The sequence below is a fragment of the Ahaetulla prasina genome, chromosome 8 (genome assembly GCF_028640845.1).
Source record: "Ahaetulla prasina isolate Xishuangbanna chromosome 8, ASM2864084v1, whole genome shotgun sequence".
Classification (NCBI taxonomy): Eukaryota; Metazoa; Chordata; class Lepidosauria; order Squamata; family Colubridae; genus Ahaetulla; species Ahaetulla prasina.
In genome coordinates, this window is record NC_080546.1 from 17,305,029 (window position 1) to 17,418,992 (window position 113,964).

Consider the following 113,964-nt stretch of genomic DNA (forward strand, 5'->3'; position numbering starts at 1 on the left):
AACAATAGCAAATCACTTCTGAAGAAATTTTGCCAAGAAAACTGTTGACTTCTCTAGGCCAGGGGTCTCTAACCTTGGTCCCTTTAAGACTTGTGGACTTCAACTCCCAGAGTTCGTCAGCCAGCTTTGCTCTGGGACTCTGGGAGTTGAAGTCCACAAGTCTTAAAGGGACCAAGGTTGGAGACCCCTGGCTTAGGCAGTCTCTGAGAACTGGACAAGATCGAACAAAAGAAAAGAAAAAACGCATCGTATATGTTAAAAAGGGGACAGCTTCGATCAACCATTTGTGCCTTATATTGACATTGGTGTTGGACACCCTTAATATATTTTGATATAAAGCAGGGATTCCTTGACTTTTCATTACCAAATGGTTAAAATGCAGTGTTTTTCTATTCATAGGAGATCCCAAGGATCACTGTTTTAAATTTAAGGTACGGTAATTCAATCGCTGGCTTCCAAAAAGGTACTGAGAAAAAAAAATACTCCATGAAGTAAGCTTAAATGCAACAGTGCACGGGAATAAAACTTGTATGCTATACCTATAGATAATATGATCATTTGAATTGGAAACCACCTGACTATTATCCCACCATACTATGCACATTTTTATATCGAGGTTTTCCCATATATTCACAGGTTTTTAGTGAATAGAAGGGTAATTCTCATTCTATGCATTGCACACAAATTACAATCCATAACAATGGATTGAAAATGTTTTACAGGCTGTAAATAACAAACAGAAATATCATGTCTTCATACTTGTGTGGCAACTAATAAAATTTGTAGCAAAATTTGAGAGAAAAATAGTGTTAGCGTGTTTTCAATTTATATGTTCTACTTCGTGGATTGTATCCTCTAGGTTTTATTTACTAAGACTTACTTGATCTGGATCACTGATCTGTAATACAGAATTGGATTGGTTTGGTTTGAATTGGACTGGTTAGTTAAGCAACCTTTTGTGCAATTGTAGCGCAGTACGGAGTACTGAAGAAAATATATGGCTGTCATTAAGAAAACATGAACTCAGGAAAACAGGAAGGTGTAAGAAAGATATTCAAGATTGCCTTGCCTAGAGTCTCTTTGATGTAAGAGAGAACACAGAACTGCTGCCAAGCTTTTGGGATTGTGAATAGAATAGAATAGAATAGAATAGAATAGAATAGAATAGAATAGAATAGAATAGAATAGAATAGAAATTTTTTATTGGCCAAGTGTGATTGGACACACCAGGAATTTGTCTTGGTGAATTTATAGTCTAAATCAGGGATCTCCAACCTTAGTAACTTTAAGGTTTGTGGACTTCAACTCCCAGAATTCCTCAGCCTGAACTCTGGGAGTTGAAGTCCACAAACCTTAAAGTTACTAAGGTTGGAGACCCCTGGTCTAAATCAAGCTATATCTTATCTGTACATTGCCCAAAGTCAATGAGGAGATGGGCAATTTCAAAATTTGATAAATAAAAATTATAAACACTACAGTGGTGGGATTCCATTTTTTTTATTACTGGTTCTGTGGGCATGGCTTGGTGGGCGTGGCATGGCTTGGTGGGCGTGGCAGGGGAGAATACTGTAAAATCTCCATTCCCACCCCATTCCAGGGGAAGGTTACTGCAAAATCCCCATTTCCTCCTAATCAGCTGGGACTCAGGAGGGAGAGAATAGATGGGGGGGGGACAGTCAGAGGTGGTATTTACCAGTTCTCCGAACTGTTCAAAATTTCCACTACCGGTTCTCCAGAACTGGTCAGAACCTGCTGAATACTATTCTGAAACACTATCAATAAGGTAGAGTTTTAGTATTTCTTGTGGTATTGTCACCAGTCCTGGTTTATCTCCAATGACTTGGTTACACTTCATGGTTATACTTCAGACCATGAATCAGTTACTATCCTGTTTGTTGAGAAATATGATTAATCTGGAATTCTGCATTTCAGAACCATTTAGTATCTGGAGAAGAATTAAGCACATACAGTGGTACCTTGGTACTCAACTGCTTTGAAACTCATAGAATTTGGTACTCAGTGCATTTTGACGTAAAATTTTTGTCCTGGTACTCATCATTTGTTTGGTACTCAACACACAAGCTAGTTGTTGTTGCTGTCACCTGTCTTATTGGGGAAAAATTTGTTTGGTGCTCATTATTTTTGGTAGTCATCATGCCTCCTGAAACCAATTAACGATGAGTACCAAGGTACCACTATGATTATTTGAAAATAACCCGAGAACCTATTTTTAAATGGTAGCATTCCCTTCTAGAAGTTATTTATGTTTGAATCAAGGATTAATTTTGTTTGGGATACATTTGATGTTATTGCTATTTATTGATGGGTGGGTCCATTTATTTAAATAGGTTATTATCATTTAATGTTGTGAATCAGCATGGGCTACGTCAGGAGTATGCGGAAACAAATAAAATATAAATAAAATCAATGCCACCGATATTAGTCTCTAGACTTGTAAGCAGGAAATAACTGACATTTGATTTTTCAGACTTTTTGACACGCAACCAAACAATATATGAGGGTATTATAAAGGCAAACATCTTGGCTGAAGGCTGAGACTTTTCTTGTTTGTGAGTTCGAAAGAATACAGTTAGGAGAGAAATAGTCTTTTTTTTTTCTCATTCTCCTCTTTAAATTATTCTGGATTGGAGTAACTGGATTGGACCTTTGACAACTTTGTGGACTTAAGAGAACTTTTTCATGAAATATAGCTTGAAGTAAGAAATGGTAAGGAAAATGATGGTCATGCAAGCCAATGCCACATAATTCTGCCATAACCCCCAACTAGTTGCATCAATCCCTTGGCTTTCCAGATATTGTTCTCCGGTGCACCTAGAAAGAAACACAAGCAGAGATTTTTAATCATCAGAAGCTCCACCACAGATGTCAGAAGTTTGTGTGGTACCAATAGAGGAGAATATTTGTAGTTCAGGGTTGAAAATGAGGAGTCCTTGGTGCTCTCTGAGCTTGGTTGTTTTTTTGCATAACCCAAAACTAGGTAACGTCATCATCAGTACATCTCATGGTGTTACCTAGTCTGGGTAATGAAACATCTGCAAACAACCAAGCTCAGAGAGCACCAAAGGACCCTCGGTCTTGTGTGGACCAACAACTGCAAACATGGAGGTGGCCAATTTAATTTAATTTAATTTAATTTAATTTAATTTAATATTTATATTTCTGCCTATTCACTCATAGTGACTCAAGGTGGCTTACAGAATATAAAATCTCATTTAAAACAATAAAACTAACAAAAAGAATCAAATAAATTAATATAATATAATAAAATTATTATATAAATATAATATAATAATAATTATAATTATAAATAGGATATGATAAGATATATGATAACCTAACATAATGTAACGTAACGTAACATAACATAATCACACTCCACCCCTCACTCCCCACCCTGGCAACAACAGATCACACAAGCCATTTAATGGGTTCCATCCCGCTCTGGTTTCCCCAGGCCTGCTGGCAGAACCAGGTCTTCAGCACCTTCCAGAAGAGTATTAGAGTGGGGACTGTTCTAATCTCTGGGGGAATGATGTTCCAGAGAGAGGGAGCCACCACGGAGGAGGCCCTTCTTCTGGGTCCCACAAGGTGTATCTCCCTCGGGGATGGGACCCGCAGCATTCCCTGCCTCCCCGTTCTGATGGGTCGGGTAGATGTGACCGGCAAGAGATGCTCCCTCAGATCACCTGGTCCCAAGCCATGAAGGGCTTTAAAGGTGACAACCAGCACCCTGAATTGCACTCGGAGCCAATGTAGCTCCTGCAGGAGAGGTGATACATGTGTACACCGGGGTCTGCACAAAACCATGCGGGCCACTGCATTTTGCACCACCTGGAGCTTCTGAATGCTCTTCAAGGGCAGCGCCATGTAGAGCGTGTTACAATAGTCAAGACAGAAAGTGACTAAGGATGGATATGGATTGGTTTGAGGGCGGCCTTAAAACCAACACATAGTAATATTGTAAAATCAGGCTAGTCATGCGATGAGCCACTTAATGACTAACATGATTTACAACTATAATTCCAAACTCAATTGCGGTTGTAAGTTGTTGGTATTATCAGTGCAAAGTCTTTACATAGGAAAATATATTCTGGGGGACCTGATCAGACTTAGGTGCTTTTCTCCTCCTGATTCCCACTTTACAGGATTCAAGACTTCATTAACAATATTTAAAGGATAAAATGTAATTTCTTTCACTTAGAATATCTCGTACCAGAATTGCCTCAAGTCTTTAGTACTAGGCAGAGTTAAGAAAAACAGAGATCCGTACTTACATCCGAATTGTGCTAACTTCTGTGCAATTGGCGGTGCTCCCGTTTTTACTGGTCTGCAAATTGCAGAAGTCAAGACCCACAAATTCATTAATCTGCAATGCCTTTGAAGATGAGAAAACATAACACAATAGTGTTTTTGAAAACATACACAAAGCAAGCACTATAAACACAACAATATGTGTATGCATTCAGAAGTATCGCATATTACGTGTGTTAGACTTATAATGAAAAGTTTTAATGAAAACATCATTAAAAAAGGACAACAAAGAATGTTCTTTCTGCGCCAACTCAGTAAGCTCAAACTGCCCAAGGAGCTGCTGATCCAATTCTACAGAGGAATTATTGAGTCTGTCATTTGCACCTCTATAACTGTCTGGTTCGGTTCTGCAACCCAACAAGAAAAACACAGACTTCAGAGGATAATTAGAACTGCAGAAAAAATAATTGCTACCAACTTGCCTTCCATTGAGGACCTGTATACTGCACGAATCAAGAAGAGAGCCGTGAAAATATTTGCAGATCCCTCGCATCCTGGACATAAACTGTTTCAACTCCTACCCTCAAAACGACGCTATAGAGCACTGCACACCAGAACAACTAGACACAAGAACAGTTTTTTCCCGAAGGCCATCACTCTGCTAAACAAATAATTCCCTCAACACTGTCAGACTATTTACTGAATCTGCACTACTATTAATCGTTTCATAGTTCCCATCACCAATCTCTTTCCACTTATGACTGTATGACTATAACTTGTTGCTGGCAATCCTTATGATTTATATTGATATATTGATCATCAATTGTGTTGTAAATGTTGTACCTTGATGAACATATCTTTTCTTTTATGTACACTGAGAGCATATGCACCAAGACAAATTCCTTGTGTGTCCAATCACACTTGGCCAATAAAATTCTATTCTATTCTATTCTAATATACCCACTGCTGTTAAAATTGCCCCTTTGTCGACCCTGATGATGACATATGTGTAGCCATTTTTTATTGTCTATTTTTTTTCTTAGCTTTTAGGTCTGCTGGTAAAGAAATGTAGTATTACTTGAGGCTCACCACTCTGTAACTGCCACTCTGTAACTGTTCAGAGGGGGGGTTATAGAGATAAAGGGGGAATGTGTCTAGGTGGCATTTCTTCCTGTGGGAACAGAAAAAATGCCTGCAGTGGGAGGAAGGTGGAGTTTGGAGTCCCCAGGACTGATGGACTGATAGTTGACTGGAGATTGTGACTCAGGGGCGAAGTTTCAAACTTCAAACTTTTGCTTTTTATTGGGTGTAATTCCGGATCCAGATTAGAGTCAGAATGGCACCGAGTCCTTGCCAATTTGATATGTTCCTAATAAATAGACTCTAATGGAAAATGGATGCCTTGGATTTTATTTCATGGGACATGTTACTTGGGAGCGTGACACCCTTTAGTCAGTGGTGGGATTCAAAAATTTTTACTACTGGTTCTGTGGGCATGGCTTGGTGGGCGTGGCAGGGGAAGGATACTGCAAAATCCCCATTTCCTCCCCGATCTGCTGGGACTCAAGAGGCAGAGAATAGATGGAGGCGGGGCCAGACATAGGTGGCATTTACCGGTTCTCCAAACTACTCAACATTTCTGCTACCGGTTCTCCAGTACTGGTCAGAACCTGCTGAATACCACCTCTGCTTTAGTTGTATGTTTAGCTGCACTGGAGTCATAACCAATAAAAGATATATCAATATTCTCTTCTTGTATTATTAGTCTCATGAAATTACAGAACAGAGATTCTGAGGTCTTGAACTGATTTAATTTATTTGCTATTCACACTATTGTGGGCTAGAGAATGTGGATGGATGTGTGGATGGATGGATGGATGGACGGATGGGTGGATGGACGGATGGATGGAAAGGTACATATTAGCCCATTCTTCTTTTCAAGATGATGTAGCACTTACTGTCATGCCATATCGAGGGATGCTGAAGTACTGGAGCCAAGAAAGCCATGGCAGAATACTGGTGAGATTTACCAGCAACCCGGAGAAAATCTGAAGATCAAATCAAAGATGCAAAATTCATTGAATAAAGGAATGTAATTTTTGAAACTATAATCAATAAATGATCAAACATCTCCCAGAATGTTAAAAGACTGTTCTGTTTTCTCAACTAAATCCTTTCGCTTCCTTCTGCGTGTGGTATCTTCTGTATCCCATCTTGGGTTTTCAAACTATTTATCATCAAATTAGTGGTAAGAGAAATGCCCATATTTGGGCTTGAATGTTGATGTGTAACCTACACAGCCTGAACCTGAATAGCATTATGTGGGATAAGGATGATAACAGGGAGGGGGACAAGCGAATGGTTAAAGATAAAGGTAAAGGTTCCCCTTACACATATGTGCTAGTCATTCCTGACTCTAGAGGCAGTGCTCATCTCCGTTTCAAAGCCGAAGAGCCAGCACTGTCCGAAGATGTCTCCGTGGTCATGTGACCGGCATGACTAAACGCCAAAGTCGCACGGAACGCTGCTACCTTCCAACATTTTTAAGGTGCTTTCAAACTGCTAGGTTGGCAGAAGCTGGGACAAGGAACGGGAGCTCACCCCGTTGCGCAGGTTAGGGTTAGGGTTAGTCAATAGGGAAGTCACAGTCAAGCAATGGAAACACCATCTTCTTATGTGTGTTGTGGCAACAAATTCCAAAGGAAAGGGCTTTGATTCCATGTTTGGGGTGGTTGACAACTTTTTTGACCCCTTGGCTACCTCTGAAGTTGGACAAAGTAGCCTTAATGAGACTTCCGTTCAAGGTACTCACAATCATAAAAACAAAGCTGATTGTCACCAGGAGATTGGCGACAGCCACCACATTGTGTCCTGTAGCAATAGCAAGTGCCATAGAGGTTGCAGTGTATGACACCATCATCAGAGTGAACATCATTATAAAGAAAGCCTCTACGGTGGGTTTCAGGCCTTGAGAACAAGAAAAGCAGGATTGGAATGTCAATCTTGTTATATTGTCAAACATTATTTTACCCTGAAGATTAGATTAGATTATTTTTTTTGGTTACATAATTCATTCCGATTTGCATAAAGATGCCTTTTAGTTTTTATAATGCCTACCATATAGTTTTATAGTTTAGTTTTATAACATCTATCCACAAAACATTTGTTTGCAGATATATATTTTTCCAGATAGACGAAAGATGATAAACTTACCTAGCATGAAATAAATTATGCAGGTGAAAATTATGCTGGGTAAAGTCCTCATAGGTATTAAATCAGCCATTAGTTTAGAGAAGAAGTATGCAGAAATTCGGTAGTATCCACTGATATATTCATGTCTATAACAAAACAGTCCAAAAAAGTATATCAGATACTCCAATAACTTTCACTCATTATAAATATATAGGTGTCATGAATTGCAGCAGAATGACCATTCCTTGGAAATTATCCTGACTGGAATAATTGCATTTGCAAAAGATCTACAGTTTTAGTTTGACCTCTTACAATAAGTGTACACAGTACATCGAATAATAATGTAACTACTGTTTATGGAATAAATCAGAAGCTGTATTTATGCTCTATACATAAAACCTAGCTCAGCATTTCAAACCTCTATGGCTAAGTTCACAAACTAGATAGATCAGTAACAGTAACAGAGTTGGAAGGGACCTTGGAGGTCATCTAGTCCACCCCCCTGCTCACGCAGCAGACCTGTACTAGGGATTCGAACCACTGAACTGCCAACCTTTCTGATCGACAAGCCCAGTGTCTAAGCCACTGAGCCACCTAGTCCAGGGGTCTCCAACCTTGGCCACTTTAAGACTTGAGGAATTCTGGGAGTTGAAGTCCACAAGTTTTAAAGTGGCCAAGGTTGGAGACCCCTGGCCTAGTCAGTAAAGCAATAAAGAAATCAAAAAATAAATATCACATTTTGATATATCCTAACAACAATATTTATTCAAATCACAAACTCTCATGCTTAGAATAGACATATCTATTTCTGCGAAAACTGTGATTCCTTGTAATTTAAGACATTTCATATTTGCCCCTATATATTTTTAAAATTACAGATTAAAGCCAGCATTCCAAACTTATTAACCTGATCTTTTGTTTCAGGAAGACTTTTTTTTTTATCTCTTGCATATCAGTTATGCTTGCAAATTTGTTTTTAATGAATGTTTTGAATATTCTTTTGCCTACCCATGGAGCTGTGGTGGCTCAATGGTTAGAATGCAGTATTGCAGGCTAAATCTGCCAACTGCCAACAGTTTGATCCTGCCAGCAGTTCAATCCTGACTGGCTCAAGGTGGATTCAGCCTTTCATCCTTGGTGGGCGTGGCAGGGGAAGGATACTGTAAAATCTCCATTTCCTCCTGATCAGCTGGGACTTGGGAGGCAGAGAATAGATGGGGGCGGGGCCAGTCAGAATTTTTAATACCGGTTCTCCGAACTACTCAAAATTTCCGCTACCAGTTCTCCAGAACTGGTCAGAATCTGCTGAAACTCACCTCTGCTATAGATACACACATACACACACACACACACACACCCCACAATGAGGTTCAAACTCGCACACCCCTTGTTTTATTTATTTTTATTTATTTATTTTATTTTGCCATAACATCATACAAAAAGATTATATAGCATATAAACATATATATGAGTAAATGTTAGGAGGTATAAGCATATATATGTATATGTATATGTATATATATATATATATATATATATATATATATATATATATATATATATATATATATATATGAAGAAGAAAAGAAAAACAATAGGACAGGAACGGTAGGCACATTTGTGCGCTTATGCACGCCCCTTATGGTCCTCTTAGGAATAGGGTGAGGTCAATAGTAGAAAGTTTTTGGTTAAAGCTTTTAGGATTATGGGAAGAGACAACAGAGTCAAGCAAAGTATTCCAAGCACTGATGATTCTGTTACAGAAGTCATATTTTCTGCAATCTAAATTAAAGCGGTTAACATTAAGTTTAAATCTATTGGTTGCTCTTGTATTATTGCAATTAAAGCTGAAGTAGTCTTTAACAGGAAGGACATTACAATAGATGATTCTATGAGTTAAACTTAGGTCTTGTTGAAGGCGACAATAACATTCTTGTGGCCTAGAATGTTCCTATCAATTCCAAGGAGACTATACTGCAAGTGAAGAGCTAACAGATTAAAAGATTTATCACCAAATAAAGAATTCTTTTAGATGTTCATCACCTATTATTATTCCTATTTTGTCTAGGAATGCTTACTTACATAAATATTTTCTTCTCTACCACGAAGAGTTCAATTGCTGAAATGCTGCTGAAACACTGATTAGTAGTCATAAAGAACATGGCACCAATTCTAGCAAAAAAAACAACAACATCAGATTGACATTGTGAGAAACTAGTCTTTTCAAACGGCTTTTTAAAAAATAAAATAAAATAAGTGAGCCCAGTGCTCCTAGGTTTTATTTTCTTAGCAAAAAAATGTTCTGTCATTTGTGTTCTAGAACAGGGGTCTCCAACCTTGGCAACTTTAAGCCTGATGGACTTCAACTCCCAAAATGCCCTAGCCAGCTTTGTTTTGCTCAGCTTTGCTGGCTAGGGCATTCTGGGAATTGAAGTCCACCAGGCTTAAAGTTGCCAAGGTTGGAGACCCCTGTTCTAGAAGGTGAATAGTAGATCAAAGAGAATGATTCAGAAAAGAAAGTTTCACTGGATCTACAAAAGAAACTGGCTGAGGTTTTAAACTTTAAAAGGGAAATACAAACGATAAACCAAGAGAGTGACCTATTTTTTCCCCTAAAAAGTTGTCAAAAAAGGAACAAAAATCTTGCTTTAATCTTGATCAAAAAATGCACGTTTTATCAAAATTAAAACAAGAAAAGTTATTTCTTCTGGTAACCTTTTATCTCAGTTTTGTGTGGGTGGTGGGTTTTGTTTTGTTTTTTGGCTTTCTAAGCAACAGATCTTGCTATTAAACAGTGAAGGTGACAGATGTCACCCTCTTTTATGAAAAGCACAACTTATTTCCATATTTCTAGCCTTTTTCATAGCAGAATTGAAGCACTATCCCCAAAATATAATTTGTATAATGATGCCATTATGCAAAAATATGTACTGTACATAGTGATAAATATCACACAAAATAGTGGAAGCCTCTCCACTTCCCCATACATTTTTCTGTAATTAACATGTTCAATCTGTCAAAATAAGGCTTCACTTTATTTCAAGTTATCCTTGTTGGAATTTGCAATCAAAACAAATACCAGTATCACTCATTTAATTTCCTTATTATCCCCAAAGGACTCACCTATTTTGCAAACCTTTGCCATCATTTGTTACACCAAAGAATATGGCACCCACGACTAATCCCAGGAAAATTGTAACCAGTAACTGAAATATAAATATGTCATATTATGTTCAGTTGTACATCATCATGGTGCACAAATTGACATCATCAAAACGAAAGACAATTTTTGCTTATTTTTCTCCCCCAAATGACTTTCATTCATTCTTTTAAAAATCGAAGCCATCATGCTATAAAAAATGAATTTTCCAGTCATCATTACTAACTGTGTTTAAGATAAGATAGCCTTTTTTGTCATTTTTTACTGCAAGCACACTGGCATACATTAAAAATGAAATTCTGTTGCCTGCTCTCAAAAGAAAGTATATACAGTATCTACCTATACCTATACATAACACACATAAAAAGGTGTTAGTCATTCCTGACTCTAGGGGGCAGTGCTCATCTCCGTTTCAAAGCCGAAGAGCCAGCGTTGTCTGAAGACATCTCCATGGTCATGTGGCCGGCATGACTAAATGCCAAAGGTGCACAGAACGCTGTTACCTTCCCACCAAAGGTGGTCCCTATTTTTCTACTTGCATTTTTTACGTGCTTTCAAACTGCTAGGTTGGCAGAAGCTGGGAGAAGTAACGGGCGTTCACCCCGTTACATGGCAGCACTAGGGATTCGAACCACTGAACTGCCGACCTTTCGATCGACAAGCTCAGGGTCTTAGCCACTGTGTTCCTATATAACACACATATACACATGTATACACACACACACACACACACACACACACATTACTTTACGTTTTGAATATATAGCAAAAAGAGGAAACTTGAGAGTTCAAAAGGTTGATGTGCGAAGGGCTAGTTTTAGCAATAATTGTTAGTTTCAGGAGAAGTTTGGAATTATGTAAGTAGCTAAGATAATTGATGTTTCACAAATTAGAATTTGCGTGGTCTCTACACTAGCATAAAAACATTGGAAAACACTTGTTGTATGATCTGCTGACTTTATGCAACCATCTCAAGCTACCAATAAAGGAGAATATGTGTAGCTCAGGGTTGAAATGAAGAATCCTTGGTGCTCTCTGAGCTTGCTTGTTTTCTTGCAAATATTCCATTACCCAACTATGTAACATCATCAGTGCTAGATTAGATTAGCACTGATGATGTTACCTAGTTACAGTAATGAAATGTTTACAAGAAAAGAAGTACCAAGGACCCCTCATCTCAAGCTGCGTCACCATAAGACCACTGGTGGGTTTCAGAATTTTTTATTACCAGTTCTGTGGGTATGGCTGGGGGTGGGGGCTGGGGAAGGAAACCGTAAAATCTCCAGTCCCCCCCAATCCAGGGGAAGGTTACTGCAAAATCCCCATTTCCTCCCGATCAGCTGGGCCAGTTAGACTTTTTACTACTGGTTCTCTGAACTATTCAACATTTCCACTACGAGTTCTCCAGAACTGGTCAGAACCTGCTGAAACCCACCTCTGGACAAGACAGATATGGTGTAGATTTCTCACCCTTCCATAGAAATGTGGCCTTAGAATGCTCCGTTATGTTAGCTCAAGTATTCTGGACGCTGTAATCCATATGTGGAGAACAATAATACTTGTCCAAGACAAAAGGGGCCTTTGGTCTTTACGCAGGGAACAAAACATATTGTTGAAATAATTGAACTACAAGTTGAAGTACAAGAACTACACGGCATTGTTTTAAAATTGCAGCCAATGTAACGGGATCAAGCCATTGAGAGTCGATCTTGAAGAGATTCCAAAAACTGCCAAAAAGACCTAATGTCAAAAATCGTGCAACTAAGCCAATTGTATTAGAGACCAAGGATCATAGCAAGACCAGTCTGAGAAGATTAACCCGAAGGTTTAAAGGCATACCTTGGGGCATTTACAAATTTCATTTCAAAACCATTCCTAAGGAGGTTAGGAAGATCAAAACAACCGTGAGGGGCAGGAAGTTAGGACTCTCAGCCCTTGGGGGATTATAAGGCTCTTAAAGGGCATAATTCTTGTCACAAGGTCAAGCTTTTACAATGCAATTAAAAGGGATTTTCATAACATCAGCATACCACATCAAAGGCCGTTGTGATGAGGCGATTATTGCCCCGTGGAGAGCAAAGGTTTAACAAGAAATCAAACAGATCTAATCATTTTATTAAGCGCCACTTCTAAAGTTTCCCAACACCACCAAATCTCTAAGAAATGACGGTGAAAGGGGGCAGATTTTATCTCGCTGCTATTTGTCCCTGGCAATTACCTCTAAAACATAATTACAGCTCATCTACACGTACAGTAAGCGTAAGACTGGATTGTCAACAGATAGGATGCTTGAAACTTTTGAAATTACCTGTGCTATGGAGGCTTGAGGATTACCTATTAAATTTTTGAACATCCGTTTGGAGACCCATTTCAACTGGTGAAAGAAGGGAGTGGAATAGGTGATTCTTTGGAAAGTGGTCTCTTTGGTTTCGCCCTTTGAAGACAGCTTTTCCAATTCTGTTTTGGTTTCTTGATTGTAAGAGGAACTGGAATATTTCTCTACCAATTTCTCCGCCAGTGTCTGATCTTGAGTACCATCTTTAAAGAGATAAGAGGAAAATTAATTACGTTGAATATGGTTTTGCATTCTCCGGGTGGGACAGCAATTTGGCTTGAATGTTGTGACAATATTGTTGCTTAAATATCAGTAGTCCTCGTCTTGTGACCACAATTGAGCTCCAAATTTCTGTTGCTAAGCGAGACATTTGTTGTGAGTTTTGCCCCATTTTACAACTTTTCTTGCCATAATGAATTGTTGCAGTTTTTATGCTAGTAACAAGGCTGTTAAGTGAATCTGACTTCCTCATTGACTCTGCTTGCCAGAAGTTTGCAAAAGGTGATCATGTGACCCAGGGAGCTACAACCATCATAAATATGAACTGGCTGCCAAGCATCCAAATTTGATCATGTGACCAGGAGGAAGCTGCAACGATCATATGAAAAACAGTCATAAGTCACTTTTTTCGGTGCTGTTGTAACTTTGAACGGTCACTAAATGAACTGTTGTAAGTTGAGGACTACCTATATTTATAATAATAAATCCTGGACATAAATTGTTTCAACTCCTACCCTCAAAATGACGCTATAGTAGACCACTGTGCACCAGAACAACTAGACACAAGAACAGTTTTTTCCCAAACACCATCACTCTGCTAAACAAATAATTCCCTCAACATTGTCAAACTATTCACTAAGTCTGCATTACTATTAGTCTTCTTGCCGTTCCTATCACCCACCTCCTCTTACTATGACTGTATGACAGTAACTTGTTGCTGTATCCTTACAATTTATATTAACTGTTTCCTAATATGATTTGATTGCTTATTTGTACCCTGTGACTATCATTAAGTATTGTACCTTATGATTCTTAACGAATGCATCTTTTCTTTTTATGTACACTGAGAGCATATGCACCAAAGACAAATTCCTAGAATAGAATAAAATAGAATAGAATAGAATAGAATAGAATAGAATAGAATAGAATAGAATAGAATAGAATAGAACAGAACATAATAGAATTCTTTATTGGCCAAGTTTGATTGGACACACAAAGAATTTGTCTTGGTGCATATGCTCTCAGTGTATATAAAAGAAAATATACGTTCGTCAAGAATCATAAGGTACAACACTTAATGATAGTCATAGAGAACAAATAAGCAAACAAATCATATTAGGAAACAGCCAATATAAATCGTAAAGATACCAGCAACAAGGTTACAGTCATAAAGTCATAAGTGGGAGGAGATTGTGTGTCCAATCACACTTGGCCAATAATGAATTCTAATCTAATCTAATCTAATCTAATCTAATCTAATCTAATCTAATCTAATCTAATCTAATCTAATGATGATGACAGAAAACTGTACAAACTATAGATCTCAGCAAACCCACTTCAGAACTGTTTGTTTGTTTGATTTATATCTGCTTTTCCTTTACGAAAGCGAGGTAGCGTACCTCACCTTTTATCATCTTCCTTTTAATTTCCCCCATAACAATCTTGGGAGATAAATTAATCTGAAACAAAGTTACTGAGTCAAAGTCACCCAAAGAATTTCTGTGTAGCCAAGTTCAAACTTTGACTTGCATCTCACTGATCATGGTCCAACACCTTCCTAGTCACCCACAAATCGGTGGGAGTGTATATATCCTTTTATTTATTTTGAATTTTTTTACCACACTTTTACATCTAGTGGTGCATACTAAAATCTAAGATGAAATAACAATACCAACACTAAAAGGTTGGTAAAAAGACAGAAATAGTAGAAGAAACCTAAGTCAGTCAATGATGGCCAAAAAAAAACAAAACCCTCAGAGTCTGCTTGTACCTTACCAGAAGGCAAGACAAGAAACAATGGGTGGAAACTAATCAAGGAGAGAATTAAGCTAGAAACTAAGGAGAAATTTATTAACAGTGAGATCAATTAAAACGGCTTGCCTCCAGAAATTGAGTGCGTTCCACTACTAGAGGCTTTTAAGAAGAGTCTGGGCAGCCACTTGTCTGGAACGGTACAGGGTCTCCTGCTTGAGCAGGGGGTTGGACTATATGACCTCCAAGGTCCCTTTTAACTCTGTTATTCTGTTATTCTTTTTGGGGTAACAACTTTTATTAAAAGGTACCAGCTTTTGTGGATTGTAGCTCACTTCACCAGATGCATAGGGGAGCTAGAGGTTTGAGAAGGCTATGGTTTTAATGCAGTCCAATTAACCCTGTGGAACAAAGTGTTATTCTGGCCAATTTTTCTGGCATTAGTTTGACAGGGCTGGTATTAAAATATGATCTATGTAATGGTGGATGCAGCTTTCCCTACTTTCTGTGGCACCACGACTAGCAAAAGCTATGCAGCATTTGGGAACACTGACATACAAATGTATCTAATGTACTTGGATAATGTTTCTTGCTGGGCCATTTGCACTATCCAAATCCTAAGGGAGTTCAATGACAGAGTTGACAATGCAAAAAAGCAGATTGTCTCTCCATATAACATACCAGATTTTGAACAAGGAGCTATGGTTTGCACACTATACCTTTGTCGGTTTCATTATGAGAAGCCACAGCTGTCGAGTCTCCATTAATGATATCCAGGAAAAAGTCAGCAGGGTTATTGTATGGTTCACACTCATAACCTCAAAAAGAAAGAAAAGAAAACGCTTCTGGATCACTACAACTGTTGGTGAAAATATAGGGCAACACTTTTCTGACAATACCACAAACATCTACATCAGGGGTCTCCAACCTTGGCAACTTTAAGTCTGGAGGACTTCAATTCCCAGAATTCCCCAGCCAGCTTTCTGGGAGTTGAAGTCTTCCAGACTTAAAGTTGTCAAGGTTGGAGACCCCTGATCTACATTACTGTTTGCTACAGTTGGCCCAAAACAGGCTTCCTAGATTTACTCATAAAACTGAGGACAGAGAAATTGGGTAAACATTTTCTCTGAATTTCTCCAGGAGAAGCAAAAAACTTACCCACCAATTTCAAAAATGCAGGACACCATCTTAGAAAAGATAGTAGGATCGTCACTGCTGTTTTCCTTTGGGATTTAATGCTGGTGACAGGAACCAGGGAGGCCACAAGTCAATGGAGAGTTGTTTGTTTATAGCAGGGGTCCCCAACCCCCAATCCTGGTCCACAGCATGTCAGAAACCAGGCCACGCAAACAAGCAAAGTCCCATCCATGAGATGCAGGCAGCACGCAAAACCACACCCCTTCTGGTCCACCAAAAAAACCTCTCCAGGGAACCACTCCCTGGTGCCCAAAAGGTGAGTGGGGGGCCACTGGTTCAGAGAAGGACTTGACATTTCCATACATATACCCCGTGGCTTGTTGTTGTTGTTAGTTGCGAAGTCGTGTCCGACCTATCGCGAACCCATGGACAACGTTCCTCCAGGCCTTCCTGTCCTCTACCATCCTCTGGAGTCCATTTAAGCTCACACCTCATGCTTCAGTGACTCCATCCAGCCACCTCATTCTCTGTCTTTCCGTTCTTCTTTTGCCCTCAATCATTCCCAGCATTAGGTTCTTCTCCAGTGAGTCCTTCCTTCTCATTAAGTGGCCAAAGTATTTCAGTTTCATCTTCAGGATCTGGCCTTCTAAAGAGCAATCAGGGTTGATTTCCTCTAGGACTGATCGGTTGGATCACCTTGCAATCCAAGGGACTTGCAGGAGTCTTCTCCAGCACCAGAGTTCAAAGGCCTCAATTCTTTGGCACTCAGCCTTTCTTATGGTATATAGTATAATATAGTAGCCCCCGTGGCTACTTATTAATAAATGTTTCTCCAAAATTATTTCAATACATAACAGCACATTGTTAGACTCCAAAGTTTCCAAGATACATGTACAGTATTTGGTACCCCTTATTAATACCCCTTATAATAGCACTGTGGAAAGCCTTTGGACGGTGACTTCTGAAGGCCACATTTCTACAAAGCACATTTCAGACTTTTTCCTCAGGTTTCTGAACATAAACACGCACACAAAGATGGAGCACTAAGAAAACTGAGGGAAGGCCTCAAAATACGATGAGCTTCTGAAGAACAAGACCATCTGTGGTTACTTTATCCTAAGCCTCTCCAAATACATTACCAAGATCTAATACATAGGTTTAAATTAAGCAAGGTAATTTATAATTTTTTTATATTGATACTCCATGTGCAATCCTGTCCTTTACTGTTGTCTTTGAACTAAGAGTCATATTGGATCTCTGGCAGATTAATCTGCAACCCAACAAGACAGACACAGACTTCAGAGGATAATGAGAACTGCAGAAAAAAACAATGGCTACTAACCTGCCTTCCATTGAGGACCAGTATATTGCACGAGTCAAAAAGGGGGCTGTGAAAATATTTACAGACCCCTCACATCCTAGACATAAACTGTTTCAATTCCTACCCTCAAAATGACACTATAGAGCACTGCACACCAGAACAACTAAACACAAGAACAGTTTCTTCCCGAATGCCATCACTCTGCTAAACAAATAATTCCCTCAACACTGTCAAACTATTTACTAAGTCTGTGCTACTATTAATCTTCTCATCGTTCCCATCACCCATCTCCTTCCACTTATTGGAGGTCCACCCGCTCCGAATCTGACCGGACACTACTGCGGTCTCAAATTCAGACCTATCTGGTGGCAATGAAGGTGGTAAAACAGGAGTATTTTTCCACCCTCATTGCATCTGCAGATAACCACCCAGCCGCCCTGTTTCGGGTGACACACTCTCTTATCCATCAGGGAGCGTTGGAAGATCCCCTGCAGGGGTGAGCTGAGGAGTTTGTACAGTATCTGCAAGATAAAATCGCTCAGATTCTGGAAGGGTTGGACGCAGATTGGGTAGGACCGGGCGAGATGGCGGAGGCTGGTCTTGATGTTTCCATCTGGGATGAATTCGATTCTGTGCCTCCTGAGGACATGGACAGGATACTGGGGGGGCTGAATGCGACCACATGTTTATTGGACCCGTATCCCTCCTGGTTGGTGCTGGCCACCCGGGAGGTTACACGAGGCTGGCTTCAGCGGATTGTTAATGCTTCTTTGATGGAGGGTGTTTTCCCTTCCGCCTTGAAAGAGGCGGTGGTGAGGCCCCTCCTCAAGAAGCCTTCCCTGGATCCAGCCATTTTATCTAACTATCGTCCTGTCTCCAACCTTCGCTTCACGGCGAAGGTTGTTGAGAGTGTGGTCGCACGACAGTTCCCTCAGTACCTGGATGAAACTGTCTATCTAGACCCGTTCCAGTCTGGCTTCCAGCCCGGTTACAGCACAGAGACGGCCTTGGTCGCGTTGGTTGATGATCTCTGGAGGGCCTGGGACAGGGGTTGTTCCTCTGTCCTAGTCCTATTAGATCTCTCGGCGGCTTTTGATACCATCGACCATGGTATCCTGCTGCGACGGCTCGGGGGGATGGGAGTGGGTGGCACTGTTTATCGGTGATTTTCCTCCTATCTCTCCGACCGGTCGCAGACAGTGTTGGCAGAAGGGCAGAGGTTGACACCAAGGCGCCTCCTATGTGGGGTGCCACAGGGGTCGGTCCTCTCGCCTCTTCTGTTCAACATCTATATTAAGCCGCTGGGTGAGATCATCCGTGGCTTTGGGGTGCAATGTCATCTGTACACTGATGACACCCAGCTGTACATATCCACCCCAGGCCGCCCCAACGAGGCCGTTGATGTCATGTCCCAGTGTCTGGAAGCCGTACGGGTCTGGATGGGAAGGAACAGACTTCAGCTCAATCCCTCGAAGATCCGAGTGGCTGTGGATGCCGGCTTCCCAGTACAGCCAGCGTACTCCATTGCTGACTGTTGGGGGCGAGTCGTTGGCCCCCACAGAGAGGGTACGCAACTTAGGCGTCCTCCTGGATTCACGGCTGTCTCTTGAAGATCATCTGACGGCCGTCGCCAGGGAGGCTTTCTATCAGGTCCGCCTGATCCGCCAATTGCGTCTCTTTCTGGATCGGGTTTCTCTGCGCACAGTCACTCATGCCCTCGTTACATCTCGCTTGGACTACTGCAACGCTCTCTACATGGGGCTCCCCTTGAAGAGCACCCGGAAGCTCCAACTGGTTCAGAATGTAGCCGCGCGGGTGATAGAGGGAGCACCTCGTGGCTCCCATATAACACCGCTCCTGCGCGGGCTGCAATGGCTTCCGGTGGTCTTTCAGGTGCAATTCAAGGTGTTGGTTACCACCTTTAAAGCGCTCCATGGCTTAGGACCGGGCTATTTACGGGACCGCCTACTGCCACAAACAGCCTCCCATCGACCTGTGTGCTCCCACAGGGAGGGCCTCCTTGGGGTGCCATTGGTGAAACAATGTCGACTGGCGACCCCCAGGGGTAGGGCCTTCTCTGTGGGGGCTCCTGCCCTCTGGAACGAGCTGCCTCCGGGGCTTCGCCAACTCCCTGACCTTCGGACTTTCCGCCGTGAGTTGAAGACTCTTTTATTTCATCGAGCTGGGCTAGCCTAAGTAATTTTAAATGGGGTTTTAGTTTTTTGTATTAGTTAGTTTTTAAATATTTTGGCCATTATTTATATAAATTTTAGTTTTTTTTTAATGTGTATTTATTGTATCTTTTAAATTGGCTGTAAACCGCCCTGAGTCCTTCGGGAGAAGGGCGGTATACAAATGCAATAAATAAATAAATAAAATATGGCTGTATGACTGTAACTTTGTTGCTTGTATCCTTACAATTTATATTGATATTGTTTCCTGATTGCTTGTTTGTACCCTATGACTATCACTAAGTGTTGTACCTTATGATTCTTGACGAATGTATCATTTCTTTTATGTGCACTGAGAGCATCTGCACCAAAGACAAATTCTTGTGTGTCCAATCACACTTGACCAGTAAAAAAAATTATTCTATTCTATTCTATTCTATTCTATTCTATTCTATTCTATTCTATTCTATTCTATTCTAATCTCAGAGGTAACTACTTCTCCATCAACATTATGGTTCCAAATTAAATCAGATCCCAGATCGGTTATTTGAATAAATAAAAAGAAAAGGTGATATTCAAACATTCATTAAATAGTCTTCTGGACACTTACCGATGGTCTTGAAGTATTCTAAGGCATTTTGAGCAGGTCCATGATACAAAAGTCTTCCCGCAGCCAACAAGGTCAACTTATCAAACAGTCTGAAGATGGAGTAGCGTGGTTGATGGATGGAAAAAATAATGGTTTTCCCTTGCTTGGACATCCTGCACAGAGAGCAGAAATACGTTAAAGAGCTAAAGTTAAGTCGTTAAGATAAAAGACCCTGAAAATTAATATTGATCACTCAAATCCTAGGTTTTATTTTGTTTTTTGGGGGAAAATGAATTAGCAATAGCACTTAGACTTATATACCATTTACAGTGCTCTGTAAGCAGTTTACAGAATCAGCATATTAAAACATCCATCCATCCATCCATTTATCCATCTGTCATTTTGTTTGGCTGTGCAAAAAATATTTTAACTGGTCTCTTTCTTTTCATTATTCTCTCTTTTTTTTTCTTTTCAGGAAGTGGGTGGGCTGTCAAGAAAGCTGCTTCTGAATTATATCTTGATCCTCTCAAGTGGATGATGCTGTAGAAAATGGCCTTCTTTTATTCAATGTGTGGTCTTTGTGCATAAATACTGTAGCATCATTTCCGTTAATAGAATCATAGCATCAAAGAGCTGACATGGACCTTGGAGATCTAGTCCAACCAATAGTGGAATTCAGCTGGTTCGGGCTAGTTCGGGCAAATTGCTGGCTGGCCCTACCCTGCCCCGCCAGGTTCTTCCAGGAGTCCCCACACACCCCGTTTTTGCTCCCAGGAGGCTGCAGGGCGGCCTACTAGACCCAAAATGGGGCACAGCGGGGCCCCGCACCTCCTACCCCTCCACCCCGTGGCCCATTTGGGGTGTAGGAGGCCAAGTGCTGCTGCCTGTCACACACCCCTGGCCACACCCACCATGGCCACGCCTATCCAGCTGGTCATTAGGGCAGAGAACCTGGTTGTTAAATTATTTGAATCCCACCACTGAGTCCAACCCTCTGCTCAAGGCAGGAGTCTCACAGCCAAATGGTTGTCCAGCCTGTTTTTGAAAACCTCGAGTTATTTTCTGTGTAGTTTCTGCATGGAGCACTTCATCTAGCAATTACCTTTTTAAGAGCAGCAAAACGGCATTGGCAGTGCTGGCATCAAGACCAGTGGTTGGCTCGTCTAAGAACAAGATGGACGGGTCAGTAATGAGCTCCATTCCAATATTGGTCCTTTTTCTTTCTCCTCCCGATATACCACGAATGAACTGAGTTCCAACCTAATGGAAAACGGGAATGCCTATGATACTGTCTTCTTGAAAACATTTTCAGGCAGAGAGATTATTTAGGACCCAACAATACAAGACTCATATTTGAATTTGATTTAAAAAAAAACAAACCTGGAAAATAAAGGAGAATATTTGTAGCTCAGGGTTGAAATGAAGTCCCCTTGGTGCAGGGGTGAAATGCTTCCGGTTCGGATCGGATCGGCCAATCCGGTAGTGATGGTGGCGGGTGGTTCGGAGAACCGGTAGCAAAAATCCCTGCCTCCTCCCCACCATGCCCAACTGAGCCACGCGATCGTCAGAGCCTTTTTTGTTTACTTTTAAAAGCATGGTTTTTTATAACCTTTTCAGCCGAATAGTGACACGGTGATAATTTTTGTAAATCTCGTTTTTGTCTATGGTGATAATTTTTGTGCATCTCATTTTTTCTACTTGTTTCACTTTTCTTCTTTATACCGTAACTGCTATTCTAATAGCAAATCCTTCATAAAAGTTATTGCATTACATTCTTGATTAAATTATCTTTCCATTGATACATAATTTTACGATATTAATCCAGAAAAAAGTGGTGTTATTAGCTAGTTTTAGAAAATACATTTTTCCAAAAAGGTTTCCATAATTTTGGCCACTACTGTATAGCTAGATATATGGAGATAGAACCAGATCCAAATATAAATAATTGAAGACAGATCTTCTATATGCATGTATATGTATGTTGCAGGCAAAGTTCTGAATATAGGGTATCTAGAAAATCAAGATATACTGCTGACAAATATTCCTAAGTAATAGGTCACCAAATGGAAAGATATATCAATTGACATTATAACACCTTCTCCAGAGCAGGGGTCTCCTACCTGGGCAACTTTAAGACTTGTGGACTTCGGAATTCTGGGAGTTGAAGTCCACAAGTCTTAAAGTTGCCAAGGTTGGAGACCCCTACTCCAGAGGGTGTTTATGTCATTTGGCTGCCATGATGATGATAGGACATGAAGTTAGGCAAGGCAGTTCTATCTAATGCAGGGGTCCCCAACCCCTGGCCCTGTGGACCAGCACTAGGCCACGGCATGCCAGAAACCGGGATGCAGGCAGCACACGAAAACAAGCTCCCTCCGGTCCATGAAAAACCTCTCTCCATGGAACCAGCCCCTAGTGCCCCAAAGGTTGGGGTGGGGGGCACTGATCTAATGTATCTGGCTTGAATACTTTCATCTGTCTTATTATTCAGGAATTCCCCTGAATTATCAGCTCTGATATTCTGGCAAAAAACATCACTTACCATCATCACATAAGTGAAGGCTAGTCCATTTCTAGTGCTCCCTTTATAGAACTCAAGTCAGTGGTGGGATTCAAATTTTTTTACTACCAGTTCTGTGGGCGTGGCTTGGTGGGCATGGCAGGGGAAGGATACTGTAAAATCTCCATTCCCACTCCACTCCAGGGGAAGGATACTGTAAAATCTCCATTCCCACCCCACTTCAGGGGAAGTTACTGCAAAATCCTCGTTCCCTCCTGATCAGCTAGGGACTCGGGAGGCAGAGAATAGATGGGGGTGGGGCCAGTCAGAGGTGGTATCTCTGAACTACTCAAAATTTCTGCTACCGGTTCTCCAGAACTGGTCAGAACCTGCTGAAACCTATCTCTGAACTCAGTCCTCCAGGAGATTTAATTTCATTACCTTTGAATCTGCCACTCTTGTCAATCCCAACTCCTTGAGGATCTGGTTGATTCTCTCCTTTTTTTCATGAGCTTTTACTGTTTTTGGTAGTCTGAGTGCAGCTGAGAACTGGAAGTTTTCCCTCACGGTCAAAGTCCCCATCACAACATCATCCTGGAAATACAAAGGAAACATTTAGCCTATTTCCAATTATTTGCTTCAAACCAGAAATTGTTTTTGTATTTATTTGTCAAATTTCTACACCGCTCATTTTCACCTGAGTGGGTACTTTACAAATAAAAACACACAGTGGTGTAAAAGCATAATTAAAAACAGAGTTAAAAATATAATTAAAAATAGAATTTAAAACATTTTTTAAAAAAATTAAAACATAATTGAAAGCAAAGTTAAAATTAAGTGACTCTGGTTCAGGGGTGAAATGCTCCCGGTTCAGACCAGATCGCCTGATCTGGTAGCGATGGCGGCGGGTGGTTCAGAGAACCAGTAGCAAAAATTCCTGCCCTCCCCATGGCCAGCTGAGCCAATCAGAGGGGTTTTTTTTACTTTTAAAAACATTTTTTCTTCGGCCGAAAAAATGCTTTTAAAAGTTAAAAAAAAGCCTCTGACGATCAGGCAATTTTTTTCTACAACCTCTTTGGCCAAAGAGGTTGTAAAAAAATGCTTTTAAAAGGCTCCTCTGACGATCCCAGCTGAGTTGCCTGATCGTCAGAGGCTTTTTTTTTTCTTTTAAAGGCAAAAAAATGCTTTTAAAAGAAAAGAAAAGCTTCTGACGATCAGGCAACTCAGCTGGGATCATCAGAGGAGCCTTTAAAAAGCATTTTTCAGCCAAAGAGGTTGTAGAAAAAATGCCTTTAAAAGTAAAAAAAAAAAGTTGGCCACGCCCAGCCAGTCACATTACCCCCCACCACCAAGCCACGCCCACAGAACCGTTAGTAACAAATTTTACATTTCACCATTGCTCTGGGTACTTTACAAATAGAAACACACAGTGGTGTAAAAAGATAATTGAAAACAGAATTTAAAATATAATTAAAAATAGAGTTAAATTTTTTTAAAAAGAAAATTAGAACATAATTGAAAGCAAAGTTAAAAAATTAAGAGGGTAAAAATGTTAAAGAGGCAAAGGCGGTGCCCTTAAGCCACCAATGACACCCAGAGTTGCATCTCACTCTTAGACCCACATGCCAATGGGCAGGGACAGGTCTTGAAATTCTTCCTGAAGGACAGGAGAGCGAAGCCCCCGCATCACCTTTGGAGGTGAGATGTTCCAAAAGACGGGCAGTGACAAAGAAGGTTCTCTTCCTACATCCCGCCAATCCTAATTCTTTAATCAATGGGATCCACAACGTATCTTCCCTGTCTAAGTGTCGATATAATTGAGACAAGATGTTTCCTCAGATAACCTGATCCCATGCGATGAAGCAGTGGTGAAATGTAAAATTTGTTACTATCGGTTCTGTGGGCGTGGCTTGGTGGGGGGTGGTGTAATGTGACTGGGTGGGTATGGCCAACTTTTTTTTTAAAAGCATTTTTTCTACAACCTCTTTGGCCAAAGAGGTTGTTAAAAAATGCTTTTAAAAGGCTCTGACGATCAGGCAACTCAGTTGGGATTGCCAGACTCTTTTAAAAGCATTTTTTACAACCTCTTCAGCCAAAGAGGTTCAGAGGCTTTTTTTTTTACTTTTAAAACCATTTTTTTGGCTGAAGAAACTTCTGTTCCAGATTCTTGTGGTGCCAAAAGAAGAAGAAGAAGAAGAAGAAGAAGAAGAAGAAGAAGAAGAAGAAGAAGAAGAAGAAGAAGAAGAAGAAGAAGAAGAAGAAGAAGAAGAAGAAGAAGAGGAGGAGGAGGAGGAGGAGGAGGAGGAGGAGGAGGAGGAGGAGGAGGAGGAGGAGGAGGAGGAGAAGGAGAAGGAGAAGAGGAGGAGGAGGAGGAGGAGGAGGAGGAGGAGGAGGAGGAGGAGGAGGAGGAGGAGGAGGAGGAGGAGGAGGAGGAAGAGGAAGAGGAAGAGGAGGAGGAGGAGGAAGAAGAAGAAGAGGAGGAGGAGGGGGAGGGAGAGGGGAGGAAGAGGAGGAGGAGGAGGAGGAGGAGAAGAAGAAGAAGAAGAGGAGGAAGAGGAAGAAGAGGTGGAGGAGGAGGGGGAGGGGGAGGGAGAGGGGGAGGAAGAGGAGGGGAGGAGGAAGAAGAAGTAGAAGAGGAAGAAGAAGAAGAAGAAGAAGAAGAAGAAGAGGAGGAGGAGGAGAAAGCATAGTCTAGTCTATACATATTTAGATTTTTTTTGCATAAAAGAAATTTATATGTAACCGTTTTGATTTTTCACTGTATTTGATGAACAATAAGGTGTGGGGAGGGATAATCAATTTACCTGTACTACATAGCCAGAGATGCATTTAAAATTGGCAGGCTGGGGGGCACCGTTGATGAAAACATCTCCACTTAAGCCACGGGGATCTTTCCGTGCTGCTAAAATATCCAGTAATCTAAAACAGAAATCAGGATTGCATGGTGGTTGCCACATTTTGCTAAACCGAAAAGCGCACAAATGCAACCAAACGTTTGCATGGTTTTGGTTATAAAAAAAAATATCTGCAACTATGGGGAAACCCTCAATGAAATGCAATTGAGAGGTTAGATAGAGAGATAGAAAGTTTGGCAGACATAATAAAAACCCATCTCTCTCAGCCTAATTTTACATGCAATTTTAAAGAATGTAAACCAGTGTTTCTCAACCTTGACAACTTTAAGATTTCAACTCCCAAAATTCCTCAGCCAGGATTACACCATCCTTCCTCACCACAGCTATGATCTGATCTCATGTTGCAAGATTGGAGGTAATTAAGATTTCAAAGGAAGTAGGACATCATCAAATTATTAAATTATGATTTGCATCAAAGTAATTTCTGTTATTCTGGTAGCAAAGGATTACAGAAAACCACGTGTAAGATGGTGGCTCTTGAGGATAGAAGGCTGGGTTGGAGGTTAGCAAGCCTGTGTTCGAGACCTGAGTGCTGCTCGGTGGGGGGAGGTGTAAGCACCCATCCTTTGCTCCAGCTGCTGCTGGGGACATGAAAGGAGCCCCCCAACTGGGCGTCCCCTGGACAATGGTGTTGTCACCAGCTAATCCTTTCAACCTTGAAGCACCACGGCTTCTGACACAAGTGCACCAGAGGTGGTATTCAGCAGGTTCCAACCAGTTCTGGAGAACCAGTAGTGGAAATTTTGAGTGGTTAGGAGAACCGGTAGTAAAAATTCTGACTGGCCCCACCCCCATCTATTCTCTGCCTCTCAAGTCCCAGCTGATCGGGAGGAAATGGGGATTTTGCAGTAACCTTCCCCTGGAGTGGGGTGGGAATGGAGATTTTACAGTATCCTTCCCCTGCCACGCCCACCAAGCCATGCCACACCCACCAAGCCACGCCCACCGAACCAGTAGTAAAAAAATTTGAATCCTGCCACTGGAATGCACATATAAAAAAACCACATTTGTCCACTGCTGTAAAACTTACGAAGATTTGCCACTGCCTGTTGGCCCCAGAATTGCATTCAGTCCTGGTGTCATTATTCCACTGAAAAACATACCAACATAACAGTGTCACTTTCTAAGCCAGTAGAAACAAGTACCGTATTTTTTGGAGGATAAGACGCACCTTACTTTTTGGGGAGGAAAATAAGAAAAAAGCTGATTGGCAGGTGGATTGGCCTCCCAGAATACCCACAATCAGCTGTTCCCAGAGGTGAATTTTAGCAACAGGTTCCTTGGTTGTGAGCTCTGCGCCTTGCTTTTTTTTTTTTGCTTTTTTTTCTGCCTCTAAAACTCTGTTTCAGAAAAAAAAAAATTCTGCCTCTGAAAGCCCCTGAAACAGAACTTCAGAAAAAAACCCTCTGAAGCTCTATTTGGGAGCTTCTTTTCTGAAGCTTCGTTTCTGATGCTTTTTTCAGCCTCTGAAACCTCCGTTTGAGAAGCTGGGTAGGGCTACATTCGGAGTATAAGACACATCCAGATTTTGATCCTCTTTTTTGGGGGGGAAAGGTACATCGAATACTACAAAAAATACGTTATCTTACGTGAGAAATGCATTGCTCTGGTGGTATGGAATACCCCAACAGCTGCACGCTAAAGGCAAGCTGTAATTCAAGGAAGCTTTTCTGCTGAACTTCTTGAAAAAGATTTTTTTTTAAAAAAAATCAGAAGAATCCTCCCCAGTGCAGAAGAAATACTCTGTGCGTTACAGGTAGCCCTTGAATTACAAGCATTTGCTTAGCAACCATTCGAAGTTACGACGGCACCCTGGAAGACTGCAACTGCCATAAATATGAATCAGTTGCCAAGCGTCTGAATTGTGGTCACTATGAACCCTGGGATGCTGCAAAGGTCATCAGTGTGGAAAGGAGTCGTAAGTCATTTTTTTCAATGCTTCGAACAGTCATTAAATGAACTGTTGTAAGTTGAGGACTATTGGTAGTGGGAGACTATTTTACCAAAAAAATGTTGCCCAAATATCCTTTTTATTTATTTATTTATTTTATTTATTTATTTTATTAAATTTTTATACCGCCCTTCTCCCGAAGGACTCAGGGCAGTGTACAGCCAAGATAAAACACGAAATATATACAAATTAAAACATTTAAAACCTAGCAAATTACAAAAAGGCTGATAATTAAAATTTAGTTTTAAAATTTTAGAAATATTAATAAAACCCCGAATTAAAATTTAACACTATTATGCCAGTCCCGCTTGAATAAATAGGTGTGTTTTTAGCTCACGACGGAAGGTCCGAAGATCAGGCACTTGATGTAAGCCAGGGGGAAGTTCGTTCCAGAGCGTCGATGCCCCCACAGAGAAGGCCCTACTCCTGGGGGCCGCCAGCTGACACTGTTTGGCGGACGGCACCCTGAGGAGACCCTCTCTGTGAGAGCGTACGGGTCGGTGGGAGGCAAAGGGTAACAGCAGGCGGTCTCGTAAGTACCCGGGTCCTAAGCCATGGAGCGCTTTAAAGGTGGTAACCAAAATCTTGAAGCGCACCCGGAAAACCACAGGAAGCCAGTGCAGGCTACGGAGTAGTGGTGTTACGTGGGAGCCACGAGCGGCTCCCGTTACCACTCGCGCAGCCACATTCTGGACTAACTGTAGCCTCTGGATGCACCTCAAGGGCAGCCCCATGTAGAGAGCATTGCAGTAATCCAACCTAGATGTAACCAGAGCGTGAGTGACCGTGCATAAGGCATCCCGGTCAAGGAAGGGACGCAACTGGCATCCTGCATGGACTTGTCCAGATATTGCCAGTCAATCATTATGAACTTGAAGACACATGAACACCCACAAAGAAGAGCCAGTGTGGCCACTAATGGTGCTTGTGGCAAATACTTCCTTACTGACTCACTTTTTTTTTTATTTACATTTATATCCCGCCCTTCTCCGAAGACTCAGGGCGGCTTACAGTGTGTAAGGCAATAGTCTCATTCTATTTGTATATTTACAAAGTCAACTTATTGCCCCCCCAACAATCTGAGTCCTCATTTTACCTACCTTACAAAGGATGGAAGGCTGAGTCAACTTAATTTCAAGACTCTATATTTTGTATTATGTGAAGAGCAAATCTTGCCCACACTTTCCATACAAACTATGACTTTTGTATTCTCCGCCTTAGTTGCTTTTTTTCTTGCTAACCTAAGAAAGGAAATTCAACTCCTTCTGCCTTTCCTTGTATAAATTGTCTACATCCCTCTCATTGTTGCCTTTCTGCATCTTACAATTTAAAAATTGGACAAGTAAATGAATTGAAAGTACATCTAGATACTGAAGAATTGAAGAAGCTTCTTGGATGGGAAGCACAATGTCTTCAAGGAAAAACAAAGGAAGTCAAATTCCCTTTTGAAAAAGCACCTTTGGGACAACCATGCCCTGGATGATGGAGAATCTCCACAGCATCTAGCTAAAGATAGTCCTTAACTTACAACAGTTCATTTAGTGACCATTCAAAGTTAGGGTTCAAAGGGCACTGAAACAAGTGACTTATCATCATTTTTATTACTTAGGATCATTGCCACATCTCCATGGTCATGTGGCTTATATTTTGGACAACCGTTTCATATTTATGGCGGTTGAAGTGTCCCGGGGTCATGTGATCCCCTTTTGTGACCTTCTGGCAAGCAAAGTCAATGGAGAAGCCAGATTTATTTAACAACCATGTTATTAACTTAACAACCATGACAATTCCTTTTAACAAATGTGGCAAGAAAGTTTGTAAAATGGGGTGAAACTCACTTAACGAATTTCTCACTTAGCAACAGAAATTTTGGGTTCCATTGGGGTCATAAGTCGAGGACTACCTGTAGTAATAAATTGGAATCCATCGATCCAAATGTGCAGAGACTTGAATCCAATTTTCAGGAGTTTTTGTGTGAAAAATAATAATCTTGATTTCAAAATATAACTATGACCTTTGAGTTTACACTGACTTTTTATGGTGTCATTAAGTGATTATTTCTGCCTCCATGAAATATTGTTTCTAACTACCTATCTGTATTTTGTTGGCTATTCTGCAGGGAGTAACCTTTTACTTTTCACCCAGAGAATAATACAATTCAGTTAATTATTTATAGTATCACACACTGATCCCATATCGTAATGAACTTCTGAGTCTACACAGGTCAAAAATATGATGGAAAGTTAACATTTAAAGGGAGATCCAAACAACACCCAAGGACAGCAGACAACGGAGCCTGATGTTTGAACCTGGATTACCCTACTTCGTGTTTGCTTAATACTTTCCAAGCTGTTGGAAAGTCAACCAACTGTTAGATCTAGACAACGCCTTACTTCTCGTGTCTTTTCCTGCATTATCTAGTGGTTACACGTCAGACCCACAGGATTTTGTAGATTCATCTCATATTCTGTTTTCTTCTACCTGATTCTGAGGATAAGATTGTTTTAGGATCCAATCTGAGTCGGTCAACGAGACTAGAGGTTTAGTCTTCTGAGCTTTGGGACTTGTGCTGGAGTCTATCCTCAGGGAACTTCTCTCTACTGGACATTCTGAAGATGAGCTCCAGCATGAGTCTGAAAGTTCAAAAAATTAAACTTCTGGTCCCAGTGACCGACCCAGATTGGATCGATCCAGGGGTGGTATTCACTTACCGTCGCTACCGGTTCGCAAATGTGAACGCACGTGCGCACCTTTGCGCATGCGCAGGGCCTTATGCGCATGCGCAGAGCATCAAAAACGTGGATAAGTGGGACGTGATTATGTCCGGGCAGGTGGGCGGAGCCTCCCACAGCAGCAGCTACAGGTTCACCCAAACTGAATACAACTGGATGAATACCACCACTGGATTGATACTACATCATTATCTTGGGACACATCTATTTCTTTTGATTTGTAATTTTTTAAAAAAAAAATAAGTATGGGATATAGCCTAAAAGACTATAGTACACCTTGAAAAAGATAGCACTTTTTTCAATGCTGCGCAGCTTCCACTAGACTTAATCCACTGAAATTTACCAATGGCGATCATCTTAATTATCTTTCATAGAATGAGTAGTCAATAAACATTTGATTAGATATGTCCTAGAACTGGAGTGTCAAACTTGATTTCATTGAGGGCCACAGCAGGGTTGTATTTGACTTTGGCAGGCTGAGTGGGCATGGCCAGGGTGGGCGTGGCCAGATCAATGTCCTGCACCCATGTGCAATCCTCCCAGGCTCTGTTTTTGCTGGCAGAGGCACCAGCCTATATATATATATATATGTCTTTGGTTGTTCGGGTTTTCTCCCATGTAAAATTGGAAGTGTCTTGGCGACGTTTCGACGAAGTCTCATTCGTCATCTTCAGGCTTCAGCTTCGTGCTTCTGGGAGCAATGTGTGATCGCAGCTGTTTCTTCCTTTTAACTGCTAGTGGGGGTTTGAACTGATTGGGTGGGAGCTTGGCTGTGCTCTGATTGGATGGGGTTTTTTCTGTGCTCTGATTGGATGGGGGTGTGTCCTGTGTTGGTGGGGGCTTGGTTGTGCTCAGTCTAGTCTGTGCTGCAGGGGGATTTGAGCTGGTGAGCTGCATAGCTGTTGTTTGGCTTTGTGGTCGTGCTACATCTTCATAGTGGGTGTCAGTCTGCTGCATGAATGGATTGGAGGGGTTTGAAATGGCTAATGTTGCAGCTGCGGTCTGGCTTCTGGTCCTTGGTCGTGCTTCATGATCAGTGTGGGTTTGGGTCTGCTTTCTGGGTGGATGTGCGGTGGTGACATCCTGTGTGGACCTTGTGAGTGTGGGTCTGGTGTCATTCCTCGTGTTAGGGACTCGTTTGTCAATAAGGGCGGGTTTCCAAATGGCTGGTAGGCGGGAGGTGTCATCTCGTTTGTTCATGCTGTGTGAGCGTTTCTCTATCTCAATGGCTTCTCTGATTATTCTGTTGTTAAAGTGTTCAATTTTGGCGATAGTTCTGGTCTTTTTAAAGTCAATATCGTGTCCTGTGACTTTAAAGTGTTGGACCAGGGAAGAAGTTGGTTCCTCTTTTTTGAATGAGTTCCTGTGTTCTTCAATGCGTGCACTTATTCTTCTGTTGGTTTGTCCAATGTATGTGATGGGGCAGGCGGTGCATGGGATTTCATATACTCCTTGATTTTCTAACTCAGAGCACAATCAGAGCACAGCCAAGCTCCCACCCAATCAGTTCAAACCCCCACTAGCAGTTAAAAGGAAGAAACAGCTGCGATCACACATTGCTCCCAGAAGCACGAAGCTGAAGCCTGAAGATGACGAATGAGACTTCGTCGCCAAGACACTTCCAATTTTACGGAGAAAACCGAACAACCAAAGAGATATATATATATATATATATATATATATATATATATATATATATATATATATATATATATATATGTCTTTGGTTATTCGGGTTTTCTCCCGCGTAAAATTGGAAGTGTCTTGGCGACGTTTCGACGAAGTCTCATTCGTCAACTTCAGGCTAGGTGTTTACAGCTTCGTGCTTCTGGGAGCAATTCTTTACATACATATCTATCACAGAAAGAGTTCAAATATTGACTGTCCAGGAATAGACTCAACTAGTAGATCAGCTGAAGCTGAAAAAAGCACTCCTTACTATGGAAGCCACTGGGGCGTAAATGAATCTTTGCAAGCCCAAATTATGACAGTCAATTTAGTGTAGTGGTTAAGAATTAAACTAGAAATCATGAGGCCATGAGTTCTAGCCCCACGTTGGGCGTGATCTTGGGCCAGTCATTTTTTCTCAGCCCAAGGATGGAGACAATGGCAAACTACTTCTGAAATCTTTCCAAGAAAACTAATTCAGGCCAGGCCAGGAGTCTTAAAGGCTCGCACGCACCCCCCCCCCAAAAAAAGAGAGTTCAAATTATACACCTGATGCTTCAGTGGAGCAAATAGACAAACTCCAAATCCCAGGGATATTATCCAAGTGCCACCATCTGGTCCGAAAAGTTCCCAAAATATTGCAAATGAGCCATGTTAAAAATCCTATGCAAATGCTAAGGATAACTACAAAGAAAGAAAGCTGAGCACGCAAGCGGACTTACTAAACGTACGTACTTGATATCTCTCAAAATTTCTTTTTCAACTATTTTTCGACAGCCTATAAATCCACTCTTCGTCTTCACTCTGTAGCAGATGTTACGAAAGGCGACGGTGCTGGATTTTGTTGAACTCCAAGACTGATTCTGGATACCATTTGTATTGCAATCTGCCATCGGGACAACGACTTCTGGGCTCTGAGACATCTTTCTGGATTATATTTACTCCTAGGAAACACAGACATGTGTTATTTTTCAGACACACACTGGCTTTCATTTAATGTTTTCCTTTATTGTGCAAATAAAAAAATGTATAAATGCATAAACAGTATTAAGCAATCAACACACCAGGTAAAAATTAATACGCCCTGAAAAATTATGTTATAAATTGAACCGTTTTTTAAAATATTGGCCATATTGTTCAAAAGATTTTACTCCTTTTCTAAAATAAAGACTAGTTCAACTTCAAATGTTAACAACTTGCAATTAAGAACAATCCAATGCTACAAATCCATTGCAGCTTTCTGCATTCTATGATGTGAAAATTATTTCAGGCAATGCCCTTTAGGATATCAGGATCCTGAATCCTAATATCTCCCAAATACTAAGAATATACCCATATGCGTTCTTAACATTCATTGATTGTCCCAGAGCAGGATAAATAGAATATAAAAATAATAATGAATCAAAACTGTATGAAAAACAGTTATCATTATACACTGGAACTTTGCTTTTTAAACATATCATCAAAGACTCCCGGATTTAGTTATTGATTTTTGAAAAGTTTTTAGATTTTAAAAATGAGAAGATGAAGCAATCCATTTCCAAAGGTCTAGATTTAACAAGCTTATGGATTTAATTAATCCCATATCAACATTAAATGGATTTTATATGGATTTTAATTATTTTTTTTCTTCTGTAATGTTCAGTTTCTTTTAAGCCCTTATCAATGCTAAATGGGTTTTAATTATTTTTTTTCTTCTGTAATGTTCAGTTTCTTTTAAGCCCTTATCAATGCTAAATGGGTTTTAATTATTTTTTCTCTTCTATTATGTTTATTTTAATCACTACATAATACATGTCATTTTTAATTAAAAAAAAATACATGCTACCTGGGTGCATGTATAGATAGAGTTAGAAATATAATGGAAAGGAAGGAAGGAAGGAAGGAAGGAAGGAAGGAAGGAAGGAAGGAAGGAAGGAAGGAAGGAAGGAAGGAAGGAAGGAAGGAAGGAAGGAAGGAAGGAAGGAAGGAAGGAAGGGGGAAACTATTTTCTACATTGTGGCTTTAAATTTGTTCTCCTTTTTCAATGCCAGAGACAATGCCACCATGATTCAGCAAGAGTTAATGTTTCTTGGCACTAAGCAACAACACAGAGCACAGTCCAACAGATGTTAGCTATGTGAATCAAATTGTCACCGCAGTATCTGAAAAACACCTTTTGCCAGACATTCCTACTTATAGCTTGGTATACTGCAATCAACAGACACTCTGCTCTCGGTGTCTCAGCACATGGCAGATGGCTGGTCAAGAAAAGGAGAGGTTTGATGGAGACTTTTGAATTCCTGGCTGACATGCCAATAGCTTAAAGTCCTCTTGACATTAATTCTTCTCCCATGGCCAGCAAAAACAATTACGGAAGTCCTAACTTGCTGTATAAATTTAGAAGCAGTCAGAGATGGGCTATTTGGCAGCAAGGATGTCCTGCAGGCATTAAATAACATAGGAGGATAGAAAAAGGCAAGTGAACGATTAAAAAAAAAATACATCTTAGGCTAAGTGAATAAGAAGACAGGAAGCAAAATAAAGAGAGATGTGAAAGAATAAGAACGACATTGATCTGAAAGCTTAGAATGAAAATTTTGAGAAATTCAGGGAAGATATTTCTCTGTCTCTTTCTTGTATTGGCAAGAAAGTGGAGATATTGAGAAGAAAGTATTTCATAAATGATTCACTAATATTACACTGAATGTCTATGGAGATTATCAGTCATCCAGGTCATGGTTGTCCCAAAGGTGCTTTTTCAAGAGGCAACTGGACTTTGTTTTTCCTTATATGAGAAGATATTTCGCTTCTCATCCCAGAAACTTCTTCGGTCAGAACTTGAAGAAGCTTCTTGGATGAGAAGCGAAACCTCTTCAAAGAAAAAACAAAGAAAGTCTAAAAACATGGTTCTTTCAAGTACTAGTAGCATAATCATAAGGAAAGTCATCTGTACTTATTTCTGAGCTGATATGATGGAAAGAATACTTAAGGAGTGAAGATCATTCCATTTCCCTCAGAATTTTCATTTCTAAAATCCCTCATTGCTTTATTTATTTATTTAAAATGTTTCTATGGCTGCCTATCTTATAACCAACGCTGGGTGGCTCTTTAACTTTTACTTATTTAATAACACAAAGCTAATGAGGATGGGGAGGAACAATCGCAAAAAAGAAAAAAAGAGGATAAAGAATTTTTGTTTTAAAAAAATTGATGTATACATGTGTACGAGAAAGAAAGAAAGAAAGAAAGAAAGAAAGAAGGAAGGAAGGAAGGAAGGAAGGAAGGAAGGAAGGAAGGAAGGAAGAAAGAAAGAAAGAAAGAAAGAAAGAAAGAAAGAAAGAAAGAAAGAAAGAAAGAAAGAAAGAAAGAAGATAGTCTTTGTATTGATTTCTAAAGTTTCTTCTTGCAAAGTAGAGTTTTCCCTGGCTTGGTTCCTTCAAGATATGCTAGGAACATCCTGAACTCCTAGGACAAAAGATTCATCTAAAAAACACCTTGTTGGAAAAATTACATTATTAAATTAACGCATGACAATCATGTCATGTACCAAAAGGAAATATTTAGACGATTAGGAAGAGGTAGAATAAAAATAGTGAAGAAAAGAGAAGTGAACAAATCAAAAAGCAAAGAAATATAGAATTGTGCACGGATAAACATGCTTTGGTTTCCTTTTCGGCTCTAAAAACCTATTGATCCCTTTATTATCAAAATGTAGACAGCGAAATAAAACAGAACGAATGAAAAATTAATACCAGGATGAGAAATTAAAACGAAAGCAAATTATGACAGGCTGACAGTGCAGATCTGTTGTGCCTCAAACAATACTTATTTCCAAATCGATTCATAAAAACTGTATTCTGAAAGGGCTATTTTTCTGTATGGAAAGGTTTCGCCTTTGTGCTCAACAGCCCCCATTTGCCCTTCCGAGCATAGAATTGTAGAGACAGGATGCCGCCAGCAAAAAGGCTTTGATTTCTTAACATAAGGAGTCAATCTCGGAGCCCCAGATGCACACATGGGAAAAGCCCAAAACACCACACACACACACACACACACACACAAGCAAAGAGCTGCACTGCACATCAGAGAGAATCATATACTTACTTTGTGGGATTCATCTTGGCTTGCGTGGATGGTGTTACCTGCTCCATAACGACCTTTGGTTTTAAGCAAATAAATGATTTCTGCCTAGCATAACCCACCCGGACGACAATCCCTTGAATCAGACTTAGCTCCCTGAAAGCTTCTGCTGCAAAGCCCGCCTGAGTCTTTAAAGTGCTATTAAGACTCCTTTTGTGTCTTTTCGATGCCAGGGATGGATAAAAACTGCCTTTCTGGAAATGGCTGATGCTATTACAGGAGCCTAAATTGTAAGTCTTGAATAGCCCAGGGTAGGTCTAAAATTTTAAAGGCACGCTGAGATTTTGGAGACATTTCATGACTCCCTTAAAAATAGGATGGGGATGGGCAGGTTTTTTCTTTTTTTTAAAAAATGCCCTGAATTTATTTTAAATGGATTGATTAAAAGTGATTTGGATACCTTTCCAGATGGGGAGAGCTATGGTTCTGATGTTCTTAATACTCAGTATAAAGTACATTAATGCAGGTAATGTTGTTGTTATTGTTAGTTGCAAAGTCGTGTCCGACCCATCGATAGTTTCTACGCTACAGGTCTATATACACAGACAATCTTGTTAATAAATCAGCCTAAATAGATCCATATTATTGACACAGGGAAGGAAATGAGGGGGGGGAAACACTGTTAAACTGACCCTTGTGATAACTAGTTAAAACGTTACACTTTAATATTGGATTCACATTCCATAATATGCCTAGCTTACTACACTGGCAGAAGTAACAATGGGAGGCTCTTCAAAATAACGTGGGAAGATAGTCCCATTTTTTTTTATTCTACTTAGTTTAAAAAATATATATAAATGGGAAGACAGTTAAGTTTTAATCGGACCCTAAAGAAGTTGTTGCATTTCTTCCAGATTTTAAAGGCATCACAATTAGTTCTTTAAAAAGAAAAAATCCTCTTGGTTTTTTTTTTTTTTAATATTTAGTGCATTAAAAAAACCAATCAGGGTTACTATTCAGTATGATCAGCTAGGTTTAATATTCAGTAAGATTAAGTGTTGGTTAGATTCATCATCATTTGTTAAATTTATTGGCTGTCTGACTTCCGGTGACTCCTCACGGTTATAGTTCTAGCTCTTGCTCAGTTTTATTCCAATCTCTCTGTTTTATACATTACTGTAATTTTCAGTTATATGACAGTCTCTTCCTTTTATAGTTATGTCTTTCGAGTCTGGCCATTGCAAAACTTGAGTACACTTGGGTATTTTGCTGTGTGAATCTATTAGGAACATTCCTATCCTACTTAGAATAGTTGGTATTTGTAAAAAAAAAAACCTGTTGAGTTTCAATCACAGGAGCTAGGAACTGACTTATTATCAGTTCAGAACAACTGTAAGGAAACCCCCAAATGCTGATGCTAGGCAAGGACCATTTCTTTCTGTTCTTTCGTTTCTTTCTTTATTCATGCAAGCAACTGAGAAGTTAGAAACCCAAACAAATTAACAAACAAACAAAACTCATCTATCACAAAGGAAAGCGGAGGGGGGGACCCCAGATGTCCATTTTGGACTTACCTTCAATGAATGCAAGAGGCAACAGAAGCAGCAGGAAAATAAAATAAGATGTTCACGGCACATCTGGGGCTAAAGTGTGGAATGCGACTTGCAGACCTGACTGGGGCATCCAAGAGACCCGCTTTGTACAACAAAGAGAAAGCAGTGAGTTTCTTCTCCTTTTCAATTCAAGCAATTCCTTTTGCACCCGCTTTCGTAAAAGAGATCACGGTTCATCCCTCCTCCCCCTTCCAGCTGCAATTAAGGGAGGGGTGAAAGGTCTACGTTAGGGAGGGACTAGCTAGCACCGAAGAACACTTTTCGCCTGGCTCTATTTTCAGTGGCTGATAATGCTCCAAGCACAATGCAGAAGGCGCACGTGGACATTTCACATTTCACCATGCACCCAGATCTGCCTCACTCTAAATACATTCAGAGGAAAAGCTCCAGAGTCATCCGGGCTGCCCACAAGTTCATGCCCATGTGAGATAAATTAAGGAGAATGCTTAGGCAGATGTATTTTCCCACTGCCTCCAGCTCTGTTCAAAAAGTAGAAATTCTAAAGGGAGTAAACAGCCAATAGATCCAGACCTCACCCATATGTAAGCACAGAAGAAGCAAAGAACAAAGAAGGGCACGCAATCCTAGGCTGCCAATCCAGGCTGAAAAAGAACGTGGATCCATTTCTGGAAAACCAACCAGCCAACCAACATGAAGAGTTTGTTTGGAAAACAGAAGACCATCTCCATTTATAACCTGCTGTTTCAAGAATGGCAGTTCCTCCATTTCTATTGCACAGGTAGGAATCCCTACGCAATAAATTATAGAAGAGAGACAAATGCAGAATAACCAAGGACATTGTGATCCAATCAGGGGTGAAATCCAGCAGGTTCTGACAGGTTCGGGAGAACCGGTAGCGGAAAATTTGAGTAGTTCAAAGAACCAGCAAATACCACCTCTGGCTGGTCCCAGAGTGGGGTGGGAATGGAGATTTTGCAATCTCCTTCCCCCAGGATTGGGGAAGGAATGGGGATTTTGCAGTATCCTTCCCCTGGAATGGGGTGGGAATGGAGATTTTGCAGTATACTTCCCCTGGAGTGGGGTGGAAATGGAGATTTTGCAGTATCCTTCCCCTGCCATGCCCACCAAGTCAGACCCACCAAGCCACACCATGCCCCCAAGCCACACCCACAGAACTCGTAGTAAAAAAATTTGAATTTCACCACTGGATCCAATGCCAATAGGGTACGTTGAGGAACCTCTACGGCCAATAGGGTACATTGAGCTAAAAACATAGGGAAGTCAAACTATTGACTATTGAACAAAGAAGAGGGAGTTAAACTATTCTCCAAAGCACCTGAGGGTAGAACAAGAAGCAATGGGTGGAAACTAATCAAGGAGAAAAGCAACCTAGAACTAAGGAGAAATTTCCTGACAGTTAGAACAATTAATCAGTGGAACAACTTGCGTCCAAAAGTTGTGAATTTCCAACACTGGAAATTTTTAAGAAGATGTTGGATAACCATTTGTCTAAAGTGATGTAGGATTTCCTGCCTAGGCAGGGGGTTGGACTAGAAGACCTCCAAGGTCCCTTCCAACTCTGTTGTTATTAAGTACATGAGGCAGGTTTCTAGTAGTTCAGGCACCAGGCTAGAAACCAGGGGAGTGTGAGTTCCCAGTCCCTCCTTAGCTAGGTGACCTTAGGCCAGTCCCTCCCGCTCCGCCCAACTCACCTCACATGGTGGGGAAAATAGGGGGAGGAAGGTGTGTTGGAGTTTTTTGCCACCTTATTTGTAAAATTAATAAAGGTAGGATATAAATTAAATAAATAAATTCTGTAGGAGGTTGAAATAAATTAAATAAATAAATTAAATAAATAAATTCTGTAGGAGGTTGAAGAGCAGTACTAGGGTGGTTTCCCCAACTTGTTCCCCTCCCAATGTATGGGCTTCCAACTCTTAACTGCTACATCTAGATCAGGGGTCTCCAACCTTGGCAACTTTAAGACTTGTGGACTTCAACTCCCAGCTTTGCTGTCTGAGGAATTCTGGGAGTTGAAGTCCACAAGTCTTAAAATTGCCAAGGTTGGAGACCCCTGAGCTAGATGACAAAAAGCTACAACAATATTTCTGTTGTATGAAAACTGGATCTGAGGTGCATTTTGACCCTCAAGTATAATTGGTATAATTACATATATACTTACATGATGTACAGCTACAATCAAGCTATTAGAAACTAACCAGCTTAAATAGAGAGAATTAAATTAGCTAAAGAAGACAAGTCCTCCTTTTTTTCCAAACACATGGGATCTTTCTTATCAATTTTCCAAAGGAGGCAACGGATTATTCAGGAATGTCTGCAGGCGGAGTCTCTGTTGCATATTTGTATTCATCCCTGAGAAGCAATGCTTAGCATGGCCCAAGCCAGTGGTGAAATCCAACTGGTTCGCACCGGTTCGGATGAACCGGTAGTGATAAAAGCTACCAGTTGGTCTGAACCGGTATTTCTGACGCTCAACAGTGCCACGCGATTTACATTCGCTAGAAAGCAGGATCCTGCTTTCTAGCGAATCTGAATAGCGTGGCACAGCTGTTCCCCCCCTCGCTGTTCTACTTACCTTGTTAAGTGTCCTTTTTCCAAACACATGGGATCTTTCTTATCAATTTTCCAAAGGAGGCAACGGATTATTCAGGAATGTCTGCAGGCGGAGTCTCTGTTGCATATTTGTATTCATCCCTGAGAAGCAATGCTTAGCATGGCCCAAGCCAGTGGTGAAATCCAACTGGTTCGCACCGGTTCGGATGAACCGGTAGTGATAAAAGCTACCAGTTGGTCTGAACCGGTATTTCTGACGCTCAACAGTGCCACGCGATTTACATTCGCTAGAAAGCAGAATCCTGCTTTCTAGCGAATCTGAATAGCGTGGCACAGCTGTTCCCCCCCTCGCTGTTCTACTTACCTTGTTAAGTGTCCTTTTTCCATGTGAAGTGTGCACATGAGCGTGCACACAGCATGCATTTGGCGTGCACCGCGCATGCATAGGCAGCAAACCAGTGGCAAACCGCGGAGGATTTCACCATTGGCCCAAACCATATTCTAAATTTCTGGGAGGGCTATAACTCAACATTAGGGCAACATTTAGCATTTATAAGACCCCAGTTTTAATACCCAGTATTTCCATTTAAAGGTTCTTGAATAGGAAGCACATGTTAAAGAGCCAGCTGCATTCAGAGTACACCGAATTTTGATTAGTCAACTCATTGCTTGATGCAATATAAGGAAAATGTGTAGATCAAATATAGAATGGCAATCATTCTTCTCTTGGGTTTCTGCTGTTGGAATCACCCAATTGCAACTTTTCATTGAAGAATGAAAAAAAGCCAAACAATTAATTATCTTCATTTCCCTATCTAAACTGTGAGAAGTGGTGACAGTGAAGAAGGACATGACATGTAACCTAGACCAGTGATGGCAAACCTTTGCAGTGCCCAGTGCCCAAACTGGAACGTGCATGCATGTACACGCATTGGACCGCCAGAAACCTGAAGACCAAAATGTTTTCAGGACATTTTGGGAACATTTTTCAGACTGTTTTCAGGCTGTTTTCCGGTGCTCCGGTACCTGCAAAGACCAGCTTGCATGCCCAAAACCACAAGAGCAGCTGGCGATGGTGCGTGTGCCCACAGAGAGGATTCTGCATGCCACCTCTGGCACGCATGCCATAGGTTCACCATCATGGGCCTAGACCATTAAATGGGAAGAGGAAACTATAGTAATCTTGCTCAATTCATGTTTAATAACTTAGGGACCTCTCTTGTTCTGTAGGGGTCTAGGACTTTTCAGCTCGAACCCTTCGCCTTGCCTGTTTCGCCTTAAGGTTTTCGCCTCTGCGCTATTAGCCATAAACTTTTCTCCTCGGCTGGCCCTCCCCCAGTCTTTCGCCACAGCACTTCAGCCACAGCCAATCCCTCCCAGTCTCTTCCCCGCAGATCATTCATTGAAGTACAGTTAGCGTCGGGCTTTTGCCTCCTCCCCAGGACAATTCGCAGCCAGCCAATCGGTGCAGGGACTCGGGGGCTTTGGGAGTGGAAGAGTGGAGGGCTGCAGTTCTGCCTTTTGTCCAAAGTGCCTGAGACAAGGGCAAGTTTGCATCTCTTTGCAAAAAGAAAGTGGAGAGAGAGAGAAAGAAAAAGAAAGAGGAGATAGATATGAAAGAAAGAAAGAAAGAAAGAAAGAAAGAAAGAAAGAAAGAAAGAAAGAAAGAAAGAAAGAAAGAAAGAAAGAGGGGGGAGAAAGTGGCATCTCTTTGCCACAGAGAACTGGGGGAGGGGGAGAGAGAGGCTGTAGAAGACGAGGGATCCATCAGGTGGAGTTCTCCGGGCCTCTACCTGTGGAAAAGGGGGCTTGGAGGGGCCAAAGGCTGCCCTGATTAGTAGCACTTGGGGCTCTGCCCACCCCCTCCGGCCATGAGCTGCTAGCCTGTCATTTTGGAGCCTCCTGAGGCTTCTGAGAGCAGCTCAGGGGGGACGGGGGGGGGGGCTGTAGAGGACGAGTGATCCATCAGGTGGGGCTTTTGCAGCCAGCTGGTGGGAATGGCTGGCCTGATCTTTTGATTTTCCTTCTCCTGGTTTCTGAAGACCTACCTGTCCCAAGAGCCCTGCTCTCCTCTAACCCCCATCCCTACCTCTTCGTTCCCTCTCTGCTTCTCCCAGGTTTCTGGGAGTGCCCAGCTGGGCTCACAGGTTTGCCAGCAAATATTTGACCAGTATCCTTTGTTGAGATTATTTGCCCTGGGTGGGCTAGCTCATGCCACAGGCTGTCAGGAGCAAGGGACCCTCTGCCTTTGTTGCCCCGTGATTCCTTGGTCAAAGCCGCCTCTCCTCACGGTTTGCCAGGGTTCCCTTGTGTGGCAGGGCTGGCATCGATGCTGCCTTCTGGTGTGCCAAGCCTTGCCCCCTCAGCATCGAAGGCTGAGGGGGGGGCACTGCTGAATGCCACCACTCCCTCTGGCAATCTTTGTTTGGTGTTCTGGGCTTCAATCCTGCTCGGGTGCTGAGCAGCAAGAAAGGCTGTGCTTGTTCCTTCTGCCTTGATCGGGAAGTGGCTCTCCCTGTGGCTCTCTGTCTGGACAAGCCAATGCCAGGAGAATGGGGGGGGTGCATCCCGCAATCTTCTGCTTCTTGGGGGGCACTGCTCCTGATCAGCATTGCGAGTAAGGATTTTGGGAAGAGGGGAGGATGCATTTGCTGCTTCTCTGGAGGAGCCCAGCGGGGCCTGCTGCCCCCTGCCCTGAAGGAGAGCCGTCCGTTCATTCAACCGTTCTGAGGTCTGGCTGTGGGGCTTCTCGTGTCTCCCTCTTATTCATAGGCTACATCAGGGAGGTCAGCTGCTTCCGTTGGCCATTGAGGAGGACAGGCTCAAAGCCAGGCTGCTTGCAAGGGTGGAAATGAAGAGGAGTGAGGAGCAATACTAATTCCAGTCGCTTGTCCTTTTCCCTTTCTCTGCTCACGTTCCTTTCCCCAAACATCCCTGGGAAGCAGTGGTGGGTTTCAAAATGCCTTACTACCGGTTCTGTGGGTGTGGCTTGGTGGGCGTGGCAGGGGAAGGATACTGTAAAATCTCCATTCCCACCCCAGTCCAGGGGAAGGTTACTGCAAAATCCCCATTTCCTCCCAATCAATGGGGACTCGGGAGGCAGAGAATAGATGGGGGCGGGGCCAGTCAGAATTTTTACCATCGGTTCTCCGAACTACTCAAAATTTCCGCTACTGGTTCTCCAGAACTGGTCAGAACCTGCTGAAACCCACCTTTGCTGGGAGGGCTAGAGCCTTCGGTCAGGGTGGATGGTCTTTCCCTGCAATTCAACAGGGAACCCAACTTCTGGGCCTCCCTTCAGCATGCCAGCTGGGCTTCCCACTGAAGTCCAGGGAAAGACCGGGCGCTCCACACCCTCGCAGGGAAGGGGTCTTTGGCAAAGGACCGGAAGGACCCTAACTCCCCCATCACCACCGCTCTTATATAGCTTATCAAATACACAGAGGTACTCATTAGAATCAATTGTTTTCCTTAGGAAAGGAGGAGGGAATCTGGCGCTTTAAATTCTCCTGTTTGTTTATTCAGGAAAGAGATTGTTAAGCGTAAAGTGGGGGGATATATACAGAGGTACTGTGCTTGATGGAAGAGCCGGAGAGGGGGGGGGGCTAAATACCCAGGCTTCAGCAAAAGGAGTATCTCTGAAGTCCGAAAGGAAAATTCTTTTTACTGCCTTTTTGTTTTTGGCCTGGGGCGTTTACCTTGCTCTGGCTTTGATTTGCCCACCCTTTATGCTATATTCCGTGACTACCGTTCATATAGTTATAATTGCTATTCAGCAAGTGCCAAATCACTCTTTTGCAACAAGTGCTATTTTGCAACAAGTGCCAAATTGAGTTCAGCTGCTTTTACCGTGAGTAAAGACACTCACTCTCATAAATAAATAATTATATTCCAGGCACTAATGCGTGACAACCACTCATATACCCGTAAAAAAACAAAAACAAATAGGCAATAAAAACTTTATAGAAGGTACATGAAAGTACTGGAACGTTTACATCGAGAACGTCTGGAGGTTTTTAGGTTGTGTTAACAGAGGTTTCCTTTCCAAGATGTGATTTAGATAAGAAAAGGTTTTGAAGTTCTGTCCAGTTAGCAATATGTTTGATACTTATTTGAAGCATTATTTGAGAAGGGGGGAAAAAAACCTAAGATATGAATGCATGGAAGCAGTTGAAAGTAGTTTTGGTTTTTGGATTCACTACAGATAATTTAGCCTTTCCCTTCCTTTTCCTTCATCCATGGAATTCATCTACATATGAAATCATATATTCAGATGGGAACAAGTCTAAGACTGTAAGATTAAATTTAAATACTGTGATAGAAATTGTACAAGGGGAATTTCAATGGTAAAAGACAGGCCTCCACGTGGCCCATTTTTGACTGGCAGAGTGCTGCTGGAGGCCGGTTGGCTAAAAATGGGCCGCAAGGGGGCCTCACAGGGCCTCCCCCCCCAGTGCCCCATTTTGGCCGGTAAAATGCTGCAGGAGGCGTCCATCCTGTCTCCCCCCTGCTCCCCACCGTGCCGGCCCAAGGAGGAAAACTACAATGTTGATCTTGGCCCTCAAAGAAATCCAGTTTGACACCCCTGTTATAAAACAAATTAAAGACAAATGAAAGCAACTCTTTCTGTGGATTGACGAACCAAAACAAGAATAAAATACCGGTATAAGTGACTGATACATTACCTTCTTAACATTAATAATAAGGTTATTTTTAATGGGTGCGCCATCAAGTGAGTTTTTCAAGAAAAAAAAATTGGACAACCATTTGCCCAGAATGATGTAAGGACTCCTTGGGAAGGGGGTTGGACTAGAAGACCTCCAAGATCCCTTTTATCCCTATGATTCTTTTATACAATAAGGCAACACAGAGCCTCAATTGAATTCATTCTCCCTCCCACGCCCATCATATAACGACATTGCCAAGTGCTTATCAGAGCAAATTAGTGTTAACTTCCTCCAATTCTTGCGTTATAGGAAATCCCACTTTTAAACAGTGTTTGTCGCTGCCAAAACATCAATATTTTGCTGTGCATGGAAGAGTCTGTCTCATCCTGTCTCACAGCTACTGGAACCTATCCACATGACATACCTGGGAAAGGGATCTAAATGTATGATTGCCAGAGGAGATAAGCAACCTGCCAATAAGACTATTAGAAAAACATCAGTTCTGTGAGACACACACACACACACACACACACACACACACACTTCTTTGTTTTTGCTTTTCTAAAACAGGTAGGGCAGTGGTGAAATCCAATTTTTTTTACTACCAGTTCTTATTTATTTATTTATTTATTTATTTATTTATTCGATTTTTATACCGCCCTTCTCCCGAAGGACTCAGGGCGGTGTACAGCCAAGTAAAAATTCACTATGTACACATTAAAAGAGATTAAAAAGAACATATTATAATGTGGCCAAAAATTTAAAACAATTTAAAACCTTAAAATATAAATAACCCCAATAAAATTTTAATCCAGTCCCGCTTGAATAAATAGGTGCGTTAGTGGGCATGGTGTGGCTTGGTGGATGTGGTGTGGCTTGATGAGCGTGGCATGGGAAGGATACTGCAAAATCTCCATTCCCACCCCACTCTGGGGTGGTATTTGCCGGTTCTCCGAACTAATCAAAATTTCCGCTACTGGTTTTCTAGAATCTGTCAGAACCTCCTAGATTTCACCCCTAAGGTAGGAGATTTGTAATTCTGCAGGAAAATGAGGGGGCAGAATGAAGACTCTTTGCTGCCTGGAGATGATGACTATCTTCTGTGACAATTGTTGTGGCCCGCCAGCAGCCTGTGGAGCTGGCAACGGAGTCGGACAGCAATGAGGCTGAGGTGAGGCCCAGGGCCATCAGGGAGTGAGGTCCGGACTCCAGAGCCTCCAGAGACTGACAGTAGTGAGGCAGAGGAACAGGAGGAGCCTGTTACTAATGCATGCATGAGAAGAGCAGCTCAAACAAAAAGGACAACTTGGGAGTAGGGCCAAGAGATGATTGGCCCGTCCCATAAGGCTTAAAACAGACCAGCAATGGCGTTTGAGCTTTGCCGGAAAACAACGTTGGTAGCTTCATCTTCTGCTTCGTCTACATCTTGCATTTATTTTTGTGACTTCTGAACATTTGCCAAGAAAGGCTTTGGCAGTTTGCCTAATTGGACCAAGGTTTGCGATAGGACTGAGGAATTTGTGTTGGGAGGAATTTGTTTTAATTTAGCTGAACTACGCTGGGAATGAAGTAATTCTCAGATGTTCGAATAAAGTTTTTTTTTCTTCACAGACTGAGTTTCTACTACCTACTTGGGCCTGGGTCACAACAACAATCTTCAATCTTTTCTAAAAGGGTTAAGGGCTGTTAGCTTCTTATGAGCACGGTAGACTTGCAGACAAGACAACACACCCATTCCTGTGTGGTGGAGAAAATAAATCTAACAGACACAATGAAGGCTGCATCTCATCTTTTGGACATGAGCAGTGTCAAAACCTAGTTCACTTCCTTGCCTAATCCCATCAGAGTCCCAAAAATGACTCTGGCGGCCCTAGACATAGTCCCCCCTGTAATCCCATCTAAACCAAAGAATAGAAGCTTCCCCACCACTCCCAATGCAGCACAAGGACGCTGCAAATATCTGCCAAGTGTCCAAAGTGCAGTCACATGACTGCGGAGATGGGAGAACCATCTCCCATCGGAACTTCAGTTCCAGATTGTAACTCCTTTTTTGGGGGGGGGTTGGCTGTAGCTTCAAACAGTCACTAAGTGTAAGCATTATTTTTAAAAGCCATGGCATTGCCTTAATCTCATCTCTAGTCCATGAGCAAGATGGATTTAGCCTTTCTTTAACTATATCACTGTTAAGTAATATTTTCTGCCTTCTTTTGACACCCTCCAAGGGCAGCCTCTAAGCATATAAAATCTGTTGGACTTTGTCATCGTTTGGCCTGAAAGGAGACAGAGGAGTGCAGTGTTGAAAAAATGAGTAATAAAGGAAGCATGGGATATCATGGGTCACGCCAGGGTAGTTTTCTGCCAACTCAGGCATGAGTGGGTAGTACTTTAACCCAGTAATAAGGAAAGATTACTGACTTGACTTTCTTCATTTCCCCATTTCCAACTCTTTATTTAACCATCAACATCAGGCGGGAAAGTGGGACACGGTGGCTCAGTGGCTAAGGCGCTAAGCTTGTTGATCAGAAAGGTCAGCAGTTCAGTGGTTCGAATCTCTAGTGCCGCATAACGGGGTAAGCTCCCGTTACTTGTCCCAGTTTCTGCCAACCTAGCAGTTCGAAAGCACGTAAAAAATGCAAGTAGAAAAATAGGGACCACCTTTGGTGGGAAGGTAACAGCGTTCCGTGCGCCTTTGGCATTTAGTCATGCCAGCCATATGACCACGGAGACGTCTTCAGACAGCGCTGGCTCTTCGGCTTTGTAACGGAGATGAGCACCGCCCCCTAGAGTTGGGAACAACTAGCACATACGTGCAAGGGGAACCTTTACTTTTACCTATCAGGTGGGACAAGACAAGAAGCAATGGATGGAAACTAATCAAAGAGTGAAGCAATCTAGAACTAAAAAATTTTTTCCTGACAGTTAGAACAATTAATCAATGGAACAACTTGCCTCCAGAGACAATGTGAATGCCCCAACGCTGGAAGATTTTAAGAAGATATTGGACAACCATTTGTCTGAAATGGTATAGGGTTTCTTGCCTGAGCAGGGGGTTGGACTAGAAGACCTCTGAGGTCCCTTCAGACTCTGTTATTCTAGTCTAGTCTAGTCTAGTCTAGTCTACTATAGTCTAGTCTAGTCTAGTCTAATGAGGTACAAAGTCAAAGACAGAGGATGGTTGCAAGGAGGACCCATTGACTGATTGATTATGTGCCATCAATTTGTGATCAACTCTTAGCATCACACTGAGACTTATTAATCTATTCCCAACCTAGCTCTTCAGAACTTCAGATCTTCAACAGTGCACCCATCACTGCTGTTATCCGGTCCATCTCCCTTGCTGCTGGTTATCCTTTTCTTCTGTTTCCTTCCGCTTTCCCCAGATTTTACAGTACAGTCTTCTCTAGAGCAGGGAGTCTCCAACCTTGGTAACTTTAAGACTTGCGGACTTCAACTCCCAGAATTCCTCAGCCAGCTTTGCTCTAGAGAGCAGCTGCCCCATTGTACCTTTCAGGCTACACTCGCAAGAGTATTAGGAGGGGAAACATCCAAAGCCAAATCCTGTTTCCAGACCTGATTCCCATCATTATTGTTTTTTTTACCATGCGCCTGATAGCCATATCCTTCTTCCCAATCACTCCAATACATTCACACATTTTCTCATGTTATGACTTCATTCTATCGCTTTCTGGCAGCACCACCTTAATTTATTTTGGCTCCCTGTTTGTTTGTTTTTTTCATTTATTTAGTAAATTTTATGGCCACCCATCTTAAACACAGCTCAGGATAGTTCACTATTCCGTAATTATTTTCAAAATCCCTATAAAATAACTATTAATAAGTTCACAATAACTACAAATTTGTAAACCATCAAAACAAAAAAACAAAACAAAAAACTAGTAGCTTAGGTATTATATATATATATATTTTCCAAAAGTACCATACTGCTTTATGCCAATTTGTGAAATTATGCTTATTCTTGGTAGTTGGTTGGTTAAAATTGTGTTGCCCTTCTCCACACATCTAACATATTATATACCATCACTTTGACCACAATTATTTTACGTTGTGTATAGGCACATGATTACATGTAAATTAATTTCTTAAATCCTACATTCTTTCCATTTTCATTCAATATAAACTAAATTGCCGGTTTTCTTCCTTTCTTACAGACATTGTTGCTTCTTCTCTCTGCTCAAGAATATTCATGCCGCATAGAATACATCTACCTAGACACTGTGTTTCCCTGAAAATAAGACCCTGTCTTATATTTTTTTGAACCCTGAAATAAGCACTTATTATCATGGGATGTCTTATTTGGAGGGAAACCGGGTATACTTTCTTGCTTCAAACCCTATTACTTCAGTGTCAATTTTGATATTTTCAAAGTCTGCAAACCAGTGGTGAAATCAAAATTATTTTACTACTGGTTCTGGGTGTGGCTTGGTGGGTGTAGCTTGGTGGGCGTGGCAGGGGAAGGATACTGCAAAATCTCCATTCCTACCCCACTCCAGGGGAAGGATATTGCAAAATCTCCATTCTCACCCCACTCTGGGGCCAGCCACAGGTGGTATTTGCCAGTTTTCTGAACTACTCAAAAATTCCGCTACCGGTTCTCCAAACTACTCAAAATTTCCGCTACCAGTTCTTCAGAACCTGTCAGAATGTGCTGGATTTCACCCCTGCTACAAACCTAACTTAAAATCACATGTAAAAAAAACAACCCAAAATAATTACAGTTTTAAAATGGTTCCTCTCTCAACAGATATAAGCTCCTGATTTTAATAATCCTCCAACCTTGGCAACTTTAAGACTTGGGGACTTCAACTCCCAGAGTTCCTCAGCCAGCCAAAGTTAGAGACCCCTGCTCCAGAAAATTCATGACTTTTCCTTCATAAAATACTTTCTGGGGAAAAACATCCAAGGAAAGACACGAAATCCACATATCATACATAGTAATCAAATCTCAGGTTATATTACTTAGTTGAATTTTTAAAAAAAATTCTATTACCAAGTGGGAACCAGACAATATTACCATTTGTCATCTAAGCTGTCTCTACCATCTTCAAAGTGCAGATGTCCATCTCTCAGAGAATCAAAAAGTTCACATTCCCAAACATGCTTCAAGATTAAATTATCCTGCAAGTTTCTTTTTTAGAGAACTTCTGTACATGACTAAGCAGAATGACAAAAGCATGAGCAAACACAATGGAAATGAATCAGCAATTTTCAGTTGTGTTTACATGCTTTGAATTACTGTTACATCAATAATAGGGACAAAGTTCCTTTTCCTCAAAGACATGTTTTTGTACACCCACAGCTATTCTGAAAAGATTTTCAATCCCATCAGAGTTCATTCAGAATGTCTTTGTTTTTGGGGTTGTTGTTTTTTACATCTCTTGATGCTTCTGGTCTTCTCTTTATACTTCAGGAGCAATTCTGCTTTATTTTAACTTCATGCAACTCGATTCAGAAGTTTATTGTGAATACGGATTTTAAGTTGTATTTAACAAACCTGAAGCTCTTTTAAGTTTCCTTGTATGACTGCTAAACTGATCCATGGGGTACTTACCATATCTGTCTCAGTTTTAACTGAACCAAATATAGTAATATAGACAGTCCCCAGGTTAAGAACAAGTTCCATTTATTTATTTATTTATTATTTATTTATTTTGTCACACAAAATAAATGTAAGCATATATAAGCATAAGCATGAAATAACTATACAATATATAAGCATATATATAAGTATGAGTATGTAATAACTATATTAATTGGATATAACAAAAGGAAACAATAGGACAGGAACGGTAGGCACGTTTGTGCTCTTATGCACACCCCTTACAGACCTCTTAGGAATTATAATATTATAATAGTATAATAGTATAATCTATTCCTAATCCATTCGAATTTATATGTAAATCGGGACCTGTAGGTGACAAACAGACTGCCTATTTACTAAAAATTGGTGACCACTTTGTCCTTTCTCAAGCTAACAAACTGCTGAAGCCATGTAATGCTTTCAGAACTGGATATATATATATTAAGAACACAGAGTTTCAGCAATTCAGAATAACAGAGTTGGAAGGGACTTTGGGAGGTCTTCTTGTCCAACCCCCAGATCAGGCAGGAAACCATTTCAGACAAATGGTTGTCCAATCTTTTCTTAAAAACCTCCAGTGTTGGAGGACCCACAACTTCTGGAGGGAAGTCATTGCACTGATTCATTGTTCTAAAACTGTCAGGAAATTTATCCTTAGTTCTTGGTTGCTTCTCTCCTTGATTAGTTTCCACCCATTGCTTCTTGTCCTGCCCTCAGGTGCTTTGGAGAATAGCTTGACTCCCTCTTCTTTGTGGCAGCCCCTGAGATATTGGAACACTGCTATCATGTCACCCCTACTTCTTCTTTTCATTAGACTAGACATACCTGGTTCCTGCAACTGTTCTTCACATGTTTTAGCCCCAGTCCCACAATCATCTTTGTTGTTCTTCTCTGTACTTTTTCCAACGTCTCAATGTCTTTTTTATACCATAGCGACCATAAATTCCTGAAAGCATTGCATGGCTTCAGTGATTCATCAGCTTGAGTGAAAGAGAAAACTATCTGCCATTTTTAGTAACGTGCAGCCTATTCATTTCTGGGTGTTCTCCTTCTTAACATTCTTAAATCCTGGATGTATTCATTTGCTTTTTCAGGGCTTCCATTTGTATAGTCTTGCTCAACTCAATCTGATTTTTTCTATGCTAATTGTTTTACAAGAGCTCAAAAATTCTTGGAGGCCTTGCTTACCTAGAGCCAGAGGTGGGCTTCAAAAATGTTAGCAAGGGGTTCTCTGCCCGGTTGCTGGGTGGGCGTGGCCATGGTGAGTGTGACCTAGTTGGCCTCCTGCACCATGGCGGGGGGGAGGGGAATGAAGTTTCCCTCCCCGGGCTCCAGAGGCTTTCCTTGAGCCTCCAGGAGGGCGAAAATGGCCTCCCCAGGCTCTGGAGGCCCTCTGGAGGCCAGAAACAGGCCCCTTTCCAGCCTTCCCGAACTTCCAGTAGGCCTATTTTTCACCCTCCCCGAGCCACTGTGCATGCCGTGCACTTAACCTGCATCCAAAATGGGCTGCATGGGGACTCCTGGGAGGGGCGGCACGGCGTGGGAGGGGCCAGCCAGGAGTGGGATTTGGGGGTTCTCCAAACTGCACAGAATCTTAGCTAGAGGTTCTCCCGAACCTCTGGGAACCCCCAGCAGCCCACCCCTGTCTATGGCTCATATTTGATTGCATTTTGGTTTCCTGAAATATCTACAGGGCTTAAAAAAACATAAGGAGGTGTCCACTAAGTGACTAAAACTCCACTTTTTTTATTTGTATCACAAGGTAAAGGCTGCCATCTTGACTTTTTTGACCCCCCTTCTGCCAACAACTTTGCTGCCTGCACTGAATATTGCAAACTGTTAAACTCAAGAAGTCCTGTGACTCCACTGGAAACATTTATAGTCTAGAAGTCCTCTCTTTTCGTTTTCTCCATTCCCAATATATTCCTTAACTTTCTCCAAATGTCAGGACCACAACTAGATATGGGGTTCAGTTTATAGTTCTCATCAGTAGTGCTATTCAGCCGGTTCTATCTGGTTCGGACAAACCAGATAGAACCGGCTGATGTGGGAGGCTCCCACCACCCACTCGGACATCATCATGTCCCATTTTTGACGCTCTGCACATGTGCAGAAGGTCCTGCACATGCATGGAGGTGGCGCGTGTGAGCGAAGCGAATGAGTGCGTGCGCACACTCCCATTTGCAAAACGATAGCAAAGGTAAGTGAATACCACTCCTGGTTTTCTTCATATCTCAGTGCATCCTCCTCTGATAGTTCAGTAGCCATTTGCATTTCTTTAAAAAATGGTTTCGTTGCTACTTGGAAATTACCTGTTAATCCTAATCCCAATTGGGATTATGCTAAGAGTACTGGTATTACAACAGTTTAACAACACTGAATAGATGCCATCGTTAGTAAACCTACTTAGGCAAGTAAGTCCATTTTATTAATTACATGATTAAGATATTGATTATTAATCAGGCATTTAAGATATTAAGATATTAAAATATCTTAATGAATTTAGCATACTTTCCCAAGGCTACCATTACAACAAAAGGTCACAATCATAGCAGAAGATATAATTACCAAAAAGGATGGCTCCCTCTGGTCTGAAGGCCTGTGTTGTATCTTCAGGTTGAAGAGGGGAACCTTCGTTAGTTACTCCAGGGTGATGCACTAATTAAAGAAACAGCAACATATCCTTGGAGGAAGACTTTTTGAAGAGTCTTCAGACAGTTCCAGCTTGTGCCAAATAGCTCTCATTTAACTTTTTTTCTTGGTTCTTCCAAATCGTAGGGAAGGTCTTAGTCAGCATTTGAGCAAAAAGCAGAAATGCTTTTGTAGAGCAATGTTCCTGGTTCTCATTTTACTTCAACGTCCACATTTTGCCAATTTGTGTCACTTGACACTGGATCACTTGACATTCATTCATGCCAGATTCTCAGATCAAATGAACTCAGCTCAGAATCCATTATAACTCATCCACACTAGCATTCCTTCTACATACAAGGAAAAATTTGTCTCATGGGCTTACAGTTGTTCTTTCCCCTTAATGATCCGTCTGCAAGGGGAATGAGAAGATGGGGAAGGGTACAGTTGACTACCAAACATTTTCACAGGGTTTGAGAGGTGGTCAGAGGGAGGCCAGTAGTATTCACTGTGTAACACATTGCCCTGCCTAGAAAGCCAGAGGTCTATGAATAAGAGATGTGGTGGCGCAGTGGTTAGAATGCAGTATTGCAGGCTGATTCTGCAGGCTGCCAGCAGTTCAATTCTGAGGGGCACATGACATGGATTTTGTAACTTGCCAACTAATATAGAGTTACTCCATATTTTAATTTGATTTATTTTCTCTCTTTTAAAATGATCTTCAGGTTTATATTAGCTTTTAACATTCCTAAACTGATAAACAGGATGGAGACTGGCTCCAGATAAGAAAAAGTTTGTTAGTACCAATTGAGGTCTGTTTTATCTCTTTTGTGAACTCCAAACAACCTTTTTTCCTTACAATTTAAACCCCTTCTGACGTCAGACGTTATTTTAACAAACGTGTGATATTATGGGATGCAAATATGCAACATGTGTGATTACATGTAACTGATTTCCTATGCAAAGGGGAGGTTACTTTCATCCTATCCAATCATCTTTCCTCTTGCATTTTCTTTGTTGTGTTAACTGTAAAAAGGAATGTAACATGGGGCTCTCATTTTTGTCAGAGAGATCCCACTTTATCAGGATACCCTAATAAACTGCTTTTAAATGATTTTCCAATTCTGTTGCTTATTGGGAAGGTAAAAACCGAGGCAGAACCTAGGACCAGATTGGGCTATCAATTCTCACCAGTTCAAAGTTGACTCAGCCTTCCATCCTTCCGAGGTGGGTAAAATGAGGAGCCAAATTATTGGGGGCAATAGGCTGACTCTGTAAACCGCTTAGAGTGGGCTGTAAAGCACTGTGAAGCGGTATATAAGTCTAAGTGCTATTGCTAATTGCGGAAATCAGCAACTTTTCCTTAGTCAGAGGCCTTCTTGGACACAAGTACCACTGTTTTCCCCAAAACTGGGCTCCTGCTGGGTGTCGAAGCCGATAAGTCACCAGGCACAAGGTGTGATACAAAATTATACTTTTATTTTGGTACCAAGATCAAAGGACCCTGGTTCAAAAAGCTAACCAAGGGCCTCGAGCAAGGTCATACAACAATTCTTATAGTCGAAGGGTGGTCCCATATATCCCCTTTGGCTGTCCCCTAATAATGCATGCATGAAATATAATATTGATTGGTTATTTGGATTTCAGGCCACTAAACCCTTATGCTTGTTATGGTAAATGTCGCATCACCTGTTTTTTACCCCAGGTCACGGGTATCCTGCAAAGTGTACCAGCTATGTAGTTTTCAGGGGGTTTCTTATAAGCGAGCTATTCTTGTTCCTAATATCCTGGCTAGTGGTTTTCTAACAGGTAAGGTGCTAACTTCTGTCTTGCTACAACTGTGCAGCCCCCCGCCCTTCCTATTGCAGAGCAGAATAAAAGAACAAACAGTTTTGTCTCAAGGCAGCAGCACCCACCCCCACCATTCCCCTCAACCCCCGCCTCCTTCTGCAGAGAGAAGACCGGAAAGAGCAAAGCTCTTATTTGTTTGTTGTAAGGCAAAGAAATGAAGATCAGAGAAAATGTTTTATCAGAATTCATATTCCTCACTCTCATGTCCGTTCCATCCATACCTGGGTCCTATCTCCACATGTGACCCTTCCTCTCATCCCCAGGGCCTCATCTGTACATACATTCCATCGTCTGATCCTTCACCACAATAGGTCGGGCGAAGATATAAAACGAAGGGAGATTCCTGATTCACCTGGAAAGAGGAAGAGGGATTAATTACCATTCGTCTTGGAGCTTTTCAAAAATGATTAAAAACCATAGAGTTGAAAGGGACTGGTGGCTAGCTAGTCCAATCCTCATCTCGGTGCGGCATTTTTCTTGGGTTCCTCACTTCAAAATGGCACTTCAGATGGTGCTGCCAGTCTTAGGCAACTGTGATAGGAAGGACATTAGGAGCTGCAAAGAATTCTAAATTAGTGTTAGCATACCCAGTTACTATAGGTATAAGAGAACCAAGGGTTACCAATAAAGGAGAATATTTGTAGCTCAGGGTTGAAACGAGGCATCCTTGGTGCTTTCTGAGTTTTCTTGCAGATGTTTCATTACCCAAACTAGGCAACATCATCAGTGCTTGTAAGGAGTGGGTTTGCTCCTTCCTATTGAGGAAGCAAACCCCACTCCTTACTAGCACTGATGATGTTACCTAGTTTGGTAATGAAATGTCTGCACAAAAACAACCAACCTCAGAGAAGCACCAGGACCCCTCAGATCCAAGTATGGTCAGGTGGCTGAGACGCTGGACAAGGGCGAGTTCGAATTCACCCACAGCCATGGTGGCTCACTGAGTAACTTTGTGCCAGTTACTCACTCTCACTGCAACTGATCTCACGCAAGGATTTTGTAAAAAAAAAAAAAGAGGAAGGGGCACTATCTACTTACTAAATAAATTTATGTGGCTGCATAATTCACACATGATGACCCCCAGGAGTCTTACAACTTTAACATTTCACAGTGTAAGAAAACCATAAACATCCCACGCATGGCAGCTCTGCTATTCCCTCCTCAAGGAAAGGCAGGGTATGAATCTAATATACATTAAACATTACCTTGTCTAGCCCAGCTTTCTACCAAGACTGTCCCCTGATTTTCCTGGCAAGGGCCCTTCAAAGCTTTGAGATTCTGATCTCGCTGTGGAAATGATCTCTGGGTGTTGCCTGCCTTAAGGTCTGTGAAAGACTCTGGGGAGACTCGCAAAAGAACAGAAGGGAATGACAACAACCAAGAGCTGAGAGGATAGTCCCTTGGCCGCTTATCTATAAACAACAACTTAGCCCAGGGAAAAACAGAATAACAGAGTTGGAAGGGACTTTAGAGGTCTTCTGCTCCAACCTGCTGCTCAAGCAGGAAATTCTGTACCAGTGGTGGGTTTTGGATTATCTTACTACCGGTTCGCCACACACACGCCTGACTTCCACACATGCGCCTGGCCTTCCGTGCATGTGCCCAGCCTCAAAAACGTGCCTAAATAGGATGGCATAGAAATTATGGGAAATAAATATTAAATTGACTCTATCAATGGCATTCAAGGAAAACCAGCTAAAAATGTCCTTCAGATCAGGGGTCTCCAACCTTGGTCCCTTTAAGACTTGTGGACTTCAACTCCCATCCTTTATAAGGTAGGTAAAATGAGGACCCAGATTGTTGGGGGCAATAAGTTGACTTTGTATATAATATACAAATGGATGAAGACTATTGCTTAACACAGTGTAAGCCGCCCTGAGTCTTCGGAGAAAGGCAGGATATAAATGCAAATAAAAAAAAAATAAGTGGACATAACGTGGACTTGAAACCAGAGATGATTTTACTAGGGATATTAAACAGAACCTACAGTAAAGAAATTCAATATGATTCTACTCATAATTACTGCCGCAAGGATTGTCTACGCACAGTTCTGGGAAAATGAAAAGGTACCAACAGAGGAAGAAATAATCAAGAAAATTCTGGACTGTGCAGAGATGGACAAATTAACGAAATAAATAAAAGAAAAAGAAGAGACAGAATATTATCAAGTATGGACCAAGTGGTACGATTGGTTAGAGAATAGGAAAAGTAGATGTGAATAAATGATGGAGAAGGTGACAAATGTATAAAATATTATAAATGAATAAAACTAGATATAAAGGGGTGATAAAGATAATAAAAGAGGGAGAAAAGGGGAATATATAAAGTAGAAAGTATGTGGAATGAAACTGACATGTAAAAAGAAAACACATATTATGTGTTTGTGTTATGTAGGTTTGTCTTCTTGTAGTAAAATCAATAAAAAAAATTAAGCAGGAAAAAAATGGATAGCATAAAGCCAGGGTGGGTAAGTGGGCCCATCCGCAATTTCCACTACCGGTTCGGCTGAACTAGTCCAAACTGGCTGAATACCACCTCTGCCCTGTAACATTTCAGACAAATGGCTGCCCAATCTCTTGAAAACCTCCAGCGATGGAGCACCCACAACTTCTGAAGGCAAAATGTTCCATCGGTTAATTGTTCTCACTGTCAGGCAATTTCTCCTTATTTCTAGGTTGGATCCTTCATCAGTTGCCATCCGTTGTTTCTTGTCCTGCACAGCAAAAACAGCAAAAACCTGGGCTAAAGTGTTTTAAAGCAGGGGTCTCCAACCTTGGCAACTTTAAGCCTGGAGCTTAAACTGGCTGGGGAATTCTGGGAGTTGAAGTCCACCAGGCTTAAAGTTGCCAGGATTGGAGACCCCTGCTTTAAAGCATTCAAAAAGGCTCTCACTGTAAATAAAGATGAGAAAATCCTCTCAGTTTCAAAATGCCATCTTTTTTCCCCCAGACTATCCTGCCTTTATTATTTCATAAGTAACTCAAGGCAGCAGTGCCAATATACTTAATACGTAATACCTTGTCCTCCTCTTATTTTCTCCATAACAACAACAACCCTGTGAGGTGGGTTGAGCTGAGAGCGACTGGCCCAAAGTCACCCAGTTGATGGTTTTCATGGCTGGGATTAGAAATCACAGTATCCTGGCTGTTAGGCCAGCACCTTAACCACTATACCAGCCTGGCTGACTTGCTGATTATTTGTATAAAGAATCGATCAATGGAGTTCTAATCCCACCTTGCTATTGAAGGGCTGTTATGCTACCCAAAATATCATCTCTCACATTTTGTTGGGGGGAAAAAGCAGTGTTAGTCTACAGTGACAAAGAACCAGAAGGAATACAAATAGCACATTTTCTAACTAACAAATGCTATTAGAAGGCAAAATAGTTGTGATTTTTTTTTGTCACATCTCACAAGAACAACTCCATACACCTTTCTTAACACAAAAGAATAAGACTCCAATTCTCCATTTCTTCTATTTGTAAATGTTAGAGAAGCATTTCTTTGCAAAGATCAGTGGTAGCCCCTGTTGGCCTACAGTGGTACTGCAGGTGATCCTGACCTAGCTACCGGTAGTAGCCAGTGTGACAAATTTGGGCAGGATTCTTATATATAGATCCATATTTGCAAGAAAAATAGGCATCTTTAAAATATTTTTAAATATTTATACAGTACTGTTTTAGACCTTGTTGCTTTTAATGGATTGACATTATTTTTATTTCTCTAAGTATGCTATTTTTAACATTTGTATTCTTTATATAGGTGACATAAAGGTAAAGGTAAAGGTTCCCCTCGCACATATGTGCTAGTTGTTCCCAACTCTAGGGTGCGTTACAAAGCCGAACAGCCAGCACTGTCCGAATTCGTCTCCGTGGTCATGTGGCCGGCATGACTAAACACCAAAGGCGAATGGAATGCTGTTACCTTCCCACCAAAAGTAGTCCCTATTGTTCTATTTGCATTTTTTAAGTGCTTTTGAACTGGTGGGTTGGCAGAAGCTGGGACAAGTAATGGGCACTCATCCTGTTACATTATATATTGTAACTACTATAACATTATATTTATATTATATACACACATACACACACACACACACATATATATATAATGTTATGTTATGTTATATATAATATAACCAGAGGTAAAATCCTGCAGGTTCTGACAGAGAACTGGTAGCAGAAAATTTGAGCAGTTCGGAGAACCGGTAGTAGAAATTTTAAGTAGTTTGGAGAACCAGCAAATACCACCTCTGGCTGGCCCCAGAGTGGGATGGAAATGGAGATTTTGCAATATCCTTCCCCGAGGAGTAAGGAGGGAATGAGGATTTTGCAGTATCCTTCCCCTGCCACACGTACCAAGCCACACCGCACCCACCAAGCCACGCCTACACAACTGGTATTAAAAAAAAATGGATTTTACCACTGACTATAATGTTATTTATACTATAACGTTATGTTATTTATGTTATGTATACTATAACGTAACATACTTTTACGTTATAGGTGACATACTGAGAGCTATTAGCACAGTGTTTATCAGCCATAGCAAATTCAAAATGTCTGAACTTCAAATCCCAGAATTCTCAAAGTCAGATAACCACAACTGGAACTAATCAAAACCCCAAGGAATCTTTTCCTAGAATCCAGACGCAATAGACAATACAATCTATCTGCAGGAAGCAAAGAGTAAATATAGGAACTTTGCTCTAAATTGACATTACTACAAATAGCCCTTGACTTACAAGCTTTTCTTTAGGGCCCATTTGAAATGACAAAGGCCCTGAAAAAAGTGATTTATGGTCGTTTTTCACACTTACAACCATTGCAGTATCCCCATGGTCATGTGATCAAAATTCAGAAATTTGGCAACTGGTTCACATTTATGACGGCTGCAGTGTACTGGGGTCAGGTCAGTGGTGAAATCTAAATTTCTTTCCTACCAGTGTTGTGGGCGTGGCTTGGTGGAGGGGTCATGTGACTGGGTGGGCGTGGCTATGTGACTGGGGGATCAAAAGACAGAAACTCACTAACAATGTCCTGCTGGAGCAGGGTTGGACTAGATGACCTCCAGGTCCCTTCCAGCCCTGGATTATCCTCTGAAGCTGCATCTAGTGCCAGGGGTATAATCCTTCCTTCCTCTCCTTTTTCCTTCCTCCCTCTCTCCCTCTCTCCCTTCCTCCTTCCTTCCTTCCTTCCTTCCTTCCTCTTTCTTTCTTTCTTTCTTTCTTTCTTTCTTTCTTTCTTTCTTTCTTTCTTTCTTTCTCTCTCTCTCTCTCTCTCTCTCAAACGAACCCCCCGACCCCACCCCTATTTTTTGCCTAGCAGGCTTCAGCTTTTTTACCTTTTAAAAAATGCTTTAATTTGGTGGACTTGTAAGGACATAAAGGCCTTTTGGATAAAAATTTGGTGGATTTTACAAAATGTTTTGAAAAAGAAGATAAAGTTCCTGCCGCAATTTTTCTTGTTGGGAATTATTACGGATTGTACAGTAATTGAGACTAAATTGATTTTAAACCTAATAACAGCAGCAAGATTACTAATAGGACAATACTGGAAGAAAAAAGAAGTACCTACAATAGAAGAATGGATATTGAAGGTTGCCAATTTGGCTGAGATGGCGAAGATATCAGCCTTTTTGAAAGACAATACGCAAGAAAGATACTTAAAGGAATGGAAAAAATGGATTGACTATATTCAACGTAGATATCAGACTAAGAGTTATCAGACTGTTTTTGAATGATTATGATGTATTATTCTTGATTGTTTTTGGGGGAAGTTAGGAATTGATGATTGTAGGGGTATAATTAAGTTGGGATGAAAATTTTTAGCATATGTTTGTTTTATTTTAACTATACCTTGTGCCCGTTCCGGGAAGTCGGGGAGGGGTTGTGAAGGAGGGAGAGGAGGGGAAAGGGAAAAATTTTGTAAAACTTTTTGAATAAAAAAAAAAAATGCTTTTAAAAAAAAAAGCCTCTGACATCAGGCACCTCAGCCGGGATCATCAGAGCCTTGTTTTAACCCTTTAAAAGAATTTTGGCAACAATTGGAGAAAATGATATTTGAAATGATGGGGAAAGTAATAACATTGAGAGTGGAAACTATATTATTGTTGGTAATTAAGGAAATAGAATTAACAAAATATGAAAAAGAATTGATTAGAATTATGATTATAATAGGTAGAATTATAATAGCTAGATATTGGAAACTAGATGTGATTTTTAGAATAGAAGAGTGGAATTCTGAAATGTGGAAATTAGCTCTAAATGATAAAATGACATGTGATATTAAAATTAGAAGTGGTGTGTATAAAGAAGATATTTTCTGGAAGATTTGGAAACCATTTGTGAACAATGCGCTTGGAACATTGGACGCTTCGGTACCTGTACCTCGAGAACGTGGATTTTGGCAATCATGAGGATATATCCGAAGACCCAAATCTTCCTTTTTTTTATGTATAGCACAAGGGTGGAAAATGTATTTTCTTTTTTTTTTGTTCATAATGTTAAAAAAATTAATAAAAAAAAAAAAGAATTTTTTTTACAACCTCTTCAGCAGAAGAGGTGGTTTAAAAAATGCTTTTAAAAGTTAAAAAAAAAATCTCTGATGATTGCGTGGGTCAACTGGGCATGGGCGGGGCGGGGGGGCAGGGATTTTTGCTACCGGTTCTCCGAACCACCCGCCGCCATTGCTACCGGATCGACCGAACCGGGAGCATTTCATCCCTGGATTACATGATCTCCTTTTGTGACCTTCTGATAAAGAGAGTCAACGGGGAAATCACTTAATAACTAGAGTGATTCCCGTGACACCTGTGGCAAGAAAAGTCATACAACGGGCAAAACTCACTTAACTGTGTTGCTTAGCAACAGAAATTTTGGGCTTCATTGTGGTTGTAAGTCGAGGACTACCTGTACTCATAGACTTGCTTTCTGTAGCTTGCTGCTTTCCAAATATGGTGGGTGATAATTGCATCTTTTCTCTTCAATTTGTGTTGCGGAACCGAGCTTCTTGTGCTTTCTGTCTATATATCAATGCTTACTTTTTTATGAATTTCCATGGGAATCTAGTGTGGAATAAAAATATTGCAGAGGTTGGGAGGAGTGAAAAAGTTCACAATTGGAAAAACATGTTGCTGGGAAAAGTTTCTCAAGAACATCTGAAAGTTTAACTTAGCTTCAGTGTAAAAATCTGGCTGGCATGTTACCTGGGTGTAGACATTCGTAGGAAGAGTAAACCACTCCAAACTCGACTGCAGAAAATATGACTTCAACAATAGAGTGGTCAGTGCCTGGAATGCACTACCTGACTCTGTGGTTTCTTCCCCAAACCCCCAAAACTTTAACCTTAGACTGTCTACTGTTGACCTCACCCACTGGTGAAATCTGAAGCAGTTTGCTACTAGTTCACTGGCTGACCATGCGCGCTGCGCGCCAAACACACACTGTGTGCGCACGCATGCATGGTGCACACCAAACGTGTGCTTTGTGCGCATGCACACAAAATGCATGCTATGAGCATGCACATGTGCAGCACGTGCCAAATGCACTGAAAAAGGAGGCTTCGGAAGGTAAGTATAACAGCAAGAGGGGGAACAGCTGTGCGACACGATTTAGATTCAAATTGCTCAGCAAAGCTGATCATTGAAAATACCGGAGGAATTTTCGAAGGAACTGGTAGGGGTTTTTTTTTTAACTACTATTTCGCCTGAACCGGTAGTTTTTATCACTATCGGTTCGCCCGAACTGATGCCAACTGATAGGATTTTACCACTGACCTCACCCCATTCCTAAAAGATCTGTAAGGGGTGTGCTTAAGCACACCAACATGCCTAGAATCCCTGTCCTAATGTGCCCTTTTATTCGTATCCCTTTCATGTATTCACAATCATGTTTATACCTATATCTATCATCTAATACATGCTTGACAAATAAAATAAATAAAATAAAGAGACCAAGGAGATGACATGACAAAATCTGCATCACAGCAATATGATGTTCTCTCAGATGTTTGTGGTGACACTGCAGCACATGGCCGAAAGGGCAGAATGTTCAAATGACCTCGTGACAAATATCATTTTGGCACCATCGTAGTTCAGAACACTCTATGCTTCTGTGCATACCTACATCTAATCAAACTACATTTTGCCCTGAGAGCTTAAAGGATAGCCATCGCACATAGATTTATATAATAACCTGGCCCCTCATTTTACCAAATTTGGAAGTCAGGATCGAACTCCTGGCAGTGAGCAATGAGTTAGCCTGCAATGCTGCATTCTAACCACTGTGTCAACATATATGCAATTTAGTGTTAGGGTTAGGGTTTGGGATAGTGTTAGGGTTAGGGTTTGGGGTAGGGTTAGGTTAGGGTTAGAGTTAGGGATAGCTCAATCCCTCCAAGACAGAGTGGCTGTGGATGCCGGCATCCCGGTACAGTCAGCTGAGTCCACGGCTGACTGTTGGGGGCGAGTCATTGGCCCCGATGGAAAGGGTGCGCAACTTGGGCGTCCTCCTGGATGAACGGCTGTCTTTTGAAGATCATTTGACGGCCGTCTCCAGGAGAGCTTTTTACCAGGTTCGCCTGGTGCGCCAGTTGCGCCCCTTTCTAGACCGGGATGCCCTATGCACGGTCACTCACGCCCTCGTGACGTCTCGCCTGGATTACTGCAATGCTCTCTACATGGGGCTCCCCTTGAAGGGCATCCGGAGACTGCAGTTAGTTCAGAATGCGGCTGCGCGGGTTATAGAGGGAGCCCCTCATGGCTCCCGTATGACACCTATCCTGCGCAGACTGCACTGGCTACCTATGGCCTTCCGGGTGCGCTTCAAGGTTTTGGTAACCACCTTCAAAGCGCTCCATGGCATAGGGCCGGGTTACTTATGGGACCGCCTACTGCTACCGAATACCTCTCACCGACCCGTGCGCTCTCACAGAGAGGGACTCCTCAGGGTGCCGTCAGCTAGGCAGTGTCGTCTGGCGACGCCCAGGGGAAGGGCCTTCTCTGTGGGGGCTCCCACCCTCTGGAACGAACTCCCCCCAGGACTCCGTCAACTTCCGGACCTCCGAACCTTCCGTCGCGAGCTTAAGACACATTTATTCATCTGTGCAGGACTGGACTAGATTTTAAATTTATAGGGGTTTTAATTGGTTTTAATATTTATATTTTTAATAATTTGGCTTTAGAATAAGTTTTTTAATGGTTATCTTAATTTGTACATAAATGTTTTATCTGCCTGTGAACCGCCCTGAGTCCTTCGGAAGATAGGGCGGTATACAAATATGAATAAATAAATAAATAAATAAATAAATAAATAAATAAATAAATAAATAAATAATAGGGATAGGGATAGGGATAGGGATAGGGGTTAGGGGTTAGGGTTAAGATTAGGATTAGGGTTAGAGTTTGGGATAGGGTTAGGGTTCGGGTTAGGGAAAGGGATAGGGTTAGGGATTAGGTTAGGGATAGGATTAGGGATAGGGCTAAGGTTAGGGTTAGGGTTTAGGATAAGGATAGGGTTAGGTTAGGGATGGGGATAGGGATAGGGATATGATAGGGTTAGTTTTAGGGTTAGAATTAGGGTTAGGGTTAGGGTTAGGGCATTGGTGAAATCCAATTTTTTTACTACCAGTTCTGTGGGCATGGCTTGGTGGGCATGGCAGGCGAAGGATACTGCGTGGCTTGGTGGGCATGGCAGGCGAAGGATACTGCAAAATCCCCATTCCCTCCCTACTCCTGGGGGAAGGATATTGCAAAATCTCCATTCCCACCAAATGCCAGAGGTGGCATTTGCGGGTTCTCCGAACTACTCAAAATTTCCGCCACCGGTTCTCCAGAACCTGTCAGAACCTGCTGGATTTCACCCCTGGGTTAGGGATAGGGATAGGGTTAGGTTAGTGATAGGGATAGGGTCATGGTCATGGCCAGCGTTAGGTTATCTTTTTTTGGCTGTATTTTTATACTTTACCTAAATAGTTGTTGCTACTCTGCCTAATGTCTAGGTCTTATATACAATGCAAGGAAAGTATAGAACATATTTAAATAACCGAGACATTTCATGGTTTGATTAAAAAAGTCACACATTCTATAGATTTCCTAGGCATTGCCAGCTTTTGACTCATTGCCAATAACATATATATTATCTACGTAGATTCTATACATCCCTTCCCGCAATTGCTGAAAACCAGTTCCTGGTAGATGATTTAAACTTCATAGAATAACATTTGGCTAATTTCATCTGAACAGCCCCAGTTAGGATGAAACTGATTATATAAACAAATAATTCCTTCAACACTGTCGAACTGTTTACTAAAACTGCACTACTATTAATCTTATCGTTCCCATCACCCATCTCCTTCCACTTAAGACTGTATGACTGAACTTTGTTGCTTGTATCCTTACGATTTATATTGATATTGATTGGTTCCTAATTGCTTATTTGTACCCTATGACTATCATTAAGTGTTGTAAGTGTTGTACCTTGATGAACGTATCTCTTCTTTTATGTACACTGAGAGCATATAAAACCAAGACAAATTCCTTGTGTGTCCAATCACACTTGGCCAATAAAAAATTCTATTCTATTCTAATGCTTGCCCCCTGGTGGTCAGCATAAGTCAAAACATCAGGAAAAGGCCTTGAGGAAGCTGCGTGCAGCCCTCCAGAGACATGTCACTTTGAACAATAAACTCATGAGAGGCAATTCAGTGATGTTTTGAAGTGCTCCTCAAAATATAAGTACAGTATTACCAAGTAATCATGGACCAGATTGGTTGTTCAGGTCCAGAGCTTCCTCTAACTATAGTTGACCAGAACAGCGTTAAAAAAAAATCCTTTCTGTTTAAAGGCTGCACTGGCTTGGGGAATTCTGGGAGTTGAAGTCCACACATGTTAAGGTGGGTGTTGCTGAGAAAGACTGCTCTAGAAATCAGAGGTGTAAAACTGGCGGCCCTGGGCCAGAGGCGTCATGTGCAGGTCACGCCCACCCCAGCTCTGCGAAGGGAAAAAAAAACATAGTGATATGTCCCATGACGGCAACGTGACACCACAAATTTGACACCCGTGGTCTAGATTGACAGCACAAGATTGCAAAGGTTTGAAGCCATCCAGAAGAAATGCAGGCACTCTCTGTAGAACAGTGGTTCTCAACCTTTATAGTGCTGCGACCCCTTTAATACAATTCCCCACGATGTGGCGACCCCTTTAATACAATTCCCCACGATGTGGCGACCCCAACCATAAAATTATTTTTGTTTTGAATTTATCGCGCCTGAAGCTGTATTGGCTAGCGATCTGATCTGCTTGCGATTGCCTTGAAGACAAAGGCATTAAAGCGGAGACTCCTCCCCTATTAAGTTTATCGTGCCTGAAGCCAGATTAGACTAGCGATTGGGAGTAATTGCAGCTGGCTTAAGAGGGAGACATCAGAGCAAAGATTTCTCTCTTTTTTAATTCATTGCGCCTGAAGCCGAATTTGGCTAGCGATTTGAAGAGCCTGCAGCTGGCTTGTGGAGTCAACCATTGGAGCGCGATTCTTCGACTCGCAAGTATACTTCCCATATTTCCGATGGTCTTAGGCGACCACTGGCAAATCGTCATTCGACCCCCAACGGGGTCGCGATCCGCAGGTTGAGAACCGCTGGTGTAGAAGGTGCCAATCAGATGCCAGCCAGAGATTTATTTATTTTTTTCTGTGTTCACCCCGCAGGCTATGGACACTTGACTCATCACAGTTGGTGACCTTGGTTGTTTAGCTCTAAGCGAATGTGGGTTGCTTATTTTGATTCTAAGATGGAAACTTATCCTGCTGTTCTTGTTTTGTTTTGTTTTTTTAACTTTTGCAGTTTGGTAACCCTGTGAGCAAAATGCCAGCTGCTTTGATGGAATATTTTATCCCTGGGGCAACACTCTGTGTTTGGCATGAAGTTTGAAAAGGCAGGACCTGCAGAAAATGTTCTGATTGGAAGAGAGAGACACACACCTCCTCGGCGATAACTAAATGCTGCTGACAGTAAGGCAGCCTCTTCTGGTGCCAGTTTTGTGACTGGCTTGTGTGTTCTGGCTCTTTTCCAGCTGGGCTGCTGTACGAGCAACCTAGAAAGAATCTTTTGAAAAGATTGAAAAAGATTGGCCACTCCTCAGAAAGAGGGAACCAAAGCATCTGTTTCAGTTTCTCGGTAAATGAAATGATTGTTTGTTTGTTTTTAACCAGACTTTTATTACCAAGTCACACAACCTAAACTGAGAAAATTGGAAGAAAGCATGAAAAATGTGTCCTCAAGAAGGGAATCCAGTGGGACCCAGTAATTTAAGCAGAGGGCTATTAAAGAAGGCATTTTCTATTCTTCTATCGCCCAGTTCTCTTACTGAATTTTACAGAGAATCCAAGTAGTTGGGAATTAATCTCATCCTGCTTTTGAATTGCTGGAGGCTACTTTTATCAGGAAGCATTGGCTGAAATGGGTGAGTGACTGTTTCTGAGGCATATTTAGCAGCCAAATCTGAAATGTTATTGCAATGAGAACATTCTGTCCAGAAGGGCCTGAGCTAAAACAAGCCACATTATTAAACATCTTAACTTTTTAACATTGGGAAGAATTTGTTTGTTTGCTTATCAAGCTTCTTAAATGCCTATCTCCCTCATAGAGGGTCCCGGTTCAGACCGGTTCGCCCGAGCCGGTAGCAATGGCGGCGGCTGGTTCGGAGAACCAGTGGCAAAAATCCCTGGCCCCGCCCCCTGCCTTTGCTGAGCCGCACCATTATCAGAGGTTGTTTTTTTTTATTTTAAAAGCAGTTTTTCTTCAGCCAAAAACATGCCTTTAAAAGTAAAAAAAAAAGCCTTTGAGGATCCCGCTGCTCAGCTGAGATCGGCAGAGCCTTTAAACTCTTTTTAAAAAAGTTTTAAAAGGCTCCTCTGGCGATCTCACCTGAGTTTCTCATCAGCAGAACCTTAAAAAAACATGTTTTCTACGAGCTCTTCAGTCAAAGAGCTTGTATAAAAAATCCTTTTAAGAGGTTCTGGGCTGTCATGAGGCAAGCCTCATGGGATCGTCAGAGGAGCCTTTTAAAAACCATTTTTTCCTCTGGCGATCCCAGAGGAGTTTCCTGATCCTCATAGGCTTTTAAAATCACTTCTTAACAGCCCACATTTACAAGAGCCCCCACCCATACCCACCCAATTGCCTCCTCCACCACGTACCTATAATTACTGCTCCTTTCGGGCTCGCAAACCATGGCTTTTGCAATCAGTTGCATCAGCTAGCAACTGATTTTGCGTATCTAAAATCCATGTGCCTGAATCTGCCTGTTTTGCTGGCTGAGGAACTCTGGGAATTGAAGTCCACAAACGTTAAAGTTACTAAGGTTGAAAACCCCTGATCTAAAAAATATAAATAAAATAAAGTATTTGTGCAGCTTTCTGAGATTTGGTGTGTTTTTGTAGTGTTTCACTTTAACTAGAGAAAAACACACAAAATCTCACAAAGCTGTATGTGGCATTTTGTGTGTGTGTGTGTGTTTTGTTGTGTTGTGTGTGTGTAAAGTGTGAAAGTTGGTTTTTGAGCTTTTTGTGGCTGTGTGAAGTGTGTGAAGTATGAAGTGCAGCTGCTTTTTCATTGTGTGTGTGTCAGTTGTTTTGTGTTGTGTTGTGTGTAAAGTGTGAAAGTTGGTTTTTGGTACCTCTTATTGTTTTTTATACTTTATTATTTTTATTATTTATTGTTATTGGCCATGCCCACCCAGTCATCTGACCACCAAGCCATGCCCACCAGTTAAGCCACGCCCACAGAACTGGTAGGGAAAATGTTTAGATTTCACCCCGACACACACATATATATATACACACATTTGGAGTGTGTAACAAGATGGGCAGGTGCTTCTCCACGTGTCAGTCAGTCTTGCCCAGCGTTCCAAAAGCTGTTTGAGTTTTATATCTGGGTCAGAGCACCTGTCACTAAAGGTGTATCCAAGATCCTGAATTTAGCAGTTCAGATTAGCCTATTTAGTTTCTCTCTCCAAATTTGGGTTAAAGTGGCATGCTACTTCAATTACTAATTAATTTGACAGGACCTTCTGACTCCTTGTTAGGGAAAAACCCTGGCAAAAGTTTACAAATAAGAATCTCATCTAACATGGTTGATTTCTCTCGAAGTTTGCCATTGACAGAATCCAGTTTAGCATTGCTTGAGCTATTTGACGTAATGTGTGCTATTCCTATCTCCTGCCAACATCTTCCACTTCATTGATTCACTTGTTCAGATTTTTGTAACTACTGTAACTATTTTTCCATTGTATATATTGCAAGCAAACATACAGAGCTGCTTTTGTCATTCAACATTTTGAGGCGTACATTTTCTGCGTTAAAAATAGGGACATGAAATAGATCTGCTTGAAGAGGGGGTGAGTAATACCATACTGTCACTGAGCTTCCCTTTCAAGGATGTCTTCTAATACAAGGAAGATGGACTGTCTCATTCGTGGATGGTTACATTTTGATTTCACCTTCCAATCTTTTGATTTTTACGAATCGAATTCAAGAACCTAGTTCATGCCATAATGTAATTTGTTTTGCTTTGGTTTGGTGTGTTGTGTAAACTTAACCATTGTGGTTTGTCAGTTAGGGTCAGTGATGGGTTTCAACATTTTTTATTACCAGTTCTGTGGGTGTGGCTTGGTGGGCGTGGGATGGCTTGGACGATGCAGCTTGGTGGGCGTGGCAGGGAAAGGATACTGCAAAATCTCCATTCCCACCCCACTTCAGGGGATGGTTACTGCAAAATCCCCATTTCCTCCCGACCAGCTGGGACTTGGGAGGCAGAGAATAGATGGGGGAGGAGCCAGTCAGAATTTTTACTACCGGTTCTCCAAACTACTCAAAATTTCCACTGCCCGTTCTCCAGAACTGGACAGAACCTGCTGAAACCCACTTCTGGTTAGGGTAATAAAGTAGCATGTGAACATTCCTAAGGCAGACCCAATATAACAAGTCATATTGCGGTGACGCGGGTGAGACGGCTGAGGGTGGTCTTGGTGACATTTTATGGGATGAGTTTGACCCTGTGGCTCCCGAGGACATGGACAGGTTGTTGGGTAGGTTGAATGCCACCACGTGTTTACTGGACCCGTGCCCCTCCTGGTTGGTGCTGGCCACTCAGGAGGTGACACGAGGCTGGCTCCAGGCAATTACGAGCGCCTCCTTGGTGGAGGGAGTCTTCCCGGCCGCCTTGAAAGAGGCGGTGGTGAGACCCCTCCTCAAGAAGCCTTCCCTGGACCCGGCTGTTTTAGGTAATTATCGTCCGGTTCCAACCTTCGCTTTGCGGCGAAGGTTGTAGAGAGTATGGTGGCATATCAGCTTCCCTTACACCTGGATGAAACTGTCTATCTAGACCCGTTCCAGTCCGGCTTCCGGCCCGGTTACAGCACTGAGATGGCTTTGGTCGCGTTGGTGGATGATCTCTGGAGGGCCAGGGATAGGGGATGTTCCTCTGCCCTGGTCCTATTAGACCTCTCAGCAGCTTTCGATACCATCGACCATGGTATCCTGCTGCGCCGGTTGGGGGGATTGGGAGTGGGAGGCACCGTTTATCGGTGGTTCTCCTCCTATCTCTCCGATCGGTCGCAGACGGTGTTGACAGGGGGGCAGAGGTCGGCTCCGAGGCGCCTCACTTGTGGGGTGCCGCAGGGGTCGATCCTCTCGCCCCTTCTGTTCAACATCTATATGAAGCCGCTGGGTGAGATCATCAGTGGCTTCGGTGTGAGGTACCAGCTGTACGCTGATGACACCCAGCTGTACTTTTCCACACCGGGCCACCCCAACGAAGCTATCGAAGTGTTGTCCCGGTGCTTGGAGGCCGTACGGGTCTGGATGGGGAGAAACAGGCTCAAGCTCAATCCCTCCAAGACAGAGTGGCTGTGGATGCCGGCATCTCGGTACAGTCAGCTGAGTCCTCGGCTGACTGTTGGGGGCGAGTCATTGGCCCCGATGGAAGGGGTGCGCAACTTGGGCGTCCTCCTGGATGAACGGCTGTCTTTTGAAGATCATTTGACGGCCATCTCCAGGAGAGCTTTTTACCAGGTTCGCCTGGTGCGCCAGTTGCGCCCCTTTCTAGACCGGGATGCCCTATGCACGGTCACTCACGCCCTCGTGACGTCTCGCCTGGATTACTGCAATGCTCTCTACATGGGGCTCCCCTTGAAGGGCATCCGGAGGCTGCAGTTAGTTCAGAATGCGGCTGCGCGGGTTATAGAGGGAGCCCCTCGTGGCTCCCGTATGACACCAATCCTGCGCAGGCTGCACTGGCTACCTGTGGCCTTCCGGGTGCACTTCAAGGTTTTGGTAACCACCTTCAAAGCGCTCCATGGCATAGGGCCGGGTTATTTACGGGACCACCTACTGCTACCGAATACCTCTCACCGACCCGTGCGCTCTCACAGAGAGGGACTCCTCAGGGTGCCGTCAGCTAGGCAGTGTCGTCTGGCAACGCCCAGGGGAAGGGCCTTCTCTGTGGGGGCTCCCACCCTCTGGAACGAACTCCCCCCAGGACTCCGTCAACTTCCGGACCTCCGAACCTTCCGTCGCGAGCTCAAGACACATTTATTCATCTGTGCAGGACTGGCTTAGATTTTAAATTTATAGGGGTTTTAAATTGGTTTTAATATTTATATTTCTATTTTTAATAATTGGGCATTAGAATAAGCTTTTTAATGATTATTTTAATTTGTATATAAATGTTTTATATGCCTGTGAACCGCCCTGAGTCCTTCGGGAGATAGGGCGGTATACAAATATGAATAATAAATAAATAAATAAATAAATATTATTTGGCTACCAAACCCAGGATTGTCTATTCAAGCTGGGAACAAAAAAACCATTGAGATCTTTTTAATTGGAGATCCAATTAACCTCTGTATAGAAAGCACACATTCCATCAAATTACATCCTTCTCCCTTGACAAAGCAACTTGAAAATCCTGCCTTAACTTCCCACCCAGCAGGGCAATAAATCTCAGATGCGCTGAGAGGTGCAGTGGTTAGAATGCAGTACTGCAGGCTACTTCTGCTGACTGCCTGCAATTTGGCAGTTTGAATCTCACCAGGCTCAAGTTGACTTCCATCCTTCCAAGGTGAGTAAAATAAGGACCCAGATTGTTGTGGGCAGTATGCTGATTTTGTAAACTGCTTAGAGAGAGCTGTAAAGCACTGTAAAGCGCTATATAAGTCTGAGTGCTATTGCTATTGCAAGCTAACTCTGCATTCCACTGCCAGCAGTTCGATTCTCAACGGCTCAAGGTTGACTCAGCCTTCCCTCCTTCTGAGGTGGGTAAAATGAAGACCCAGATTGTTGTGGGCAGGAGACTGACTCTGTAAACAGCTTAGAGAGGGCTGTAAAGCACTGTGAAGGGGTATATAAGTCTAAGTGCTATTGCTATTAGTAAATACTATGGCAGTGATGGCTAACCTTTTTGTTGTCGCATACCTGTCGTGTCCCACTCCTCCGCTGACGGCCGGGTCAGGGAAATCCGAATCAGGCTTGCCTCTGCAGCTCTGCCCAAAGTCCTAGCAAAGTCCTCAGAGCAGGCAGGAGACCAGTAAGTGACTTCAGCAAGATAAGTTCGACTTTGCCTGACTCAGAGACTGCCAGAAAGCAGATCCTTTATATAGGCCATGGGGTGTGGCCCCATGACTCAGCACTCATTAAGGCCTGCCCCTCCCTTCCTTCTGTTGCCTCCGCCTATCCAATCTTCTGATGCGAGGGTCACACCAATCAGCTGTTGTTGGAAGTAAACTTTCCTCAGGCTCACATGCTGTGGAGGAGGGGGAGGGGTCTAGCTGCTCCGTTTGCCTGGGCATGGAGCCAGGGCTGGGGCCGGGGGATGCTCCCTCCTCTGCAGCCTGCTTGGGCATGGAGCCAGGACTGGGGCCGGGAGGCATACATTCCTCCGTGTTCGGGAGCAGATAAGCAGACCCGGCTGCGGTGAGAGCGGACAAGATACAATAATACCCGTGTGTGCAAGTCATCGCACCTGCACCCATAATGCAATGCTCATGGGACAACTCCCACGAACCCCGCACCCCTGCGCATGTGCGCATGATCCCCCACGCGTGCGCATGTGACACCACCACCACCTGCATTCCCCCACTCCGTTTTGGGCCTAGTAGGCCTCACTGCAGCCTCCTAGGAGCAAAAATGGGCCTTTCCCCCCGCATCCCATTTTCGGCCTAGTAGGCTTCCCTGCAGTTTTTTTTTTATTATTTTTTATTTGCATTTATATCCTGCCCTTCTCTGGAGACTCAGGGCGGCTAACACTATGTTAGCAATAGTCTTCATTCTATTTGTATATTTATATACAAAGTCAACTTATTGCCCCCAACAATCTGGGTCCTCATTTTACCTACCTTATAAAGGATGGAAGGCTGAGTCAACCTTGGGCCTGGTGGGACTAGAACCTGCAATAATTGCAGGCAGCTGCTGTTAATAACAGGCTGCATTAGCAGCCTGAGCCACAGAGGCCCGTTATAACCTCTAATGTTATAACCTATAATGCAATACCTGCATGACCCCCCCCAGGCGCCCTTGCCCGCCTGCACATGCATTTACGTCTCCCACATGCGCCCCAACCCCCACACATGTGCAGCAGAGACCCAAAAATCAGCTGGCTGGTGGGAGGCGCACACATAGGCAGCTGAGCTGAGGCGACACCTCGCGTGCCCAGAGAGGTACTATGGCATAAATGTGACTCCTACTGATTGACTATTTCCAGGCAAGGTTTCTGCACTATTATTCTGTGTCACATATTCAAATTCACAAAGAAGTGGGAGTCTGAAGTCATCCATTACAACCCACTTGGGTTATATACCGCTTCTACTTTCCCAACCCCAATACTGGCTGGGAATATCTGGGGAATGCTAGATTTGGGGAACATTGCATTGGATTAAGTTCTTGGAGAGGAAGATGGACAGCATCTTACATTTGATAAATAAATGTTATGAAAATCTATGCGGCTAAAGAGGAAAGAAAAAGACGACAGAAAGCACTAGGGAGATAGCTCTTTATTTCAAATGCTTTTCAGTCTTCCATTTGCTCCATGACAGTTGTAAAATAAACCAGTGAAAATGAAACAACAAGCCAGTCATCTTTACACTCATTCAAAATATGTACATATTTGATCACAATACCTGATTTGTTGGACAGTCTTGTCTTCAACCCAAACAATAAACTGTGATGAAAAGCAACCGAGAGATACGGTGTTATGCAAGAGGGCATGAACGAAAGTTCTTTGCTTTGCATCATTAAAGCAGCCATATCTTTTGCAAGGCCTGTGCAGCTCCTTTGGAAATTGCTTCCAGGGGGGGGGGGTGACATGTAACAGGGACATGCACTGCAACTTTGCTTCATTGGAAATAAAACCAGAAGGAAGCACATCGTACCAACAAAAGAATAAATAAGCCTCAAAAAATAAGTATAGTCTCATAAATGTTTGTGCGACTTTCACCACAATCATCATTTCCCGTCTTACATCCTACAGAAATACAGCAGCTAAGGCCAATGCATATCTTCACGCCATAAATTTCAATCCCTCTCCCAGGAAATTTGGATTGCCAAGTGTACATTTTTGACATGCTTTCTAAAACAGAAATGCACAGTGATTTAATAGAAGCATACTTTAGATATTTTTTTTAAAGTAATGTTGATGTGCCAGTTTGCCAAACCTTTCTAGGTATTCAGGAATAGTAATCCTTTCCTAACCATTACTTCCTTTCACTGCAGCTTCATAACCATGGGAAACTTTCCCTGCAGTACATTCAATGTGGTGAGAAAATTTACTTATTGTTTGGGGTCAATAAACGGTGTGTCAAAATACATCTAAACTTCCTTTCCTAAGTCCCAGCTGGTTTGCCTATTTCCTTTCCCAAATGTGTGCTTATGCAGCTTAAATATGCTGGAACTGAAGAATATAAGCATAGGGTGACTTTCACTCGGCCATCTGATCCCAAATACACCTTGAATGAACTGGTGATAGCCACTGACTACACAGGTAAACCAGCCACGCAGGTAAGCCAGCCAAACAATTGGTAGTTCTATCTATATAATCACCCTCCAGTTTCTCCTGGTTACAAAGGCATCTTCCAGCTAAAAAGGGCTGCAATTAGTTTAGTGCCTTGATGCTTTCAATCACAACCTAAGATAATTTCTTTGAACATTTTACTTTTTTTTTCCTAACCAGACAATTTCAGATTTACGCTATACAATACAGTGACCTATACACATCTACTTTTAATATATTGTGCCTTTAAAATATACAGTATATATATTAAGATTAGATTTATGAATTTCCTGATTTGAGATTCCCTTTATTTCTAGATTTATGAGTGCCAAAGGAGATAATCTGCATGTCCTTGTGTTTATTGCTGTAACTTTTAAAAAAAAATATGCCAGCAATGTCAGCTGAAGGAAGGGATATCTAAGATAAGATAACTAAGATTAGAGCAGGAACTGGGAGAGAATTTAACTCCTCCCTATTGTGCGCCAGAGGAAAATTCCATTTTTCTGAAAATGGCCTGTGCTTTGTGAGGATATGGCTATAATGAAGGAAAAACAATTTGCTTTCCCTGCATTCGGTAATTATTAGCTTCCTTTTCTTTTATGAGCTGCTGCTGTTGAGTGTTGTTTTTTTCCTAAGAGAAAGAAGCTGAATCGTGGCCAAAACGGCTTCTTTACCTGGAAGTACATTTTATTTGCGTCATATATTTTATATTATATAATGATGATAATTCTGATTGCATGCCTGTTTCAGCCCACGGAAGAGATGGTGTTTTTATTGTAGCAAACAAGAACAAAACAAACGCCCTTTTTTAAAAAAATAACAACCCAGGAAGAACAAAATGTTTTTAACATCAATATACATTACTTTAGTGTCTTAAATGATAGCAACTGATAAAGTAAACGTAACTGTTAAAATTCTATATAATCATATTATAGAAATTGTGCGTATAGAATACAAATAAAAATTTACAGCAGACAAAAACAGAACAACACCAGGGCGCTGCCTGCAAAGTTTTTCCCAAGTTCAAAGGATGCGTTATGAACAGGCAGATGTAGAGGCAGCATCGGAATGATTGACACCAAAGTGGGTTTTCGGTGCTACAGGCTTAGATGTGCAGTTGTGTAAAGTCCATTGTTCACATTGTGACCAGGGTTCGACTAAATGGCTCAGCGCTATTATTCCTAGATTTGAAGTAACTCTATGCAGGGGAAGGCGAATATTGCATTATATATTTAACATTTATTTCCCTTTTAGTCCCAAGGAAATGCTCCCAATGTTTATATTGTAGCCCTAGGCATCCACCAGAAGTCACAACTTTATGAAGTGCATCATGACACCATTCTACAACAAGGTTATGTAATTTGTATCTGTCCCCGGATTGCTGCCAATCACATTCGTCCAATGAAGTAATGGCAAAGGTTTCCTCATTTGCTCTCCCAAGGATATCTATGACTTAGGAGGCCTCCTGCTTTCTCACACCTTGTGCACACAAATGTATTAATAGGGACTGGAAATTCAGTATCCACCAGTAATATAACTCTCACAACGTATGTAGGTGGCACTGGCCTAAATTAGGGGTGTTTTGAAGAGTCATTGGGTTTTTCCAGCCCAAAGGTTGGAAACTTCTAAGATCATCAAATCTCATGAGGCTGCAGTTCTCTTACTCGGCAAAGAATGCGTGATATTTCGGCACTGTCATGAGATCTCACCGTTGAGACAAACAATTTCAGATTTAGAAATATAGATTTTAACACCAGTACTTCTGCTCTCTTTTCCACCTGATGTTCTCAAGGTGGATAATAAAACACCTGAAATTCCCAATCAGATGGGTATAATCAGCGCCCAGCATCTAAAGGGCAGAAAGTTGGGAGAATGCTGCCCTGGGGAATTGAAAGACACCTGGGCCATGAAATTAATCTTGCTTTTACTTCAATTATTGTAGTCTTGCTGAGAAACACATGCATGGGTGGGATTCAGCTGGGTCAGACCGTTTCAGGTGAACTGTTAGCTCCAACGATCAGCTGGGCCCACCTGCCCACCCCTGCGCTATAACGACCTACATTTCCTTTGTTTGAAACTCAGCTGATATGCGCAGCAGAATGGATTGCTGCACTTTAGCCGTTTTACTTACCAGGGCTGCAGTAGAAGTTAAGTTTTAGTGCTGTTTTCAAAAGCACTCAGCGAACCGGTTGTTACACCAGCTGAATCCCACCACTAAACACATGAATTTGGTTCTCTTTCACAGCTGGATTTAAAAATGTGAAAGGATCAAATATTTTGAAACTATATTGGTTAGCTTCTCTGAAACTTTCAATTCCCTCCAATTTTTACTTTAGATAAAAGTTGGGGACGATTCTAAGCAGACTTTTTTTAGACTTTGTTCTTTCAAAATATCCAGAACCTAGAAAACTGAGTGGGTTTAGCTCATCTTCTTTCTCAACTGTGAAACAAACCAAAATAATCTCATCCCCAAAATTAATTGCATTAAAAGCTGTTCATTAATGCTTAGAAAAGGAATTTAACAATAGTCGATGTGGAACATTTTTTTAAAAAGGAGCGGTTTGAGCTCTGGCCCCTTTAAAGAAAGAAAAAAAAAACCAGAATTCATTTGATATTTTTTAGAACGCATACTAACACAGCATATCGTGGTTAGTACTGTTTCAAAAGCTATAGTGCATCTCGAGTCCTACATTAGACAAAATGCAGATATTTAACCAAGTGTACAACTCTCTCTCTCTCTCTCTCTGCTTTTCAAAGAAAGGGGACATCAGTCCAGGAAGTACAGTTATATCACTGCCTTTGGACTTCACAATCCTGAGGCTTAGCAGTCCTAAGACCTAAGTGCTGCTTTTTAGAGTTGAACTATTCTAACCCCAATCTGACTGTGATGGTGAACTAGCAATTAAACCCACCTCTCCAACTCTCCACCCTTCGAGTAGTCTTTGAATTTCCTTTTACACAGGATGGAACAACGAAGGAGATAAAATGCTATTTTTCTTGGCCTTGGCCTTTGGTTCATCAACTGCAGTGCTGTGCAGTCTGCCACATTCCTTCATTTCTCTAAAACATCTCAAGAACATCAGGAGAAACAGGTGATACCACAATGACAGTCAGCCACAAAAATATCAGCATCTTTCTTGCCCCTGCAGAAGTCCACGAGGAAGGACCGAAGGTGTGAGAATGCTTGGTTTGAGAGAAGCTAGTAACAAAGACATTTGTTAAGAGGTGACATCAAGTTAACAGCAGTTTGCTACCCAAGCAGAAAGGGGCCTGTTGCTAGAAGAGATGGAGGTTGTTGTTTTTTAAAAAAATCTATGTATCACCTTTTTGCAATCTACATCTTTAAACGTTCAGCAGCTTGGTGCAGAAGATGCTCATGCCCACCGTCCACTTGAACCAAAACCCCGGCTGAAGGAAAAATTGATCTCGGAGTTTTTGTATTTGCCCCATGCTCCAAATGGCACCACAATAGCAGTGCTGTTATCTTCTGCCCCGTACTGCATAGCCTTGTAGAACAATGAGAAAGGCAGAAGTTTTAGTTTCACTCTCAATCACCAATCTTCAAACAATTTCAGTTGCAGTGTTGAGAAATCCGACAACCACGGTAGTCATTCTAATTCCAACCCCAAATAAAAATGTTTAAAGGATATTTTAAAGGGGGGGGGGAATGGGAAGCTGTCATTCTATAGAACAAACGTGTCCTTGGGGTCCTTGGTGCTCTCTTGAGCTTGATTGTATTTTTTTGCAGACATTTCATAACCCTACTAAGTAATGTCATAAGAGCACTGATGACGTTACCTAGTTGGGTAATGAAATGTCTACCGGAAACAACCAGCCTCAGAGAGTACCAAGGATTCTACCGTTCAAGCCAGAGCTACAAATATTCTCTTCTATTGATAAAGGTGAACTTCTATTATCATGTTCATTTATAAGAGTCCCTGGAGGTCCAGATAGGCCTCAAAAGGAGATACACACACACATACACACACACACACACACACACACACACAAAACCGTATCATGGAATCTTTTTAGCTACCTCTAAATAAAATCTAATGGAAGATTTTCCTATCAGGTCACCCTCTATAAAGAGAAGGAAAACATTTTCTGTTTCTTAAACCGAACTGTTTCTCTGGGTATCTTATGGAAACATTATCCAGAGTGAGAATTTCCCATAGTCCAAAGGATGAGCAATTTTTCCTGCCCCTTTCCCTACCCAATCATGCTGAAGCACCCCAGGTGCTAACAGAAAGGATGATGACATTACCAAAAGAAACAAGGATTTATTGGGGGGTCTTTTTTCAAACTTTTGGGTGGGAGCACAAGAGTGGAAATTCTGTCCTGCTTAAGCCCTTCAATTTTGGTGAAAACATCATGGTTCCTAATTGGGAGAGGGAGGGAGGGAGGGAGGGGGGGGGAAGGAAGGGTGCTGAGGGAGCTATACTTGTCCCACGACTGGCCTTAGACCAGGGGTGTCAAAATTTCATTGTGGACCGCATCAGGGTTGTGATTGACTGGTAACCGTGGCCAGTTCGATGTCACTCGTGTCGGGGGTATCTGTGGGGGCCCCGAGTGTTCAGCCAGCAAAAATAGGCTCCCAAGTTCCATTTTCGGCTGCAACGACCTCCTGCAACCTCTGCCAGCAGAAACAGAGCTCGAGGGCCGCACATGGCCCTCTTGAGCTCTGTTTTCGCTGGCAGAGACACCGTGGGCCGGTCCTTCTCTGTTTTCAAAGCAGCCCTGCCGGCTGGATCTAAGCACTCTGTGGGCCTTGAGTTTGACACCCCTGCCTTAGCCAGTCTCTCCCCGCCCTCCGCAATCTGTAACTTCTAAAATCATACCGGAGTGCCAGGTGGCAAGCTATCCATGTTGTTTTAGAATTATCACCACCCCCTTCAAAGACATGAAACAAAACAGGCTTTTCTGATTGCATCAGCTTTAAAAGTGTACAAGAGGATACCTCATCCTTATATTGTGGGATTTAAGGATGCTCTCTAAGCTTGGTTGCTTGCTGCAAACATTTCATTACAGATAGTCCTTGACTTATATGATCAGTTGCCTAGCAACAGATCCCACCCAACAGTAATTATGACCCAGTTCCAAAGTTTTGACAGCTCTCCCCCCCCATCACATGACTGCATTTTGGTTGCCCAGCAACCAGCCCGCATTTACAGCCATTTGCAGAGTCGCATGACTGCGATAAGACAATTTTGCCAAAAGCCAGCATTTACTTCCCATTTTCAGCAAAAGTGCCCCATAATGAACAATGGGTTTGCTTCACAAAGACATCATTTGCTTAACGACTGTGGCATTCGCTCTACGACACTGCATTCACTAAACAATCACCACAGCCATACGGCTGTAAAAGTGGGTCACTCAAATGGCTTTATGACCATTACCACTGTAATGGGCAGGCGCCGTTACGGTCCTAGACCAAGGACTACCCTAGACCCAACTAGGCAACATCAGTGGGAGCATCACCCGTGCACTGATGAGGTTACCTGGCTGGGTAATGAAATGTCTACAAGCAAACAACCAAGCTGAGACAGTACCAAGAACTTCACAGTTCATCCTTGAACTACTAATATTCTCTTCCATTGGAATCATCCATGGTGTCCCAAAAACACAGGTACTGTTAGCTGAAAGTTGGCCAGTAGCAACTGTTCCCAAGACAGAAATACCAACCTGCTCAGTAATGATGTGAGCTGCTTCAGTTGGATCATGGCACTGGTTAACAAAATCACAAATCTCTTGGCTGTTTACCATAAAGTTGATGCCGTCTGTGGTCAGGACCAAGAAGCTGTCGCTTGTATGGTGCAACTAAAGCAACACAAAGAGTATACAAATTATCCGGACTTATGATGCTGTAGTACAGAGCTGTCAAACTCACAGCCCGCAGGCCAGATGTATCACGCAGTGGCCACGCCCGGTTTAGCGAAGGAGGGGGGAATCGCAATACGTCACGTGACGACACGTGACGACAATGTGATGACACGAGTTGGACACCCCTGCTCTAGTGCTTTTACAAATGCAGCATTGCATGCACTCCCAAGCTCACCCGCCACTTCCACGCCCCGGGTTCCGAGCAGGCTGCAGCTTGGCACTGGGTTGGGGACCATTGAATTAGAGCAATAAAGCATTTTTTTTAAAATGTTTTAAAAAGTTGGCTCAAGCCACTCAAGTAACGTTATCAGATCTCTGTAGTGGGCCTTGTAGTTCGTAAATGTTGGAGATGTATTATTTTTATTATTAGGAACACCTTTCAGATAAAACATATTTGCCTATTCCCGATTTTAAGAAAAGATAAATTTCTGAATTCCACAGGGTGGTCTATATGTAGATCCATATCACACTCACACATCACTAGGGACATCATATGTATGATGCACTGTCCACCATGTTATTCCTTTTGAGGTGAGCAATGTTTTAACTATACAATGAGGCAATGAAGTTCAAATATAAATAAAATTCTCAGTCCAGGATATGAGCATTAACTTGCTCAGTGCTGCCTGAAACAAGGATGTCACAACTAGACATCCCATACAACTACCCTGTTTCCTCCAAAATAAGACATCCCCAGATAATAAGGCCAATCGGGCTTTTGAGCGCATGGCAATAAGGCCGAGCGCTTATTTCAGGGTTCAAAAAAACATAAGACAAGGTCTTATTTTCAGGGAAACACGGTACTGTGTTTGTACCGGGATGAAACGCTACTGGTTCGGGCCGGTTCACCGGAACCTGTAGTTAAAAACTGCTAAAAAAAAGTATTAAAGAAAGTTCCAACGATCACGCAGCACAGCTGATTGTCGCACAGCTGATCGTCAGAACTTTTTTTTTTTTTACCGGACTGCTTTGAGCATGCAAAGCAAACCTGTATCAGACTTCAGAGCGTTTTAACCCCTGGTTTGTACCAAATAAGCTTTCAATAAGACCTGTGAGAGAAGGCATACTACACAACCGCTTACCTGCACCCGTTTGGTTTCAGGTTCTGCAATCACACCACATTTCTTAAGATCCAAATCTCCAATACTACGGGTCATTGCAAGTCTGCCGTTCACATGGGGTTGCCCCAAACTGTTCCAGGCGATGAAACCACCACATTTCCTGATTCTTAAATAAATAAATAACAGCTACCATCGTGCATGTTATGTTTCTACAAGCAATTTACACAATAATTTTACTTGGAGAATTCTGTGGTCCCATCCCGTCCCCCACGCAAAGCATCCCATTTCTACAACCTCAAATGACATCTCTTTAAAAATGGGGGGAGAAAAACTAAGCCCAAAGTGACATATTTTGCAGAGATACCTTTCCTTCTCATCCTTCCGTTCTGGAGTATGGTCAATGGTCAGTTTCTCGGCTTTTCCTTTGCGGCACAACAGCGCACGGCTATCGCCCACACTGGCTACCACCAGCTCAATGCCATCTCGCAGCAGAGCCACCGTTGCTGTGGTCCCAGTGTTCAGCAAGGTAGCTATAAATGTCACAGAGACAGAAAGAGGTAATCAGCACCTGAGCCCCAAACTTGCCTACGGCATAATTTCTTCAGCTATAAACTGCATGAATTCTGCTAACTCCACTAAAGAGCCACTGCTTGAAAATATTTAAAGCTCTGAAGACAGGAAAGGATGGAAGGAGCAAAGAGAAACACAACATGGCTTCATGCAAGGGGGAGGTGGTTATTAGCCAACGAGGGTCACATCATACTAAAATGTGCCAACAGCAGTAGCATTTAGACTTATATACCGCTCCAGCAGTGCTTTACAGCACTCTCTGAGTGGTTTACGAATGTCAGCATATTGTCGCCCAACAATCTGGGTCCTCCTTTTACCAATCTCAGAAGGATGAAAGGAAGGCTAAATCAACCTTGAGCCGGTCAGGATCGAACTGCTGGTGTGTGGGCAGACTTAGCCTGCAATACTGCATTCTAACTACTGCACCACCATGGCTCTTCAATGTTAAGTTGAATGTTAAGTTATAGAGCACAATTCCCCACCCACCCTCTCTCTATACATTCTATAAAGTCCTTGATTCTTACAAGACAGAAATAGACAATCTGGGGCTCTAGGGCAGGGGTCTCCAACCTTGGCAACTTTAAGACTTGTGGACTTCAACTCCCAGAGTTCCTCAGCCAACTGGGAGTTGAAGTCTACAAGTCTTAAAGTTGCCAAGGTTGGAGCCTCCTATTCTAGGGCACATATGAGCCCCAGAGACTTCCAAACCATTTTTTAGTCTTTTATTGACTCTGAATAGGGTTGTTCTGACCTAATCTTCACAAAAGCATGAAGCAGACCCCTTGTTCCTAACAAAACCCCTTTTTATTAAGCTAATGTGAATTCCTCTCATTCGCATCCAGCAAAGTCCAGGCAAACAGTCTTTCCAGGGTGAATTTACAACCACAGACCTTATCAGGCTTGGAGAGCTGTCAGACTGATATCTTCCAAACACAATTTTCTCTGTACAAGAAAATACTTGGCAAGGAGTCACTGAGAGTCACGAACAGATCTTCACACTAATGAAATAAAGTAATTGTCTCCTGCAAACTCCATTCGCCTTTCACTCCTTTTTATTCCCTGTAGGAGGAGCCATTCACCGTCTACCTGTGCCTTTACTCCCGAGTCGACTCTTGTTCTTTAACTGTTCCCTTCTCCTGGCAGCTCTGCATATGCACACATTGGGAACAGGCTTTAGCTTTTCTTCAGCCCCATGGGATGTCTTTCAGGCATCCTGTTCAATCTGAAATTAGTTTGAGTGTCAGCTTTGGAAGCCATACTAAGCCGGAAGCTTCCATGCTGCCACTTTCTCATGTGTGGGAAAGTAGGAGGCGGGGGTTAGTAGAGGGGATGTCTTTAGACATAATAGCATTCTTCCTGTTCATCAAGGTCAGGCCGATCCTGTATCTGGAGAAGGAGTGGTTAGAGTGCTGTCTCGAGATGGGACGGATGGTGATTGGAGCATGTGATCGACTGAGGGGTGAGGAGGGGATGATTTGGGGGTTTTTTATTTACTGAGGGAAAACCTCTCAGATTCGGGTTTCCCAGATGTGCCAGTTTACCTATCCTAGTAAATAAAACTTTGAAAAATGCTTGTGTCAAGAGTTTTTATTTGGAGTTGGGGGGTTTTCTGGAATGCTGACACCCCACATCTCTGACTCCGAAAGGAGCTGATAACTGTCGGACAGCCCTGGCCCCTTCTCTGCCTCTGCCGCAGAGCACTTATCAGAGCCTTCCCCAAACTCCAGGACTGGCCCATGTTCCTCCCAAACCTCCTTGTGGCTCTTTTTGGAACAGCGAGCCTTAGCAAGAGTGACTGATGCTTTTAGACTGCTGTAGAATACTATACTTGGGGCTGCTTGGAAAACTACAGCTGGTCCAGAAGGCAGCTGGGTGAAAGCCACTCAAGCAGCATAGTAATCGCTGGATTGTTTACTGCTTATCAATAGGTTACCAAGTGCTATTCGAATTACAAAAACAATGTAGAATTTAAATGGGGTGGAGAGAAAATAACAAGATACTCGGTTCCTGGTTATTTGAAAGTGCTGAATCTTCCAAACAGATTCAGTACATCCTGGAAAGATTAAAAAATATGCATGAAGCCTTGTTGTGCTATGCAAACTCCATAGATTCAAGAAATAAAAAGGAAAGAAAATTGAGATACATTCCTAGAACACTACTACTACTATTTAAAACAGGTATTTTAAATAGTTCTTTGATACTCTCCTTGAGTTTTATGTCAATTTCCAGGGAGGTAAAGTCTTCTTCCTCCACTCCTTTTATGCAGGCCATACATTAATAAAAGTCAAAAGTCCTGATTATTTTTACAGCACATGTTTGAGGCTAACTCTAAGGATGCATCTTTAACAACACATCAGGCAGCCCACCAACCAAATCTTATTAGCAAAAAAGTATGCTTATGATTTCAATGTTTCGCTATTGTGAAATGTAGAAAGTTAATGTGCTTTATACGCAATTTACTTGGAGTACTTAAAATAAAGAGAGTTGAGAAAAGAAACGGGACAAACAGAACTTTGAGATTCGTAAAATACCTGTTTTAATCAGTGAGTAAAACACTATGAGAAGACAGTTGCTTTCTTCTCTTCAATCCCCCTTCAATGCTTAAAGGCTAAGTCTCAAGACCACCAAAAATCTCCCCAGTTGATTCCTTGCTTTTGGAAATGCTGCTTCCAACAATAGAAACCTTTCGTTCCAAGGTATAAATAAACAACTACCTAGATATGTTGAACTACCAACTCCTGCAAGCACAGCCTAGCTAGGAATGATCAGAATAGCAATAGCACTTAGACTTATATACCGCTTCACGGTGCTTTACAGCACTCTCTCTTATGCGATGTATAGAGTGTAAGCCTATTGCCCCCAACAATCTGGGTCCTTATTTTACCCACCTCAGAAGGACACAAGGCTGAATCAACCTTGAGCTGGTCAGGATCGAACTGCTGGCAGTGGGCAGAATACAATACTGCATTCTAACTCCTGTACCCCCACAGCTCCAGAATGGTAGTCCAACATCTCTGAAGGCAGTGCTGGGATTCAAGTAATTTAACAACGGGTTCTCTGCCCTAATGATTTCTTCCAACAACCAGTTTGCCAAACTGCTCAGAAAGTTAACAACTGGTTCTCCCAAAGTGGTGCGAACTGGCTGAATCCCACCACTGTCTGAAGGGTATTGGGTTAGAGGAAGGTCAGTCTAACTGCTGGACATATCAAACTAATGGAATCATTTTTTTCATACATTTCAGACTGCATGGGAGAGCTGAAGATCCTCCATTTAAAGCAGTAGAGAAGAAAATGGCAGATATAATGATTTTGCCACGGAAAACACACTCAAATTTTTCAGGGTCAGGATAATGCTTCATACTGACTCTATCAATGGCAATTAAAAAGTAATAATTGTTGGATCAGGGCTGGCTGCATTCATGCATGACACTAAACCATGATGCTCCAATTTCTCTTCAGATTAACACTATGAATTCATTATTTCCTCCTCTTTGAGGTTGCCATTGCAACTGCGCTAGGAAATTGCACAGGTGTCAGTAGGTTTACACATGACGCAAAACTGTTAGATTAGCCATTAATTGGCTGTGTTCACACAACAGTTTAACAGCCTTAAGCCATAATTTACCAAACAGCTAAGTTGTACAGGTATACAAAACATGCTAAGCAAATATAAACGCTAGTGTAATGTTATGAGAATCCAGCCAATACATGAAAGCTTCAAAAAGTAAACGATGGATTAGTTCAAAATGTGTTGGCTCAGTCTAAGTATACTATTTTTTAGAGCCCTGTAGGAGCTACTCATGGAACTAACATATCCACACAACTTCCGCATCATACCCCATTGTTATCAGGGTTAGATAAGATAGCAATGAAGTACCCGGACCAATATTATGAAGGCTTTTTCCAGTGAAACTAACTGCTCCTTTTATCAGATTTAGGTTGATTTATTTCAAATAATATTTAAGATCAACTGGGTTGTTTTCAAATGATGAGTTCTTACAGGGTCCAAAAAAAAAAAAAAAGGAAATTTCCTACTTCATATATACCAAAGTGACTTTTCAAAAGGCAACTGAACTTTCTTGGGTGTTTTTTTTTCCCTTGAAAACTGAAGAAGCTTCTCGGATGAGAAGCGAAACATTTTCAAGGGAAAGCAAATTTAAGAAAGTCCAGTTGCCTTTTGAAAAGCACCTTTGGGACAACCATGACCTGGATGACTGAGAAATCTCCATAGACGTTTCATATGTACCTATGAAATGAATGCCAATCCTATGTCCTTAATTTCTAGTTTCATTAACTGGAAAACTCTTTGTCCTATAAGATTTGAGACTAGTAAGACTTATTTAATATGGGTAACATATTAAAGAATATTAATAACACCCATGGAAAGCATCAAGTTAAGGATGGTGATTATAACAAGGAAATTTAGGTCCACTTCAGGTGTAGGCTTAAAGAAGTCTTCACAGGCTACAAGTTTTACTGGTATGAAAAGAAACGCAGCAAGAAGGAGAAGATCTAACCAGCAACAAAGTTCCAAAATCAAGGAATCATATCATGAATCAAAATCACTTGTGCTTATCTCCAAGCGCATTTTTAAAAAAGCTCACTACACAGCTTGATTTAACTTGAAAAGCATAAATATGACATTGGTGGTTTCCCAAACAGCATCCATTTATATTATCATCTAAAAAAAAATCTTTCAATAGGTATCTTTGCACTCACTGGACATTTTTTAGAGCATGTCATCTCAACTAATGGGACAAAGTGGATGTGGGAACCTTCCAGCAGTCCAGGCTAGGAACCCGCCGGACTCCTTCACCTGGGACCACCATAAGTAGATCTCTCTTTCCACTGGAGCCCAGCATATAGAGTCCCGGGTCTCCAATTCTAGAGCTGTTGGTCGAATACCGTGTCTGCCATAAATCACATGTACACATAGAGGCAAATAGGAAAAATTCACCCAGGAATTGTGCTTTCAAATCAATTCAGAAAACCTGCAACAGCTGGAAGGAAGAGAGCTGCAAAAGAGGCACTAAATTCAAACACTCTTCAAAGCAGTTACGGAAACCAAGAGGGGAAAACATTTATCGTTTTGAATTTTCTTTCCTACGTATTGATTTCCCCCAAGCAACCTCATTGATCCAAGTTGAGTGCTCACTACTGCTAAATAGTGATAATTCGAAATGTTAAGGTCTTTTAAAAGCAAACATTTTATTTTGAATAGGTGAGCACTTCTATGTACCGTTAGAGGGTTTTGCTTTGAGATTTTGAAATACTGAGATAAGAAATCACCAAATAAGACACAAATGTGCAATTGAATATGTGTTAAGAATTACAATTCTGTTCAGACAATTTCTGTGTGTCTTGTAACTTTCAGCTGGGTACAATCCTTCAGGCCTGTGCTGAATTCTGCCATTTATACAATAGCATTTTTTCCTGCCATTTATACAATAGCATTTTTTTAAAGAGCAAAATAATTACTGTATTCCAATGGTATTAAAAATTAAAGGACAACCTGACATTCCTACAAATGCAATTCACTTCAAATTTAATTAAAACCTCATTAAAAAGAATTAGAAAGTTTGGTTTTAATAAAATATATCAAATGATAATTTAAAAATAGGTTTCTACAGCTCTCTCTCTTCTTCAGTGCTGCAGGTTAACATTTTAAAACTTAAAAAACATGGCTTTGACTGACATCTTCTTTAACTAGAAACCCCAACATTTTCATTTATTATACTTTTGCCATTTAAGATTAATGTAATCATCATCGTAAACATCATTCTTGGAAACAGCACATTTAACTACCCATAATAAAGCAGGGAATACTAAAAATGGCTGGAGTAATAAAGTTTCTGTTAAGAACTTGCTTCTTGCAATAATGTAAGTCAGCCTCCCCAAACTGATGTTCACCCACTCCCATAATTCACAAATGTGAAGGTCTCCTAAGTCGCCTTGATGGCGAGATGGGCGGTTTATAAATTTAATAAATAAATAAACATATTCTTGTGAATTACATGAGTTGAAGAACAATGCATGTATAGCCCTACCAGATTGGAAGACGACTGGTGTAAAGGATCCATCCACCTGTAGGCTGAGAGTTTTTTTTCCCAAACGCTTAACAGCTCAAACATACCAATGAAGGATCAGTTCTGTCCTCTAGAGCAGGGGTCTCCAACCTTGGTCCCTTTAAGACTTGTGGACTTCAACTCCCAGAGTTCCTCAGCCAGCTTTGCTGAGGAACTCTGCAAAGGGACCAAGGTTGGAGACCCTTGCTCTAGAGATTTTTGGTCTTCTTGGGAACTTAACGCTTCCCGCCTCCCCCATTTTACTATCCAGCCCAATCAAAGTTGGAAAGGCTTTTCTAGTATTATGTCCACCATCTCTGACATGTACATTTGAAGATGGAATTGTTTCAGAGGTGGGATACACAGCTTTTTTTAAAAAAATGAAATTACCTTAAGGCCCTTAAATAGGTTTGCTTTCTAGGGTAGCAGTTACAGTCATGTGAAAAGGAAAATATACCTCCTTCAAATTCGATGGTTTTACGTATCAGACCTAGTAAAAAAATCATCTGGTCCTTGTTGCTTTAGTTGCGAAGTTGTGTGCGACCCCATGGACAATGTTCAACCAGGCCTTCCTGTCCTCTACCATCCTCTGGAGTCCATTTAAGCTCACGCCTACTGCTTCAGTGACTCCATCCAGCCACCTTGTACTCTGTCGTCCCCTTCTTCTTTTGCCCTCAATCATTTCCAGCATTAGGCTCTTCTCCAGTGAGGCCAAAGTATTTGAGTTTCCTCTTCAGGATCTGGCCTTCTAAAGAGCAGTCTGGATTGATCTCCTCTAGGACTGATCGGTTTGATGGCCTTGCAGTCCAAGGGACTCGCAGGAGTCTTCTCCAGCACCAGAGTTCAAAGGCCTCAATTCTTTGGCGCTCAGCCTTTCTTATGGTCCAACTTTCTCAGCCATACATTGCAACTGGGAACTGCAATTTGGTCCTTTAGCAGTTCTTAAAAGTAGGTACATGCAACCTCACATGAACAACAGCACATGACATTTTACACTATGTCCTCATTTATTTTACAAAAAGAAAGCCAAAATGGAGAAGCCATGTGAGAAAAACCTTTGAAGAATGTCCTGTCCTGATATGTAAAACCGTAGAACTCAAAATGGGTGTAGTTTCTTTTTCACATGACTGTATGTCTGGAAACAAAACAAAAACTGTTCCTACAACCACAGTACTATATAGTGTACAGGTAGTCCATCCTTGATTCACATCAATTTGTTTAGCGACAGCTCAAAGTTATAATGGCTTATAGTGACTTATGACTGCTCCTCACACTTGCGACCAACCCAGCATCCTCATGGTCACACGATCAAATTTTGGACCCTTGGCAACTGGCATGTACTTACAACAGTTGCAGTATCTGAGGTCATGTGATCACCATCTGCAACCTTCTCAGGCAGCTTCGGACAATCATAATCAATGGGGAAAATCCAGATTTGTTTAACAACTGCATTACTCACTTAATGAAAGTGTACCCTGAAAACTTCTCAATGGTGATTTCCAAATAAATATTTGCAATCAACTTTGAGAAAACATGGTCTTAAAGCATGTACTGACTTAATTTTGAAATTTTATTTTTCTCTCTCAAAATCTTCTGTGGTCCACAGTCTCCTGTAGATTTCGTGATTTACTATGGATTTTGATATAGCAAATCCTTGATATTTGCAATTTGCCACTTTTTCCCCTGGGACAGCTAACCTGAAGCTTCAGTACCACTTGGCTGCTAGGGGAGTAAATTTAGTTTTTGTGTTACCAATGAACATAAAAACATTTCATACTTACCATCTGCAGATAAGTGGGCATGTCTCATGTATGCTTTGTCTATTTCTAGAAAAGCTTTAATCAATACTAATTCCATGTTGCGTTCCTCAGAGAGAAATTCTCTAAAAAATAAAAAGTAATCAAGTTAAAGTCTTGTCTGAAGGAACTAACCATTTGCCCTCATCCATAAACTATTACATATCAATTATTCAACTGGTATGGCTTAAATCTTGCAATATTCACAAGGGGCCTCATGGATTGCAACTAGACATACTAAGAGAAGCTTTCATTAATAATTCAACTATAGCTGTTCAGCGCCCAATATGTCAAGATCGTTAATGTTTTTGTTTCACTTTCGAACAGAATATTGCATGAGTCCTACCATGAAGAAGAAGAAGAGAGCCGTGAAAATATTTGCAGATCCCTCGCATCCTGGACATAAACTGTTTCAACTCCTACCCTCAAAACGACGCTATAGAGCACTGCACACCAGAACAACTAGACACAAGAACAGTTTTTTCCCGAAGGCCATCACTCTGCTAAACAAATAATTCCCTCAACACTGTCAGACTATTTACTGAATCTGCACTACTATTAATCGTTTCATAGTTCCCATCACCAATCTCTTTCCACTTATGACTGTATGACTATAACTTGTTGCTGGCAATCCTTATGATTTATATTGATATATTGATCATCAATTGTGTTGTAAATGTTGTACCTTGATGAACGTATCTTTTCTTTTATGTACACTGAGAGCATATGCACCAAGACAAATTCCTTGTGTGTCCAATCACACTTGGCCAATAAAATTCTATTCTATTCTATTCTATTCTATGATGATTTATAAAGTACGATTTATATTTTTGCATGTGTAAATCCAACCCTACATAGCTTATTTAGGAAACCATGCTTAAAACATATGGCTTTGTGTGGTATGTAAATTCAGACATTATAATCATGACATCCTAGCTGAGATCTACGTCTTAACAAGAGTGAATTCTTCCATGGTATGTCATTGCCAGTTCCGAAGCAAACACAACTTCCAGCAATAGTAAGAAGAATGGTCATACAGAACCCCCAAATCACTTCCCAATATTAAGGTTTGAGCATTAATTTCCCTAATCCGCTAATTCATTTGGCACTCCCGAGAGAGCAAAATAGCAATAGCATTTAGACTTATATACGACTTCATAGTGCTTTGCAGTCCTCTTTAAGTGGTTTACAGAGTCAGCATATTGCCCCCAACAATCTGGATCCTCATTTTACCAACCTCGGAAGGATGGAAGATTGAGTCAGAACTGAACTCCTGGAGTGAGCAGTGAGTTAATCTGCAGTACTGCAGTCTAACCCAGTGGTGTCAAACTCGATTTCATTGAGGGCCGCATCAGGGTAGTGTTTGATTTCGGAGGGCTGTGGGGAGGGGACGTGCGGGGGGGGGGATGTGTTTGACACAGGCTCAAGATGCGATTTTTCCACTCTGCTGGCCAAAAACGGGCCGTGCGGAAGCCCCGTCAGGCCAGTTTTTGGCCGGCAGAGTGCTGCAGAAAGCCATGGAGGCCGAAAATCTGTCGCGCGGGGGCTGCACGCAGGCCCCCCACAGCCCATTTTGGCCAGCAGAGGCACCGCAGGCCAGTCCTTTGATGTTTCCAGGTACCCCGCGGGCCAGATTTAAGCACCCCATGGGCTGGATCCAGCCCATGGACCTTGAGTTTGACACCCCTGGTCTAACCACTGCGCCACCAAGGCCCTTAAACAAACACTAGAAGACAGCATACATGGATTAAAACTGTCCAACATAAGGAACCGATTGGCCCTCCTACCTACGGGGCCATCTCACTAAGTACAGGATAGAGTTTAATCCACCTTTGCTTTTCATTCTGAGGTCACTTGGAACAGATGTCAGGATGGTGACGAAAGAATAATCAGAAGACCTGAAAATTAAGGCATAGACATGGCTGCCTTGTGATCAGCTTGAAGATGCCTCACTAACAACCTTTCCTGAAGGTCACCTTCTCATGATACAGTGCAACCTTCCTGGGGCCTCCTGGCTTCATGATGATCTGCTCACTTCAACACTGATTAAAGCAGTGTTTTCGATCTTCTGGTACAAGCCCTGTCACATGCCCAACTATGGTGATAATGAAACAGCAACTGGGTCCGATCCAATTTCTACCAGCTGGTTTTCAGCAGACACAGAAATGCCTGCTGAGAACTTTGGACAGCAGGAGTAACCAGGCACATCAGTTCATATCATGAGTGACCCCTGGCTTACACATGCAGTGTTATGGTCCAATGTATTAAAAGAATGCCCCAGCTGAAAGGTGGCTTATGTAGCACAGCAACACTCGCTAAAGAAACAAGTTTACCTACTAATACCTGTCACCACCTCCTGTTTCTGACCAAGCAAACTACAGTAGTGGCCGAAATTGTGGAAACCTTTTGTGGAAAGTGTATTTTCTAAAACTAGCTAATAACAGCACTTTTTTTGGGGGAGTAGTACCCTAAAATTATATATCAATGGAAAGATAATTTAATTAAGAATGTAATGCAGTAACTTTTATGAAGGATCTGCTATTAGAATAGCAGTTACAGTATAAAGAAGAAAAGTGAAACACGGAGAAAAAACGAGATATACAAAAATTATCACCATGTCAGTTAATGCTTAGTTGGGTAACCTTTAGCATGAATTACGGCCTTATAACATCTTCCCATGGAGTGAACCAAGTCTTTCAGTTCTGCAGCTGTTATCATGTGAAACCAAGATGGAATGATTGATTCTACTAACTGGATTTTATTGCTGAGTCGCTTCTGACTAACAAGTTTCCTTAGTCGGCTCCATAGATTTTCAATTGGGTTAAGGTCTGAGCTATTCCCAGGCCATTCTAGCAGTGGAATAGGATTATCTTGAAACTCCAAAAAAAGTGGTGTTACTAGCCATCAAACCTCAAAAATACACTTTTCCCAAAAGGTTTCCACAATTTTGCCCACTACTGTAGATAACAAGAGAGTTTAAATGAGGGCGGACAGGTAATTAGGCAAGAAAATCAAAACAGCAAGAATTAGAATAACAGAATGCAGGAAAAGCAAGTTATTGAGAAGCAAAGCACCCAAGAGCTAGCAAGAATATTTGCATAGCTCCTATTAAAATAGAAGAGGAACAGTTTTTTTTTCTAATGCTTTACTAGAAAGCTTCCACCTGTCCTAATATACAGGTAGTTCTCAGCTTACAATCATTCATTTAGTGACTGTTCAAAGTTACAACGGCACAGAAAAAGCGACTTATGATTGTTTTTCATGCTTACGACGTTGCAATATCCCCACGGTCACACAACCAAAATTCAGATGCTTGGCAGCTGACACAACTTTATGGCAATTGCAGGTTATGTGATCACCTTTTGCGACCTTCTAACAGGCAAGAGTCAAAGGGAAACCAATTTCATTTAACAACCGTGTTAGTAACTTAACTGCAGTGATTCACTTAACAACTGTGGCCAGAAAGGCCATAAAATAAGGCAAAACTCAATGAACAACCATCTGGAGTTTTGCTCCATTTTATGAACTTTCTGGACACAGCTGTTAAGTGAATCACTGCAATCGTTAAGTTAGTAACATGGTTGTTAAGTGAATCTGGCTTCCCCATTGACTTTGCTTGGCAGAAAGTCGCAAAAGATGATCACGTGACCCTGGGACACTGCAATCGCCGTAAATATGACTCGGTTGCCAAGCCTACAAATTTCGATCACATAACATGGGGATGCTGCAATGGTCATAAGTGTGAAAAATGGTCATAAGTCACTTTTTTCAGTGCTGTTGTATTTTCAAACAGATCCTAAATGAACTGTTGTAAGTCAAGGACTACACACACACACACACAAAACTAAGCAAGTGAGCACTGAATGTCTTTCTCCTTTCCTTTACAAATCCACACACTCGACTCACTGAATATATTTCCGCATGTACTTGTTGCAGAAATCAGCTGCTGCCACCCCGCCGTGCCCATCGAAAATGGCAAAATACAGGACCTCCTCCGTCAGCTGGGCGTAATCGAAACGGTCCTCGTTTTCCTTCCGTTTTCCAATATGGGTGGCACAGCCCACGTTGGACAGGCTGACCTTGGGAATCAGCTTCCCATACTTGATGCTGGGTGGGAGCAAGATGGGTTCCTCCAGGCGGTTGTCCCAAATCCCAAAGGAATCCCAGGTGGCGGGGCAGCCGCTCCCATCCAGATCGAAACGCGAAGCCTTCCAGTCGTTGGTGGAAATTTGGCACTTGGGGCTGAGAATTGTACAAGATGTAAGCAGGGCTCTCTGCAGCTGGTGGCCTCTATTCCGAACCAGACTGATTAAGGCAGCCGTGGACATCACTCAATGCCAGAGATGGTGATGAGGAACAAGACAGTGGGAAGGAGACCTGAGGAAAGAAAAAACAAAAATGAAACAGAATTGATATCCAGAACATCTGTCCCAAATATAATTAAAAGATAAAGTCTCTCATAAATTGAGCTCACATTTCCTTGGCAGCAATATGGACGTGGTTTCCATGGAAACCTCTTGCTGGCCAGGTTCTTTAACTGCTAAACTGTAAATTGGCTGCTTGGCCTCGGCTTAACGTGTTATGGATGTAAACCATTATTTATAAACCATTATTTTTTGTTTGTATAATGTGTTCTGTTGATACAGCCAACTGGCAATTATTCAATGAATAAAGAGAAAGTGGTCTAAGGCTCAAGTCCACGAGTCCTTCAAGCTGTTGGGATGAAGAGAGGCAGCTTTACTGGAAGATTCCCACCTTGTCCCATGGATCATGTGTTCTTCTACCTTATTTTGCACATGGAGTCAGTAGGAAAAAAGTTTAAGACTCAACAGTTAAGAATAAAGGTTGGGGGAACTGCCCAGTACAAGTAGTCCTCCACTTATAACCCTTTGTTTAGTGACCATTCAAAGTTACAACGGCATTGGAACAAGTGACCTGCAACCAGTATTCACATTTACAATCATAATAGCATCCTGATAGCCGCATGATCAATTGTGCGATTAGCAAGTATTCTGGACAAAATCTGTTTAATTTGTACATAATTTTAATCTTGTATTTTACATTTTACGTGACATAAAATGCCTTGTTTTAATTGTGACATAACCAAACAAGCCAAACTGCAGTGTCCCTGGGTCATCTCGATTGCCATTTGCAACGTTCCCAGCCGGCTTTCAATAAGCAAAGACAATGGGGGAAGGCCATATTTGCTTCGCAACCATGTAATTAAATAACTGCAAGTGATTTTGCTTAAAAAACATGGCAAAAAAGATCGTAAAAATTCACTTAACAACCACCTTGCTTAGCAATGGAAGTTCTGGCCTCAGCTGTGGCCGACAACAACTGAGGACAACATGTAAAGCAGAGCTATCTGATAAAACTCTTCCAAGGCCTACAGTAATCTTCTCCTCCCCATCCACCCTCAAAGGATTACCTAGTAAGAGTTTTAACAGATAGCTAGTCGCTCCAATCCAGTCATCTGTCAATGCCAGCTGCCAGCCCCAGCCATGTTGTGGTGATGGGCAGATTTGTTTCACACCAGGTGGTGAAGTACAGAGAAAGGTTAAGGACAGTCAAGCCAACAACTTTCACCAAGAGCTTTCCCTTCACACTTCCTGCACATTTGAAATCAGGACAAGGTTATTTGGCAGCAAGTCAGAACAGAGGCTATTAAAACACAATATGGATGGATGCTACCGGTAGTCTTCTGCCAGCTCAGCCATGTAGAAAAGGCTTGCAAAATTACTCATTTGGAATATATTTAGCTGTTTTTAATGTGTGAGAGATTTATTTTTATACAGTATACAAGCCAATCCAATTAAGGGAGAAGACATTTTCAGAAAGAAAATGCTATTTCCTTCTTAAAACAGAGAGAGAATCGACTGTCTCAAAGCCATCCAAGTTGGCTTTTGTGTCTAAGGCTCCTAATCCATCATCTTAATTACTAGACCAAACTGGCCCTTATCTTTTTATGTGTATATCAGGACTTCTAAAACAGTTTTCTAAATCTATATGGTAAACAGTCTCTTAATGATTTTTGTGTTTCTCTACAAGGCCAAGAAATAAATATTATAAATATCTCTATCTCTCAAGTAAACCTGAGGTCAATGCTGTTACTGAGAATTTAGAGTAATTAGAGTACTTTAACCTCAGCTTGGGTAGTAAAATAAAAAAAATGCTCTTACAATGGCAGATCAAACATTGAGTAATCTGTGGCATTTTTTGCCTTGAGAATAGAATCTTCCAGTCACCACTCAAGAGAAACTTAAGGGAGCAGCCCAGCACCTAAAGAGTTAAAATAAGTTCCGTGGAAGTTTTTTTTTAAAGTTATACAAGAGGAAGGTGAGGAAATCAGAACAGTGACCTTGCTTGCCAAATTCTATCAAGCATGACTAATGGAAATTCTTCAGGAATATAGCTACATACTCTATAGACAGTGGTTCTCAACTTTTTCTTCACCGGCGCGGAGCCCCTTTAAATACCTTCTGTGACCACAGACCATGGGCATGGACCACCAAGACTTATCATATTTTTCAGATTATAAAACACACTTTTCCTACCCAAAAAAGTGGGTGGAAATGTCTGTGCATCTTATAGATAGAATACGGCCGTTTTTGGCCTCCCGAAACCCCCACATGCATGTTCCAAACACCCCCCCATGTCCCATTTTCACCAAAAACTGGCCCATTGCATGAAAGGTCTGGGAAGCCTGGAGAGTACTCCTGGGGGCTAGGCAGGGCAAAATTGGGACCCGGGGGGGGGGGGTTTCGGGAGGCCAAAAATGGGTGTGTTTTTGGCAAAAACGGGATGCGCAGAGGGTTTGGTAGGCCTGCAAAGTGTTCCTGGGGGACGGGGAGTCTGGACGCACGGAGGCCAAAAACTTTTTTTTTTCTTGTTTTCCTCTTCGAAATCTAGGTGCATCTTATACTCCAATGTGTCTTATACTCCGGTGCGTCTTATAGTCCAAAAAATACAGAAACTCAAGATTTAAACCATAACATTCAAGCCTTCACGGACTCTGTGACAGAGGGTCCGTGCAGCCCCCCCAGGGGTCCGCAGACCACAGGTTGAGAATCACTGCTCTAACTTCTCTCAGGATCAGAAATATCTCAGTCTTGGCAAAAAATGGGTGGGAGAAAGTGCCTATGTTAAAGAGAAAATCTGTACTTCTCACTAAGTTAAAAAAAAAAAAGCACAAAATTGTTTCTTTGCTTCATTGTCCGTTCCCTTCAAACTTAGTTGTTTTGAAAATTTCCAAAGACACAAGTGATGGAGAAATACAGCTTTCTTATTTCATATAATCTATTTACAAGTCATGCAATTCAGAGATACAATTGCCTTCTGCCGATTTCAAAGACTGGAATGCAAATAAGCTGGTTATAGCGTGTGACTCAGTTCTTTGAGAATGTACTTGCAACTATTATTCAGAATTTCACATGCCTAGAACTTGGGATCTGTACAGTGGCTTTGACAATAACTAATCTTGAATCAAAATAAGAACACTAGCCAAATAATAGTGTAGGGTTTGTGTGAAGGGCTGGGGAGATTGTTAATCACCATCAAAGGGATATTTCTATTCATCCTGGTAGGTGGTAAGCAGTAAAAGTTTAAAGAATTCTCTCTTTTTTAGTTCACTATGCATTTAAACAATCACAACAATATTTTAGTAATTAAAGAACTTAGAACAACTTTATCACTTTGAATGTACATGAATCGGCATACATTAAAATGAAATTTCATTGCATACAGCTCTTAAAAGGTCTCCAACTTTAATATACACTATATAAACATGACAAAATAAATAAATACTAAATTATGCATATACCCACATATATTATATGACACAGAGAAACAGCACAGTCTAGTTCAGATGTATACATGTAAATGGCGAGAGAAATGAATCTTGCGACTTTGCCAGACGGATGGCACAGGGAACAAAGCAGTGGTTGGTTTCTACCGGTTCGCCCTGGTTCTGAAGAGCCAGTAGCAGCAATGGTGAGCTGAGAGGGAACTGGTTCACTCCGACTGTCAGCTGCGCCCTGCCGCCCATCCCTGCGTTATACTTACCTATATTCGGTTGTTTTTAGCCCAGCTGAAAGGCGCCGCAGAGTGGATTACCTCGCCTCAGCTGTTCCGAAATGCGATGCGCTTTTGCAAAGCGTGTGTGTGAAGCGAACCTGTGGTAACACCAGTTGAAACCCACCACTGGAACAAAGCTGTTACAGAATCTGGTAGTCCTGCTAGAAATACTTCAAAAACTCCTCCCAGAGGTTACTTGCATGCCAAATCAACTAAGACACATGGAGAGTTTTTTTCCTTCGTGCCATCACTCTGCTGAACACCTAATCCTCACAGTAACTATCTAATGCCTATGTATAGTTACACATGTAGAATTGTTGTAGTATTATCCTTCTTTACTACTCAGAATAATGATGTTGCTTTGCCTCTACACTGACAGATTCTGCACCAGAGACAAACTCCTTGCATATCTAAGCACACTTGGCCAAATAAAGTTTTCGATTGTAAAACACAATAGATACCAGCACCATAATTCCAGATTATTTCTTTATTTAGCGTATTGGCATTTAAATAGGTCATGCAACCACCGAGATACAAATTATTAATTTAAATAAAATGTCAATTATTCCAGTAGCTTTAAACTATGATACACTCCATGTTTTCATTTTTATTTTTAAATTGGGATATACCCATATCAGAAAAATGTAAGTCAGGTCAAAACTGAGACAACTTCTGGGATGTTTCTGCAACTTCCCAATGATCTCTCAAAAGTGTTAACCAAGCTGTTTAGCTTCCAAGATTTTGAGGAAGAATGTAAAAGCTGTTAAGAAAGGAATAATGCTATTCTATAGAGCCATGATGGCAAACCTATGGCATACATGCCACAGGTGTCACACGGAGCTATATCTGTGGGCATGCAAGCGTTGCCCTAGCTCAGCTCCGCCAGCCGTTTTTCAAGTCTTACGGGCCCATCGGAAGTCAGGAAACGAGCTGTTTCTGGCCTCTGGAGGGCCTCCGGGGGGTGGGGAAGGCCATTTTTGCCCTCCCCAGGCTCCAAGAAAGCCTCTGGAGCCTGGGGAAGGTGAAAAACAGGCATACCAAACCCACCAATAACCATTTTGCCATCACGTGCCAAAAGCGGGGGGAGTGCAGGAGAAGCGAACGCATGCGCAAGGGGGTTGGGGTGCAGGGGGCATTGAATTATGGGTGTGGGCACACACGTGCGTGACCCCCTGCACAACCTCCACTTTTGGCACTTGACGGCAAAAAGGTTACCCATCAGTGCTATAGAGGATAGGGAGAGCCAGTCTGGTGTAGTGTAAGGATTAAGGTATCAAGTTAGAAACCAGATGAGTCATAGTCCCCACCTTAGGAGCAAAGTCAACAGGATGACCTTGGGCCAGCCACAGCCCTCTCAGGACCAGGAAGGAAGCAATGAAAAACCAGTCTGAAAAATCTTGTCAAGAAAACTGCCTTGTGTGGGCAGTCACCACAAATCAACGCTGACATAAAGGCGTACATACCTAAAAATCAGAGGATATCTAACCACCCACAATTACTGAACACAATGCAACTTAGCTCTCCAAAAACAATGCAGTTCTTCGCCCCTCAATGAATAAAACCAAAACAGTTTGTGTGTCATGTAACGTGTCGTATATGTGGGTATATGCTTAATTTTGTATTTATTTAGTCATGAATATCTACTATCTATCTGTCTATATATTGGAGGTGGTGACCCTTTGAGAACTTTATGCAACAAAATTTAAAATTTAATGTATGCCAGTTAGTGTATATTCAAAGTGACAATACAGATATTCTAAGTCAAACTTCTGGCTATTAAGCCACCTTTCCCAATCTGTAGAAATTCTCAGTCATCCAGGTCATAGTTGTCCCAAAGGTGCTTTTCGAGGAGGCAACTGGGCTTTCTTGGTTGGTTGGTTTTTTTCTTTTTGAAGACGTTTCGCTTCTCATCCAAGCAGCTCCTTCAGCTCTTACAGATTCCCCATTATCCTGTCAGAGCTGAAAAGGCTTCTTGGATGAGAAGCCAAACGTCAACAAAACAAAACAAAACAAAACAAGAAAGTCCAGTTGCCTCCTGAAAACGCTCCTTTGGGACACCGTTCCTCAATGTATTAACTTCTAGGGGACCAATATTATCAGCAGCCAAGCCAAAACCAGACTGTACATGACAACCCCAGCAAGTAATTTAAAGCAGGGCGCAATTCAAGTTAATTCTGGATTTCAATGTCACGCGATTAAGAGATCTTCAGCTGGGTTTAAAAAAACGAAGCAGAACTCCGCGTACGGTGCCGCACAGGGCAAAAAGCTCCGCGTCCCGACAACCAAAGCCAAGCAAGCTCCTCCTCACGTGTCAAAAGAGGAAGTTTAAGCACCCAGGCGCGCCTCTTGAGAGCAAGCCACGCAACCAGCATCAGTGCAAGAAGAGAAGAATAGAATAGAATTTTTTATTGGCCAAGTGTGATTGGACACACAAGGAATTTGTCTTGGTGCATATGCTCTCAGTGTACATTGTTGGAAGAAATGTCCATCTAGGTTCAGTTCCAAGTGGGGAAAAAGACACCGGAAACATGGAGACTACTTGGAAAGATGGTTTAATGGTAGACAGGTTCACGTGGTTTGAGTTCCTGAACAGAAATGGGATGAGATACTGAATGTGCCTTGGTTTTATGCTTTCTCTGAGCTTTGAACTGCCTGCGGCACAGGAAGAGTATCCGGATTGGTTGTCAGACTCCCAGGAGATGGGGGGGGGGTGTTTAGCTAGCCTTGTTGGCTGATGTAATCTTCCCAGGTGCCATGTGGTGAGTTTCTGTTGCTAGATGGGTCCTATTGTGTTGCAGATGATGGTCCATTGACAAAGGTGGGGAGAAGGGGGGGGGGGCAGGGAGCTGCTTTGTCCTTAAAACATGTTTCTCCATTTCTCATCCAAGGAAATATAATATTCTGCCCTTTTTAATATTTCCTAGAATATTTCATTCTTCTAGGAAGGGGTGGGTGCTAACTTCCTACAACATGAAAGAAAAGATACCTTCATCAAGGTACAACACTTAATTGTAGTCATAGGCTACAAATAAGCAATCAGGAAACAATATCAGTATAAATCTCAAGGATACAAGCAACGAAGTTACAGCCATAAGTGGAAAGAGATGGGTGATGGCCCAGCCTTCCCAGACTGAGCACCGCCTTCCAGGGTCAGTCTGTAAATCCTCGAGCTGGCGCAATCCTCGATTGCTCGCTGGGCCTTCCTCTTCGGGGCCGAAGCGAGCTGAGCGCCTTCCGCATTCTCCGAAATAGTCAGAGCCCGTCGTCCACTCGCATCCCCGCACCTCGCTTGGCAACAGAGACGCCGCACCGTCCTACTCGCCTTCTCGAGGCTGCCTCTCGCGTCTGGCTACGCGGCGCCTTCCAAAACCTTGGAAATGCACGCAGCGCAACAGAAAAAAAAATATCAAGAAGGCGTCGCCGCTCCCCATCCCTGGACTTCAGCCAAGTCACAGCGGGCTTGGAAAGCCAAAACAGTGAAGAATTCACAGGAAGAATTCAGTTTGGTTGCCCAGTGACAAAATTTACAGAGTTAGATTACGATTTATCGCAATTCTATAGCCGCGCCCATCTCACACAATGCGATTCTGGGTAATCAAATATAAAAAAAACAGGGAAGAAAGCATCGACTATGTTAAATAGCTGAAATGCAGCGCCGCGTACAATTTTGCTCTCGCCAGATGTCTTTTGGAAGGGGAACCTCACAACTCCCCCCAACGTGGGAATTGTGGAAAATGACGTTTCCATCTGGAGGGCGCCAGGTTGCAAAAGGCCGCTTAGGCAGCGGGAAGGAAGTCCCAGTTGAACTTCGTGGGGCGGCTCGCAGAAGCCGTGCGAGAGGGCGCGCGTTAAAAAAGGCAGCGGGGGAAAGAGAGGCAATTACAAAGAGTTTTACAAACGATCTTTATCCGGTTACATGATAACTCATTCATGCTTGCTGGCTTGCTTGCCCGACAGGAAAAAAATGAACCCTCCACGTTTTTTGCAAGACCGGCGCTTCGATGCATTTCAATTCATTTCAATTCCAATCCGCTTCAAGTCGCGCGCATTTGGAGTCCCGAGTAAGTAGGACATGCATTTAACGTTTAAAAAAAATACTTCAAATTGCTAGAAAATCAACCCTCGGGATGCTTCACAGGAAAAAAAGTCTTCCGTGTATTAGAATAGAATAGAATAGAATAGAATTTTATTGGCCAAGTGTGATTGGACACACAAGGAATTTGTCTTGGTGCATATGCTCGCAGTGTACATAAAAGAAAAGATACGTTCATCAAGGTACGTTGGAAGTTTTTGGAAGGAAGTTGGAAGTATTACTTGGAAGTTTCGACCCCCTCCACTGCAAGAATCAGATGGGAGGTGCAGGTGACCCCCCTCGAATCTGCCCCCCCGCGCGCCCCAAAATTATGGGGATACGTCGGCAATGCTTCCGAGTCGATAGGCAGGAGCGTTTTTCAGCGGAGAGGCAACCTTCCATCCATGCATTCCCCACCTAATGCAGCAATTGCTCCGACAGAAGCCAATTAAGGCGGCGGCGTCCTGATGCAATTCAAGGCAACTCGGCGTATCCGCGTAGTAACCACGAGGCGACACGGAGCAGAAAGGGCAAAGCTACTTTAGAAAGATGGGACGGGGGAGGGGGGGCAGCGAGCTACGGTTCTTCTCCCCCCGGCAGAGCATCCCTCCCCTAGGACCAGGGGGGGAGGGCTTGGGAAACACCCCCCCTCCCATTTACTCCCATTACTCCCACTACCCTTCCACCACGCCGAGCGAGCAAGAGACTCGCGGCCTCGCCCAGGATGAATGGAAAGCGCGCGGCTTCTACGGTACCTGGCACTAAGCGCCTCTCTTGGCGAAGCGATGCGTAATTACGCGGCAGGCGCAGCCTCTCCCGTTGGGACCCTTCGGCTTTTTTCTTTCCCCCTCCCCTCCCGGCGGAGCGACGGCTGTTAGACTGATGAAGGTCCCTGACAAATCTTCCAGCTCTTTCCTCGACCGGCGAAAGGCGCAGCCCTTCACCCGCGGCTCTTCTGCCCTACGAGTAGAGCTCGGCGACCCGCCTCCTTTCGGCTCCCGGGCCCAATGGCGTTGGCTGCTGCGATCGAGCCTCTGTCCTTCCTTCCTTCCTTTCCCTTCCTTCTGACAGCCGCGCAGTGTAGGAGGCCTGCGCAAGCAAGTGATGCAACCGCCGGCGGTTCAGCCTCCGGGAGAGGCGCCGCCCGACCCCACCCTCGGCCGGAGCCAATGGCAGCCGCGCGCGAACTCCTGCGTTGGGCGGCTGTGGTGTTCCTTCTCCTCCTGCCTCTTCTTTGAGGCCGTCTCCGGCCTCTTGCTCTGGGCATTGAGGGAGGCGCGTTAAAAGGTCCTGCTTGCGAAGGGCGGGTTGGAAGAGAGCAGGCGGGCCGCTGCGCCTGCAAAGAGAGAGGCGCAACTGCCTGATGGTTTTCTTGGCTGTCGCCAAGTTCTCGGCGGAGAGCTGAAAGGAAGCCACCTATTCTTCGAAACACACGGAGTAGCAAGAAACCTCCCGTGGAAAGTACTCAGAAAAATGGGGATTCGAGAATACAGTAGTCCTCGAATTATGACCGCAATTTTTTATTTGTTTATGTTTTTCAATCATATATAGATGACAGGTAAAAGTGCAAACATAATTTGGATACATGAAAGGAGTAAGTAAAAAAGGAATATTAGGACAGGACAGTAGGCACACGAGTGCACTTATGCACGCCCCTTACAGGCCTCTTGAGGAATGGGGTGAGGTCAACAGTAGAGTTTAAGCTTAAAGTTTTGGGGGTTTGGGGGAGAAACCACAGAGTCAGGTACTGCATTCCAGGCATTGACCACTCTGTTACTGAAGTCATATTTTCTGCAATCAAGTTTGGAGCGGTTTACCTTGCGTTTGTATCTATCATTTGCTCGTGTATTGTTGTGGTTGAAGCTGAAGTAGTCATTGACAGGTAGGACGTTGTGGTAGAATTGGACCCAAAATGTCTGTTGTTAAGGGAAACGATTAACAGATTAACAGAGTTGGAAGGGACCTTGGAGGTCATCTGGTCCAAGCCCCCGCTGCCCAAGCAGGAGATTCTACAAACCTAAGACTGTCCATTGTCGACCTCACCCCATTCCCATTCCAGGGCCTCTGGTGGCTCAGCAGACTAAGTAACACAGCTGCTTGCAATTACTGCAAGTTCAAGTCCCACCAGGCCCAAGGTTGACTCAGCCTTCCATCCTTTATAAGGTAGGTAAAATGAGGACCCAGATTGTTGGGGGCAATAAAACTTGACTTTGTATATAATATACAAGGGATGAAGACTATTGCTTAACATTGTAAGCCGCCCTGAGTCTTCGGAGAAGGGCGGGATATAAATTCAAATTTAAAAAAAAAAGAGGTCTTTAAGGGGCTTGCATAAGCACACCAACGTGCCTACTGACCCTGTCCTAATGTTCCCTTTTATTCCTATCCAGTTCATGTATTCATAATCATGTTTTATACTTATATATATTACCAAATACATGCTTGACGAAATAAATAAAATAAAAATAATAAATAAATGGCAATCCAGTCTCTTCTTGAAAGCTTCCAGGGATGAAGCTTCCACAACTTCTGAAGGCAAGCTGTTCTCACTGTCAGAAAATTTCTCCTTATTTCCAGGTTGAATCTCTCCTTGTTCAGTCTCCATCCATTATTCCTTGTCTGTCCTTCAGCTGCTTTGGAAAATAGGCTGACCCCCCTCCTCTCTGGCAGCCCCTCAGATATTGGAAGACTGCTATCATGTCTCCCCTGGTCCTTCTCTTCACTAGACTAGCCATGCTCAGTTCCTGCAACTATTATTCTTATGTTTTAGCCTTCAGTCTCCTAATGATCTTGGTTGCTCTTTGCTGCACTCTTTCTAGAGTCTCAACATCTCAACATTTGTTCAGTGAACGTCGATGGAGATTCTCAGTCATCCAGGTCATGGTTGTCCAAAGGTGCTTTTTGAGGAGGCAACTAGACTTTCTGGTTTTTCTTTGAAGACGTTTCGCGTCTCATCCAAGAAGCTTCTTCAGCTGATGAGATGAGAAGTGAAACGAAACGTCTTTTAAAAAAAACAACAGAAAGTCCAGTTGCCTCTTGAAAAAGCACCTTTGGGACAACCATGACATCAATGACTGAGAATCTCCACTGACATCTGTTCAGCGAGTTTTGCCTCATTTTCTTGCCACAGTTGTTAAGTGAATCTGCGGTTGATAAGTGAATAACCCAGTTGTTAAGTGAAACTGGCTTCCCCACTGGCTTTGCTTGTCAGAAGGTCGCAAAAGGTGATCACGTGGCCTTGGGAGTGGAACACAGCAATGGTCAAAAATATAATAATAATAATAATAATATTTTAATTTATAGACCACCCTTCTCCCGAAGGACTCAGGGCGGTGAACAGCCAGTTAAAATACAGAAAAACAGACAATATTAAAACAACCCTTAAAAAACGCATTCAATTGGCCAAGACTAAAACACAATTATCCCCTATAAATTATTAAAAATTTAAAACCCCAATTAATCAGATTAAAATTTTTAAAAGATCAAGCCAGTCCAGCGAGACGGAACAAATAGGTTTTAAGTTCGCGGCGAAAGGTCCTAAGGTCAGACAATTGTCGAAGTCCAGGGGGAAGCTCGTTCCACAGGGTAGGAGCCCCCACAGAGAAGGCCCTCCCTCTGGGGGCCGCCAGTTGACATATGAAATATGAATCGATTGTGAAACATCTGAACTTTGATCACAAGATCATGAGGATGCTGTATAGGTAACTGAAAACATTTATAAGTCACATTTTTTTCAGAGCTGTTAACTTTTAACAGTCATTAAACAAACTTGTAAATTGAGGACTACCTGTAATGTCATTGCCTTCATGAGAAACTTAAATACAGTCAGGAAGCCATGGTACGGATATAACATGGTGAAATAAACTGGCTCCAGCTTGATTAAGACCACATGATATGGCCAGCATTCTTACTTTAAAAAACAACAACAACATTTGGAGCCTTTGGTCTGCTGATCTGATGAATGTGTTCATTTTGTTCTTTTAAAATACATTGACCTTTCTTGCAATAAAATTAATACATTTCCAACAAAGTGATAACTTATTGCTTAATACATTGTGGGCTTCATAACTGAATCATGTCTATATAAAGGCGGGTCCTGTATCTAAAACTTGCCTAATTCTGTCAAGTTTAATAGTGAGGAATCCCAACAGATGTTTATAAATGAAACGAGGCAAAATTATGTAAGCTTCACTTCCTGCTCCACTTCCTGTTACTAAAAGGCACTGTTTTAGGAACACATTTGCTCCTAAAGAGAACCAAAATAGATTCTGCCTCTTGACTATTGTAGATTGAGAATGTAAAGAATCAGAAGAGATGTAAAAGAGAGGATGTTTACTTGGTCCTTCAGGAAGCTTCTGGGGAAGTTAACTCAGATTCTGGAGCAAAATTAGCTCAAGAAAACAGAAAGGACTAAGTGACTAAATAGATCTTGCCATGGAGGGATACGATCTGGGCCATCCCTCGACAAAGTATTTTGGAATTGGTGCATATTTATTTGTTTTATAATTGATCTCGAATTAGAAGTGAGCACTCAAGGTGCCAAAATGCTAATAGCATTTTTTTTAAAAATTACATATAATAAGAAGTGCTGTAAAGATTTCCAGAAAGATACCCACAAATTTGAAGGCATGAATATCAACATGAAGGGAGAAAAGTCCTAACTTGCTAACTTATATATGCTAATATGCTATGTCAGTGAGGACTGTGTGAGTGAGGGAATGGAGTAAATGATAATGGGGCAGCCATAGAACACACACACACACCCAAAAAAGCAAATTCCATTCTGGAAATCATTAATTCTTTTCATCCCTTTCTCTGTCTAGTCTGCAGACTGCTAAGTTTCCATGGAAATGTCTTCTCCATAGCTTGGAGCGAAAACTCCAGAGTTCAAGGTGTTCTAATGATGCAATAAGTAAATATTTATTATATTTATGCAATAAGTAGACATATTTATTCATCTGTGCAGGACTGGACTAGATTTTAAATTTATAGGGGTTTTAAATTGGTTTTAATATTTATATTTATATTTTTAATAATTTGGCATTAGAATAAGTTTTTTAATGGTTATCTTAATTTGTACATAAATGTTTTATTTGCCTGTGAACCGCCCTGAGTCCTTCGGGAGATAGGGCGGTATACAAATATGAATAAATAAATAAATAAATAAAATTCTTGAAATAACCGCATTGTGTGCAAATTGAAGGCCACAATCAGAATATTAGTAAATTTATTTGCTGTACTTCTCTCGCTGTACCTTCCAAGATGATGTGTGATTACATGACAAGTAAATAATAACCTGTGTGTATTTACTGAATAAACCCTAATGGATTTTATTTTAAACCATGCTCCAGGTTAAAACCAAATATTTATTTATTTAAATTGCTTTATATTGCTGACACATCCCACAAATGTGACTCTGGGCAGCTAAGACAAATTTTAAACTACAATATTAAAATAAAATTAATTTTTACACACAATGAAAAGACAAAGTAACGGCCAAATAGATCATATATCAACAAAGTGTCTCAGTTACTAATAGAAAGTAGTCCTTGACTTACGACCACAACTGAGCCCAAAATTTCTCTTGCTAAATGAGACATTTGTTAAATGGGGTTTTGCCCCGTTTTATGACCTTTCTTGCCAAAGCCGTAAAGTGAATCACTGCCATTGTTAAATTAGTAACATAGATGTTAATTGACTCCCAATTTCCCTTTGACTTTACTTGTCAGAAGGTGATCACATGACCCGAGGACACTGCAACTATCATAAATAGGAGTTAGTTGCCAAACATCTGAATTTTGATCACATGACCATGGGGATTTGATCACATGCAATGGTCATAAGTGTGAAAAATGGTCACTTTTTCAGTGCTGATGTAACTTCAAATGGTCATTAAGTGAACTGTTGTAAGTCCCACCACTCTTCCCTTTATCCAACCCAAAAACTGAATTTACTAACCCAAAAACAATCCTATTTGAATTTTGGGAGAGGAATGAAGTCTAAAAGCAATAGATCAGTATTGATTCTTTTGATTATTTGACGGTTCTTAATTTGCCCATCTCCCTTATGGATTCCTTTGGAAAGTCAGATGGTTCTGACATTTTGTCTGGGAGAATAAAGACGGCTTTCTAAACAACAGGCCAGATTGCAAATAACATCTAAATTTTGGCATGTATTGCATCAGATGTTCTCGGATGTTAGCTCCATAACATAACATAACATAACATAACATAACATAACATAACATAACATAACATAACATAACATAACATAACATAACATAACATAACATAACATAACATAACATAACATAACATAACATAACAACAGAGTTGGAAGGGACCTTGGAGGCCTTCTAGTCCAACCCCCTGCCTAGGCAGGAACCCTACACCATCTCAGTCAGATGGTTATCCAACATTTTCTTAAAAATTTCCAGTGTTGGAGCATTCACAACTTCTGCAGGCAAGTCGTTCCACTTATTAATTGTTCTAACTGTCAGGAAATTTCTCCTTAGTTATAAGTTGCTTCTTTCTTTGATCAGTTTCCACCCATTGCTTCTTGTTCTACCCTCGGGTGCTTTGGAGAACAGCCCGACTCCCTCTTCTTTGTGGCAACCCCTGAGATATTGGAACACAGCTATCATGTCTCCCCTAGTCCTTCTTTTTATTAAACTAGACATACCCAGTTCCTGCAACCGTTCTTCATATGTTTTAGCCTCCAGTCCTCTAATCATCTTTGTTGCTCTTCTCTGCACTCTTTCCAGAGTCTCAACATCTTTTTTACATCGTGGAGACCAAAACTGGATGCAATATTCCAAGTGTGGCCTTACCAAGGCATTATAAAGTGGCACTAACACTTCACGTGATCTTGATTCTATCCTCTGTTTATGCAGCCCAGAACTGTGTTGGCTTTTTTTAGCAGCTGCTGCACACTGCTGGCTCATATCTAAATGGTTATCCACTAGGACTCCAAGATCCCTCTCACAGGTACTACTATTGAGCAAGGTACCAAATATACGGTACTGGTGCATTTTGGTTTGCCTAAATGTAGAACCTTACTTTTTCACTGTTGAATTTCATTTTGTTAGATAGCCCAATGTTCAAGTCTGTCAAGATCTTTCTGTAACTTGAGCCTATCTTCTGGAGTGTTGGCTATTCCTGCCAGCTTGGTGTCATCTGCAAATTTGATGAGTTCCCCATCTTCTCCCTCGTCCAAGTCATTGATGAAGATGTTGAAGAGTACTGGGCCTAAAACAGAGCCTTGGGGTACTCCACTGCATACTTCCCTCCATGTGGATGTAGTTCCGTTGAGGACTACACGTTGAGTGCGGTTGGTCAGCCAGTTACGAATCCATCTGGTGGTGGTGCTGTCTAACCCACATTTTTCTACTTTATCTAGTAGTAGGTTATGGTCTACTTTATCAAATGCTTTACTGAAGTCCAAGTAAATTATATCGACAGCATTCCTCTGGTCTACTAATTTTGTCATTTTGTCAAAGAATGCGATAAGATTAGTCTGGCATGATCTGTTTTTGACAAACCCATGTTGGCTTTTGGTTATTACTTTATTTGCTTCTAGGTGTTTGGTGATTCGTTGCTTGATTATCTTTTCTAGAATCTTCCCCGGTATTGAAGTCAGGCTGATAGGTCTGTAGTTTCCTGGGTCTGTTTTTTTTCCTTTTTTGAAGATGGGAACTACATCAGCTCTTTTCCAGTCCTCTGGCAGCTCCCCTGTGCTCCAGGATCTTGTTACCGTACTCCAGATGAGGAGTATGGTATGAGTTACCATACCATACTCATATGTTACCATACTCCAGATGAGGGAATATATATATATATTTCCTTATTAGCTTCATGCTTCGCTACGAAACTATGTGATTGGGCCAGGGGTGGTATTCACTTTACCTTCGTTACCAGTTTGCAAATGGGAGCGTGCTGGATCGGGCATGATAAATTGACACTTTAAAGCCTGAAACAATGTAGAATGTGTAACTCCTTAGCATCGGAGCATGTTAATATAACACAACTGGCAGTTGGAACAGAGGGGGAGGGAGTAGAATGTCCCAGTCCGCAGGCCGGATGAGTCATGCACTGGCCATTCCCACACCCAGTTTAGTGAAGGGGTAGCATCAGAGCATGTTAATATAAGGCAACTGGCAGTTGGAACAGAGTTCTTTTCAGATGGGGATGGTGAGTAGAATGTCTAGCTCCTTAGCATCAGAACGTGTTAATATAAGGCAGCAGGCAGTTGGGACAGAGTTCTTTTCAGGTGGGAAGAGGAAGTAGAACATTTAACTCCTTAGCATTGGCGCATATGAATATAGTATTGTATATGAAGTACTTATGATCTGATGGAAATCCTTTCTTAGCAAGCACCTAGAAGCCAAGAGGAACGTATGTGCCAAATTTCAAGTTTCTAAGCTTTACCGTTCTGGAAATTTTGTGATGAGTGCAACAAAACAACCAATTTCAGAGCATCAAGGACACCTCGTTTCAATCCAGAGCTATAAATATTCCTAGGGGTGGGATTCAAAAATTTTAGCAACCAGTTCCCTGCCTGGATGCTAGATGGACGTGGCTATGGTGGGCGTGGTCTACTCGGCCTCCTGCACAACAGGGGAGGGGGGTGTTTTCGCCATCCACAGGTTCCAGAGTCTTTCCTTGAACCTCTGGAGTCCCTCAGGAGGCCAGAAAAAAGCCCGTTTCCAGACATCCAGGCCCATTTTTCGCCCTCCCAGAGCTTCCACGCAGGCCCTGCACTTACCTGCCATCCAAAACAGGCCGCATGGAGATTCCTGGGAGGGGAGGGGAGGAGTGTGCAGGGCCAGGCAGTCCTTGCAACTACCGGTTTGGCGAACCAGATGTAAAATTAGCATCCGGTTCACCCGAACCGGTTCAAACCAGCTGAATCCCACCCCTGAATATTCTATGGATACACAGAAACTAATATTACTAACAGGAGGTCAGGTAGGAGAAAGGCAGGGGATCGTGTAAAGATATTTCTGTTCCTCTATCTTTCACTATTTGTCCTGAGGGTCAAAAGAGTCAGAGATGAAAAGGGATATGAGGTCACATCCAACAATTCCCACTGGCAAAAGTTCTTTGCTTGGCAGCTGCCAGCTGTTCATTTGGAAAGCAGCCTCTTTAGGGCCGGGAAAAGCATAATTGGCTTCAAGCTTCAAAACACATGCAGTCAACCTCAGAAATCAGCTACTGATCTGACATCAGCTTGTGTTCTTGAAGCCAAAAGTTTAAAGGTTCAGGATTGCACGTGCTGATGAAAACAAATCCAGCCAACGTGGATTTGAAAGTGACCACCTTTATTGCGCCTCCAGGAAAGATATCTTCTTAATTTTGGGCAGAGGACCTTAACTCCTGTCTGGGAATGCTTTGAACTGAGATAGAATTGCACAGGAAATAAATTCCTTGTGAAATCCTGCGTGGACATTAGAAGGAAACCTTTTTCAGTAGAAAAGGTGTAACGCTGCATGCTAAAGAAATATGCGAAGGCACATCTCTGTGCCAAAACTGATCTGTTGCTTTGCTGCAACATCTGCCAGGGCTGGATAAATATACACTTTTGCAATTGTAGGCATATAATATATTACTGGCCTAGTATCAATAAAGTACAGGTGGCCCTTAGTTTATGACTACAACTGAGTCCAAAATTTCTGTTGCTAACCAAGACAGGTGTTAAGTGAGTTTTGCCCCATTTTACGGCACAATTCTCAAGTGAATCATTGCAGTTGTTAAGTTAGTAATACCAGTTGCTAAGTAAATCTGGCTTCCGCATTGACTTTGCTTGTCAGGTCGCAAAAGGGGATCACATGATCCCAGTACACTGCAAGCATCATAAATGCGAATTAGTTGTCAAGCATCCGAATTGCGATAATATGACCATGGGGATGCTGTAATGGTTGGAAATGTCAAAAACGGTCATAAATCGCTTTTTTTCAGTGCTGTTGTAACTTTGAACAGTCATTAACCTAACTGTTGTAAGCCGAGGATTACAAAGTAAAAAAAAATGGATCCATAGCAGAAACAAATGGTTAGGCGAGGCCATGGGTGAAAAAAAAGTTGAGAAATATTTGACTAGACCAGGGTTCTGCAAACTTGGCTCTTTTAAGACTTTGTGGATTTCAACTCCCAGAGTTCTTCAGCCAGCAAAGCTGGCTGAGGATTTCTGGGAGTTGAAGTTCACAAGTCTTAAAAGAGCCAAGTTTGCAGAACCCTGGAATAGACCATCTGGCCCAAAAACTTTAAAACCTTCGTCTGAATTTTGCCATGGGAAACATACACAAGGAGCCACAGTTACACCTAAGAATTAATTTGAGAGTAATCCTGACATGTATTTTCATTAAGGCACATTCAAGAACCACTAACTTCACCACAAACCCTCAGAGATATTTTTATACTTCCCATTTATGTCTTCATTACTATCTTTGCAAGGTTCGGTTTTTCTACCAGGAGTAGAAGACACTCCTTTCAGTTGTACCAATGAGAGAACACCAAGATAGCCCTCCTTCCTTACCATTACTTCATTTGGTTGTGGGTTTTTTTGTTGTTGTTCCTTTTTTTTTGTGCTAAATTCTTGCTATTGCCACAGTGTTTACATTTGGGGGGAGAAAGGTCAGTCTGAGAGATTGCAGCAAATCTCATCTGCTTATTTTAAAAAGCATAATGAAATGGAAGTGCTTTGACTTCAAAAAGAGGGAGACATCAGATTGGATGAACTAAAACAGGGGTCCCCAACCCCTGGTCTATGGCCCAGTACCAGTCCGTGGCCTGTTAGGAACTGTACAAGTGGCAGGCGAGCTCATTTGTGCATGTTTGGGAGCTTTGTTGCGTGTGAAACCATTCCTCCCCCTCACCCTTACCCCACCCCAGGCTGTGGGAAAAGAATTTCTTCAGAAACTGGTTGAAGTCCCTGCATCTTAAGTTGCCAAGGTTGAGAAACACTGATTTAAACTAAAGAAACTTTCTCTAACCAGCAATGCTAACTTTCTTTCATAACTATTCCACCCTTTAGCCAACATGGAAGGAAGGAAGAAGGCTAAGCTACTGATTTTAAGACAAGGTTAGGAGGTTTGAAGGGTGCCAAAAGCATCATAATCTCCTGGAAAGCAAGACATATGGACAGGTTTCCAAAACGAGAATAGAATAGAGTAGAGTACAGTAGAGCAGAATAGAATTAGAGTAGAGTAGAGTAGAGTAGAGTAGAATAGAATAGAATAGAATAGAATAGAATAGAATAGAATAGAATAGAATTCTTTATTGGCCAAGTGTGATTGGACACACAATAAATTTGTCTCTTATATCACATGGAAATAAATTGCCTATTGTAGCTGTAGGAGAAATCAGTTAAATAAATTGCATCTGTTTTGTATCGTTAATTGGTTTAAATTATTGTGGCTACACCCTGTTACACCCTAAACTTTACCTTGCTTTCCAAATAAAGTTATGCTTTCACATGTCCTCAAGGGCAGTATTGCAAGATGGTTTTGTTACAAATTTAAGTGGTTCCAGGTGCCTTTG

The 113,964-nt window shown here is 42.0% G+C and overlaps 2 protein-coding genes across 4 annotated transcripts; both read right to left on the minus strand.

The window, feature by feature from the left end:
- Window positions 1-1,483: 1,483 nt before the first annotated feature.
- On the minus strand, window positions 1,484-71,677 carry LOC131203052 (broad substrate specificity ATP-binding cassette transporter ABCG2-like). 3 transcript variants are annotated; one of them, XM_058192925.1, is made up of 18 exons: window positions 68,064-71,677; window positions 55,094-55,224; window positions 52,959-53,048; window positions 32,650-32,858; window positions 26,594-26,653; window positions 25,453-25,567; window positions 23,090-23,242; window positions 21,251-21,408; window positions 20,170-20,321; window positions 15,650-15,748; window positions 12,933-13,162; window positions 10,588-10,670; window positions 9,547-9,636; window positions 7,486-7,610; window positions 7,085-7,239; window positions 6,231-6,320; window positions 4,296-4,396; window positions 1,484-2,832 (listed from the first exon to the last, which is right to left on the minus strand). In XM_058192925.1, exons 4-18 carry the CDS (start codon window positions 32,835-32,837, stop codon window positions 2,685-2,687), a joined length of 1,947 nt encoding a protein of 648 aa, XP_058048908.1. In that variant the 5' UTR covers window positions 32,838-32,858; window positions 52,959-53,048; window positions 55,094-55,224; window positions 68,064-71,677; the 3' UTR covers window positions 1,484-2,684. The 3 variants fall into 3 exon arrangements, with proteins under 3 accessions (XP_058048908.1, XP_058048907.1, XP_058048906.1); XM_058192924.1 differs by having other exon boundaries at window positions 52,959-53,433; XM_058192923.1 differs by lacking the exons at window positions 52,959-53,048; window positions 55,094-55,224; window positions 68,064-71,677 and adding an exon at window positions 37,551-37,735.
- Window positions 71,678-73,897: 2,220 nt separating this feature from the next.
- Window positions 73,898-103,628, minus strand: PPM1K (protein phosphatase, Mg2+/Mn2+ dependent 1K). The gene is made up of 7 exons (XM_058192926.1): window positions 103,186-103,628; window positions 94,189-94,659; window positions 90,268-90,368; window positions 82,216-82,381; window positions 81,873-82,017; window positions 80,593-80,727; window positions 73,898-78,413 (listed from the first exon to the last, which is right to left on the minus strand). Exons 2-7 carry the CDS (start codon window positions 94,608-94,610, stop codon window positions 78,282-78,284), a joined length of 1,101 nt encoding a protein of 366 aa, XP_058048909.1. The 5' UTR covers window positions 94,611-94,659; window positions 103,186-103,628; the 3' UTR covers window positions 73,898-78,281.
- Between the last annotated feature and the right edge of the window lie 10,336 nt (window positions 103,629-113,964).

Excerpts from the sequence above, each read along its gene's own strand:
- LOC131203052 (XM_058192925.1), bottom strand. The coding sequence starts at position 32,837 with ATGTCTCAGAGCCCAGAAGTCGTTGTCCCGATGGCAGATTGCAATACA. Across the intron at positions 25,568-26,593 it reads ACAGGCAGTGGCAAATCTTC|ATTACTGGATATTTTAGCAG; the intron begins GTAAGTTTTACA and ends TTTCTGTTTTAG. Across the intron at positions 23,243-25,452 it reads TCTCTGGCTATGTAGTACAG|GATGATGTTGTGATGGGGAC; the intron begins GTAAATTGATTA and ends TTGTATTTCCAG.
- PPM1K (XM_058192926.1), bottom strand. The coding sequence starts at position 94,610 with ATGTCCACGGCTGCCTTAATCAGTCTGGTTCGGAATAGAGGCCACCAG. Across the intron at positions 82,018-82,215 it reads CGGAAGGATGAGAAGGAAAG|AATCAGGAAATGTGGTGGTT; the intron begins GTATCTCTGCAA and ends TATTTATTTAAG. Across the intron at positions 78,414-80,592 it reads CTCACATCATTACTGAGCAG|GCTATGCAGTACGGGGCAGA; the intron begins GTTGGTATTTCT and ends TTGTTCTACAAG.